Source organism: Onychostoma macrolepis, chromosome 01, assembly GCF_012432095.1.
Source record: "Onychostoma macrolepis isolate SWU-2019 chromosome 01, ASM1243209v1, whole genome shotgun sequence".
Classification (NCBI taxonomy): domain Eukaryota; kingdom Metazoa; phylum Chordata; class Actinopteri; order Cypriniformes; family Cyprinidae; genus Onychostoma; species Onychostoma macrolepis.
Genome location: NC_081155.1, coordinates 2,503,880 through 2,611,788, shown reverse-complemented (window position 1 = coordinate 2,611,788; position 107,909 = coordinate 2,503,880). Strand labels below are relative to the sequence as shown.

The 107,909-nt window shown below is 38.5% G+C and overlaps 9 protein-coding genes across 32 annotated transcripts; 6 read left to right on the top strand and 3 right to left on the bottom strand.

The window, feature by feature from the left end:
- Positions 1–409: 409 nt before the first annotated feature.
- On the bottom strand, positions 410–21,526 carry LOC131526832 (protein NLRC3-like). 7 transcript variants are annotated; one of them, XM_058755556.1, is made up of 9 exons: positions 14,348–15,514; positions 13,693–14,023; positions 13,438–13,528; positions 10,655–10,795; positions 8,753–8,855; positions 8,123–8,398; positions 5,590–7,381; positions 1,885–1,931; positions 410–1,725 (listed from the first exon to the last, which is right to left on the bottom strand). In XM_058755556.1, exons 6-9 carry the CDS (start codon positions 8,376–8,378, stop codon positions 1,184–1,186), a joined length of 2,637 nt encoding a protein of 878 aa, XP_058611539.1. In that variant the 5' UTR covers positions 8,379–8,398; positions 8,753–8,855; positions 10,655–10,795; positions 13,438–13,528; positions 13,693–14,023; positions 14,348–15,514; the 3' UTR covers positions 410–1,183. The 7 variants fall into 7 exon arrangements, with proteins under 7 accessions (XP_058611539.1, XP_058611452.1, XP_058611698.1 ...); XM_058755469.1 differs by having other exon boundaries at positions 8,123–8,399; positions 8,758–8,855; XM_058755715.1 differs by having other exon boundaries at positions 8,123–8,399; positions 8,758–8,855; positions 10,655–10,719.
- An 84-nt stretch (positions 21,527–21,610) lies between these two features.
- Positions 21,611–28,358, top strand: LOC131528379 (uncharacterized). Of its 3 annotated transcripts, none has more exons than XM_058757489.1 (2): positions 21,611–21,692; positions 27,107–28,358. In XM_058757489.1, exon 2 carries the CDS (start codon positions 27,117–27,119, stop codon positions 27,780–27,782), a length of 666 nt encoding a protein of 221 aa, XP_058613472.1. In that variant the 5' UTR covers positions 21,611–21,692; positions 27,107–27,116; the 3' UTR covers positions 27,783–28,358. The 3 variants fall into 3 exon arrangements, with proteins under 3 accessions (XP_058613472.1, XP_058613629.1, XP_058613545.1); XM_058757646.1 differs by lacking the exon at positions 21,611–21,692 and adding an exon at positions 25,482–25,608; XM_058757562.1 differs by lacking the exon at positions 21,611–21,692 and adding an exon at positions 25,506–25,539.
- Positions 28,359–33,469: 5,111 nt separating this feature from the next.
- On the top strand, positions 33,470–37,066 carry LOC131528520 (zinc finger protein RFP-like). Of its 4 annotated transcripts, none has more exons than XR_009267885.1 (3): positions 33,470–33,983; positions 34,065–35,003; positions 35,264–37,066. XR_009267885.1 is itself a non-coding variant. In XM_058757807.1 (2 exons), exons 1-2 carry the CDS (start codon positions 33,600–33,602, stop codon positions 34,122–34,124), a joined length of 444 nt encoding a protein of 147 aa, XP_058613790.1. In that variant the 5' UTR covers positions 33,470–33,599; the 3' UTR covers positions 34,125–37,066. The 4 variants fall into 4 exon arrangements, 1 of the variants encoding a protein (XP_058613790.1); XR_009267870.1 differs by having other exon boundaries at positions 35,231–37,066; XR_009267898.1 differs by lacking the exon at positions 33,470–33,983 and having other exon boundaries at positions 34,006–34,849; positions 34,941–35,003; positions 35,231–37,066.
- Positions 37,067–37,581: 515 nt separating this feature from the next.
- trip10b (thyroid hormone receptor interactor 10b) lies at positions 37,582–47,338 on the top strand. Of its 5 annotated transcripts, none has more exons than XM_058757045.1 (16): positions 37,582–37,884; positions 37,980–38,037; positions 39,279–39,394; positions 40,000–40,053; positions 40,688–40,835; positions 40,931–40,993; positions 41,428–41,532; positions 41,621–41,749; positions 41,830–41,976; positions 44,246–44,407; positions 44,560–44,583; positions 44,864–44,973; positions 45,393–45,525; positions 45,620–45,669; positions 46,286–46,416; positions 46,510–47,338. In XM_058757045.1, exons 2-16 carry the CDS (start codon positions 38,014–38,016, stop codon positions 46,650–46,652), a joined length of 1,539 nt encoding a protein of 512 aa, XP_058613028.1. In that variant the 5' UTR covers positions 37,582–37,884; positions 37,980–38,013; the 3' UTR covers positions 46,653–47,338. The 5 variants fall into 5 exon arrangements, with proteins under 5 accessions (XP_058613028.1, XP_058612949.1, XP_058612878.1 ...); XM_058756966.1 differs by having other exon boundaries at positions 37,976–38,037; XM_058756895.1 differs by having other exon boundaries at positions 37,582–38,037.
- Positions 47,339–47,482: 144 nt separating this feature from the next.
- Positions 47,483–66,260, bottom strand: sh2d3a (SH2 domain containing 3A). 4 transcript variants are annotated; one of them, XM_058756436.1, is made up of 16 exons: positions 66,128–66,260; positions 65,484–65,602; positions 64,558–64,663; positions 63,945–64,158; positions 60,854–60,887; positions 60,648–60,764; positions 58,428–58,571; positions 58,075–58,352; positions 57,601–57,683; positions 57,232–57,509; positions 56,451–56,798; positions 54,809–54,924; positions 54,562–54,733; positions 53,517–53,628; positions 53,256–53,441; positions 47,483–48,568 (listed from the first exon to the last, which is right to left on the bottom strand). In XM_058756436.1, the coding sequence occupies exons 2-16, from the start codon at positions 65,571–65,573 to the stop codon at positions 48,393–48,395; spliced, it is 2,454 nt and encodes an 817-aa protein (XP_058612419.1). In that variant the 5' UTR covers positions 65,574–65,602; positions 66,128–66,260; the 3' UTR covers positions 47,483–48,392. The 4 variants fall into 4 exon arrangements, with proteins under 4 accessions (XP_058612419.1, XP_058612500.1, XP_058612571.1 ...); XM_058756517.1 differs by lacking the exon at positions 66,128–66,260 and having other exon boundaries at positions 65,484–65,621; XM_058756588.1 differs by lacking the exons at positions 63,945–64,158; positions 64,558–64,663; positions 65,484–65,602; positions 66,128–66,260 and adding an exon at positions 62,803–63,287.
- Positions 66,261–66,387: 127 nt separating this feature from the next.
- On the top strand, positions 66,388–89,692 carry LOC131536490 (proto-oncogene vav-like). Of its 3 annotated transcripts, none has more exons than XM_058769470.1 (29): positions 66,388–66,500; positions 67,632–68,302; positions 69,794–69,910; positions 71,006–71,122; positions 71,216–71,274; positions 72,432–72,497; positions 72,618–72,723; positions 72,813–72,905; positions 73,923–73,991; positions 74,081–74,184; positions 75,686–75,785; positions 75,901–75,996; positions 78,521–78,589; positions 79,045–79,131; positions 79,228–79,313; positions 80,261–80,396; positions 80,477–80,586; positions 80,675–80,776; positions 81,816–81,910; positions 82,002–82,024; positions 82,603–82,645; positions 82,731–82,867; positions 83,962–84,027; positions 86,258–86,289; positions 86,378–86,488; positions 86,574–86,661; positions 87,940–88,069; positions 88,145–88,296; positions 89,386–89,692. In XM_058769470.1, exons 2-29 carry the CDS (start codon positions 68,216–68,218, stop codon positions 89,437–89,439), a joined length of 2,535 nt encoding a protein of 844 aa, XP_058625453.1. In that variant the 5' UTR covers positions 66,388–66,500; positions 67,632–68,215; the 3' UTR covers positions 89,440–89,692. The 3 variants fall into 3 exon arrangements, with proteins under 3 accessions (XP_058625453.1, XP_058625444.1, XP_058625435.1); XM_058769461.1 differs by having other exon boundaries at positions 66,485–66,500; positions 67,894–68,302; positions 72,810–72,905; XM_058769452.1 differs by lacking the exon at positions 66,388–66,500 and having other exon boundaries at positions 67,780–68,302; positions 72,810–72,905.
- Positions 89,693–89,746: 54 nt separating this feature from the next.
- ubl5 (ubiquitin like 5) lies at positions 89,747–95,186 on the bottom strand. Of its 4 annotated transcripts, XR_009269994.1 has the most exons (7): positions 93,033–93,177; positions 92,680–92,737; positions 91,355–91,438; positions 91,230–91,267; positions 90,079–90,126; positions 89,970–90,031; positions 89,747–89,926 (listed from the first exon to the last, which is right to left on the bottom strand). XR_009269994.1 is itself a non-coding variant. In XM_058769514.1 (6 exons), exons 2-5 carry the CDS (start codon positions 92,733–92,735, stop codon positions 90,083–90,085), a joined length of 222 nt encoding a protein of 73 aa, XP_058625497.1. In that variant the 5' UTR covers positions 92,736–92,737; positions 93,033–93,177; the 3' UTR covers positions 89,747–90,031; positions 90,079–90,082. The 4 variants fall into 4 exon arrangements, 3 of the variants coding, with proteins under 3 accessions (XP_058625497.1, XP_058625509.1, XP_058625488.1); XM_058769514.1 differs by having other exon boundaries at positions 89,747–90,031; XM_058769526.1 differs by lacking the exons at positions 89,747–89,926; positions 89,970–90,031; positions 93,033–93,177 and adding an exon at positions 94,888–95,186 and having other exon boundaries at positions 90,035–90,126.
- On the top strand, positions 94,480–99,353 carry pin1 (peptidylprolyl cis/trans isomerase, NIMA-interacting 1). The gene is made up of 4 exons (XM_058769490.1): positions 94,480–94,644; positions 97,029–97,229; positions 97,307–97,417; positions 98,867–99,353. The coding sequence occupies exons 1-4, from the start codon at positions 94,587–94,589 to the stop codon at positions 98,974–98,976; spliced, it is 480 nt and encodes a 159-aa protein (XP_058625473.1). The 5' UTR covers positions 94,480–94,586; the 3' UTR covers positions 98,977–99,353.
- A 1,624-nt stretch (positions 99,354–100,977) lies between these two features.
- On the top strand, positions 100,978–104,499 carry LOC131536503 (microfibril-associated glycoprotein 4-like). Its single transcript, XM_058769481.1, has 6 exons — positions 100,978–101,313; positions 101,444–101,483; positions 101,573–101,779; positions 101,860–101,956; positions 103,806–103,973; positions 104,053–104,499. The coding sequence occupies exons 2-6, from the start codon at positions 101,478–101,480 to the stop codon at positions 104,304–104,306; spliced, it is 732 nt and encodes a 243-aa protein (XP_058625464.1). The 5' UTR covers positions 100,978–101,313; positions 101,444–101,477; the 3' UTR covers positions 104,307–104,499.
- The last annotated feature ends 3,410 nt before the right edge of the window (positions 104,500–107,909 follow it).

Below are 107,909 nucleotides of genomic sequence, written 5' to 3'. Positions count from 1 at the left end.
TTGACAGAACCGGGCTAATGTGGTCATACTTCCTGGTTCTAGTAAGAACTCTAGCTGCTGCATTTTGGACCAACTGGAGCTTGTTTATTAAGCGTGCAGAATAACCACCCAATAAAGCATTACAATAATATAACAGAAATACGTGGTTTCAAATGTCCTTTAGTTAAGATTATTTCATTTTTTCACTATACTATTTATTACTAATGTCTTATTTAAGCCTCAGCTTCCTGTTCCTGTGGGCTGTCCTGTCTGTGTGTCTGGCCTGTCTTGTTCCTGTCGGTTTAGCCCTGGAGGGCTATTCTGTCTTGTCTTGTCCAGTGTGTCTGGCCAGTGTCCTGTCCTGTTCATTAAGCCCTGGAGGGCTCCTGATACCCTCTAGATTCCCCAAGGAATTTTTTTCCGTGGGGGTAGTAGAGCTCTGGGTAGAGCTCTGACTAGGCCGAAGAATGTGGCCGTGGCCACAAAGACCATCTGCCATGGCCTCCTGAACTCCCAGCCCTGCCATGGCCTCCGTCTGTCTGTTACACTCTGGAGGTCCCCGTCCTGTGTTCCTGTTCATGTCTGTCCTATAAATGTATTTCATTATTTTATCTTCATTTACAAGTTAAAATGTCAGGTCCCACTTTATATTAGGTGGCCTTAACTACTATGTACTTACATTTACATTAATAATTTGGTAGAATGCAATTATTGTGTACATACATGTTTTTACATTGTACTTATATTTTAAAAAATACCTATATGTAATTACATCTGTAATTAATTTCTGTAATTAAATTTATAATTACACTGTTGACCCATCCCTTACACCTTAACCCACCCTTAAACTTACCACCATACCACCAAACCTGTCCCTAACTTCACCCGTATCCCACCTCTATAGCAGCAAAAGTGTTTTGCAATACAATATGACCACAATAAATACATTGTACTTATTTTTTTGATGTAAGTACATAGTAGTTAAGGCCACCTAATATAAAGAAGGACCAAATGTCACAATTCCAGCTTTACTGAGCAATGTTGGATTATGTCCCTTTGCGGCACCTGGTGGTGATTTCACGAATGAGTGTACATGTTGTATTTAATGAGCGATAAGAGGCATTTTAGGTGACTAACTACTGTATATTTTAAATAAATATATATATATATATATATATATATATATATAGTTTATCTCTCTGTTTTAGTTGCGTGTGTCCGTCTTACACAGAGACACTGAAGAAGCATAACAAACTCTAAATCCAGTGTAGAGGGGTTCAGTGAATGTGGTGTTGAATGTGTGTAAGTGTGTGAGTGTGTGCGAGTCAGAGACGCTGTAGAAGGACAGAGTGCCGGCCGACACGTCCGCATACACTCCTACTCTATCAGACCGGGGTGAAGGAGCTGGTAAGTCAGTGCTGACATTATTGTGCCAGACAGCGAATGCATTATCAGTGCAGAACAGACTCCAGGATTTGTCATTGTATCCAAACTGACAGTCATTCCCTTCTTTCCTGCTGATTCCTTTATATGTCACTGCTATATGAGTCCAACCACTCCGCTCAACCTCCCAGTAACAGCGTCCAGTCAGATTCTCAACACACAGAACCTGCTCATGGGGAACAAATCTCTCTGGATGATCAGGATACGGCTGATGATCTTTCACATGTCTCACTTTCCTGTTCTCATCAGACAGAATGAGACGATTGTTTGCTGTGTTTGGATCCAGTGTGAGATCACAGGCATCTGAACACAGAACAACAAGTTGAGTGTGTGTGGGGGGTTCAGGTAAACCCTACATAATGGGGACCAAATGAATAGTAAAAACTTGATATTTTTTATTTTGTGGGAACAAGTCCTGATAAATCATGAAAACACAGCATGTGTGTGTTTCTGTAGACTTACACTTTTGTAGTCCTGCTGTTATTCTGATCTCTACTCCGTGATCCACACTATAAACACACAAACACACATTTGAACTTCATCTCTCATGCTGATTGTCAGGACAGTCATCACACGTAGCATGATGTATTAGCCTGTACTGTATTATAAGTCAAAATGTATAGTAAAGTATAAAACCTACCTATAATTTTAATAACACAAAAAGGGTCTGCTTATGATTACGTCATAGAGAGGAAATAATGCAGATGTACATAAACTAATTAACTAAGCTAAAATTAAAAATGTCTTGAACACAAGATGATCTAGTATGTGTTTCCCCTAAAGATGTTAATTCTAGACAGTTTATTCTGTACGTCCCACACATGACACTCCATCAGACAGTTAGCAAGAGCTGCTCAAAAAGAGGAGGGAGCTGGGTAAGGAAATCAAAATCTTTGCTATGAGTATTGTGCTAGACTGTCACAGCTCTGTCAGGGTTGGCTGTGTAACGGGATCCAACCTAAAGAGAAGAGTGATGCAGAGTAACCAATAACCCCAATATTTATTAAACAGAATTGGAACTACACCAGATAACACAAGACAAAGAACTGAGGGAACTAAGCACTTAAAGGGGACATAACACACACAGTTTCTGGCAATCTCATGTTAATCTTGAGTACCTAGAGTAGCATTGCACTCCGAAGAGTCTTTAGTTTTATCAGATTTATAAAAGACAGATACAGCTTTACGATTATCTCTTTTGTTGGATAAATTGCTTCTATTGTTCCTTTCATTTGTAAGTCGCTTTGGAATAAAAGTGTCTGCAATGAATTGTCAATACTGGCTGATACATGGCTGCATCAGTAATATTTTTGGTAAAAATATTTACTCCATCCCTAAATGGCCTGATGGGTGGAGATTCACTGGCATTTAATATCATTACACAGTAAATTGCCGTAAAATAATTTTTTCCAGTAAATAGAGTGGGGGAACTATGATGTCATTTTGCAGGCGAAAACCCAGAAGCGAGTACATTTTAGCGCTTCCGGTTCCAAAGTCCCAGAGTCAATGGGTTTTTTGAATGGGATTTTGGTTAAATCCCTAAAATAAGATCCGTGGTTCACACAGGCTCAAGATACTTTCACGTTTTATTCTACGACATAAAACACACCAGTTACACCCCACTCGTGATTTTTTTAAGCTGTTACATTGCTTAAAAAAGACGGTTGCTAACAAGTTGCTAAATGGGACTACAGGCGCGTCATCACGCCGAACAGTTTATCAATTTACAGTATTTTCCAGTTGTAGTATAATTTGTAATTCAATTCATTGTAGAATAACCAATGAATAGTTTCCCGCATTTTATATTGTTGTTCAACAATGTTTTTTTGCTTTGCCCCGAAATGCGACACATGTCTTCAGAGGGAAGAAGCTCGAGTTTGTCGCTTACTGATACAGAGACTCTGGGTTCGGACCATAAGGTGAACTCATACGATTAATCCATGTAAACACCACATTTACCAGCTTTACGTGGTAAAAGTGCAACTTTAATGATAGTGCATAGTGCTTAAAGCCAAGTTAAAATTAAATGTTTACGGCCACAAGAAGCTTTTCAGCAAGGACAAAATAACATTTTGTGTACCATTCCTAACAAAACGATAGCTGAAATGTGGTACTTTGTTCACTAAAATAAGTTTAATCTTACCATATCCAAAAACTCGTTCACTCTTCTGTTGTTTTAATAGATTAAATGCACTAGAATTTTATTGAATAGTATGTGGAGACATAATATTTAATTAAAATATTCATATTAATCAAAGATGTATTGACTTTTAATGCACCTAATTTTGAAATGTACAGAAATACGTGGTTTCAAATGTCCTTTAGTTAAGATTATTTAATTTATTCACTATACTATTTATTACTAATGTCTTATTTAAGCCTCAGCTTCCAAGCTAGCCCAGGAGGGCTTCCTGTTCCTGTGGGCTGTCCTGTCTCTGTCCTGTTCCTGTCGGTTTAGCCCTGGAGGGCTATTCTGTCTTGTCTTGTCTTGTGTTGTCTGGAGGGCTCCTGATAACCCCTAGATTCCCCAAGGAAATGTTTTTTTGGGTGGGGGTAGTAGAGCTCTGGGTAGGGTGGGTGGGCGAAGAATGTGGCCGTGGCCACGAAGACCATCTGCCATGGCCTCCTGAGCTCCCAGCTCCACCATGGCCGCCTGAGCTCCCAGCCCTGCCATGGCCTCCGTCTGTCTGTTACGCTCTGGAGGGCCCCGTCCTGTGTTCCTGTCCATGTCTGTCCTGAGGGGCCTCCAGAGTGCCCCCTGGTGGAACTGTTACGGCGCGGGTCGCGCCTTCCGGGAGGGGGGAGTTATGTCAGTCCTCTGTTGTGTGTGTCATGTGTTCCCAGCTCTTGTTTCCTTATTTGGTATGTTCCTGTCCTTGTTTAGTGTGATTATTAGTTAAGTCTTGTCCAGCTGTGTTTTAGTAATTATCTGTGATTGTCATGTGTATTTAGTTCCTGCCTGTTTAGTTAGTTGTCGTCTGGTCTACTCGTTATTCCCCGGTGTTCCTGTCTGTGCTAACCTTGCCTTGTCTTGCCCTGATGTCATCATTAAAGACTATTATTTTGAAGTTACTCCTCGTCTCTGTGTTCCTCGTTCCTCCCTGCTGTGTGCACTGTGACATTAACATTCATATACAGAGTAAATCCTTCACTGAACATGTGGTGCTGTAGTTCGTTTATAGCCTAAGTTTAGCTTTTCAGTTCTGGCGCTTTTATTTAGGCTTCAAAATTCGTCAAAGTTATATTATTTTGTGAAGATTATCTTGATGGACAAAACGTGTAAGTTTCATGAACTATGATTGAACACAGAGCTTATTTGTTGCGATTATCCAAAAGCCTATGGAAAAATCCCATTGGCTTTTTGTCGAGGAACCAGTTTCATGCTAATAGCCGTTCCGCATACAAATTGACGTCATAGTTCCCCCACTCTATACACAAATCTACTATTCACACAAGCAGCAGTGATCCATCTTTTTACCATTAAGAGATCATTCACACATAAGCACCATAATATCAATAAACTCTGTGATGTCAGTCCTCGGACATGAACTTTAAATGCTTCACCATTTTCTTCATCTGTCCAGATGCTTTAGTTTCACTTTCCCTACTTCCCTATTTGTCCGCTCTAAACCGTATTAAATATTACTAATCTCACAGACTCTTTAGGATGGATATGCATGTTGAGACACGGCCTGTGTTACACATGTTATTTGTCCAATTTGACACATCACTTTGACTTCTGAGTGAGAATTTGCTCTTAAAAACAAGAGATGCCACAAAGTAGTATCCAACTGCTGAGCTGCAACTCTAATGAACAGGATAGAAGGCAGAGTCTGGAGCACAAGAGGCAGCACAACGGTCAAATACATAGCATCAAACTGTAATTTACTGCTAAGTACAACTTCTCATCCTGGAATGTTGACAGAACTGCTTGACCAGTATTATTGAAAAGAAGAAAAAAAAAACAGAAGAAGAAGTTGTTTTGCATCACAGAAAAAAAAAAGCATTTGAAAATAGATTCAAGCTGAAAAATGTGATTTTAAATTGTAAACATATTTAACAATCTTAATATTTTTGACTATGCCACACGTCACCCTTGTAAAATTAAGGCCCACTGAAAAATATAAATCAATCAAGCATATAAATGATTGAAAAGTTAAATCTTACAGTGCTCTTCTGGTGTTGTGAGTCACTGGCAACCCCTGCGCTTGTTCAGATCTGCTGTATTCCTGCAGTTCAAACTTCTCGTCTGACATCAGGCGCACAAACATCAGAGCCGACCATTGAGCAGAGGAGAGATGCTGTGCTGAAAGATTTCCTGCACTCAGATACCGCTGGATGTCCTCCATAAAGCCATCTTTCAGTTCAACTAGACAGTGGAATAGATTAATGATCCTCTCCACTGATTTCTCTGTCTCTATTGTCTGTTTGATATAGTCAGCAGTGTCTTTGACATTCTCAGGTTTCATTTCCAGTCTTGGCAGCAGTTCCTTCAGTTCACTCTGATTAGACTCCACTGATAGACCCAGCAGAAACCGGAGGAAAAGGTCCAGGTGTCCATTCTTGCTCTCTAAAGCCTTGTTGATTGCAAACTTATGAAGCTGAAATAATGACGTTTTGGAGAGTTTCAATGATGGTTTTCTTCTCTCAGATCGAAGAAAGGCATTTCTTCCGTAGCATTTGTATTTGAAAAACACATAGAGAGCAGCAAGGAACTCCTGGACACTGAGATGTACAAAGCTGTAAATGTTTCTGTCTGAAACAGCCTTTTCTGTCTGAAAGATCTGAGTGCATAACCCAGATAACACTGACCCTTCACTGACATCTAGTCCACACTCCTTAAGATCTTCTTTGTAGAAAATCAGATTACCTTTCTGTAGCTCTTGAAAGGCCAGTTTCCCAAGCTTCAGAATGATCTGATCATAAGACTTGGCTTTGGGTTTAAGTTCAAGGGATTTCTTTTTCATCTGTTGATTCTGGCAAAGCAAGAACTTTGTGTACATCTCTGTGAGAGTTGTGGCCATATCGTCACTCTCTCGAGTCAGCAGAGGCTGAAGAACAGTGAGAGAGATCCAGCAGAAGAGGGGGATGTAGCACATGATGTACAGACTCCTGGATTTCCTGATGTGACGGATGATGTTTCCAGCAACCTCAGGACTACTGTTTTTGATGAAGTATTGCTCCTTTTGCTCATCATTGAATCCTCGCACTTCTGTCACCTGATCAACGTGTTCTCGGGGTATCAGACCGGCTGCTGCTGGTCTAGACGTGATCCAGATGAGAGCAGAGGAAACCAGATGTCTCTTGATCAGGTTTGTAACTAACTTACTCACTGTTGTTTTTTTATGCACATCTGTAAATCTGTCACCCTGTTGAAAGTTCAAAGGGAAGCGACATTCATCCAGCCCATCAAAGATGAACATGACCTTACCGTCATCTTCAGGAAGACAGGGCAGTTCTTCAGGACCACTAAAGAAGCATTCGTGAAGCAGTCCCATGAGACTGTACTTTTTTTTAATCAAATTCAGTCTACGGAATGGGAGTGGAAATATGAAGAGTATGTCCTGATTGTCATTTCCTTTGGCCCAGTCAAGAATGAACTTATTAACAGAGAGCGTCTTTCCCACCCCTGCGATCCCCATCATCAGCACTTTTCTGTTTTGTTGACCCGTATCACTCTTGACTTTGAACAGGTCATTACACTGGGTCGCTATGTCCTTGGTGGTAGATCTGCTGTGAATTAATTCAATCTTTCTCACCTCGTGTTCATTCACTATTCCTCCAGTCTCATTCTCCACCACATATAGATCACTGTAAATATCATTCAAGTACTGACGATGACCCGTCTGTGAATTACCAACCAATATCCGGTTGTACTCCTGTTGTAATTCGTTTTTCAGTTTGAAGCTGATCTCTCCGTAATCAAGAAGAACAGTTTTACTGTTCCTCATGATTGAACCTTTGAGAAAGATGGGGGGAAAAGATAGCAGAGAGTAAGTGATTTCTTATTTTAATATGTAAATTATAATCTGGTCTTTGAGACTCTTTACAAATACCACACATGTGATAAATTGAAAATTGCATGTCTACTGCATCCAAATTATCACATAAAAATAATTAATTTGTTCTTAACCTTGTTCTAATGCTAATGAATTTGGAGTATTATAATGAACGACTGGCATGTTGGAGGTTAGTTATTTGCAAACCCATACCATCTCCATACATTTTTCGAGTTAGTTAGTTATTTGATGCTATAAAAACGGGGTGTGAAATCATGATTAACGGCTGTGATTGATAGCTTCACAGCTATCGAGGTTTAGTTTAGTGCTTTTGTTGGACTCTAGACCCTTTATTTTTGATAACTTGACAACAAAGTAAAATGCACTTCTATCTGTGAAACATTTGTGAAAGGTTCTACCACCAAAAAAAAAAGAAAAAAGAAAAGCCATATGAAGTAAAGATGCTTGAATGCCATTTGCATGGAACGTAAATGATCTTGATGTAGAATATTAGCTTGATTATTTAGCTTTTTTGCCTTACCAATTTTATTTTTATGCTATCTGCTTTGTGTTGTAAACAATAAAATAAGCATTTATAACTGCTTCTTCCTTTAAGTACAACTACAACCCCACACAAACACACCAGCAGAGCAAGAGCAGAGTTTAAGTTACTTGTAAACAGTCACTCTGTATAACGTTACCTTCCTTGCGTTCGTTCTCTAACTCTTCAGCCAGAAGGTTCTTGTTCATCTTCCTCAGCATGTCCACCGTGATCCTCACAGCTTCTTCTGGTCCAAAACGCTCTACCATCTTGTCCACTGTGTCAAAAACATCTGCATTCTCCATTTCACGTTTTGAAATATGCTTATGATTCTTTAAGAACCACCTAAACTCCTTCAGATCATCTTCTCCCAGTTCCTTCAGTGATTTCACGAGCAGCTCTTTAACAGACGCCATTGTCCTTCAATGATTCACTTCTGCAGGACAAGAAAAAGATCTGAAGTAGTTTTACTCCTTAACACTCAAATGTTTGCATTTCCTTTCCATTGTTTATCTCAGGATTCACTCAGTAAAACTACATTTACAAGAGTCACAAATGCAAGAAGAATAAAGGAAGTCAAGCTTGATCAAGGAAAATAAATAAATAAATGAAAATGTGTATTTGAAAAGAGGACAGAGATACAGTCATCTGTGTTGTGTACATTTTCAATTAAAAAAGTATTGTGATACACAATGCCTCAATACTGTCTGATAGTCTAGAATCAATATGAACTGACAGATGACATTTTTAAATCTATAGGTCAGTATTATATGTAGTAGTATTTACTAACTTAACATGAATAATGATGATTTAAATGTTACTTGTTCCTCCCGAGAACTGTTGTCTTCAGCAGAAGCGCTAAATCTCCTCTCGCTTCTGCAATTTTATTACAGCTAAAGAGAGAAGACAGCATTGACAGAAACAGACAGACAGGAGACAGTGAGATGACGAGACTAAGATAAGACAATGCCAATGTCATTAAACACTAAGATTGTGTATATTAATGTAATATTAATGACAAAAAAAGAATTAAAAATAAATAAAAAAATAAATTCTAGATAGAATACAGCTGCTGTCTGAAATTCAATTCAGTAACACTTTACAATAAGGTCTCATTTCATTAGTCAGTGCACTAGTATGCATTGTGCAGTAAATGTATGGGTAGTTCATGTAATGTTAACAAATGAGACCTTACTGTAAAGTATTACAGGCAATTCTCTGTTTTCATCAAACATTTCTGTGAATGCCAAGAACTTTCATAGAGAAAACACAAGACATGCTAGACTGACAGTGCACAATACTATTTAATGTTAAATTCATATGACAACGACTAAATAAATATAATACTCTCTATGCTGAATAAATGTGCACTGAAAAAAGAATCGCTGTAAAAATTAAATTTTAAGTTTAAAACTTTTGATTAGTTGAAAAATTTTTGATTAGTGATACGCATTGCTAAGAACTTCATTTGGACAACTTTAAAGGCGATTTTCTCAGTATTTTGATTTTTTTGCACCCTCAGATTCCAGATTTTCAAGTAGCTGTATCTCGGCCAAATATTGTTCGATCCTAACAAACCATATATCAATGGAAAGATTATTTATTCAGATGATGCATAAATCTCAATTTCAAAATATTGACCCTTATGACTGGTTTTGTGGTCCAGGGTCACAAATCATTTTTGTTTCTGTAATGGTTATCCACAAGTATGTGTAAGCTCTTTAGTCATTGTAGTGTTTCTAATGCTAAAATATAATTGTTGTTGTTATCCAAGAATTTTCTAATTCACTGCTTTTCAAGAAAGGCGGGAAAACAGTAAAGTGCTTTATAATTTTTTTTTTAATTATTCAGATGCCTAATTACAGTCAGTGCATGCAGTCTAATACATTTGTTAAGCCATGTATGTGCTTAAACAATTAATTAGACCATCTGTCATAATAAAGAAACAACACAAATATTTTAGGAATCTGTCAAAAACTTGTTTAAAACTAAACATTTTATTGTCGTTTTTTAGGCAAATATAAAACTGAAACAACTAAATAGTCTTTCACACATCTTGACAAAATAAATAAATAATATAAAAACATAAATATAAATAAATAAAAAGATTTTATACGGCCTCCTTTCGCCTTGATGACAGCTTGCATTCTTGCTGGCATTGTTTTTATGTACTTTTACACAGCCTCTGTTGATTGACTGTTATTGGGACTATAAAGAGTGCTTTACTATTTTCCTTGTGTTTCTTGTAAAACAGTAAATTCAAAAATTCATAATTTTATAATTAGAAACACTACTGTGGCTAAAGAGCTTACACATACTGGTGGATTAACCATTACAGAAACATAAAAAAATATTTTGGTAATCACCAGTACTACTAGTTTAGGGCAGCTGTACATTTATAATGCAATGCTAAGTGACAATAGAGAGTACTATACAATAATTCACTCATCTTTTAAGGCAGTTATTTGTCATCTAAGGTATTGATTTAGTAATGATGATACATAGGTATAAGATTCTGGTAATGTACTGAAGCCAAAACTGTGGTGTAGAGACAATGCTAGTCCCTGCTGTTTCTAGTTGTTTGGTAATATAAGGTTCTTTTATATTTGTGCATATGTAAAACTAATGTAAAAACTCAATAACCAAAGTGAACTTTAAATCCATGTCAATATTTTAGTATTCATCAACTTACCCTGAATGAGGTTTAGGTTTCTTGTTCCATCTCTGAACCGACGTCTCGACCTCTGAAACTCATTACTGGAAATGTTTTTCCAAAATAAATCAGAACCAATACAGGAAAACAAAACTGGTTCTTCAAGAGCATCATCATCATCTGATGTCAAAACACATACATCTTATGCAGGACAGTACTTACAGAGACTGAGCAATTCCAGGCAGGAGACAGACAGTATTAGATAATCAGTAGCAGACAGAGAGCACGAGGGAAGACATTCTGATCTCACAGATGAAACAACCAACACTGATCGATGAATGATAATCAGTTATCTTTAAAGACTATAGAAATATGTATTGTATGATAAAGAAACTTAAACAGTTAGCGTGAGTAGATGAGTATGTAAGCTATGACCCATTATTCCAGGAAAAATTCTTCCTATATGAAACTGAAATTATCTGTCTGCCAGAATTCAACTGCATGACGCCAGTCGATGTCATCGGCACAGCTAAATGAATTTAAAAATGTTTGTGATGCCCTTTAATTTTCATTTTATTTTAGTCATATTTATGTAGTGATTGCTTCCTCATGTGGATTTACTCTAAATGTCTTGTTTACTCAAAATTATTTACTTGTTTACAGAAATTATCAATTTAAAAAATACATAAAGTTCCACACTGTTTGTTCTGTACATGTCTAATTTGCATTTATGTAGCTTAATTGTGTCAAATATGTACAATATGTTAAGTGACTGCACGTGGAACAAGCCTTTTACTGCATGTCATTTTTGTCAGATTTTTAAATGTATTAGTGTGTTTACCAATGAATGTCCTTGCACCTAAATATGAATATCAGTAATTAAAATGCAATTATACATTAAGTAAAAACTGAGAACAAGTCCTTGCATAAAACAAATTAACATCGTTGTAGATAGACATTGTAAGGGATGCAGACAAATCTGAAAACATAAGGCAATGTGTGAGCTAAGGTTAAGTGCAGTCAGACTACGTCTGTGGATGGCATGATCACTTCAATAAAGAGAAACCTGGACGCCACTGCTGAATCATTCAGTGCATGCTTACGTATGAAAGAGTATTTATGGTATGCGAAAATGCAGTCATTGCATAGGAATGATGATCGTGGGGAAATCCATGCAACATTCTGAAACAGTTACAGCGCGGAAACAAACACTGATTTAGACCACTGAACACGTCTCTTAACTACTGTATGTATGATCTCTCAGTCTGAGGAGTCTGTCATATGAAGCGTATTATGTGCTGTCATGTATATTTATTTCTCCTCACAGGATAAGGCAACACAGTCTCATAATAGAGACACCAACGCGTCATCGATGCAGTACATTGTCTCGCCATGTCACAATCTGTGAAATTTGGACCAGTATAACTGATTAGACACTGACGTTACAAATAAAGGTGCTTCATGATGCCATAGAAGAACCTTTTTGTCTAAATGTTTCCATAAAGAACCTTTAACATCTGAAGAACCTTTCTGTTTCACAAAAGGTTCTTTGTGGCGAAAGAAGGTTCTTCAGATTATAAAAAGGTAAGAAAGAGATGATTCTTTAAAGAACCTTTGACTGAATGATTCTTTGTGGAACCAAAAATGGTTCTTCAATGGCATCGCTTTATTTTTAAGAATGTAGATACTTTTCAGGGGTGGCAGGTAAGACCCAGTGATTTAGGTGAAATAAAACAATACAAATAAGAGCACTGCACGAAATAACTGACATGAACTCAGCTACCTAACTCTTTAAATTAGACAACTTTACTAGTATTATCCAAAGGTAGCTAGTAAACGTGATATATCATATTTCTGCAATATATACAGCAGTATGAATAAATACAGGAACAGCTATATTTGAAAAAATAAATAAATAAAAATGAAAAATTATTCTAGAATGATTGGGGCAATTTTGTTAGATAGAAAATATATATATAGTTTTGTTGTTGTAGTTGTTGGCGCCGATTGCCTTGTGAGCAGCATGCCAACATATAGCGCCGTTGTGCGGGTGTCTCGAGTTCGAATCCTGGATCGAGGACCTTTCCCGATCCCGCCCCCCCTCTATCTCACTCCCACACTTCCCTTCCCTGTCCTATAATAAGTAAAAAATAAAGAAATAAAATTAAAATCATTTTCAAGAGTTAAGAAAATTACATTTTGCTCTGAGTATTTTTTTTTTATTAATTTATTTTTTTTATTATTTTTTTTTTAGTATGAATCATCCTTTTGGGGTTGGTTTTGGAATTTGGGAAACACTTGGGGTTTTCCATGAACCAACTCAGACCTCTTTCAGTAACCATGAAGTGCACATAATTTAAAGACACCTCTTTCCACTTGAGTTTTCATAGGCCACATTCCCACTGTTTTCGGGCCATTCAGTCAATGTCTGTTTATTCTAAGCTTGTGCTGCAGTTTCAAATGAATGTGGATGTAGGTGACCTGCTGCTGCTTTACATTTGGCAAAGATACAAAAGGAAAAACAGAAGCTTTTGGGTAGATGAGACTAGAATGCTTCACACTGCTTAGAGAGTTTCACTTTTGAAAACATGTTAGTCATACTTCCGTACGAGTCAGTATCACTTTCGGTTTGTGCTGTTCTTGTTGCATTTACATGCTTTTAACCAGCAGATGTCCTTAGCATGCTACATTTGGAGCGCATCTAAACAATGAATGTAGCTAGTGTAATCTTTTTGGTGCATGTTTTGACTTTTCATTATTTATTTATTTATTAATTGCTAGACTGATTGATTGATTGATTGATTGATTGTGGTCTGACTGACCTCAGGACTGCACATCAGCACCTGAATGGACATGCGGTTGACAAATCCCACAAGGACAAATACTGTGTAACAGTTTTCATATGGCCTCGATCTATAGAGAGTAGAAATAACATTGAAGCAGTTAGTGAAATAAAGTGAAGACACCTACAGCTAACAAGCAGAATCACTGGAGATTAAGAGGAACAACAAGAACTGAAGAAAGAGAAGAGACAAGTACACAGCACATAGCCTTAGATGAAATCAATGATATCTCACCAGAGGATGCTTAAACAGCTCCAAAAACATCATGACCATGTTCACTTAAACCTGTTTGGATATATTTCTTTCATATACATATACAAAAGTTGATGAAGTCTGTATTTAACCATTAAGTTGATTAGTGTCCGGCCACTGACTTTGGTTACAGTAATTCTTCTGCAGCATTTGTTGAAAGTGCATGTTACCCATGAAATGATAACATTAACTTGGAACTTGATTTTGTCCTTTATTCCACTAGTGCAGAACTCACACCGTACACATTTTGGTCGTTGTTGTTGTTGTTTACTTGTAGTTAGAATTTGAATACATATGCATACGTGCGGTCAAACTGTAAACACAAAACAGTTCACAATTAATATTTAGTAATGTTTCACATATTACATTTGCATTAAGCATTATCACGTGATATACGGATTTCTAGAACAGTCTCTCGTGTCACAGACTTGCTTAAACTTTGTGTACTAACTAAATGCAACATATCGCACGAATATTTAAACTAGTAACATAATAAACAACAAATGTCTACACAAACTGCAAACACAAGCGTATAATATTAACCGTTTAGGCGCTATGGCGCTTATCGCAAAAAACGATCTACATAGCAATACCTCAGAAACTATCAATACACTTAAACAACATAAGAATTACTCACCACGCTGGGAATATATAGTTTAAGTTATAGCTTAAATCTGGAATTGTTATAAAAGTTCAGCAAGCTTAAACAGGAGAACAACATGGATGAACAACTTTTCTCTATCAGTGTTTTTTTTTTTTTTTTTTTTTGCAATCCCATGGGCGCCCACTGAAATCACGTTCTTAAAGGGGCAGCACCCAACATCCCGGCCCCCAATGACCCAAACAGGTCATTTAAACAAAGGAAGGGTGATGTCTCAATTAAGCTAATTTAACTGAGAAGAGTCAACTGGGAAGACTGGCTTCCAGGAGGCAGATTTTGTCTGCAGGACGGTTGAAGACTCCTGCCTGTGTTTTCACTTCCACAGTACGCACCAGTCCATCTGCACCTGGATAGACTTGAGTAATCAGACCTAGCGGCCAATGATTGCGTGGTGTATTTTCATGCAGAATGATCACGAGATCTCCTACTTGAAGATTCCGCTTTGGTTGTAGCCATTTTTGGCGTTGTTGCAATGCAGGTAAATACTCCTTGAGCCATCTGCACCAGAAGACATCTGCCAGATATTGTACCTGACGCCATCTGCGTCGGTAAAGGTCTTGTTTTACGAAGGCTCCAGGAGGTAGAGTTGGACCGGAACGGAGTAACAACAGATGATTTGGGGTGAGTGGTAGAGGATCTGATGGGTCTTCTGAGAGTTTAGTGATTGGTCTACCATTGACAATAGACTCAACGCAACAAAACAGTGTTGTCAGACCCTCATCATCTGGTGCCTGCTGCAATAGGACAGTGTTTAGAATGGAACGAACGGTGCGAATTTGTCGCTCCCAAACACCACCCATGTGGGAGGCGGCAGGTGGATTGAAGATCCATTTTACGTTGTTCTGCAGCAGGTAATCAGAAATCTTTTGCCGATTCCATTCACTGATGGCTTTCCGCAACTCTCGTAATCCACCGACGAAATTAGTCCCATTATCCGATCAAATTTCCATGGGTGGACCTCTTCTAGCGATAAATCGCTGTAAGGCGTTGATGAAGGAGTCGGTATCAAGGGTGTGCGCAACTTCCAAGTGGATGGCTCTCGTAGTGAGACATGTAAATAAACATCCATACCTCTTGAGCTCACTGCGTGCCTTCTTAACCAAGAATGGCCCGAAGTAGTCTATGCCCACACGAGTGAATGGAGGCTCACCTGGTGTCACTCTAGAGTCAGGTAAGTCTGCCATTTGCTGGATTTGTGGCTTAGCTCTTAACTTGCGACACTGTAGACATGACTTGAGAGTTCGGTTGATGACAGCACGTTCCTTTAATATCCAGAAACGTTGACGAATTTCTGCAAGTACTCGCTCTGGACCTGCATGACCCAAGCGAAGATGGTAGTGACTGATAATCAGCTGGGTGACGTGATGATTGTTAGGTAGGATCACTGGATGTTTAGCCTCAAAGGGAATTGGGGCATTTGTTAGTCTGCCTCCCACACGAAGGAGTTGGTTGTTTTCATCCTCAAAGGGTTTAAGCTTGAGAAGAGAACTGGGTTTGGCTTGAGAAGATCCAAAAGATGCCATTTGTATGTAGTTGAGAATGGCTAACTCTGCTTGTTGGAGCTCACAGACAGTGATGGGGTCAGAAAGATGCGCACTTGTTTTCTTGCGTAACAAAGCCTTGACACGCAACAGGATAGCAGTAGCCCTTTTTAATCGATGCCAACTGGAGTATCGTTCCAGTAGTCTGTCCACTGCATTTTTCATCACTTGATTTGGTTTTATGCTAGCTGCATAGACTTCTTTGGCTCGTTTGATCTCTGCTTCCTCTGGCAAATCATTTATGATAGGTTGAGCAGGCCAATATTCCTCCTCAAGTTGTAGAAAGTGCGGACCAGATACCCATCGTTCACTCGACAAAATCTCTTCCATATTCATTCCTCGAGAGACATCATCCGCAGGGTTCGAAGCAGAGTCAATGTGTCTACACTGGCATGTTTCTGAACGCTCATGTATTTTTGAAATACGGTTAGCGACGAACGTCTTGAAGCGACAATGCTTGTTGTTGATGTACTGAAGTACGATAGTACTGTCTGTCCAAAAGAAAGTCCTTTCAATTGGAATCTCCAAGTGGCGCTTGATATGCTGATCCAGCTCTGTAGCAACTACTGCTGCTAGTAGCTCCAGTCGTGGTATACTAACTGGCTTGATTGGAGCAAGTCTGCCCTTTGACATCACCAGCCTGCAGGTGTCGCCAATCCTGATGTATGAAACAGCACCGTAAGCCAGTTCCGAAGCATCGGAAAAGTGATGGAGCTGGGTCGGTAACAAACAACTAGTGGATGTTGGTCTAAGGCATCTTGGAATTGTCAGTGCTGACAACAGAGGCAAGTCGTTCAACCATCTGTGCCATTGTGCTGCTATGTCCACAGGTAACTCCTCGTCCCAGTCGACTTTCATGCGGCACAACTCTTGAAAGATTGCTTTAGCTTTGAGCACGAAAGGGCTTGCGAATCCTAAAGGATCATAGATGGAACTGGTAGTGCTCAATACTCCTCTCTTTGTTACAGGCTTGTCCACTGACTTGACATCAAATGTGAAGCAATCTCGTTCTACATCCCAAAGGACGCCCAATGTTCGTTCAAATGGCAAATCCTCTTGGTCAATGTTTACCTCATGTAACGATTTTGCCCAATCATCAGCTGGTATTGATTTCATCACTTCCTTAGAATTGCTTAACCACTTGGTTAATCTAAAGCCTCCACAGGTGAGCAGTTCCCGGAGTTCCAAAGCAAGTTTAATGGCGGCCTCCTCTGTTGGCACTGACTTAAGGCAATCGCCGACGTAAAAATTTCGCTCAACGCTTCCACTGTGTCGTCCGAGAAGTTTCCATGATTGTCCTCCGCCACTCGTTGCAAGGCAAAATTGGTAGCACTAGGACTCCAGACACCTCCAAACAGATGAGCCGTCATACGATAATGCTTAGGTGGTTTGTCTGGGTCGTTATCTTCCCACCACAGGAAGCGAAGCACATCTCTTTCATCAGATGGCACTCGGACTTGATAAAACATGCTCTCGATGTCCGCATTCAGAGCAATGGGTTCTTGCCTAAACTTGAGAAGAACTCCTAGTAGCTTATTGGTAAGGTCTGGGCCTTGGTGAACATGATCATTCAGTGAAGTACCTTGGTACCGTGCTGCACAATCGAAGACAATACGAACCTTCTCTGGCTTGCGTGGATGTAGCACTGGATGATGTGGCAGGTACCACACGCAACCATCTTCTCTGTTAATGTCAACGACCTCCTCTGCGTATCCTTTCAGCAAAGAGTCTCTTATACCTTCTGTATACTTCTGACGCAAACTCAGATCTTTCTTTAGCCTCTTTCCTAGAAGGTCTAATCGATGTTTGGCCATTGTGTAGTTATTAGGCAGTCGTGGTGGATGTTCTTTGAAAGGGATTGGTAGTGTAGTGACCATCTTCTTTGACTGATTGCTTGTTCCATAGATCCACAACCTTTTCATCGACTACCGACAATGAGTCATTGTTCACATGCACTGGATCATCCAGTTTCCAAAATCTTTCAACAGCTTGTTGTAGAGAGTGGTCAGCTTGAATGAAATTGGCAGAGATAGACGTTGAACCGTCAGCTACTGGTCCATGGAGTGTCCACCCCAGGCCAGTCAGAATTGCGTAAGGCTCACCTGACTCACCACAGCGTGTCTCACGAGGAGCAAGTATGTCTGGTTGGTCTAGACCTATCAGCAGGTGAACTTCATCGGCTAGATCAACATCAGGTAAACTGATTTCATCTGCAATTTCCCTCAGATGCGGCCACTGGAACACCTCATGCTGTGCGACTAGGTTGTCTAGACTTATGTTGAGGTGATCCCGGCAGAGCACTCCCTTCATCAGGTAAGAGGTCCTTTGTTGGGCATCTTCAACTTGTAGATCTACTGCTAGGGTGACTACATTGAGATTTTTGGTCTCCATGGTGTTCAGCTTAATGTTCATTTTACGTGACTCTAGCTTAAGAGCATGAACTAGCTTCTTAGAAGCAAAGGTCCCATTGGAGCCACTGTCAAGCAAAGCAAAGACATTCATAGAGAATCGTTTGTGTCTGTCTGAAACCACTACAGGCAGAATTGGAAGTGCAATCTTCTTTTGACTGACTTCAATGCATTTTCTGGTGGCATGTGCTTGAATGGCTTGTGGCGGGTCAACGGCTGGCTCATCTTCAGTAGCTTGATTAATAGATTGGCTTTTGTCGTTATTAGAAGCTACAATAGCAGAGTGCAGCCAACTGTTGTGCCTTTTCCCACATCCAGGCACCTTACATACCCAGCTGCGAGTACAGACTGTGCTGTGATGACCTTTCATGAAACAGTTCAGGCAGAGTTGCTTTTGTTGAACAAAGGCCAAGCGCTCCTGAACAGACAGAGCTCTAAAGGATTGACACTGGTTCAGAAAGTGTCTGTCAGTGCACTTTGGACACTTAAATCCTGATGTTGTCTTTGGTGTGGACGATGTAGTGGATTCATTAGTAACTGACACTGTTGCGAACGTCTGCTTTTTCTTATTAAAACTTGACTTAGCATTTGATTTAGAACTCGCTGGAGAATTTCGACTGGCATGAGTAAGAAGATTCCCGAAGATAGGATCAGCTCTCTTAGCAGCTTCAGATTCAACAAGACTGACTATGTCATCCAACTTCGGCAAACGGCCAGACTTGATGATCTCGTAGTTTATTGTAAGCCATCTTTTCTTTATGTCTTCAGGTAGCTTTTCTACAATTTGTAGCAAAGTGCGTCCACCATTCAGCTCTTCCTCGCACTTCATTGCCTTTAAAGTGTCTCTGCAGCTGCACAGAATGTCTGCAAAACTTTGCAACTGCTTGTTGTCTTTAATGTCTTTGTGATTGAGCACCTTGTCGACCCATGCTTGTGATATTGCATATGGATTGCCAAAACGTCTTTTCAGAATATCCATGGCTTCTGCATAACCCAGGCTAAAGTTGGGGTTGTACAAGCAGTGTGAGATAGCATCTCTAGCTTGGCCGACAGTGTACTGATGCAGTCGAGTGAGTTTCTCTTGATCTGGCACTGTCTCTTTATCAATCACAGAGCAGAACAATCTCATGAACTGCCAGTACTTTAAGGGTTCTCCATCGAACTTGATGATGTCAACAGGTGGTAAGTGCATGGAATCAATGTGTGACTGATACTGTTGCCTTGACAGCTCTAGTAGTTGACATAAAGAATTCTCATTTACTGCAGAGAGTGATGGACGAAAGTTAAGGGATGGGTTACCTGAGACAGGAGTTGAGAAATTTTTGTTTATTGTCGTTAATTCAGCCTTCTGTCAATTTTCCTCCATCTCAGTGTCTTTGAGTTCCAGTAAGCCTTTTAGTCCATCCATTTCAAATTCAGCTCGCTGAAGTTGTAGTTTAAACTCTGCACGCAGACGATCTTCTTGTTGAGCTAAAAGCACAGAGAACTCTTTATTTTCTTTCTGTCTTAGATTCTGTAGCTCTTGAAACTGCGTAGATAGTTGGTCTACAGGAGACATTTGCGGTTTACCAGCTTCATCAAGCATTTTTTGTTCCTCTTGGAAGTTTGATGCATCAGACGATTCCATTGATGGCTTAAAATCGTCAAGCCAGCTTAAAACTGTGTGCTGCAAGTCTTGCACATCCCGCAGGACTGACGTTAAATAGCCCTTAGAAGCATCAAGGTCATCATCATCTTCTAATGTTTTATGGTACGTGTCATGAATCTCATGAAACCGCCTAACAGCCTCATCCAAAGCAGCAAGTTTCATCTCTACCTCTTACTTGCTTAAACTTTGTGTACTAACTAAATGCAACATATCGCACGAATATTTAAACTAGTAACATAATAAACAACAAATGTCTACACAAACTGCAAACACAAGCGTATAATATTAACCGTTTAGGCGCTATGGCGCTTATCGCAAAAAACGATCTACATAGCAATACCTCAGAAACTATCAATACACTTAAACAACATAAGAATTACTCACCACGCTGGGAATATATAGTTTAAGTTATAGCTTAAATCTGGAATTGTTATAAAAGTTCAGCAAGCTTAAACAGGAGAACAACATGGATGAACAACTTTTCTCTATCAGTGTTTTTTTTTTTTTTTTGCAATCCCATGGGCGCCCACTGAAATCACGTTCTTAAAGGGGCAGCACCCAACAGTGCATGCTATCATTTCTGTCTACAATATTTCATGGTCCTGACTGCAGTGACAAATCTTTGCTTTTATTAAGCATTTTTTAATTTTATTTTTTATTTTTTTGTCTTTTTAACTGATTGCAATAGATTTGTGTTCAGACCCATTTCAAAACAGAAGAAAAATCATTTTATTCATTTAAATGTTTTATTAGTTTGAATTTTCTTTCTTATTTAAAACTTCAGATGACAGATTATTGAGGTGTTATACGGGTAGGTTAGGGACAGGTTTGGTGGTATGGGTTGGTTTAAAGCTGGGTTAAGGTGTAAGGGATGGGTCAACAGTGTAATTACATATGTAATTACATAAATTAATTACAGATGTAATTACATATAGGTATTTTTAAAAAATATATAAGTACAATGTAAAAACATGTATGTGCACAATAAGTGCATTGTACCAAATGATTAATTTAAATGTAAGTGCACAGTAGTTAAGGCCACTCAATATAAAGTGGGACCCTAAACTGGGACATTTTTCAGTTCTATTTCAACAGGGGGAGCAAAAAAAATTGCAAAGTTATAATCATATAATGAATCGTATGTTTTAATCTTATATTGTTTTTCCTGTTGTTAAAAATGTAGAAATACAAGCAAAAACAATGTTTGTGTTAAAACACTGCTTGCATGCAGACAGTTGGTCTACTCACTCATGACCAGCAGCTTCACCAGCTCTGTCTGGTTTGAGAACAGCATACTCTGGTGCATCAACTACACCATCACTAAACATTATATACTCTTTTACACCATGAACAACAAAGCAGAAGCTCCTCCCACTTCTGAATTTTCATAAATGACTGTGTACTTGGTGTTTCTTGCCTGAACTTCGGTTAAACCACACCCACCTGTGTTAAACATCACCAGTTAGTGACAGCACACACAGGCATGTCTGTCTTGCAGGTCAGACTGTATCCCAGTAATCCAGGAGTTTTCGAACTGTGTCTGGAGCACATTATAAATGTTTATAAATGTGGAGCAGTGAAAGCATGAGCTCACGAGCTCTCCACAGACAGGACACGCCCACATCAGCCTGTGGTTCAGTGTTTGTCAGAGAGCCAGTCTTTCAGTTGTGCTTCTGCTGCAGGAAACAAACCGAAACTTTAAATACCTGACGGTTTTCAGAGAGGTATGGTCTCATTTTCTATTCCACTTGTGAAAGAAATGGGTTACACACAGGGTGCGATTTGTGAAAAAAGCAGGGGGTGCTTTTGAAAACTTTTTCTCTGCAGGATAGCCTAAACTAATGTGTAATCTGTTAACAACGCACATCATAAATCCGTCTTTTTAGGCAAGTAAATGGGTGTCACGTCAAGAAATGTTATTAATACGACGGAAACATGTATTTAACGTGATCACAATTCAATAAAAAACATTGTAAGTTAGGCCTCTTAATTGTAATGATTTCATTTTCCCGGTGATTCAAACAACGAATAAATATAGAGAAAGTGAACAAAGAACACAGTATCAAGGGAGCTTTTAGAAACTGTGTCAGTTAAACCATTGCGTCGCTAAATGATTCACTGTTTCGAAGCGCTCCAATCGAATCACATTTCGCGAATCATTTGATTCAGAACGAGACTTCAAAGCGCATTTCGCGAATCATTTGAATCATCCCCATCCCTTAAAATCGCACCCTGGTCTGGTTACACATATGTATAACTGATTCAGTCTTGATTGCTGCTGTTTGCTCACAGTAGGCTATTTAAGTAAATCTGTTGACAACCAGAGAATCACAAATTATGATTAAAATAATAATAATAATCAGATAAAAGTACAACAACAAAAACTGTAACTCATTTACAGGGAATGAGCAGATCTCTGCTGAGCACAAAACGGAAGGAACTGAAGTAGCAAATCAACGAGGAACATTTAGGCAAAATGGAGCTGTTCTCTTTTCTCTACTAAAAATGCTGATGTAGTAAAGTTGAGGAAGCTCTCTAAATTTTTACATTTTAATTATATTTTATTTATTTATAACACTATGACTCTAGTCACTTTGAACAAGGAAGTAGGAAGAGAAAATGAATGAAACAGAAGCAGATTAATAATCATTTGAATGTTGATATTTATAAAACGGTTAGTTCCATTCCTCGATTCTGATTGGTCAACAGCTGTGTTTTATTCACGATATGACCGCTTCACCCAACAGTTCTGTGTATCACTGAGCAACACACTTAGCAACATAAACAATCAATAGCATCAAAACTGTTTAATGTATTATGCATTTCGGCAGAATTAACTGTTTGTTATTTATTTAATGAAGCATGAGTGACCCCTGCTGGCGTTATGTTGCATCTTTCATCTTTAATTTTGAGACCCCGCCCTTCCTCTTTCTAAATAAACGCTTCTCATGCGGAGATGTGTTGATGTGTGAAAGACTACAGTTTCTGAAGTGAGGAGGGAAGACGCTGAATTTATAAATTTTCTGTTTCAGGTATTAATTTATATGTCCATCAGTTTACACTGTAATGATGCTTGCAAACTGCCGCGAATCGGTCTGTTTTAAAGCTAAAAGACAGAAAACAGTATGAAAATATTCCATATTGATATTGAAAATAAATGACACAGCAGATGATAAGAGCTCATATTCTCTGTTTTTATTTAAGCTCCATTAGAGGCATGTTCGGAACATTCTCTTGCCGTTTACTGTTGCTGTCAGGAACTATTTTTTAGTGGAAGGACAGCATAACAACCTTGCTTCAAAAAAGTAACATTTCAGCACATAAATTTTAATATTAACATAAGTTTTAACATAAGTTTTAATAATTTTTATTGTGTGGTAACCGTTTTATAAAAGCAATAAGGTACTGGAGGCCGTGCTGTATCAGGGCTGAAGGGGTTGCAGGGATTGCTAATTCGCTATTCCCTGCTATTCACCATACAGCACGGCCTCCAGTACATTGTTGCTTACATTAATGAATGCTGTAATGTTGGAGCATGTGCATCTACATTATAATGGTCTCTTTTTCTAAGAAGCTTCAAGAATCTACAAATAATCTGGAGGTGTAAAAAAAGTAAAAAGTAATTTAATTGTACTTAAGTATTTAAAAGTAAAAGGTAAACACTTATGCTTTTTAAATACACTTTTAAAACAAGGTTCTTTCATTTTAATTTAGTAAAGAGCACTATAAAGAATATAGTGATGTTGCAAACTGCTTAATGTCATGCAGTTTTGGAAGTTGTCATGAGTCCGGGTCCTGCGGTTCTCCCTCTCACCACAGGAGGTCGCCATCTCCCATCCTCCCGGACTCAATTTTCCAGATTCCATTCACCGGTCACTCATTATTACACCCTCAGCTGTTCCCCATTGTCACAGACCACATGTTCTCCTCTCACTCACCATTCTGCCCAGCTGCTTCCTCATTTACCTGATTGCCTTTTCCCAATTTAAGCTCCCTGTGTTTGCTGTCTGGGGTTGGTACGTCTCACTATATTTCCCTGATGTCTGCCTGGAACCCTGCCTGCTCGCTCCCTGGATTTTCCCTGTGTATGTTTATTGAGATTTTGGTTTTCCCCTTCGGGGTGGTTTGATTTGTGTTTATTTTCTGTTATTATAAGAACAAAACCCATCTTTTGCATTTGAGTCTTCGCCTCCCATGACAGAATGTACCAACCAAGAGAAGACTCAGCAGGATGGGCTTTTTTTATTCTGACATGGAACAACACCTCGACCATTCCAAGCAGACCCTAGCCTGGAGGCTGCGTCATGGTGAAGCTGGAGCTCAAAATGGAGGTATTGGCCTGTCTTTCTGTGAGGCCGGCGGTCCCAGAGGATCCAAGGATCTGGTCAGCCGCGCCCAGAACCTCACGCTCATTCCCGGGGTATCCCTGGTTGAGGCGCAGCGTGGAAGACCCTCCGCTGACATCGGTGCGAAGGGCGGTACCTGCGTCTGCTCACGAAGCGGCAGTTCCCGCTCTCAAAGCTCTCCCCTCTCACAGGGCTCCCGAAGTGGCGGTTCCGGCTCACAAAGTTCCCGAAGCGGCAGTGTCCGCTGAGTTTTCCTCCGAGGGGGCGGGGCTCATCTCAGGCCTTCCCGAGGCGGCTCCCGAAGCGGCAGTTCCCGCTCACAAGGCTCCCGAAGCGGCGGTGTCCGCTGAGTTTTCCTCCGAGGGGGCAGGGCTCATCTCAGACCTTTCCGAGGCGGCGGTGCCCGCTCACAAGGTTCCCAAAGCAGCAGTGCCCGCTCACGATCCTCTCGAGGCGGCGGTGCCCGCTCACGATCCTCTCGAGGCGGCGGTGCCCGCTCACAGTTCTGCCAAGGTGGCGGTGCCCGCTCACGATCCTCTCGAGGCGGCGGTGCCCGCTCACGATCCTCTCGAGGCGGCGGTGCCCGCTCACGATCCTCTCGAGGCGGCGGTGCCCGCTCACGATCCTCTCGAGGCGGCGGTGCCCGCTCACGATCCTCTCGAGGCGGCGGTGCCCGCTCACGATCCTCTCGAGGCGGCGGTGCCGCTCACGATCCTCTCGAGGCGGCGGTGCCCGCTCACGATCTCTCGAGGCGGCGGTGCCCGCTCACGATCCTCTCGAGGCGGCGGTGCCCGCTCACGATCCTCTCGAGGCGGCGGTGCCCGCCACGATCTCTTCTCGAGGCGGCGGTGCCCGCCACGATCCTTCTCGAGGCGGCGGTGCCCGCCACGATCTCTTCTCGAGGCGGCGGTGCCCGGCCACGATCCTCTCTCGAGGCGGCGGTGCCCGCCACGATCCTCTCGAGGCGGCGGTGCCCGCCACGATCCTCTCGAGGCGGCGGTGCCCGCCACGATCCTCTCGAGGCGGCGGCGGTGCCCGGCCACGATCCTCTCGAGGCGGCGGTGCCCGCCACGATCTCTCTCGAGGCGGCGGTGCCCGCCACGATCTCTTCTCGAGGCGGCGGTGCCCGCCACGATCCTCTCTCGAGGCGGCGGAGCCCGCTCAAGATTCTCCCGAGTTGGTGGGGCCCGCTCCCGAAGCTCCCTGTGTTTGCTGTCTGGGGTTGGTACGTCTCACTATATTTCCCTGATGTCTGCCTGGAACCCTGCCTGCTCGCTCCCTGGATTTTCCCTGTGTATGTTTATTGAGATTTTGGTTTGATTTGTTTATTTTCTGTTATTATAAGAATAAAACCCATCTTTTGCATTTGAGTCTTCGCCTCCCATTCGTACCGTGACAGAAGTATGACAGGACAAATATGTATTTTATTTTTGGTGAACTAAATGCTGCACTGTAAAATGTTAATTGTCAAATTAACAGTAACTTACTGGAAACAATTATCCAGTAGTTGCTGTATTTCATACCACAGTAAAATTGATGTAAAACTAAATACAGTAGTTCTAATCGTACTGTTAAAACAAAGTACAGCATTATACTGTTATTTTTTATTTTATTACTATTTATTTTTATTTTGTTAGCCTGTATATTCAATAACACAAGTCATTGCTTCACACCAACAGCTTTATTCAGGCATCATCTTTTACATTTCATAGCTGAAATTCAATAAAATATTAAGAATTGGTCAGCATATTAACCATATTTTATCAATGAACAAAATACAATTATAGCCTACTAGTAAAATAACAGTAACCCATTGTGCAAGGGGAAAATAAAGGGTTGAAATATAAAATTAAAGTTTGAATTGTTAAAGTACTTACAGTAATTAGTGACAGCAATTATTCAACGATAATCAGAGAATACATATCGTCTATGGACGTTTAAAAAGGTCTGCTGTAAAAGTACTTTTCAAGTGTCTGTACTTTATCAGTGTTTTTCTGTAGAAAACTTATACTTCACAACATTCCAAAGCATAATATTGTACTTTTTACTGCACTACATTTCATATTAAATATAATTTAATACTTAATTACATTAGAAATCTAGTACTTTCATATACTTTTACTCAAGTAATTCAAAGTTTTACTTTTTAAATATTCTTAACTTAACTTAAATATTCTTAACTTAATCTCACATTTTTATTTGTTGTAAATGTACCTTAAATTAATACTTTTCAAGTTTTTAATGCTCTAATCAACATGGACATGGATAAATATCCTTGAGTAAAGACTACTGTCCGCCTCTGGATAAAAGTAACTAATGATCACTAATGACTCTATCATTTATCACTGTAAACTCTTATTACATAATGCTACAGGGAATAGATGTAAGCGTGTTTGAGAATCAAACTGTCCTTATGCAGTGGACCTGACCGGATTTTAAACTTAACCGATCAAAACCAAAACACCCCAATGACTGACAACGCATCAATACAGCATATAATAAACACTGGTGAAATGCAATGAAATATCAGAGATTGCAAATGTACACTTAAGACTGTATACACAGTTCAAATAATGTTCCCATGCCAACATCTAAATGATCCACATCTCTAACCACAAAACTAAATCCCATTCAAGCTGAGACATTGTATAAAATGCAAAAATAAAATAAACAAAACAAAATTTCAATTGAGTACTGCACAGAAATTTTTCAAATCACACAAGAAAATATTTGACACATGACATTGATCTTGTATTTTAATAAATACCTGTTCATTCATTTCTTATCTGCAGGTCCAGGACCATGGTGGAAACATTAAATGAATTAGCCCAGCTGAGGAACACTAGGTTTGGTCGACCTTGGCCCAGACATGGACTCAAACTCCTCTACTGGTTTGCCAATGAATGCATTTCTTTTGAAAACAACAACATGCTCTCTGAATGTGACCCAGCCGAGGGAGATTTTGGTTTTCACTATTTTGAGAACAGACACAACCAATATGGGAATAAACTTCTCCCAGAAACAAATTTCCATTACTATGTCATTGGCAATCTAAATTCACCAGGAGCTGAAGAACTTCCTAATTACGTCTCAGAAGATGACAATACTGACGAGCACGACAGCAACACAGACCGGATCATTGTCAGTCTTGATGAGGACTGGTTTGATCAAGTTTATGTGACTCAACACAACAACCGATCAAACTACGATCCACACGCCACTTACCGGATCTCCAGAGGACTTCTCATGATCATCAGGAGGATGAGTTTAGAGGACCTTCTGCAGGAGATGGGTTATTATGCACACACACAGCCTGTCATCAATTACAGAGCGGCCACTGTATCATCCAGTGATTCATCTGCCAACGAGTCCGTTATCCAGTTAGATGACGACACACCTGCACAAAACAACTCAAATAACATTCCCGCAACTTGGGGATTATGGGAAACATTGTGCACCATACTTTAAAACAGACTAAAACAGATGTGCGCTCCTGTGATTTTAGTTGGACTCATTGGTGGATTTCATATTTCTCTCTGCCAAGCCTACATTGACAGAAGCAAATAGTAAACATTAACATTTTTGATGGGAATTGGGAAATTAAATTTGGTCTCATTAACAGTGTTTTCTGATGAGGTTTATCACTACTCTTCACCAAAGGAACACATTATTAATACTTTTCAAGTTTTTAATACTCTAATCAACATGGACATGGATAAATATGGATGCTTTATGCAAATGTATGTTTATTATTATTGAAACCATAGTCAACATAGAGCATGAAGACTAGACATGTTTCAAAGGTCATAGATGTTTTTCAAAGAACTTGTTCATGTCTATTAGACACATGAAAAGATAAATACCCGGTTCCCATTACATTTCTTTCTTTGCACTGAGCAATTTACTTACACAAACCTGTTTACATTTTTGCATGACAGGGCAGCTCACTTCTTCTGAACATGCAAAATGTACATTTATTTTTATTATTACATTTGTTTGCCTCTCTGTGCCCACATACTGTATTTTGATGCAGCTAAATTCTCAATAAAACTGTTTTCATTGATATATTTTACTGTTTCTGTTGTCAGACAACAAATATGGCATATGAATATGGAATAGTGACTGAAATGCGACTCATTAAGACTATATAACCAGATCTCCCTTCCAAGATGTTAATCTGCACAAAAATCCTGATAATCGAGCCGTCGTCTGATGAAATCAAATACACATACGATAAAGACAATAGTAAAATTAGAGATGCAACATAATATCTGTGTTTAACTGAAAGCGCTGCTCCTCTCCGCTGCTCGCTGAACAGAGCAGACACAAAGAGAGAGAGAGGTGTATACAAAATGTATACAAACGTAATTGTACAGTAACATTGAGCGATATGCACCACAGTCAGAGCGATATCGGCCTATCATCAGCATGTAAGATACACAATATTATAGCACATGGGGGGTGTAATACTTATGTGATCATTCATTTACTTACTTGCTTGTTTACAGTATTTACTCACTTATTCAATTACTTACTTTGTTTTATTATTACTTGAAATAAGAATCTTTTTCTTTCATTTTCTGAGAAAAGACTGAGTTGAGTGATGAAAAAAAAAAAGTCATGTCACAGAAATTTTTCAAAAGAAGAGTATATGGATATCGCACATGAAATTTGCAAACTTTGCATGAGAGTTACACCAGCAAAAGAATCTCAAACAAATGTACAGCTTTTTTAAGAGCTACACAAATAAAGGGTAGGGAAATGTCTGTGGTAACATATTATTTCATTATCTCATTTAATCAAAGGTTTATCAAGTTTTGCTTTTTTAAAGTGCCCCTATTATGGGTAATGAAAGGTTCATATTTTGGTTTTGGTAGTCCCCAACAACAGGTTCACATGCATGCAAGGTCAAAAAACACTTTCATTTTCTTATAATATGCATTTATTTTTACCTTATTTGCTCAACGACTCCCAAACGATTCGCTCAATGATTCATTTTTCCAAACCCCTCCTTTGTGTGATGCTAAACTGCGGTGATTGGTCTGATTATGTTTGTGATCGCAGTGCTGCTTTGTGTACAGCGTTACCGGGGAAACAGCTATTTCTAACGCTCCAAAAGGCATCTAGTGGAAAAGAATGAATTTGCATTTTCATTCAGACCAACGCGAAAATCAAGTTTTCCCAGGTCTGCGCGCGCAACAAGTTGACGTCAACATGAAACGGCTTGGGATTCATTTTAAAAACGACTCGTTTCTATGATTCAGAGTCAACTCTTTATTTTGAGATACAATCCCTGCGTCCCTGTGTTCATACTATCCATCCTAAATAGTATGTGAGATTACAAAAGACTAGGTTCACACTGCAGGCTAAAGTGGCACAAATCCGACTTTTTGCCCAAATGTGACCCATATCTGATTTTCTTATGACAGTCTGAACAGCACAAATCCGATTTTTTCCCAGGCCGCTTTCATATGTGGTCCTAAATCGGATACATAGCCGATGTTTTGCAATGCCACTTCAGTCTGAACGGCCATGTCGCATTTCATGCGATTTTTACATCATTGAAATGCGACAGACATCACAATTCTGCGCTGGAGGAAATCATGCTCTCCTTCTTCTTAATATTCTTCTTCTTATCACTTCGTTATTTAGGCTCCGATTGCACATTAACTTAAAAATTGCTAAACAAGCGCAGCATCCGTTTTTATTTCCGCAAACACAGTGCGCTGTGTCTGACGTCACGTCTTCTTCTGCGCATGCGGGTCACTTCAGAAACATTATCAGCATGTTGGTATAAAACTAGAGAGAGGAAGAAAAAGAGGGAGAGAGAGCAGAACCCCAAAAAGAGCTCAGCAAAGAAAAGAGACATCAGAGAAAAGAGACTTATCCCTTCCTTGACCATGTGACTAAAACCCAAATTTGAGACATTCAAATTGACCAATCAGCAGATTACAGCTTCACCCACTGGGCAAAAGGTGTGACAATTAGAAGACCTAGAAGACCCCCGATGTATACACATGTTGGCCTACAGGCCTTGATCAAAATCAGCACCCCTGTGCCTTCAGGAATGCCAAATGGCCCTTTTGTTACTCAAGATAGGTTTGGGACAGGAAAGCAGAAGTCTTTGATTATTTTTGACCCTACAACTGTGACAAGATGATTGACAGGCCAGTTTACAGTTACCCCTTTTCCACCAAGTTCCAGTGCTAGTTCGGAGCCAGAGCCTAGTTTCAAACCGGTTCTTTGTCTTTCGACACCCAAAGCACCAGCTCCGAACCAGGAAAAGCGGTTCGTAAGTAGCACCAAAACATTGCTGGGCTAGAAGGAAGAACCGCTTGCGTCAGGGGCTGGAGCGGGGTTATCGTGACCAACAAGACGACAGAAACTTTGGACCGCCATATTTGAAATAGTAGCTAAATACGAACACGTTGAATTCGCCGTGTTTGGATGCCGATGTAGGTTCGCAAAGCCATGAACATCAGTAGCAATGTCCGCCATTGTTAATAGTTTGTTTAGGCTTGTTCGGGATGGATCGGCGCTGCACAGACCATTCGGTGTGAGGCATCGGGGTGCTGCGGGAGCGACTGGAAAGCAGACGGCTCTTTATGCTTTTGGATCGCTCTTGCAGTGCTTTAGTGTGTTGTGTGCTGATCGAACTGTCTGTGTAGCGCTGATGCACCTCAAACAAGTCTGCTGTGTTTGGCGCTGCTGCGGCGAAACATGAAACGTATTCAGTGACATAAGAGCTGGCTCTGTATTGGCTCTCTAGCCTGTGGAAAAGCAACCGGTTCTTAACGGGCTCGCCAGTCGAACCAACTAAGAACCGGCAATAGCACTGGCTCTGAACTAGCACCTGGTTCCTGCTGGTGGAAAGGGGGTGGCTGCGTGTAACAGGTGCGACTGAGCGGTCCGTTAAAGATGCAGTTGTGTGACGTGATAGTATGTCCCAAAGTTTGCCTACTCTTCTACTACACACTCAAAAGTGTGTACTTTTATTCACCAAAAGAGTACATACTTTAAGGGCGTAGTATAAGTAGGCACATTGGGACGCAGCAAATAACTTTATGTGGCAGGCGACATCTAGTGAGTGAAGTCATGAATTAAGGGGTGTGTGGTTAGCTATGTATAAAGATCAGCGGTAGGAACGAGAACGGTAGGTGCGTTTATTTCTGGCCGGCAAGAAATAGATTGACACTTACTGTTTGCCCCCCCCCCCACCCCCCTCCATTGTTTATATATACTTTACAAGGATGCTATATGCTGAATGTTTAAGCGGAGTTGAGCCATTTTTGCATGTCATTTACAAAATGCTGTCAAATGTCAATCTCTAAATATAGAAATGTGCACCAGCTTAAGCTGTTCTGTTGTTGTCTGCCACAGTAACAGCAAAATTCGAAGGAATTCGAATTTCTATACAGTACGTGCTTTGGTACTAGCAGATCTGTCCAAGTCCAGCGCTATATGCCTTGCATAAACTATGACAAAACGAGCATGGCTTAAAGCTCTTCAGTTAAAATGCTGTATGTGAAATAATAAAATAGTGTGTTAAAATAATGTTTTCTCATCACTTTGTGCACAAAATCTTTTCACAAAGAACTTCGCCCCGATCGGGAGCTGTATGTAGGATATGTGCTCTCATTCAATGCAGCTAACTGCGGGTCGTTTCATGTCATCCTTCCACTCATAAAAGTACGACAGGCAAGTTACTGCAAAAAGACGGTCATTGTGTTCCTGTAAAATGATGAAACTATGGCACCATGTGCTCTTTATATTATCAGTTCATAAATGTAAAGCATCGTTCCGGTATGAGTCGGCCAAGACATCCGTGTTCAGGAAAAGGTGGCTAGGAAGCACTCTTGACAGATTGTGAATCGATCACCTTGCAAATCAATTTTGATGTGGGACGTAGTATATACTAACAATATGTGGTCTTCCGTATAGAACACGTCTGTTAATATTACAAATTTAGACAAAACACTTGAGTTCGGTGAAGCAGCACCTGTGAGAGTCACACAGTGCGAGAGACCACAGAGCTTGAGCAGATGTTTGGCCATCAGGTTCCCATACTGTAGATTCACTCAGAACAGATGAACATCAGATCACTTCAAGAGAGCAACAGATCAGTCACAAAGGTCGCATCAGATGATTATCACTGAGCTGATCAACAAGGACACATTCATGAGTTACTGAACATCTCGTTGGATTCCTGTGATGCTGTCCGTTCAGATTGGTGTTTTTTAATTCAGCTGTGCAATGACATTTGCAAATAGCTATATTGTGATTAATAATATAAGAACTCTTATTAAGAAAAGAATTGGAGGATAATATTTACTTCAGAAGGCCTTTATTAACCACCCAGAACCGTGTGGAGCACTTTTATGATGGATGGATGAACTTTATTTTGGATGGCTTGAGGGTGAGTAAATCATTTTCATTTTTGGGTGAAGTATTCCTTTGAATACTAATGGACCTAAACCAAAGCACCAACCACAAACAGCAGTAGGACCAAAATAAATGATGTCAATTTGATGTTTTTTTTTAAGAATAGAATAAGAATAGAGAGTTCTAGAGTTAGAGGGTCAAATAAAGATGGAAGTGTTTTTAGCTGATTCTTGAAGATGGCTAAGGACTCAGCTGCTGGGATTGAGTCGGGCAGGTCATTCCACCAGGAGGGAACATTTAATGTAAAAGTCTGTGAAAGTGATTTAGTGCCTCTTTTGGATGGACAATAAAGCGATGTTCACTTGCAGAACGCAAGCTTCTAGAGGCACTTAAGTCTGAAGTAATGAATTTAGGTAAAGGGGTGCAGAGCCAGAGGTGGTTTTGTAGGCAAACATTAATGCCTTGAATTTTATGCGAGCAGCTATTGGTTGCCAGTGCATACTGATAAACAGAGGTGTGACGTGTGTTCTTTTTGGCTCATTAAAAATGCATCTTGCTGCCGCGTTATGGATTAGTTGTAAAGGTTTGATGGAACTGCCTGGAAGACCTGCCAAGAGAGCATTGCAATAGTCCAGTCTGGAGTTATAGTATAGTTTTTGGCTATAATGTCACATTCTGGAAGGAGGAGTTGTTTACTAAAGCTTCTAGTGAAACGAAAGTTAACAGACTGAAATAAAAGGGTGGGCTGTGGGGGAAAGATAAAGTAGGTTTCGCAATATATCTCCAACAGTAGTGCAAAGTCCAATTTACAGCGTTTTAGAAGTAGAGACTGCCTGCTTCTTTACAATCTCTGTCAGAATTTTTTTCAGTATTAAGTGTTTCTACCGAGAACTGACTTCAGTCATGGCAGATGCTCTGGCCTTCCTGGAAGAGGATTTGACCTGTCTCATCTGTTGCGATATCTTCACTGATCCGGTCACTCTGAAATGTAGCCACAGTTTGTGTGAGGAATGTCTCCAGCGTTTCTGGACGACTCAGGACGTGCTGCAATGTCCGGTCTGTTGGAAGGAATGCTCTCACGACGAGCCCACCAAGAGCCTGGCGTTCAGATCGCTCTGTGAGTCCTTCAAGAAGAGAAAACCCACAGCTGTCTCGGGAGACGTTTGTCCAGAACTCAAACTCTTCTGCTTTGAGGACCGGCAGCCCATCTGTGTGGTCTGTTACACATCAAAGAAGCATGAAGATCTCAAGTGTTCTCCTATCGACGAGGCTGCTGGGAATTTAAAGGTAAGGGGAGATTGGAATCTGATCTAACTGACTTTTGACATCTTTAAGCTCATTACTAAGAGTTTATCCTGTGATTCCAAGGAGGATCTCAAGACACAAATGAACAGACTCGCTGACCTCAAGAAAGCCTATGAGAGCTGAGCTCAGCAAGGTGCACTAAGTGATTAGTGCTGTAAATCTTCACTACTGATTACATCAAGTTCACAAAGGGTTAAATCTTCTCATACCCTTTCAGGAACACACCAGTGTGACAGAAAACCAAATTAAGAAGGAATTTGAGAAGCTCCATCAGTTTCTTAGAGATGAGGAGAAATACATCAGATCCGTTCGTGAAGAAATGGAACCGCAAGATCAGAAGTTCAAGGCCATAATAGAGAAGCTGTCCAAACGGATATCAGATCTGTCTGAGAATATGGCATCTGTTTGGCAGGATATGGAAGTTGAAAACTTCAAGAAAGGTAATAAACCTGTCCAAGATATTAATTATGATGAGGGGCCAAGTATCATCCGACTGCCCCTGGATTTCGACACAGGAGAGCTGAGATTCATCGACCCCTTCAGAAACAGTAGTTTGTGCACCTACACGGGTGGATTTCCAGAGAAGTGTTCCCACATTTCAGTACAAAAGATGTGGACATTTTCTACACCCTAAAAAAACATAGTTCTTTAAAGGTTCTTTGCTTGTAGTAACGGTTATATTTAGAACCATAGCGTTCTGAAGAACGCTTTTATGCTGAAATGGTTCTTTGTGTTAGAGTTTAGGGTTCTTTGTTCCCGCCCTTTTATTTTCAAATCTGTAACTGTCAAAGCAGATCCAGTGGAGTTCAGTGATACAACTACACAGACTGTCAACACACTCTCAACAGGTAAATGATTTCATTCTTAAATTTAAATACAAATTTAACTTTAAAATTGTAACTGGTTTCCAAACAAACATGTTCTTATCTTTTTTTTTAGTTTTTGGTCACATATAAGTGTGAGCAGCTCTGCTGTGGAAACCTCTCTCCTCTTCTCCACTAAGTAAGTAAAAGAGACAATGAATTTATAATTCATATTGTTAGATTTTATTTTTTAAATTATTACTTGGGTTTATGTATAAGCATACCCAGTCACAAAAAATATTAAAACTATCCCATGACTTTATATCACTTTTTTCTTTTAAGAAAACTTTTGTGCTTTTGGCCTTCATAGACATAATTGTTTTTACATAAACACACTGTAACTCTAAACTCAATTGTGTTTTTCAGATGTATCACATCCTACAACCTCATCATCTGCAGAGAAAAATCACACCAAAATGATGGACTTAAAGGCACTTAAAGGCTAATTTCACTGAAGCTTGGACTTTATGTTCTATTTTGTTTTACTTCTTTAAGCATTTTTTATGTTCAATGTCCACTGTCATGCATTAATGAATTCTGCTAATAACTGTTGTTCACGTCATTAAAAAAATAAAAGTACCTAATTGACACGTTGTTGTTGTTGTTGTTGTCAAGATATTATAAGACCAGGCAGACAGAAGGGTAAAAAAACAATATTAATAAATAATATATACAAATAATACTAATATTAATAATATTAACATACTAATATTAATGAAAAACTATCATTAAAAAGGTTATTTATAACACCATTAAGGTCCTATATAGCATTTTCAAAGAATGGTTCTATATGGAACCCTATAAAAAAGGTTCTATTTAGCACTAAAAAGGGTTCTGCTATTGTTAGAAGCCAAAAAACCCTTTTCTGGTACTGTTTAGAACCATTTTTCTTAAGAGTGTAGCAAATAAACAAAACTAACAAGACATTTTTTTTCAACTTGATAAAATAAGTGGCTGCTGCCATGATTGACAGCCCTGCCGAAAAAGAAAGAAAGAAAAAAAGAAATAAACATAGACGGCCATGAGCATATGTTGCGTTTTGAGCACGGGCCATTTTTTCCTTAATACTAAAATAATTGATCAAAAGCAATGACCTTTATACATTTATGAACATGGTTTAAGTGTCCAAATACTTCGTACATGGTACTTTCAGTACAAGCGATGATGCATTAATGAGCCAGATTTTAACGTAATTATTATTGTAAAAATAATAACAAATAAATCTATGCTTAATTTCATAAAATGAACTACAGTGTGGTGACTTCACCTCTGCCAGTTCATTGGTCCAGGCTAGTGGACTCAACCTCGTTGATTAGTGTTGGTGTTCGGGTGACATTTCCTCCATTCTGTGAAGAAGGACACATACAGCACCTACAACACCTGCTCTGATGAAACTCATACTCTTTTTCTTGCAATTCTAAATTTGTATATCACAATTCTGAGAAGGTCCAAACTATGAGATATAAACTCAAAAAGGTTAGAATTGTGAGATAAAAAGTTGCAGTTACCTTTTTTATTCCATGGCTGAAACAAAAAAACATAATTGTGAGATGTATGCTCAGAATAGACGTCATTGGAAGTGATTTTTCTCCATCAGTAGCAGAAACTCAAAATGCCTGTTTTCCGTTGTTTACGGATGCTCAAATCAGTCAAACTGAGAAACCACAAGGAGCTTTTATCGTGTACGAAAATTTGTTGTTCGTAAGGGGGGAAAAGGAAAGAAATTGACTGAAAAATGCAGGAAAAAGTGGCTTGTAAACCTGCGTCTGTGATCAGGAGGAGTCGGATAATGCTTGTGTCGTGTGTGCAAATGGTTAATATAAGATATAATCATATATTAAGATACTCATAATATATGAAGACATTAATAAAGAAATAGCCTATACAAATAGATAATCCAGGGTGGCCAAAAATAATAATAACAATACAAATCAAACAAAACCCCCAACAGACTAAACAAATGAGTGCACTAAAAGAGCAGAATCAGATGATTAAGTGAGGCTCGTAAAACAGCATTTCTGCTTGTGACCAAGCCTCTGATTGGCTGTAAGAAGCAAGAATGTTTCAAATTTCGCCAAATCTCTACCACAAAGCTGTACTTTGAATATATTTTAGTGATGGTGTGATTCAATAGAAATGCAATTGTATCACGCAGCTCTTGTGTCCTTTACCTGACACACGTAAGAATGACTGTTAAATTAAGAACACTGAAAAAAAATGCTACTAAAATTTTTAAAGGTAAGTGGTTGCAATCAATTTATTTTAGCTACATCTAAATAAACACATTTAGTTGATTAAACTTTCAGCAAAATTTGTTTATTTAAATTTAGCTCAAATAAATTGATTACAACCACTTACCTTAAAAAAAAAAAATAGTAAATTCAATTATTTATTTTATTTTTTTCAGTGGGGTTGGATCCACATCCGGGGGTGGAGATTGGTAGGTTTAGGGGTGTAGACGTGTAGGTTTAGGTAAGGTGGGAGGAGTTGGATCTAGATCCACCCACACCCCCTGGATCTTGTGTTCTGCAGTGAGGACCATCTCGAATTCCCTGATCCATCACAAAAGATTGAAGGGTTAATAACACAGTGATTGGTCCATTCAGTCATCAGGCGCCTGTGATTGGTCCAACCACCTGACACCAAACAACTGTGATTGGTTCATCGTTCGTCCACCTCGATTAAGTAGCAGTTTGTATGAACATTTTCATTCAGTAGATGTCAGTGTAGCGTTACAGCAAACCTAATCACAAACACCACTGTCATCATCTCGGATTATATATATATATATATATATATATATATATCATTTTACCGGTGTTTTAATTGTATTTCTGAACGGAGTTAGAGACGTTGTTATCCGTCAAACGTCCATCGACTGAAAGCGGCCAGTGATTCAGAAGCACAATCAAAGGCACCTGAGCTCAGGTGATGAGTCGCGAGATCCGATGAGACGATCCCTTTCAGTTAAGAGCTGATCTCACCTGCTGAAAACCTGAGAGAGCCACCGTCTCCTCACCGTAAACACGCGGGGTTACCTGATATTTATGGAAAGATTGTGAGTTAAAACAAACTTCATTGAGGAGTTTCATGTTCTGTGCTCTTTGACAGACAGGTTGCAGTGGTTTTCTTCTGATCTGTCAGAGATCATGGATTGGGGTTCAGATCTTTGGGTGAGTTTATTCTTGACTTTGTAAGCATACAGGTGTGTTTTTCCACGCGCTTCAGGTGAAATCAAACTCTCACAGCTTTTTCCGACATTTTGGATATTGTGACATTTTTAAGTGAACTGCATTCATGATTAACCTTTTTATGATTGAAAACGTAGGCTATAGTTTGCTTGTCCGAAATTATATTATGGCGACATAAGCACATATATAATGTAGGTTGTGAGCCAATATTTTTGATAATACTGGACGCGTTCTTGGGTTCAAAAAATAAACTAAAATCGCGCAAAAACGCTGCACACATGAACATGATAAAGTTGATATTAAAAATGTAGCAACACTGCATTTTATGATGGTAATTAATGTAAATTGAACCAATGCGACCAAGAAAGTGTAGGCTATATTGAAACCAAGTATCATTAACAGTTGAACTAATTATACAAAAGTGAAAATGAAATGCGTGTAAAAAGTAAGCAATAAACTGAAACTGGAAACAGCGCAAAAACGCTTCAAATGTGGACCAATGCACCAATAAAGCTTTATTTTGTCCAATTTGTTGTGGTTTTCTATAGCCCACTATCTTTAATGTTGGGTTGGTTTGGACAGTTGCAAGAGCACTAGGCTACTTATACTTCTCATTATACACGTTTATGAAGAGATTAAAGTGTCACAACCTTGATTTGTTCTGTTTACCCATATTTGTACTAGGCCTATTATTTATTCTTTAAGTCACGTGACTCGACTGTGATTTGCTTTCACTGTCTGAGGTTTTACCTGTGCAGGTTAAACTGGTTTAGGTGTCAGATCATCTCTGAACAGCAGTAAAGGCCAGACAAACTATTTCTGGTCTCCATTGCTTCGGAATGATTTCTGGACTAACAGGAAGTAGATCACCTTCCTGTTAAAGTAGATGCATGTCTAGCGAATAAGAGCTTAAATGCAAATTCAACTAAGTGTAACATACAATGGTGTGTGCTAACATAACCGTTTTAATAGTTAGGTTATAATACTTCTGATTAGCTGTACATGTAAAAACAACAGAAGTTGCATGAGTTTCTGCTGAAGCCATCAGGTCATTGTGTCAAGTAGTGCTGGTGTGAAGTAGATCAACCTGTCAAGCTAGTTTAGAGTTGCACTTGGGAAAAGAGCGACACACTCGATGCACCACACCTATCCTGAGAGCTGAATGTCCTGCATACCACACACACACACACACTCAGAAATCTGTGTATCGCTTGTGTTTGCAGGACCAGCATGACGTGATTGAGAGACACACTCAGAGCGGACTGGATCTGCTGGAGAGATATGTGAAGTTTGTGAAGGAGAGAGCTGAGATCGAGCAGAATTACGCCAAACAGCTCAGGCAAGACACTGGTTTGAGTTTAAACCGCATAAATCAGGGCTTTTCAGTCTCTTTGATGCCATAAACCCCCACAAATCAACGTCCTCACACGAGAGACTCCCCTGCTGAAATTTGAAAGGGAACAATATATTTTTCATTAAATAAAAACCCAATTTATACTGTAAAAATATATATTATATGTATAAAATATATTTAGCTTCTTCTGCACACTATTGTGCTGTAGTGTTAGATTAATTTTTTAGCAATTTATTTCAATGCATTTTGTTTTAATGTTTAAAAATAATTTTAATAATTTGTTTTAATTCATTTTTAGAATTTATTTTGTTGTTTTAATCATATTCTTATTTATTTTTCCTTTTTATACAGTTTTTCCTGTAAGCTTTTCTATAGACTCCCTTATGTAAAGGGAATTGGCTCATGAATATTAATTAGGTCACAAAGCCGAACGCTCTACACAGGATGAGCATTTTTATTTATTGAATTTTTTTCATGCACGCAATGAATTATTAAAGTGGTGTTTGATCATGTGTTCTTGAAGGCCGCTGGTGGTCAGGGTTAGCGTGTTTCTTCTTGGTTTAACCTGTTTTGTGTGTGTTTCCCTGAAGGAACCTCTCTAAGAAATATTCCAGACGAGGCGTCAAAGAAGATCAGGACACAAAGTGAGTCGATTGATCGATTATCAGTGTTTAATTGATCAGTCTCACTGCTGTCCGTCTGCATCACTGCTTCTCAACGCTTATGGGCTGAATTCAGATATTTCCGGTATTTCTGACAAAACTGCTTGTTTTCACCAAAATTCATTTTGTGTATCCAAATTTCAGGAACATCCCAGCTGACAGGGAAAGTTCTCAGAATGTTCTGACAAGGTTCTATCAAAGTTATGAATTCATGTGCTTCAATAACGTTAATAGGATGTTCAGTGAAAGTTATCTGGTCTTTAATAATGTTCTCAAAACAGTGCAAAAGCGTTATTTATACATCTCGGAAGATTTTTTTTTTTCTAAACTGTTAAGTTGGACGTGTTTGTGCGATGTTACATAAATATTAGTACTTACTACTTGTCCCACATTGTGTGTAAAAATATAAAACTGAAAAATTCCCTTAACTTTTTCTCTAAAATTGACATAAGGTTCAAAACATTTTAGAACCTGGATGTTTTGAAAGTTCTGAGAACATTCAGAATTTTTTTTTTTTTTTTTTTTATTCATTTAATAAGTCTCTGATCTTCTCATATCATGTGTGTGTCACTCGGCCCTGAATGTGGCGGTGTTGTTGTTGACTGTGTTTGTGCAGGATGACCAATCAGCAGGCGTTTCAGGACGTGCTGAATCAGCTGAACGATTACGCGGCTCAGAGAGAGCAACTGTCCGAGAGCATGACGCTGAGCATCTGTGTGGAGCTCAACAGAAACCTGCAGGAGCTGCGACAGGAGCGCAAGAACGTGAGCGAGAACTAAACATCTCATGATCTACCTGCACAAACATGCAGAACATGTCTTTGAGATGCTGACCGTCAATCTGCTTTTCTCTGTTGCAGCATCTCTGTGACGTTAAGAAGGCTCAGCAGAACCTGGAGACCAGCTTCAAACAGCTGGAGATTGTGAGTAAACGTGTGTGTGTGTGTGTGTGTGTGAACGTGTGATCGTCTCACTGTAGACATGATGGTGAAGATGATGCATTATTACAGTTTTGAACTTCTACAATAGTTTTTATTGCGTTATTATTTTTTTAGTTTTATAGTGAACTAAAACAGAACAAAAATTGTTATTTGAAATAAACATTAACTGAAATAAAATGGAAAAAAGACAAAATCTTTAACTAAAATTAAAAATGAAAACTGAACATTTAAAAATATTTAACTAATTTAAAATTTATTTTAAAAAAAATTTCTCATTGGTGCTAAAATAACACTAGCTTTAATAATTCATTAAATTATATCAGTTAAATATATTTAACATCATGAAGACAGGTTATTGAAATATTGGATGGAAAACTAAAACTGATTTGTGCACATCTGTATTGGTTTATATTCAGAGTAAGAAGCGTTTTGAGAAGGAGTGGAGAGAAGCAGAGAAGGCCAATCAGCAGACAGAGAGAGTCCAGCAGGACGCCAATGCCACCAAAGCAGACGTGGACAAGGTACTACACACTCCTTCAACACACATGCTTACACTTCATGGATAACAGAGACCGTATATCTGATGCTGTGTGTGTGTGTGTGTTTTAGGCCAAACAGCACGCTCACTCCCGCATGCACTTAGCAGAAGATTGTAAGAACGAATACGCTCTACAGCTCCAGAGATACAACAAGGAGCAGAACAACTTCTACTACTTGGAGATCCCATCTGTGTATAATGTGCGTCATCGTCTGCCCTCATCAGCCAGATCATCAGCCTGACTGGAATGTTATAAGCTCTGCTTCCTGTCTGTCTGCAGAAGCTGCAGGAAATGGAAGAGCGGCGCATCCGGATGTTAGCCGACGGCTACGTGCAGTTCTCTGAAACCGAGAGGAACCTCCTGCCCAACATTAACAAGTGTTTGGACACCATCAGCTCCACCGGGAGGAACATCAATGAGAAACAGGTACACACACACACACACACATACACGATTCCCTGCAGTTTGCATGGAAATATCATAGTGTATGTTAATTCATGAACACTGACAGTAGTTTGACGAAAGCTGATAGGGGCTGGAATGTGCGAGTTTGGTCATGAGACTGTTCATCATTCCATGGTTATGTGCGTTCTCATCTCTCCAGTTCATATTTACTGACAGTTAGCATTTCCTGAACATGGTGTGCCACTAACCTAGATCAGGGCATTGCAATAAATAAATAAATGTTAAATAAAAAAATGAATTTATTGTAATCAAATTTTGTGTATTTGTAAACATTTTTTCTTGACTATAATAAATAAAAAATAGCTTAAGAATAAGTACAACATTATTCAAATGGATTTTGATAAATGGGATTTAAAATAAATGAATTGATTAAAATACATTTTGATGAAAATAAATAAAAACCTTTATTTAAAATGCATTAAAATAAGTAAAATGTGATTTAAATAAACTTGATTGATTAAAGTATTTATTTTTAATCAAGGTGTATTTATTTTTTATTCAATTTGATTAAACATTACTTATTTTAATATTTTTTTTTTTTAATAAAATGTTTTGTTTAAATAAATTGCTAAAAATAAATCATTTCAATTAAATACATTTTAATAAATGACATTTGACTGCAGAATAATAAGAGCACAGATATAACTGAGATCTCTTCTGAAACCCATGAGGTGACACATGTGACATCACTGGGGTCTTTTTCTGAGACATTGTTCATACATCACAGGAATGAAAAATCGTACATCAGAATAAGTCCAGTCATTGTTAAAAAGCATAATCTTGATCAGGATTATCGGAGTAACTATAGACCCATATCCAAATTATCTTTCATTTCAAAAGTACTTTTAATATTTTTGACACATTTCAGTCCAGTTTTAGAGAATTTCATAGTATGGGTTTGAAGGTTTGTTGAAGGTTACAAATGATACTTTACTTTCTATTGACTCTGGTTCATGTTGTATCTTAATCATGCTTGATTTAAGGGCAGCATTTCATGCAATAGATCATGACATCTTTCTACAAAGACTTGATCAATAGTTGGGTTTCAGGGATCTGTGCTGAAGTGATTTGCATTCTACCTTAAGGACAGATCTTTTTCCGTGAATTTAGGGAATTGTTTTTCATCTCGGGCTCAAATCTCCTTTGGTGTTCCGCAGGGCTCTATTCTGGGTCCTCTCCTTTTCTCCTTCTATATGCTAACACTCGGTTATATTTTTCATAAACATAATTTATCATATCATCTCTATGCCGCCGACACTCAGCTTTTTCTTTTTAAAAACAAGAACTGTTCTATGTTTAATCTGTTTGCCTGTCTTTAGGACATTAAATGCCTGATGGGCTTGAGTCTTATTTTTATTTTTTTTACAGTTAAATAATGATAAAACTCAAATAATGGTTTTCGATCCAACAGTTGTGTCTTCTGGCATTGGCAAGCAGCTTGGTCCCCCCTCATCAAATGGACGCGACCAAGGAACCTTGGTGGTACCTTTTGATCCTGTGTTGTCTTTTGATAAGCATATCAGTGCTGTTGTGAAAAGCAGTTTCTTTCAATTAAGATCAATTGCTAGAATCAAGAAGAAGCTTTCCATGAAGGACCTTCAAACTGTAATTCATGCGTTTATAACTTCAAGATCGGATTACTGTAACTCACTTTATCTGGGTCTGCCTAAATCATCTCTGGACTGATTGCAATTGGTGCAAAATTCGGCAGCCAGATTATTGACTGGCACTAGAAAATGTTAGCACATTACCCCAGTACTCGCCTCTCTACACTGGCTGCCGGTCAAGTTCTGTGTTGATTTGAAGATTTTGCTCTGTTTTTAAAGCTTTACATGGTTGTGCTCCTCAGTATATTTCTAATCTCCTCCTGCATATTACCTCCAGACCTCAGTCCCTCGTTCACATTTTAATACTAAAGGCATCCAGGCTTTTTCTGTGGCAGCTCCTAGACCGAACAGTCTCCCTTCCACATAAGATCTTCCCCTTCTATTTCTTAGTTTAAATCCTCTTTGAAGACCCCTTTTTATTCTGTATGTTTGAGGGTGTAAAAAGAGAATTTGTCCTTTTGTCATCTTGATTAGGTAGGTATTTAAGTTTTTATATTTGCTGTACAGCACTTTGGTTTCAACACCTGTTGTTTTTAATTGTGCTTTATAAAAAAAACGAAACTACAGTAAATGTTAGAAGTGCGCTGTGATTTGCCGTGCTGATGTGGTGTTTGTGTGTGCAGGAAACTACGGCTCTCATAGAGCAGTATAAATCAGGCGCAGTGCCTCCTGCTGACGTGGAGTTTGAGGATTACAGTCAGGCAGTCAGAGCTGCCACATCTGACAACACAGCAACACACCTGCCGAAAGTGCGCATCAAACAGCTCTTCCAGAAGAAAAACAAGGTACACGCACACATACACAGTACTGCAGGTATTACTGCAAACCATCACCACACTGGCCTCAGATGTGAACATGCATGCGAACAGATGAAGATTAGTTTATGTATGATATGTGTGTACTAACTGTACATCTGTGCATGTGTTTGAATCTTCAGGTGACGTCTCCTGATAAGAACTTGGTGAGCAGCTTACTATTATTTTAATTTTATTTTTTTTACTGATTTATACTGTTTATAAGTGGTATGACGTCAGTGAATAATCTTGTGTGGGGTCAGTGTCTAACTAATTTTGTGCTTGTGCTACAAACAAATCATGACTCATCAGTAACTTTCAAACCAACATTCGTGGGGTGGTTGATGTAAGATTAAAGTATACTAAGAGTTGGTACTATCAGTCAGTCGGAGTGTTAAATGTGTGTGGAGTACTGAAGTCTCTCTCTCTGTGTGTGTGTGTCTGAAGCCGTTATCGCTGGAGGATCTCTCTCGTCTGCCTGCGGATCAGAGGAGGAGGCGTCTGCAGGAGAAGGTTGATGACATCCAGAAGGAGCTGCAGAGAGAGACGGAGCAGAGGTACATCACCGTCTCACTGAGCACAGAACTACCACACATCACGCAAACCACGATATTTCTAGAAATTGAGATAATAACCGAAAATATAGCAATACATTTAAATACAGGAGTGAATCCCCTAAATTATCATTTCGTGTTTGTATGGAACACTCTCAAATTGCTGTGATTGACAGCATTGTTAGCTGTATATAGCAATGTTCTCGTGCATTTGGTATCTGCTGTTTTTGAGCAGAGTAATATTACAGCGAGATTTTAACCACCATCGTTTACATCTGTAAGGCTGCTTCACACAGCACGCTCTTCAAGGGTTGCCATGTCCACTTTTGATAATCAGCACTTTCTGTGACTACTGAAACTAGCAGATCGTAAGAATCCTGCCATTCACATTAGCACTTTTATACCATCTGTCTGTCCGTCAGCGACGCTCTGATGAAGATGAAGGGCGTTTATGAGCAGAACTCTCAGCTTGGAGATCCGTCCAGCCTTCAGCCTCAGATCACACAGACCGCCCATAACATCGCCAGACTGAGAGGAGAGCTAAACAAATACCAGGTACACACACACACACACACACAAACACACACTCACTCACTTACTCGCACACATGTAGCATTTCCACACATATAAACACAGGTGTGTTCTGCAGGTTCAGCTGACTGAAGCCGGCGGTGGGACACTGCAACACACTCCCGGCAGGTCTGTCCGTCAGCAAACAAGTCTCTCTTTATGTGGGATTGTGTGCATTCAAAACATTTTTATGATCACCAAACTCTCCTGAGGCCAGTTGTGGGGGGGTGCCAATGTTTTGCATTCTAGTTTTGCATTGCATTTACACAAATAACTACAGGCTGGTCCATCTCTGATGATTGTGTCAATGTAGTTTACAATCAGTGTTTAAAAAAAAAAAAAAAAAAAAATAAATATATATATATAATTTTTTTTTTTTTTTTTTGACCAATTTTAAAGTTTTATTACATTTGTTCCTGAAATCCACCCTTCTTCTGGGATCAGAATAATCCTTTTTTTTTTTTTTTTTTTTTTTTTATCTAAAGTATCCCAGTCTTACTAAAACGTTTTGAACAACAACAACACAACAATTGAGGATTTAATGCAGATCAAAACCAAGATTGGATTTTGTGATCTAATCCGAATTCAGAAGCTTTTTTTTTTGAACAACCCATTTTCAAGATTTGATCCAATCTGATCAGATTACTTTTGAACAACTGGCCCCTGAAGATCATGTGTTTGATCTGAGATGTGTTTGTTAACTGGTTTAATGTGTGTGTGTGTGTGTGTGCGTGTGTGCGTGTAGTTCAGAGTACATCACGGTGCTGAGCGATCCCAGCGTGTCTCCGTCAGAGAACATCTATGAATGTGAATTTGATGAGGACTTTGACATTGATGTGCCCATCGGTCAGTGCAAAGCGCTTTATGACTTCGACGGTGAGCTGCTCTCTTTTCTGCACTCCTTTGGTGTTCAGTAAACACTGAGATGGGTCACCAGAGCATCTGTGTGTGTGTGTGTGTGTGTTTCAGGCAGCAGCGAGGGCGCCGTGTCCATGCATGTGGGCGAGCAGCTGAGTCTGATGCAGGAGGATCAGGGCGACGGCTGGGTCCGAGTTCAGAGGGCCAATGGAGACGTGGGATACGTGCCGGCGTCATATATCCAGATCTTCTAGAAACAGCTGATCGCGTGTTTTACTGGAGTGTGAGCTGTGCTCATGTGTCTCTATCAACTGTTGTGTTTTTATGTCATGGGGAGGGGTTTTACTGTTTGATTTATTTCTTTTCTGTCGTGCATTATGCTGCTTCTGGTGATTTCTTGCACATTATTAGTTTTAAAATTGATTTCCGTTGTCTTTTTCTGCTGCGTTTGTTAATTATTGCATGTAGAAGCCTTCAGCTCTCACTGTTGTAACTTCATGACATAAAAACAGTCAAGTGTGTCCAAACGTGTGCTGAATAATTGCCATATTTATTTAAAAAATCTATATTAACATCCATACCATCTGATGATATCAACAAGTGCATCTGCCACTTTAAATGCTTGAGCAGCCATGCACAAAGAACAAAGGTCATGTTCAGGATTTTCATTAAATAATACATTCAATTTTGAGTTGATTATAAGCCGCCAACACACTTGGAATATATGACATGGGATCATTCTGTGATATAATGTGAGAAATGATATCTGAAAACAAAAGGGCTAGAACGCCACAGTGCGAGTAAATGATGACTTAATTTTTATTTTTTGGGTACTGTCCCTTTAAGACCCATTTACGCCAAGAATGATAACTACAAAGATTTATTGCATAAATGTTCTGCCCTTTTAAATGCTGTGGTCTCTATTAAAGATGGATTCTGATTTGTTGTCTGTGTTTTGATCATTTATCAGCAGGACAAAAGCTTTCTGGAAGTGGTTCGAGAATGCGTGTATCGTATCTTTGATTAGCGAAATCGTGTGGACTTCCTCATTCTCAATGAATTAGAATGTTAATTAAAACTTTAAAGGTATAGTTATTGTTCTTGGTGTGAACGGGCATTAAGGTATATAAACATGAGTTTTTTTTTTTTTTTAATTCAAAGGCAAGCATGTTTAAATCACGGCGCTGTTCTATTGTTTTTGGTACAGTTGTAATGGTGTGTCGGTGAGTTTGCTGGTTTTAGGTGTGCGGGATGTGTTTTGGTGTTTGTCTCCCCCTGCTGGCTGCACACAACAGTTATTAAATGCCAGTCAAAGTGAAACCAAATTCATTCTTATGCAATTCAGTACATTTTCCAGGGATTCCACGGTGTGTGAATTCATTGGTGCACAGACATCTAAAAGTCATTTTTATTACACCAAAATGAATTAACTTGCTCCACTACTATTTTCCTTATATTTTTGCTTATTGTTCACTTTTGACTTTTATTCAGTCCCATCTGACCGTTTTCAATTCACTGAGTAGTCTGTTTACCTAATCCTGACTATATTTGAAAGTAAGACTTCATTTGATATATTAATTTCCACTTTAATCCATTAAGAAATGAAAATATATTCTTTACATATAAACTGTCAGAAATGCCTCCGGTAAGAGAAAGCGTGCCTCTGAAATTAAGCATATAGATTTGGCCACATTTCACTCAGGTGTGAACACAATCACAGCTTTAAAACAACATCATCATCACTGTAAACAAACTGAAGGTGAAGCGTGTCATGTTTTCAGTGTTAAAATTTTATAATGAGAGAATGGACACACTTCACCTTTACAACAGCATCATGTTTGAAAGTCCTTTATCATCTGATTGTGCTTTGGTTTGGACAGTCTTTCTGGTCTGTTTTAACATTTACTGCAATCTAAATATACAATACATGACAGGAATATTAAACTCAGATGTGGGTTCATTCATCGAGCGGTTCAGGTCCCGTGTTCGCCAGGTCAAAACTCAGAGCTGCCGTCCGGTTCCAGTTTGTTGGAGAGGACCGTGAGGATCCTGTCAAATTTGGTGTAGCGCTCCTTGCGATCAGCTTTGGCCCCCGTTTGTCCCCAGAAGAGCCGAAGGGTGAACTCCGTCTGAAACACCTCCAGCAGCTCTGGGATTGGCTCCCATCCGGCTGGGGGCAGAGAGCGACAGGTCAGTCAGCCAATCAGATCACTTTGCGTGTATGTGTGTCAGTGGCTACGTTTACATGCACAATTTTTGGTTCAATCTGACTGAATTCATTCCAATTGATGAATCTGAACGTAGTGTTTACATGAACGCTAAATAAAGTGATCGGGTTGATGTGTGTGTTTATATGTCACAAGCTTCAAATCGTAATTGATTTATTTTATTTATTTAGTTTCTCATTGTTTGCACATATTAACAACTCTCCTACACTGTTTCTTTATTTGTTTTTAACAGCAGAATTAATATTTAATATTACTGCTGTGCCGTGCTGCTCATATTTATCACGCATTAAAACTGCCCCTCCCTGCGCACAAAACGGGTTGCCCGTGAAACAAGAACTGGCGGGACGAGTTCACTGCCGAATCAAAGGAGAGTTTTATAATGACAGGACACGCATTTATACAACACTTTATTCAACAGGAAGAACCTGTCGTTCCGCGCGTCGTATGTCATTACGCTATTTCTGCATCATTGCACATTCACACAGTCCTTTCAGTTTCGGGGTTCAATCCGATCGAGTGTTTACATGAAGCCTTTTCATTCCGATTGAGCCGTCAATCCGATTACAAACGGATTATTTGGTTGCATGTAAATGTAGTTGCCAGTTTGGGGATTTTTGTAAAAAATTTTTTACCTAATTCAGTGACTTGCCCATTTTTGCTAAAATTTAAATGTATTTTGGCTTTATACAAATAAAAAGGAAAGATATTCTATCACTTCTAACTTACTCTCTGAACATTTTACATTTAATTATGTAGGTGAATCAAATGCAAATATGAACAATGGCATAACAAATATGCTGATCAGCACTTAGCAATTTGTTTGTGACAAACTTGCTATTTTGGACATATTTTAACATTTGGCTATTTTGGGTGATTAACAAACAAACAAAACAAAAAGTTTTCTAACTAATCGTTTCATGTGTAAATATAGCTTAAAACAAAGCACATCTATAAATATGATAATTTCACTTAGCGACTTTCTCATTGTTGCTGACTTGTTTGTAACTGGTTTCTCTTTTATTTTTTTATTTTTATTTTTTTGACAAGGAGCCATTTTTACTATATTTAAACATTTTTGGCATACAAAATAATAATAATAATAATAATAATTAAAAAAAAAAAATATATATATATATATATATTTATTTATTTATTTTTTATTTTTTTAAGTAGAAAGACTTAAATTGTGTTTATATATGAGGGGCCGTACAAGCCATAATTCATTCTGGCACTGTCACACACTTACATTCTCCTTTCACATGCATACATTTCTACTCTCACACACATACATTCTCCTTACACATAAGTACATACATTTGTATTCTCACACATACATTCTCCATTCACATACATATATATAGAATGTATGTATGTCTGAAGAAAATATGTGTATGTAAGAGAAGAATGTATGTATGTGAGAGAGAGAGAGTAGGTAGCAAGCACACTCGACTCGGGCCGATTCTGGCCGAAATGCGGCACTGACGACTCAGTCTCGGCATCGGTGAGAAGATAATGGGCCAGAGCCGCACCAACTCTACAAAGCACTTCTGGCTTTTTCTCTATGGGCCAATCTCGGCTGAAAGCTGTTGTATGTGTGGCAGGTCCGTTTTTAGATGGTTTCTATTAGGAGGTTTGCGATGATAACATCAGAAAAACCATTCGGTTTCCGGAGATAATATGATGAGTAACGTTAGGTCTCTTTAGAATAACAATATGTAATTTTTTAATATAGAAAAAGATGAGCTGTATCCAGCTGTATCCAGTGCATGATAATGTTAGCTAATGAAATTATAACGAGTTAAATTCCATTTTGTTTGCTAAAATTCATTCGATTCGTCTTTTTTTTAATGAGTGCTATTGAATCATAGGAGTCGGACTGCACTGGTTGCGCCATACATATCTACGGGTGACTCTGTCTGATTCGATTCACTTAACCTTTCAAATGAGTCATTTGTTTGTGAATCAAACTGTTGTAGCATTACAAAATGTGCAATCTGAATTTAATAAGCTCTGACACGGAAAAGCACTGTAGATAGGCCTATGCTTGTTTAGATCTTTTGTTCTTGATTGGAGGCCTAATATATCTGCACTAGAGCAGCAGGTTCAATTTTTTTAGAGTGAATGAAAACTTTTGAAGCATATATATGCCGTATGATGTGATAAAAAATCATACTTAACATATTTTACTGTGGTGGGGATTATTATGAGCAAACAAACTTAAAAAGTTTAATCTGAACACTTTATATATGTAATCTGACATCTTTTTAATATTTTTTACAGAAATTCAGAACTGCTGCATGAGCTTATGCATGAACATTCATCAAACATATAAGGTGCGAATTCTGTGTCTGGTCCTAATGATTGTAAAAAACTGTAATGCATAAAATTTAATAATTACCTTACAATATATATTTATACATATATTTCAAGGCTGAAGCTAAAGCTGCTGAAATGCAGGTGAAGGGGACTGAAGAGGTGGCTCCAGCTGATCAAAACGGCAGACTTCAGGAGGCAGACACACTCTGTGAGTTTAAAAGTCTCATCTCTTTAGCCTTGCATACACATGACACACTATCACATTTCTATAATTCAAATCTCTTAAAGGATCTTTATGCTGCACCAGTTAGGGTAAACAGCAACACTTGGCAACACTTCCTATACTATCTAATGTACTTGTTAATTTGTAAGAAGAATGACATCAATGCTTATATTAGTCGCTTATATACTGTCTCCCCCTTATCCCTAGGTTACAGTAATCAGCTGATCCAGTCGGTATCCAGACCAGACGGTGGACCTGCACCCAGGAACGACCACAACACATCCCTGACTGTCAGCGGAGACCATGTCAGCTAGAGGACAGATCCCTGTGAAGACCTCACTGATGGCCCCAGCACAGATCCTCAGCAAAGACTACGAGAACCAGACAAGCCCTCTGCACAGACCTTTTTACCAGCTTCACCTGCTGGCGTGATGTTTCTTCAAGCAGAAGAAGTTGGATAAAATATTCTGACTGATATCAATCCGCAATCTGACTTGTGATGCAGCCTGGAATGATCACACCATATTCATTCATTTGGCCAGAGGAGACTGTTTCCTGACTCAGCCTGGTCTTGTTTGGGTTTGGGTTTCCTGTCACTGTTGCCTTTTGTCTTACTTAGTAATATTGCTGAATATTAGGAATCTTCAACTGACTTGACTGCACTGACACCATTTGATAAGAACTAAACTGAATTATGACACGTTTTTTTATATAATATAATTTACTTGTTACTTTGTGGTTTAAAAAGTGTGTTAATGTTTATACTGTAGTGCATTTGTTGATTGTTAATATATATTTCTATTAAAGTACTTTTTAATCTTTTTAAATGGTTGTGTTTCACTGCTGAATTACATTTAGCCATTTCTGGGCCACATTTGGCCCGGGGACCAAGCCAAGTCTCAGCCAGATCTGGTTTAAAGTGTCTGGGCCAGACCTGGGCACATAAAATAATAGAAGTCACTCTAAAGTATGCGGGCCAGATCTGGGCCACGTCAATAAATAAGAGTCATTTTACAGGCCGTGGGCCACATCTGGGCCGGAGGAAATTGTTTGTGTGTGGGCCAGTTTTGGGCCGGGGACCCAGCCAAAATTGAGCCAGAACTTAAGCAAGGTTGTGGCCCAGAGGTGGGCCAGACAAATCTTGCTATCCAAAAGACATCCATATAAGGACTTCAATGTAGTTACTGCTGATCTATTTCTTGAATCCTCAACAAATTTTTAGACTGACAGAAATCCACATAGGGTTTGAATGTGATCACAAAGTTCTCTATGTATACTATCATCCACAAAAGAATCTGCTTCTCTTTGCATTTGTTCAATACATTCCAGCACATTATTAAAAAAAAATGTCTGATGTCATGTTCATTGCTACTTAGTAAAAACTATGTCAAAAGAAAAGAGAATGACTAGCATCATTGTAAAATTGTGAGGAAGAGCTGAGCAAGTCTTGCACATGTATTTCCTGAACTGAGAGTGACTTCCTGTTTAAACAGGAAGTAATGGATACCAAAAAAAATGTAGAAATGTATGTATGTGAAAGGAGAATGTATGTGTGTGAGAGAATAGAGATGTATGTATGTGAGAGTGCCAGAATGAATTATGGCTTGTACTGCCCCTCATATTTATATATATATATACACACACATATATATATATATATATGAAGAGTTCAGATGCAAAAGCCTCTAAATGCCATCTGAAATTTTCATCTAAAATGAGCATTTTTTATCAGGCTCCTATATTTATGTTTAGTTATTTCACTTTAATTGCATAGAAAAGGACCTATACATTGCCATTAGAGTAAAATTACTTGACCTAAACATAGGAGCCTGATAAAAATGCTAATTTTAGATGAAATTTCAGATGCTTTTGCATCTGAACTCTTCATATACACACACATATACACACACAAAGTAAACATAAATAAAGATTTCTTGAATACATTTTACAAGTGTTACTTGCTGTGTCTTTGTAATTATTTGTAAAATTTGCAAGCAATTTCTGAGTGAAAATAGTTTCTGCACAATTATCTTTCAGTGCAGGCTTTAGCTAGTTTCCACAGAGTATTTGGCCTGTGTGTGTGTGTGTACCGGAGAGCAGGCCGTGAGCGTGTTGCGTGCAGTCGTTAGCGTGCAGCGCGGCGTTGCGTGCCGACTGCAGCAGGTTGTAGAGCAGCTGGCAGCCTCTGTCGGTGGATTCCACGCTGTCCTCGCCCTCCATCAGCCTCAGCAGCGGCACCATGTGCGGCAGAGACAGCGGCCCCGACACCTCGGCATCTGCCACACACAACACTCGCTGGAAACTCGCTCAGCATCAACACGAGACACGGTCGAATCACGGCAAACACTCACCGTCTCCCTCATTCAGGGATTTCATGAAGGGTTTGAGACTCTTCTCGAACGTCACGGCGCTGTCGGTGTGATTCCGCCTCAGCGCTCTCCACGTCAACTCCAACCTCACCACCTGTGATATTATTTATATATTAAACATTAAAATGATAGAAAGAACATCATTCACACTGATTTATACAACATTTTATTCCTAAAAACATGGTGAAAGCACTTATATTTAAAGGTTGTGAGGTTTTTCTCCACTTCAGCAGCACTTACAAACACCAAAACTTAGAGTTATATTCCTATCTATATTCTGCACGTTTTTACCAAAGGAATTGTTCATATATCGTTCACACTGTTTTATTACTGCTCTTTATCTATTTGCGTCTGTATATTTCAATTGCAATACATATTTTAAACATTTTTTCTCCACTTCAGCAGCACTTACAAACACCAAAACTTAGTGTTTTATTCATATCGATATTCTGAAGGTTTTTACTGAGGGGTTTGTTCATATCTCATTCACACTGATTTATACAACATTTTATTCCTAAAAGCATGGTGAAAGTGCTTATATTTAAAGGATGAGAGTTCCTTTCTCCACTTCAGCAGCACTTACATACATCAAAACTTAGAGTTTTATTCCTATCTATATTCTGCAGGTTTTTACTGAAGGATTTGTTATCAGCTGATTTATACATAATTTTTCTCCTTAAAACCTGGTGATTTTTTCTGTCTGTTGATAGTTTTTCTTTTTGATTTATTGAGTAATAAAAAGAGAAATCCCTCTGTAAAAACCTTTAGCTCTAATATGACTACAAAATCAAACAAGAATTTTCAGCCTGGCATTATCCAGTGTTCAGGTTATTCTGAAAAACTGAAAAGTTTTTAATTAGATAATGCTTAATTTGGATATTTGGACTTGTAATACAAAACTCTTTTGCAATTCTTAATGTAATCAGTCAACTGGGGAAGCATGGTGACATCTATTAGATATATTTTTATCCCATGCTTTAATATATTCTTCAAAATTAGTGTTATTTTTGCAGAGTGTAGGAGGTACCTGCGGCAGCTCCAGCGCTTTCATGACGGCGGAGAAGGCGTACAGGTCGTGTGTGGTGTTGCGCAGCTCCTGCGCCAGCTGGATGATCCTGTGCAGCACCGTCGCCCGCTGACCCACCGTCCCCGTACAGCCCAGAAGATCCACCGCCACGCCCAGAGCTAGAGTGTGATGCCTGATGGGGAATCACAGCATGCCGTCATCACGCGTCACATGACATCAACACCAGCATCTTCACAGCAGCACGCACCTCTCCAGCAGGTCCTGTCTGAGCTGGCCTCCATGCGGCAGCGTGATGAGCTCCAGACCGGTTTCCACTCCCATGATCCTCTTCTGCTCCACCGTCACCCCTGTGACCCGAGCCACCTGAGGCAGACAGAGGCTTGTGAGATGTGTGTCGAGTGTGTTATTTTAGGACTATTTATAAATGATTACATTTTTGATTAATATTTTGAATTAGCCTTTACTAACTAAAAAAAAAAAAATTATTATATTTTTGCCTTGTTTTCCAGCACAAATATCTAAATATTCTTAAATCAAGATACATTTACTTGAGATGCAAAATGACTTTAAGAATTAAGTTTTACTTTCTGAAAAATGTATGCTTAAAACAAAGAAAAATATATTTCTTTCAAAGGGAAAACTAGATTATTTTTTTTGCTATTTGTTCTTGTTTTAGGCATAAACCATTTTGATAAATTTGTCAGAAACAAGACTCTTCAAAAATGTTCCTTCTCAGGTAATTTCATCTTGATTTAGAGGTTTCTAGATATTTGTAATGGAAAAACAAGATAAAAACACAAAGCAAGAAAATCATGTTTTTTTTTTTTTTTTTGGTAATTATGTTATATGATTTTGTATTTTTTTATTATATTTAATATTTATTTATTTTATTAAATGTATTATATTACAATTTAATTAATTTAGTTCCATTTTCAATTATGTCCAGTTACATTTCAAAAAATATTTTTAATTTGTATTTTTGTCTTGTTTTGCACTATAAGTATTTAACATTTTTAAATTAAGATACACTTACTTGAGAGGCAAAATTACTTAAAATATTTATTCTTTTTAGTCTAGATATTTAGAAAACTTAGGGCCAGATTTACTATCAGCTTGTGTCAGTGCAAACCCACATTTGCCGTTAAAAAACTACTGTCAGGATTTACTAAAGACACACAGTGGGAAATTAGCGCTGAAAAGGCGTGGACACAGTTATTTTTGCAACTCACCTTACTGAATATGCATTTGTAGGAGTTTCCCTTTCGATCGGTAAATTTATGGGAGGAGAGTATTTAAATGAATCACGCAACGCGATTTACTAAGATTTGCACCCGTCAATTCACTGGTATTTGTGGCATTATTTAACACCCAAAAAAAGCATGTCTTAAAGCAGGCGGTAATTTGCGCTGCTCCTGGTAGATTGCGCTGGTCATTATGGAAATGAGATGTTGCGTCTGTGTTCTATAATGTGCACACCTTGTCAGTAAATCACCCGCAGAATTTCCCCTCCCATCAGCGCTTTTATGGAATTGCCCTCTAATGCTAATTTGCCCTGTTTAGTAAATCTGGCCCTTAACCTTAATTCAAAGGGAAAACAAGGTTTTTTTTTCAGATTTTTTTTTCTTGTTTTAAGCAAAATCGATTTTGATCCATTTTTCAGAAAACAAGATCTATCCCAAGTCATGAGATCTTAACTCTTTCCCCGCCAGAGTTTTTGAAAAAAGTTGCCAGCCACCGCCAGCGTTTTTGCTGATTTTCACTAAAATTTCAGAACAACATTTCTAATTTTCCTTTAGTTTAAGTGAACTTTCTTTTCTTTCAGCTTCAGTTCAGGTAAGAGAAATGCTTGAATGGTTTCAGTGAATGGTGATGGCTCTGGCGTGTGGTACCTGGCAGTTGACGCTGAGCATGTGCAGTGCGGTGGTCCTGGCGTCGGTGTGCGTCAGCAGCTCTTTGACCTTCAGCAGCACGCTCTGATCCAGCGGACGGTTGGTGTCCGGCAGCATGAGCGAGCGGAACTCATCCACTCGGAAACATGATGTGGTCTCAGTCTGCGGCCGCTCGAAACGCCAGTCTCGCTCCTCCTCCTCGATCCCCTCGCTCTCCCTGCGCTCCTCCTCCAGCTTCTGCGCCTCCAGGAAGCCAAAGCTGGTCTCTGTGAGACGCGCGCGGCTGGTCCATCGCTCCTGAGCACGGAGACGTGCCGTGTGACCTTTGGGCAACATGGTGATGGGGACCTATACGGGGTCAAAGGTGAGTTTATTACCGTTTTAGATGTTTTTCAGAATAAATTTCTTTATATTTTGCATAAATATGTCATACAGATCTGCAACTATATGAAGAAACATATAAGAAACTTTGCGTTCACTCAAAAAACTTTTGAGTTCTCCCAAGAAACTTTACGTTCTCTTGAAAATTTGGCTTTACCAGAAGTAATCATTGCAAAACTTTGCATTCACTCACAAAACTTGGGATAACGCAATATTTTTCAGAGAAAATGCAAAAGTTTTGCAAGTAAATGCAAAAGCACTGAAATGTTTTTTTTTTCATCTCATCTCGTATTTATTCTTATCACTGTGCTCCCACTGATATAATTAGAGCAGAACTGTGTATTAAGCAAGTAAATCAAATCAGTCTGACTTTAAATAGCATGTGCTCATGAACTCTCACCTGTGGCACCAGCTCACCATAGAGGCCGGTGGAATCAGGCTCCGGACTGGATTCGTGTTGAGTCGGGGTGAAGACGATGGAGATCCGCAGCGGTTTGGGAGGCGCACGTGAATGCAGCTGTCCATCAGAACCACGCAGAGGACAGCCGCCGAGACTCGACTGGCTGGGCGGAGCAGCACAGGAAGCGGCTGGGCTGAGAACAGGCTCACTTCCTGTGCGGAACACGGGGGAGACGGGAGCGGGGCTGGACTCCTGTGACAGACAGCTCTGTGGGATACCTGCACGACATCAACAAATCATTCTGTGCGATAATCAGATCTCAGATCAGTTTTTCAATATGTTCACATGTGTGTGTGTGTGTGTGTGTACCTGTGCGGAGGTTGCTGTCAGATTGAGCGGACTGTAGTGACGGTCTCCCAACTGTCTCCAGATTAGCAGGTTGACTGCCGCTCCTAACACACACACACACACACACACACACACACATGTTACACTGTTACTATGACAACACACATCACTGTTACTGTGACAACACACACATCACCGTTGCTAGGACAACTATACAAATCAATGGTTACTATGGCAACTACACACATCAGTGCTACTATGACAACTACACACACACACACACACACACACACACACACACACACAACACTGTTACTATGGCAAAACACACAAACTACACCATTACTATGACAACTATACACTTGCATCACTGTTACTATGGAAGCACATGCAACACTTTTACTATGGAAACACAATGGTCTCTCTCTGTGTGTGTGTGTGTGTGTGTGTGTGTGTGTGTGTGTGTGTGTGTGTGTGTGTGTGTGTGTGTGTTACCTGAGCAGGTTGTTGCTGTTGACCTGCAGTGTGTCCTTCTGAGAGGAGCTCAGGCTCCGCCTCTTGCTCTGACCCCGTGACAGAAGGGAGGAGCTTGATGACCTCGCAGCCTGGCGCTCGCTGATGATGCGTAGAGGCACAGTGCGTGTGATTGGCTGAAAGATGATGGCTCCGGTGGAATGTGAGATGGGATGCCGTCCGCCGACGTGAAAGCGAATTAAGGCTGGAATATTATTGAACTGATCGTTCTCAAACTGAAAGAGCTCCCGGGTGTAACCCTACACACACACACACACACACACGTCAGACTCAGTATCTGACAGAAGCAATAAACGCTGAGACGGATGCTGTACCTGTTTGGGTCGCAGCACGACACGTATGATTTTGAAGTGCATGGGTTGATTTTTCCACATGCAGCTCAGGACGTATTCACCGGCGCTGGAGCTGGAGTCACGCACCAGAAACTCCCCATCTCTACTCAACAGCTGCTCCGCTCCCTGAACACATCAACATATATCAATACAAATGAGATTTAAACAAGTCAACAAATGAGTAAATATATATATAAAAAACAATAAAATAAATGAATGCTAAATAAAAACTAGAAAATAGATTAAAATAAATAAGTGAATGAATGAATGAATACATCAAAAATATAACTTGTGACTTCCAGTCACAGCCTTAGATAAAACTACCTGAAATAAAACATTAAATCTCTGAAAATCTCAGCAGAGGAGGATTAAACAACTCCACAAACAGCATCACCAGCTTCACTCATTACTAAGCAGTTTGTCTAAAAAGTTATTTAGAACAGAGGTTTAGATGTGGAATTTGTTCCCTTTGAACTTTCCATTGATGTGATCAGTGTTTGCTTTAGTTGGGCTCTTGACCCTTGACTTTCTAACATTAGTTTTTTTCTGGCTGCTGTAAATCTGTGTTTGCAAAACACATTTGTTATGAAAAAAAAGCCAGAAAAAAACATTATCTGTTGGTTTTGGTTGGTCATTAATAATGACTTGTGTTGTATAGTGTCTGATTCACTGATCTCATCCAGAGTCCAAATGTGTGATTATTTGATGTTAACATGTGAAAATAAGGTGTGATGTTGATAAAACACATTTTTACTCAGATAATTTGATAGATTAACCACTTAAATTAACCACTTTGCACACAAGACATTCTGAACATCTGCATAATTTTGACGCAAACATTCATCAAGAATCAGCATATGAATCTCAACTATGGTGACAATAAACAAAAAGCTTCATGCTGCAGTGCATTCTGGGTGCACCAATCAAAACTCATTCGTGGCTCCCAAAATGCATTGCAACATGAATAAATTATGCACCTGAATTATCTTAGTATTTTCTTTTATTCTTACTATTTGCTTTAATTTTTGCTATTTTTGTTGTGACTTTTTTTTCCACCAATGAAAAATAGAGGCATGAATTTGGTTATCAGCTTGTGGAGTGACGTAGGCAGCAATGTGATTGGATGATAGTTAACACATATTGTGTTGGACACACTGTGTTGTTTCTCTCTCTTTCTTTTACACATGACCAACTTAAAATTACACAAAATATGTTAAAATGGCCATAACACAAAAAATGTGTTATTATTTAACATATTTTTTGAGAGTGTAGCACATTTCATTCAAAAGGTAATTCAAAGTGCTTTACATTAAAATAATCATAATAGATGCATGAGAAATAAAATGATTAAAAGTTAAGAATAAGAACAACCCAAAATAATCCATAACATTAAAACAAATAAATATTAATGAAATTTAAACTAACTGAATGAGTAAAAAAATAACAAGGTACAATAAATATATAACAAAATAGATTAAAATAAATAAAAATGTGATTAAATACAAATTTAATTATAACAAACAAATAAATAAAAAATTAATTTAAATCTGTCGATAAATTAGTGAATAAATAAAATACAGTAATATATAGAAGAGTGCAATAGTATAATGATGAGTAGGAAACTTAACAGAAACATTTTTGTTAATATTTATATGAATTGTCGTCATACAAGAAACTATACTGATGCCTTTTAAATTTTAGGATGGGAGTTAGGTTAGGTTCAGGTGTGTTTGATTAGGGCTGGAGCTGAACTCTCCAGGACCGATGTTGGCTGACCCTGACCTAAAGTAATAGCTCCCCCAGAAATAAAAATGTCCATAATGTTCATAATGTCGAATCAAACTTGTGATGTTTTTTTTTTTCTCCTTCTCCAAGGAACACAGAAGTAGACACTTGAACATGGAAACGTATGAACTCGTGTCAGTTCCTCACACTAAAACATCATATGACCTCACAAGACTTGGAATAATGCATGAATCGTGCTACTTTTATGATTCTAACATGCTCTTTTCTGCTTTCTATGTGTCTTTAGGCCGCTATGTTCATGTTAAAGAAGCTGCATGAACATTCTTCAAACATTCGCTTGTTCTCTTCCACAGAGAAAATCATCAGCATACTGCAGGTTTGGGTGACGTGACGGTGAGTGAATGTGGAAACAATGCCTTTTACCGCAGTAACACACACACACACACACACACACACCTCGCGCTGCAGCTGTCCGTGATACCAGGCGTGACTCCTCAGATCCTCAGTGCTGAGTTTGAGTTCCTCCTCCAGCTCCTTCTTCAGAGAGTCCATGTCCTTCAGGCCTGAGAACACCTTCACAAACAGCACAGTAACACAGTAAAGAACTGGCGAAATATCAGTGATAAAATAAAATTATATTTCCTACGGCGTGATACTCTCACCTGACTGATGAAGGCCGTCACACTCTTCCTCTTGCTGCAAAACAGAGCAGAACATGCGATCAGTGTTGCTTTATTAACAAAACGATACAACAAAAACGTATGTTGTTCATTTGTAATATTTACATTTCAGACACTTTTAGTGCATTCAAGGTGCACATTTTATTAGTTGATCTGCCATGTAGCTATGATCTAACTCGATGACAGCAGTAAACCACAAACACAGTTGGTGCAAAACAATCTTGTATGATATTTTTTATCTGAATAAAATCAGTTAAGGCAAACCATTGTTTTGTTTTTTTCATGCATTGAGATGTTGGCTTCTTTCAGACGAGTGGAAAGAAAACATCATAAATGCGCACATTCAAGTGTTTATTTTATTGCACTTACATTTTTTTTTTTTTTCTTACGTTCACCAAACTTTGCAATTGTATTCTTATATATATCCTGCAAGTTTGTTCATATTTCATTCACAGTTCACATTGATGCATTCCTAAAAACATGATGAAATGTATTTGTTTTTTTTTCTGGTTGTTAACAGTATTTGTTGATTTATGGAGAAGATATGGAATAAACTTTAACTCTAATACAAGCAAGAATTTTCAACCTGGCTTTAACCAATTTCAGATGAATATTCTGGAAACGAATGCAAAGTAGTGTGTCATCTGAACAGTCATCTTAATATACTGACAAGCTGTCTTTTTGGCAGACTGGCTTCAATATAAGCTGTTTTTAGACAAAGGAGAAAGTTTTGATTCTGAAACTCACAGGATGTTTTTACTCTTATATGTCGAAAGATCAAAGGGAATTTTGGTTTCAGGGTTCATGACCCCTTTATCCTGGGGAAAATATGGTGAGATCTGTTAGATAACATTATAACTCTATTCAAACCTGTGGTGTCCTGCCTTGATTTGTTTTATTTGTACTGTTACCTTGGTGACATAGACACATCAGAAGAAAAGAAACAAAAAAAAGTTTGTACTTTTGAACTTCAGTTTCTTCACGCTGACCGTCCTGAAGTATTACACGTCCATGATGATGATCCTGCAGACTGCAGGGATTTAACACTGAACTACATGCATTCACAAAGCCACTTCCTCTCTCTGAATCCGTCCCAAACTCTTCTTCAGTAAAAACTCCAGCGTTCCAGCGAAGACCTCCGAGAGCGCTCTCCAGATCACTGACACAGAGACTGGTGTTTCTGAATATCGCTTTAATGGCGTTTCCTTCCCATCGTGCAGCCAAACCCACCGCATTGTGTCCTCTGGACATCAGGGAATGTCCTGGGATTGGTTGCCATGGAAACGGATGTTATGGGCCCTTCCTGACCTCCTGGATTCAAGGTTGGGTCTGTCAGACCCCCCGAAAACAGCTATGAACTCATCTTAATGCACTTTCCTCATAGCCATGCCCTAATGACAGCGATCGAGATGAAGCTATACACTAAGAAAATGGGTAACACTTTATTTTAAAGTGTTCTTGTTACACGTTATATGTACTTACTACTGTAACAACAATACATTACATGCAAGTAACCCTAAGCCAAACCCTAATCCTAACCATAGGCCTACAGTAAGTGCATGTATTTTAATTAATATTACTCAGTACTTACATGTATAATTACATTGTAACAAAGGACGCTTTAAAATAAAGTGTAACCAAAAAATGTAGTGATATAAGTACTATATAAAGTATCACAACACCATGTTTTCACGTTCATCTGGATTGTAACAGCTGGTGTTTCCAAAGTCAAAGTTCACAACCCACAACAAACTAATGCAGAACAGCTGGTTTAGATGCAAACTTACTTAAAGTATCTAAAACTCGAGTTTACTGCAACAGAGTTTAAACAGCAGGGATATGTGGTGTACCAAAGGTCCGAGCAGCAGCAGCAGTTCTGCCCTTCCCATCGCAAACAGCAGGATAATCATTAACAGCCTTCAGAAACTTACCTGGAAAATCAGAGAAATCGCTGCGCTGGAGTTTCTCAGCGGGAGATCATTATGATCCTAATGTTTCTTCTTCCACAGCGGATCGCTCACAGATGACGAGTTCACACACGCTCCTCCGCGCGCACGCGCACGCGCCGCTATCTCTCGCGCATTCCTCGCATTCCGCGCGCACTCACCTGTCTGACGCCGCGCGAGGCCCTGAAATCCCGCAAACCGGCAGACATGCCCGAGATCCGGCGGCAGAGACAGACCTGTGCCGGCTTGATCCGTCGACGCCCCGTTGAGCTGCGTTTAACTAGAGACGCGCGCGTTGCGCAAGACGCCGCGTTCACACTGTATGCGCGTTCACACGGAGGAATCCACAGAGTGAGCTGAGACATGTTGCTCTTAAGATGACCAAAGAATATGAGAGGCAGAGGAAAGATCGTTAACTTATGTTATACCGCTATCATGTTGTCACACGTTTTTCCTCAAATGAGTATTTCTCTGGGATTTATTTGTTTATTTATTTAGAAAGCAATCGCCTTCAAAATAGACATTTTAAAGTAAATGCATGTTTATGCTATTGAAGGATACAGTATGTGGGGTAAGTTGTCACAGTGGAACCTGCTGTATACACTTCAGCAAAATGTAAACAAAACAATTCACGGATAATTCAGCAAAAAAAACACATTATTATTATTATTATTTTTTAAAGTACTCCCGTCTTATGCACTTAATTGTTTGTTTAAATATTATATAGTTATTGTCTTATTATATAGAATTTTAGTTTGGATGACAGAATTTAAGACCATCTAGAACCCAACATAAAAAGGCTTAGTTTTGTCTGGCCACGAGTTTAACTGCCACAGAAATCTGAGATTAACAACATAACTGGCTTCATGATTGGTATTTGCATATTATATTAGATTATATTACACTGCGTTGTTGGTGACACAGATAACTCTGACTGCATTCAAATAAAGGCCTAATCATTGCTGTTTAACTATAATTCAACAAATTCCATGAATTCAAACCATGCTGTCATTTGCAAATGAATATTTTACTCACCAAAGCCAATTTTACTTGCACATGGTACTTGGTTAGTGTCAATGTAATTCATCAGTAAGGATGAATTAAATATGGTCATAAGGGTCACAAACCTGAGTTTGTGTTTGGTGGAGAAGGCGTGGTCTTCGTCACAGGTGTGGGATGGGAGCTGGAGGCAGGAGGCGGAGACTCTGTGGTTGTCACGGCGACGCAGCCTTGGCACAATGCTGTGACGGAAGAGGTCAGTGGTGGGTTTGACCAGGTCAAAAGATGAGGCCAGTGAGTACTTACGGCTCATAGTGCCAGTCATTACTGCAGAGTTATTCTCTGAGGAGACAAAGATGTGTGATATCAGCCAGAATGACGTGTGAGGATACAGCGAAGAGTGACTTTCATTTATCTCTGTGTGTGTGTGTGTGCGTTTTTGTGACAAATGAGGACATAAATTTGTATAATGAAAAGGGTATGACAGGTATTACAAGGAGAAGGTGACTTTTCAGGACATTACTCCATGTCCCCACTTTTCAAAACGCTTATAAATCACACAGAATGGAGTGTATTGAGAATCTGAAATAGCAGACAGTCTCCTGTAAGGGGTAGGTTTAGGTGTAGGGTTGGTGTAGGACAATAGCACATACAGTAAGTACAGTATAAAAACCATTACGCCTATGGGATGTCCCCACTTTTCACAAAAACAAACGTGTGTGTGTGTGTGTGTGTTTTCACCTTTCTCAGGCTGCTGTTTCTGAAGTTGATTTATGATGGTTGTTCTGTGATCTGGATCTTCAACTCCCATAAGTCTAAGATCATCTTCTGTTACTAATAGGAGACCCTACACACACACACAGCATTTCACTATTTAAAACAGTAAGAAATAAAATGTCCTCACCCTGAAGCCATTTGAGATGTACATGAGTTTGTTTCTTCATCAAGATTTGGAAAAATGTAGCATTGCATCAGTGTCTCAGCAATGGATGCTCTGCAGTGAATGGGTGCCGTCAGAATGAGAGTCCAAACAGCTGATAAAAACATCACAATAATCCACACCACTCCAGTCCATCAGTTAACATCTGGAGAAGACAAAAGCTGAAACAAATCCAGCATTAAGCGCTTTTAACTAAATTATGAGTCCATAATCCATAATAACGCTGCCTCCAGTGAAAAAAAAGTGCATCTCCTGTTGTCTCTCACATCAAAATCCAGCCACATATTTGTTTAGAGCTGTTTTGTCTTGTAAACGCTGCTTGATCTGCAGATTTCTCTCCTGATTCACACCAGAACACCTTTTCACTGAGGAAGCGTTATTATGGATTATAGACTCGGACTTGAATGCTGGATTTGTTTCAGGTTTTGTCTTCTCCAGATGTTAACTGATGGACTGGAGTGGTGTGGATTATTGTGATGTTTTTATCAGCTGTTTGGACTCTCATTCTGACGGCACCCATTCACTGCAGAGCATCCATTCAGTGACACATTTATCCAAATCTGATGAACAAACAAACTCTTCTACAATAGTCTAACAGCCTATTCCACGTAGTCCGTCAATAATACCGTATGTGTAAAAAGAATGTGACAAATGCATTTTAACATAGTTTTATGAAATATCAACTGGACTGTTATAGGCAAAGTGAATAAGACAAGCGCGCGTGTACCTCGAGGCCGTAGGTGTGTTTCTCCAGCGCGCTCGTGTACTGCGGCAGACCGATCTGTCCCAGCCAGCGCGCGATCGAGCGACTGTTCATGACTCAAGCCCGCAGACAGTCTGCTTCATCTGCTCCAATGCACAGAAACACAGAGCTCAGGGATTTCAAAATGCATCTGATGCAGAAAAATAAAATAAATAATAAAATAAAATAATTTTTTTTTTTTTGCGCAACCGAAATATTGACATATCCAACAGCGATCTCGTTAATGGTAACTCTGTACAGTTAATTTTAATTTAACGCAAAGCTGTAGAAAATGTATGTGTTCATATGCATGCACAACAGTGACGCTATTGCACTTCAAAACTGAATCGAGAAGATTTAGAAAATAATCTTCCCTAATCTATAATAAGGGACTTTCTATATGGATGCGATAGCCCGAAATTGTTATATTTATTATAGATTAAATAGTTATCGTGCTTGATTACAGTTTCTTACAGATCAGTTCTTTTAGGCACCATACAGATGCATTTCTGTTAAACTAGAAGATAAAAGGTAGGTATTTCATTTAAGTTTAAAGTCACGATGACACAAAATTAAACTTCAGTTCATGTTTTCATCTAGTTCAGCCAAATTCTCTTTTAGATTCCTACCTGTGCTGCTACACTCCCGCTCGTATTTTCTCGTATCAGTTCGTCTGTCTTTCTTTCTTTATGTTTTATTCATCAGTTGTTTTTATCTAATATTGTTGAACTCTCTCTCTCTCTCCGCGTTTGATGGAGGCACCTGAGGCGCTGCGTTCTGATTGGCTGCTGCAGCCGCTGTCCTCTCTCTCAGCCAATCACAGCGCAGGAATCTCGGTGTGAAGCGAAGGCTTCGGTCTGCAGGTCGAGACACATTCAGAGCTTCTCAGAACAACATCAGCTCGTTTCGGGCCGCCGGTTGTGTGAGAAATTACCTGTTAACGACCCTGTAACTGGTCCGACGTGATTCTAGTCATTCCGAGGTCGCGGGTTTGATTCCCAGGTAAAATATAAACCCTAATAACCGGGAGTCACTTTGAAGCGAAGAATATGCCATATATGTAAATGTGAGTAATAGTCATCGGGGTTCTTTTAGTCCTGATTCAAATCTTTATAATGCAAAAAAGAGAAGAAAAAAAATTATTAGAAAAAAGTTAATTAATTAATTAATTAATTAATAATACAAAAAAATAATAATAAAAGAAAGTAATAAAAAATCAAATGCAAAATTGTTCAGCGCTCCAAGTTGTAGTTTCATCATTACACCAGGAGGTGGCGACGAGATAGTGACTATATTTACGACCACAAACCACGTGTAGCCCTGGAACTGCTAAAATGAGGCCTAGTGTTGAATGTTTCAATGTTTTCTTGAATCTGAAACATAGTGTGTACGCAGAAACACACAGTGAGAAGTTACTCTACTAGAAGCACTTGTGTCCCAATAAGGTTTGCACACAAGTCTTTTAGACTATAGCCTACTAGATACAATGAAAGGCTAGAGTTATTTATATTTATGCAAGAAAGGTGATAGTAGGTGGAGGAATCAACAAAAACTGACAAGAACTCTTAAGCATACAAGACTTGAATGAACTTTAAAACTAGTTTTCATTAAAACAATAAGTTTCTTACCCCGCTTACCAATATTTTTTTTTTTCTTGTTTTAAGCATATTTCAGAAACAAAAGACGAAATATTTGAAGTTATTTTGCTTCTCTTGATTTAATAATGTTTCGATAAATTTACACCAGAAAACAAGACAAAGATACTAAGCAATGCATGTGTTGCGAAACAAGTTAACAGATTGACATTTTACAATTTAGAGCAAAATGTCACTTGAGGATCAGGTGTGACGTCGTTTCCCATCATGCTTTAAGTTGGCTTGAGTTTATGCAGTCACACTCACAGATCTTGTGTTATTGTCTCGTTCAGTGTCGGTGTGTGTTGGTGGACACTGAAATCACTCTCATTGAATCCTCTGTGAGCGACGGATGAATGAAATGCCTGCTCTTATACTGCTAGTGTAAGATAACTGGCCTCTGTGTGTGTGTGTGTGTGTGTGTGTGTGTGCATTTCCACGCAACACTGCACTGCTGCTGCTGCTGCTGCTGCTCTTTGACTGCACATGCTGCGGTTAGTAACACACATTCACACATATTACACAGCAAACACACACACACACACAGAGTCCTGCACGCACATTCACACACAGACAGAGAAACCACACACTCACACACACACACACACACACACACACACACACACAGAGACTCTCTAGCAGCAGAACATGCAGGAATATAAACCCCAAATTTTGCAAGTCAAGTGTCAGATGTGTGTGTGTGTGTGACACAGAGGAAAGAGGAAGTTGTGTGCAGTTGAAAGGCTTCCTCCCCTCTGCAGGGTTGCAGAGCAGCAGCAGCGGCGCGGAGGAAAGAACGAGAGACGCAGACGGCACAGGAGACGCTCGCTGGACACCCTGAAGAAGCAGGAAGACGGCAAAGGTCAAAGGAGAGAGAGAGGCGCTTCATTGATGAACTCACGCTCAGTCGCTGGACACTTCGTGACTCGTTTATCGCTTCTGGATTCAGTTTAGATTGAGTCTGTGCTGGTAACTCAGGTAGTGTTTGTTGGACAGTTAGCGCTGGGTTTGTAGATCATGGATGTGTTAGGAGGGTTTTAGGTCACTGAAGGTCGCTGCTGATCTGAGGTGAGTTGGTTGGAGATGGAGTTATGGAGACAGTGCGCCGGATGGCTGATTCAGTGCCGAGTGCTTCCCGATAACCACAGAGTCACCTGGGACAGCGCACAGGTGAGTGTTTACCTGCGGACCACACTACAGACGGGACACACTTCTCAAGACTCTTCACACAGTTCTCATGTGCAGCTTGCACAGCATTTAAAGGGACAGTTCTCTCAAAAATGAACAGTTATTCATCCTCAAGTTGTTCCAAACCTTTTTGGAGTCGAGCACAAAACAAGCTCATTTGAATAATGTGGGTGACCAAACAGTTTCTGGTAGCCATCGACTTCCATTGTATTTTTTTCCATTCTATGGAAGTCAATGGGTTGCCAGCATTCTTCAAAAGATCTTCTTTAGTGTTCAACAGAAGAGAGTAACTCATTCAGGATTGGAACAGCCTGAGGATAAATAAATGGTGACAGTTTTTCACTTTTTGGGTGAACTGTTCCTTTAATTTCACATCCACTAATTTCAGTTTTACATTCACAAACACTTCATACAGTCTTAAATCAAGTCATTTTTTAAATTGTTTTTTATCCAAAAACACACTTTATCACTCATAAAACCTAAAACACCAACAACAGGTAGCATTATACAATGTAAAATATCTTGACAAAACTCTACTGTTTAGAATTCACTGCAGTATGTTACGCAATCTATGTTTACATTACAGCGCACAATCATTCCTTTATTATCACCTTTTGAATAAATGGTAATGAAATTGGAAGACCAACACCTGTGTATGACGTAAAAATGAAAAAAAAAACATTTCAGGCATTCTAATTTAAAATGTTATGTTTAATTAAATCTATTCTTTGCCATTTTTTTTTTTTGCAATCATTTGTGAAATTCACTAACAATTTCTTTGTGAAAACTGTTTCAACACCATCTTTTTACATCTAATTGTTATGATGGTGTTTTATTTTTTATATCTGGAATATATTCAAATATTATATTATTGTAGAAATGTAGCAAATTACTGTCTTATGTTCAGTTTTGAACTCAACTTTTAAAAAGAGTTTGTAAACGTGCAAATTTGCCTGTAGGCCAACTCATTGAGCTCTGGTGGTTTTCGTGTCTGAGCGACATAAGAATTCTACTTTTTCTGTTCAATTAGAATTTGAAAGGTTTCAAGTACTTCTAATTTGATTATATTACATTTTAAAGAGCTCATAATCAGATTACAGTTACTTTTTATGGATTACAAGATTACATATTCTTTACACAGAGACAGTAAATTATTCATAATGTCTATCTATCTATCTATCTATCTATCTATCTATCTATCTATCTATCTATCTAGGTTCAGTTTTGAACTTTCACTTTTGTAAAAATGCAAATTTGCCTGTAGGCCAACTCATTGAGTTCTGGTGGTTTTTGTGTCTGAGTGAGAAAAGAATTCAGTTTTTTCAATTCAGTTCAAATTTGAAAGGGTTTCTAGCAATGATAAATTATCCACAAAGACACTGCTGTGTGAAAGGTTCTGAGAAATGGTCTCAGACGTGATCAGTGTGGTTCGTCTGTCTGATGTGTGTGTGTGTGTGTGTGTGTGTTTGACAGGTGTGTGATCTGGCCCATGCGCTCAGAGATGGAGTGTTACTCTGTCAGCTGCTCAATAACCTGCTGCCGCAGTCGGTCAACCTGCGTCAGATTAACCTGCGACCCCAGATGTCACAGGTACACAGAGAGAGAGTATCTGTGTGATATGGAAATCACCTGATTACCATCACCAGCTGCTGATCTTAATGGCAAATGAGTGTGTATGTGTGTGTGTGTGTGTGCATGTGTGAAAGCAAAAGTCCAAGCTGAGCTTGGCAAACACTGTGGTCACTGGTCAGTGTTTAATGCTAACCTCGGCTGTATCACACACACACACAGATTTGAGAAAGTTTATTGTGTGTGTTTCTGGTGAGTTTACAGCACTTGTTTCATGTACAGTCTTACATTACACTTCCTTATTCTCGGCTTAACTTCCTCCTACACACACTCACACACACACGCCCGCAGCACAAGGCTGTGACTCAGGAAGTACTTTAAATGCAGATGTAGATGCCGTTTCTGCATTTGCTCAGTGTCTCACACACAGTTTTTCTATGACTGTCTGTAACACGTATATTAGACGGTCTGACATATACTGAGAAATGTAAACTCACAATATATGAAACAAAATCTATCTCTGTGTCTTTCTCTCCGTCATTCGCAGAGCTGGGTAAAAGCTGATTACATGTCATATGGATTACGTAATCAGATTCCAAAAATTAAGTACTTGTAGTTGTATTCAATTACAATTTAAAATACTTGTAATCAGACTAGATTACATGATTACATATTATTTACACAACAGTAAATTATTCATAATGCACTGATGTGCACTTATTCTTCTTTTTTGTTTGTTATATTTTCCTTTCTATTGCTTATATACATTCACAAAGTCTTCAAGTTTTATGGAACGACACGTTACTAATTACAATTTCCATTGTGTCATTTCTAATCAATAATGGATTACAATTTTTAAGTAATCTACCCAGCACTGATCATTCATTACAGCTATCTATCTATCTATCTATCTATCTATCTATCTATCTATCTATCTATCTATCTATCTATCTATCTATCTATCTATCTATCTATCTATCTATCTATCTATCTATCTATCTATCTATCTACCTATCTATTTAATGTCTGTCTTTCTGTCTGTCTGTCGTTCTATATCTCTCTCTTTAGCTCTCTGTGAATGATTAATCGTGTGTGTGTGTGTGTGTGTGTGTGTAGTTCTTGTGTCTGAAGAACATCAGGACGTTCCTGTGTGCCTGTCAGGAGAAATTCGGCATGAGGAAGAACGAGCTTTTCGAGGCCTTCGACCTGTTTGACGTCAGGGACTTCGCGAAGGTCTGAACTCTCAGAGAGTGACTGATGTGTGATTACTGTGATGATGATGATGATGATGATGACGTAATGCTAATGAACGCTTGTGATCGACAGGTGATCGACACGCTGTCCATCCTGTCACAAACACAGCTGGCCCTGCAGAGAGGATTCCGGTAACACACACACACACACACACACACAACTCTGTATAGCTATCTTTGTGAGGACATACATTGACACAATGCAATCTCTAGCTCCTTACCCTAACCTTCAGAACTAAGTGTCTCACTCAAACCCTTACCCTAAACCTACCCTTTACCCAATTATAACCTGACCCCTAAAACCCAGTCTTGACCCTCAAACAGGCCTTTAAAGGGGTCCCAGAAAGTGAGGGCCGGCCAAAATGTCCTCACTTTACAAGATTGTCCTCACTCCGATGGTCTGAAACTCTGGCCCTCACAAAGATAGCTGTACAAGTGCACACACACGTCTGGTTTGCTATCCTTGTGGGGACTCTCCATAGGCGTAATGGTTTTTCTACTGTACAGACCGTACACTGAAAAAAATGATTCATTGAATTTGCTCAATTTTTTTAAGGTAAGTGGTTGCAATCAATTTATTTTAGCTACATTTAAATAAACAAATTTAGTTGACTAACTTTGAACATGTAAATGTAGCTAAAATAAATTGTTTGCAACCACTTACCTTAATTTTTTTTTTTTCAGTGAATATTCTATTGTCCTACACCAACGCTACACCTAAACCTACCCCTTACAGGAAACTACAGGCATTTTTAGATTTTCAAAAAACTTTATTAGCTTGTTTACCCGTGAGGACCTCAATTTAGGTCCCCACCGCGACACGAGTTCCCATGAGTCTGTGTGTATTCAGGTTTAAATCCCCACCTGAATAGAAAAACAGGTACACACACACACACACGTTTGTTTCTGTGAATTGTGGGGATTTTCCATAGACTTCTATTACTTTTATACGATATTTTCTATCCCCTAACCCTAAACCTACCCCTTACAGAAAACCTGTTTGCATTCTTACACTTTCAGATAAACATAATTTACTATTTTGAATCATTTTTTTTCCCTTATGTCAAAAAATGTCAGGTTTTACTATCCTTGTGGGGACATTTGGTCCCCGCAAGATAGCATAAACAAGTACACACACACACACTCTCTCAGTTTAGTTGAGTTAGTCATGGTTTACTCACCCGCATGTCGCTCCAGACGCGTCTGACTGTTTCTCCGGTGTGGATCACGGACGCAGATGTTCAGCAGAACGTTCACACATGTGATTTGTGTTTGTCGTTTCACTGCAGGCCGTTTCCAGATGAAACTTGTGTTGGAGATGATGACATCTACACCGGCCTCTCAGACCAGATTGAGTGAGTGTGTGTGTGTGTGTGTGTATAAAGAAATGAGCTTAATCTGACAAAACCTTCTTCATTTAACACAATATGTAAATAAGTGAATAAAGTTGCATTTAAGAACTGACTGTCTCTCAGTGACACGGTGGAGGAAGATGATGATCTTTATGACTGTGTGGAGGAAGACGAGAATGAAGGAGATGATATTTATGAAGATCTGATGAGGACAGAGGAACCAGAAACAGTGAGACAGACACACACATACACACACACACTCAATACACACAAACACACACAGAGAACGTATAGATGACTGTCTGTCTGTCACAGCAGCAGAAGGTTGAAGTGGACAAGAGGAGCTGCTGTCTTCAGGAGATCAGACAGACAGAGGAGAAGTACACAAACACACTGGACTCAATACTTCAGGTAAACACACAGATGAAACTCATTCACGCGCTCCTGTAATCAAATCTAACGGTAAATGTGCTGCTGGTACACCACAAGAAAGAAAACTCACAAATTACATCTCATTAATATCTCGTAAATATCTCAATAATATCCATTATTGACGAGAATAAATGGAGAACAAATGGAGACATCCAAGATCAGCTGCTCTCTACATTCATTTTATTTTCAAGAATTAATTCATCAGTTTTTTAATGATAAATTTGTAGTAGAACATAAAACGGAGAATTCAGAAAAAATACAACAAAAATGGGGGATCTTTACAATAATAATTAAATAAACATTTTAGTGAATTACTAAATTGTTAAAGTTTTATTAATAATTTGATTACCAACATGTTTGATAATACATTTTTATTTATTAATAAGGTACAGAATTCAGGAGAATTTGGAAGAAAAGACTAAATTAAAACAAATTATCCATGTACAAATATTAAAAATAGTAAAGTTAAAAAAACAAATACACACACACACACACACACACACACACACATATATATATATATATAATATTTGATGATAACTTTGAATGAAATAGTAAGACACAGAATCCAGAAAAAGTAAAAGACAATTTCGGAGGAAAGAAAAATAAATAAATACAAATTATGAATATTCAATTGATTTGACATGTTTTCTATTTAATTTAAATTGAATTGAGGTTTATTAAACATACATCTTGAGATTTCTTAGGGCCTCGTGTTTATTATTAGTATTGTTATGACTCTCTGAATGCTCTCACGCTCCGGAGCCGAACCCAGAGCCTCTGAGGATCTGACCATTGGGCCGCTCTGATGTGCAGGTGCTGTGGTTTACTGATTCTCTCACAGTCACATCTGATGATGAGAGGAACGTGTCAGTCAACCTGAAACCGAAAGTGTTTTAGCGGCAGGGTCGTTTTAACCACAAGCTTCTCTCAGAAACACTCGAATGATGAACACATGACTCACACACACTGTTGTGCTCATTTGTGTGTCCGCAGCACTTTCTGAAACCGCTGCAGCCTTTCCTGCAGCCCGTGGACATCGAGAACATCTTCATTAATATTCAAGTGAGTCTCTCTGTCATCATCATCATCATCATCTCATGAGTGTCTCGGGTTGATCCGATCAGCTCAGTAATCCACGTCCTCTCTCACAGGATCTGGCCAAGACCCATCGCTCTCTGTATCAGGAGCTGCAGGAGTCCATACTGCATTCACGGGCCGAGAATCTCTATCAGATCTTCATCGACTACAAGGAGAGGTACGACACGCACAGAACTCAACAAAACTCATACAGCACTTAAAGGGAACATAACTGAGCCTTTCAGTCAAACTCATGAGCTCTGAAAGAGCAATCAGCATTGAATCTGTAAATGAATCATTCATTCAGCTGATTCATTCAACAGCACTGATTCATTCAGGAACAAAACAAGTGTCTAAATTGGTCTAAATTAGTGAGTCACTGAAACATTTACTTCAGTGGTTTGTTTAACATTGAACATTCAATTATTGATTCACTGATTTGTCCATAAACACTGATTCATTTAGGAAAGTAACAAGTCACTGTCTTTATGAGTGAGTTATTGAATCATTAATTTAGTGATTTGTTCATAAACACTGATTCATTTAGGAAAGTAACAAGTCACTGTCTTTATGAGTGAGTTATTGAATCATTAATTTAGTGATTTGTTCATAAACACTGATTCATTTAGGAATGTAATAAGGGACTGGTCAGTGAATGGTTTATTCAGTGGTTTATTGAACAACACTGATCCGTTTAGGAAGTAAAACAGTGACTGCCTTTATGAAGGAGTCATTAAGTCAGTCGTTTGTTCAACACCATTGATTAATTTAGGAATTAAAAATTATACAAATGAATTGAATCATTGATTCCATTATTCGTTCATCAACACCAATTAATTTAGGAATAAAGAAGTGACTCTGTACATGAATGAGTCATTGAATCAGTGATTCTGTTGATTTATTTAGGAATAAAAAGGTGATTGTCTAAATGAGTCACTGGATCATTCATTCAATGATTTGTTCAAAAACACTAATTAATTTAGGAATAAAAACTTGACTCACTGATTCCATTATTTGTTGAATCACTGAATTATTTGTTGAGTCATTAAGTCACTGATTCTGTTATATGTTCAACAAGACTAATTCATTTATATATAAAAAAAAGTGTATACTGTATAAAAAATGACTCTTTGTATGAGTGAGTCATTGAATCATTGATTCTGTTATTCGTTCAACAACTGATTTATTCAGGAATTAAACAAGTGACTGTCTTTATGTGTGAGTCGCTGAAACATTAATTCAACAACTCTTTCAACAGCACTGATTCTTTCTAGAATTAAAGAAGTGACCATCTTTATATTTGAGTCACTGCATCATTGATTCAAATAATCTGTTCAACAACAGTGATTCACTCAGAATTAAAACAAGTGACAAGTGTATTTATAAATGTGAATCACTGAATCATTGATTCATTCAACGACACTTGATTCATTCATATTGAACGTCATTTATGAAACATGAGTAGACCTTTGTGTCCACATCACTTGTAAAACCACTCTTAAACAATCTCACTGAATGTGACCATTCATGCAAGAGTGGATTTACGAATGATTTACACACTAATTGTTTCCTCATTGAGGTTCATTGCAACATATGTGAATGAAAGGATGTTTTCTGTGTGTGTGTGTGTGTGTGTGTGTGTGTTTGTGTGTGTGTGTGTGTGTGTGTGTGTGTGGTAGGCTGTTGCTGTACGGACGTTACTGCAGTCAGGTGGAAGCCGCCACCAAACATCTGGACAAAGTCACCAGCACGCATGAAGACGTGAAGATGAAACTGGAGGTCAGAAACACACAGACCACAGATGCATTTAACCTAATATAAATACCTCTGGCAAACTGAAATCCAGCGCTACAAAGCATCAGTGATCTCATTTAGCAAACCTGCTCATATTTAGGAGTGTTCGATGCGAGCCAACAGCGGCAGGTTTTCACTGCGAGATCTGCTGATGGTTCCCATGCAGAGAGTCCTGAAGTATCATCTGCTGCTGCAGGTAACACAAACACACACACACACGTTAGATTTCACTAAATCAGTGAGATCTGCCCCTCATAAGCACAAACAGACTTATACAGAACAACACAAACACACACGTCTGTGTTAATGAGGACACACCCGAGACTTTTGTGGTTCTTTAATTAAGTTAATTAGATTAAAATAAATACAAACTGTAAGTTGTAGTCACAAGTGCTAATGAAGATGCTTTTTGGACTAGAATGCAAAATTATAATGTGATTTGCAATAAAACCCCAGTTTTTTTTTTTTGGTCTATTTTGCTTCTATAAGGTGTCTTCTTTCAGACTAGTGGAAAGCAAAAATTTTCATTTGCAATATTTCCGTTTATGCATTTTGCAGACTCTTTTATCCAAAGCTACTTGCATTGCATTTGAGGTACACATTTTATAGAAATAAAATATATAAAATGCACATATAAGTGTTTATTTTATTGCACTTTATCTATTTGTGTCTGTAGATTTTTAATAGCAATGCATATCTTTAAGAGTTTTTTCTCCACTTCAGCAGCACTTACAAACACCAAAACTTAGAGATTTATTCCTATCTATGTTCTGAAGGTGTTTACTGAGGGGTTTGTTCATATTTCATTCACACTCATTTTAATCTTAAAAATATGGTAAATAATACGGAGCCCTTTACAGGACATTGTGGTGGGAAAAATTCGGGGCGGGAGGAAACATTTTTTTTCAAATGTTTTGCGTTCCCTCGCAAAACCATTTGAGTTTGGACAAACGCTTCCTGTTTACTTTGCAGCTTGAAGTGGTTACAGCTCGTATGTTCACAATGGAGCGGTTCATAGAGTTTTATTCTGAACTTGCACTCAAATTAATACAGTCAGTGCTTATTTCGAGGCACGGTTTTGGGACATAATAAAACGCTTAATGTGGCTTAATGTTTTAAAACAGTGACTTGGAGGACCAAATTCGATAATAATAAAAGCTGATACAATTATTAGGCTAATATTAATAACCTTATTAATAATATTACTAAGCAGAATAGCCCAGAATATGAATGCAACGCCCTGAACGTAGCCTAAGCTTTATCTCCCTCATAAAACGCTTAAGGTAGGCTATAATGAAAACTGTGATTTAAAAATACCAAATCCGTTGCATTCATATTCTGGGCTATTCTCCTTTATCAATAGTAATATTATTAATAAGGTTATTAATATAAACTAACCATTTTATTAGTATTTATTATTATCGAATTTGGTCCTAATGTCACTGTTTTAATACATTAAGCCACATTAAAGCGTTTTAGAATGTCCCAAAACCGTGCCTTGAACAAACCACTGACTGACTGTATTTCTTTATACTTGAGTCAAAGTTCAAAATAAAAACTCTATGAACCGCTCCATTGTGAACATACCAGCTGCATGAACCTTTCATTATAGCCTACCTTAAGCGTTTTCTATGGGAAGAAAAGGCTTAACGTGCAGGCGTTGCGTTCATATTCTGCTTTATTAATAGGAATATTATTAATAAGGTGATTAATTCTAGCCTAATAATTTTTATCAGGATTTATTATTATCGAATTTGGTCCTAATGTCACTGTTTTAATACATTAAGCCACATTAAGCGTTTTAGAATGTCCCAAAACCGTGCCTTGAACAAACCACTGACTGACTGTATTTCTTTATACTTGAGTCAAAGTTCAAAATAAAAACTCTATGAACCGCTCCATTGTGAACATACCAGCTGCATGAACCTTTCATTATAGCCTACCTTAAGCGTTTTCTATGGGGAAGAAAAGGCTTAACGTGCAGGGCGTTGCGTTCATATTCTGCTTTATTAATAGGAATATTATTAATAAGGTGATTAATTCTAGCCTAATAATTTTTATCAGGATTTATTATTATTAGAGGGAAGGCAAAGTTTCTCGAGGGAACTCAAAAGTTTTGCGAGAGAACGCAAAACATTTGAAAAAATTTTTTCCTCCCAACCTGAATTTTTTCCACTCACCCCGAATTTTTCCCACCACAATGTCCTGTAAAGGGCTCCGTAAAATAATGCATATCTTTAAACGCTTTTTCTCTACTTTAAGAGTTTTTTCTCCACTTTAGCAGCACTTACAAACACCAAAACTTAGAGATTTATTCCTATCTATGTTCTGAAGGTGTTTACTGAGGGGTTTGTTCATATTTCATTCACACTCATTTATACAACATTTTATTCCTAAAAACATGGTGAAAATGTATTTGTTTTCTGTCTGTAGACAGTATTTTCTGATTTATGGAGTAAAAAAAAAAAAGGAGAAATCCAAAATCCACTCTTGAAAAACCTCTACCTCTAATATAACAACAAAATTTAAAATCAGTGTGTTAAATATAATATAATTCCAGAAAACTTGCAAATAATACAAAACAGTTGTCTTAAAGTACTGTGATTAATCAACTGGTTTAGTATAGTGAAATAGATACAATGTTTACCCTGTTCACCTGTACTGTCTTGCCTTAAAGTCTTCTTTATTAATCATGTCCCCAAAATGCATGTGTGTCTCAGGAGCTCGTGAAACACACGGTGGACCAACAAGAGAAGGAAAACTTGCGCACAGCACTGGATGCCATGAGGGTGAGTGTGTGTGTGTGTGTGTTTAGCATGTGCAATAGTAAAGCAAGGGATAGGGAGACGTTTTGGTAGACATTCAGAGGTTCATATGATGAAGGAACATGCTTCACTCACTGTTCATGATGGAGAACTTGAAAAATCATATCAGTGAATGTAAACAGAGGTGCAGTCTCAGTGCCGGTTACAATGTGGTTGACCGATGAAAATGCTCCTGCTGAATCTGCAAAACAATTTACCTGCAACACCCAAATGATTCAGACACCAAGTAATGATGCAAAGATATTTCGTCACAACATTTGTGCATTGAGTCAGAACTTTGTGGGTATTTTGATCAGGATGTTCAGTGAAGCGAGAGCACCAAGTAGAGGTAAAATGAGTAGAAAAGCTCCTGACCATGAATTGGATGTATGATTAGATGAATAAACATGCTGCTGGTGTGTGTGTGTGTGTGTGTGTAGGATCTGGCTCAGTGTGTGAACGAGGTGAAGAGAGACAATGAGATCATCCGTCAGATCACGACGTTTCAGCTGTGCATCGAGAACATGGTACAGAAGCAACTGAGAATGATTCATTTTAGCTCTGAACTCAGATTCTGATTCATTTTTGTTTGAAGCTGATTCAGACTCTCTCTCTCTGTTTAGTCTCAGTCTCTGGCATTATACGGACGACCCAAAATAGATGGAGAATTCAAGATCTGCAGCCTGGAGAAGAAATCCAAACAGGACAGGTGTGTGTGTGTGTGTTACTATAACTGTAACAATAAAGATAACTAGAATTAGAACAATAAGTGTAACTGTAACAATGACTATAATGATAGCTATAAAGATAGACTTTAACAATAACAACTATAAGAAGAACTGTAAATGTTACTAACTATAATGATATCTAACTGTAATGATAATTCATTATAATTATTTTGATAACTATAAAGATAACTAATTGTAACTATAATGATAACTATAACTATGATTACGATAACTATAATAATAACTAAAATAGCGAACTGTAACAATATCTATAACAGTAAAGATTAGTATAATTAACGATAACTACAACTGTAATGATAACGCTACTGTAAACGTAAAAAAAACCTAAAAATGATAAATGTAGCAATAACTTAAGATAACAAATTGTAGCAATAACTATAATGAAGATAACTATAACAGTAATAAAAATGATAACACTAACTATAGTGATGACTATAACAATAATAACTAATGATAACTAACTGTAACAATAACAATTAGTATAATTATAACATAATGATAACTGCAACTGTAATGCTAACTATATTGATAACAGTACTTATAAAGACAGCTATAAAGAGAACTATATCGATGTCTATAATTATATTTATAAGTATAATTACTATATTAGCACCCGCATCAACAGATGATAACATTCTGTTTATTAAAAACATACTGCAGTTTTGATATTTGACACTTTAAATGCTAGAGCTCGGTGTCGGGTGGATTTTGATTGGCTGTCAGTGTTTTTATCGTTCATCAGCTGGAAAATATTCCAATAATATCGTTATAGTTGTTCTGTGGATTTCCTTATTCTCTTGGAGTTAGTGTGATTATTATAACTTCATAGTTATTGTGATACATGTCGCTCTTGATGGGAGCAGGCAGTTAGTGTGTAGTGTGTGTAACACTGTGTGTGTGTGTGCAGGTACGGCTTTCTCTTCGACAAGGCTCTGTTAGTGTGTAAGAAGCGCAGCGGCGAGAGTCTGGAGCTGAAGGAGCTGATTGAGCTTCAGCATTACCAGCTGAGAGACGAGCCGACGGGAGAGAAAGACAGCAAGAAGGTTCCACACCTCCTCTCAGCTCACAGTGCTTCATTGTCAGCACACACCTGTACCTGACGCTTGATTGTGTGTATTTACAGTGGACGCACACCTTCCTGCTAATGGATCTGTACGGTCAGGGCGGCTACGATCTGTACTTTAAGACGCGAGAGCTGAAGAAGAAGTGGCTGGAGCAGTTTGAGATGGCGCTGTGAGTCCATCGCTCATATGCGCAGCTCACTTGCAGCTTGTTAAATATGTGTTATGTAGCAGAAACCTTGTATGTGGTGTGTTTGTAGGTCCAACATGTGTCCGGAGAACAGCACGGCTAACGGTCATGAATTCCAGATGCACTGTTTTGAGGACACCACCTCATGTAAAGCCTGTCAGATGCTCCTCAGGTGAACTTCAGCTTCATCTCTTTAAATCAGTCGTTTCGCTCCAGTCTTCATGAGTGAACGAGCTGCGCTTTTCTGCTCATCAGACATGGCATGCTGCAAATAGCTATAATTACTTCAAATTTGTTGAGATAACTTAAATATTCAATTTACCTCAAGTTAAATAAACATCACGCATGAACGGCTCCTTTTTTTAAGTTGAAACAATGCATTGTTACTTATTCTAATGTTGAATTTGAAGTTGTGATAACTAATCACAATTTTTTTTTCTTGTTTTGATACATTTTGTTTTCTGACTCGGGAGAGTCCCAGAAATGTATTTTATTTTAATATTATCAATATACTAATAGAGTATTATTTTTAATGTATTTATTTGTTTTTATTGATGCATTTATCATTTCTGAAATAGAAAAGTTGCACACATGACTTTTAGCTGTTTTATTTTAGCATTGTCAGTATGCTATTAGAGTGCTTATTAGTTTTTAAGTCATTTGTATTGTTCATTTTAATTTTAGTTGAAGTTTTTAAGTTTGACTTATTTTGTCATTTTTCTTAGTTTTTGCTTAGTTTTAGCATTTTTAGTACTTTCACTTATTACTTTAGAACTTTTACCATTTTTATGCACTTTTGTTGCAGTTTCAGCAATTTCAGCACTTTAACTCATTTCTTTGCTTACTTAATTACTTCCCTTTTTCCTTTAGTTTCCAAGGCAACATTTCTCATGTCCACTCAGGTTTTTCAGCTAATGTTTATATTTATGATGCTCAGTAGATGATCATTTAAACAGTTAAAGGGAAAGTTCTATTAGGTTTATTTCAGGGTTTTTTGATAATAACCACACTGCTTCACATCTCGGTTTCAGTAAATGCTCTTTTTAGTCCAGGAGGAAGTTCTGAGCTGTGAAAGTTGCAGCATCATTTCATTTCGAGTTTCATTAAACTCATCAAACTCAGAAGATGAAATCAAATGTAGATGTGTCAGGATGTGATTCCTGTAAGATATAAATGAGAGTGTGTTCATCTTTGTTACGTGTGTGTTTCAGGGGGATCTTCTATCAGGGCTACCGCTGCTCGCGTTGTAAGATGGCCGCTCATAAAGAGTGTCTGGGTCGAGTTCCTGCATGCGGACGAAACTCTGGTGAGAAAACAGATAAATAACATGTGAGAATGTAATGTGTCAATTGTGTTCATTCAGTCGACTTCACATGTGCTTCTTGTTCACTCCACAGAGCTGTCAGGGACGCTCAAGAAGGTCTGTGCATCCAAATTACTCAATTATTTTCATGCCACTTACTTTTTGTAGATTTTTATGTTGTGTAAACTTTTATTTAATTTCTTTACAGCATGTCCTGTTGTTGTAAGACATATGATAACACACAAACATGTGATAAACCCATTTACACGCTGTGAAAGGGACCCTAAATTCAATCACTTGACATTTAAACAGCTTAAATATCATATAATATAATAAATATAATGTAATATAATAAATGTAATGTAATATAATATAATGTAATGTAGTTTAATATACAGCACAAAAACCTAGCCAATTTTTTAAAACTTTATTTCTGACCATTTATTTATAATATAATAAATATACAAAAACCTGTCCAATATTTTTTTTTAACTTTATTTCTGACCATTTACTTACAATAAACAAAAACATATCCAATATATATATATTTTTTACTTTATTTACTTCTGACCATTTATTTTTAATAATATAATATAATATAATATATAATAATTTGCAAATTAAGTTTATTTGTGTAATCATCTGTATGAGCCTTTTGATTGTGTGTGTTGAAGTGCATTTTCATGTTGTTTCAGAATAAAACAATGAGGTTGGCATCTCAAAGACAGGCCAAACCAGGTAAACACACGTGACACAGTGTCCTCACACACACACACACACACACGCTGGTCCGTGTACTCACACACTCGTGTGTCTCGATCAGGTCTGCCGAAGATGGAGGTGTGTGTGGATTATTACGGTCTCCCTCCGCCGCCGCTGGCGTTCGGTCAGCCGCTGCCGCTGTCTGTGGGAGACGTGGTGGAGCTGACGCGTGCCGAGGTCGACCTGCAGTGGTGGGAGGTGAGGGGTCACTGCTCACACACACACACAGGTACAAGAGCGTTTCTGGACACAGCAGAACTCCTCGACGAGCCCTGTTAACATAATGATGCCATTTCATCTGTGAAGTAGCCTACATCTGAGCAGCTGAATATCGGCATAAGAGAGGTGGATTTCTGATATCGAGCGCAGGCTATAGCGTTAGTTCTGGCAGGTCACATGAGTCTGGCTCTGACTCTCAGCTGATCCACATCTACCTAGGAATATGACACCTATCACGGCATTCCTTTATAAGCTCTATTCAGTATTATTCAGCAGCTTTATCGCTTGCTCAGGAGCAAATTATCCTCCTCCATCCCCAGCTCCACCTTTCGCTACAGTTAGGACTTGGCTTTCTGATATTCCTCGTTGAATTAGAGCTCCATTGTCTTGGATAATATAATATAAAATGATGTTTTACACTTTAAATATCGTTAAGTGCATTAACAATATCTGCTTGTTCTGATCTGTTTACCCTAAGGGGGTTATTATTTCTGCTCTCCCCGCTCATTCATGACAGGCTGCATCGATGGGCAGGGAGTTTCTGCCCAGAACATAACCATACCGACAATCCAAACTGTATGCTACGTGTCAATCATTTTGACGATAGTGGTCTTGACAGAAATGTATTTAGTGTATATAAGATATAAAAAAAAAAAAACATAATAATGCAAAAATAATGCAAGTTTTGGGTGGGTTAACATTTACTGGTGAGAATTCAGCATGTTTTATTAATGATGCAGCACAGTAAACAAAAGATGAACGGCATCGAACGCATCAAAACGTGTATACTATGATGATATGGCTGTATGAAGAGAAGAGAGAGCCTCTTTCGGTTTTGATTCCTGTGAGAATGAGGTTACAGCAGGACGTCTGATCTGTGTTTATAATGGAGAAGAGAAACCTCTGTGCATCTGCACTTTCTCCTTCTCCTTTCTGCATGTCTTCAGCTGTTTATTTGTCATGTTAAATCCTGAATATGATTGTTATGTGATCTTTACCCTTATAAATATAAATATATTGTATTAAATAGTGCATGTATATAGATCTGACGTGTGTGTGTGTGTGTGTTTCAGGGCAGGAATCTGACCATCGGAGAGGTCGGGTGGTTTCCCTGCAGTAAAGTTCAGCCATTTTTGCCGGTGAGCAGATCACATCTGACATGTCGTTAAAATTTAGATACAGTACTTCAGTCATTGTTTCTTATATATACACAGGTGCTGGTCATATAATTAGAATATCATCAAAAAGTTGATTTATTTCACTAATTCCATTCAAAAAGTGAAACTTGTATATTATATTCATTCATTACACACAGACTGATATATTTCAAATGTTTATTTCTTTTAATTTTGATGATTAGAGCTTACAGCTCATGAAAGTCAAAAATCAGTATCTCAAAATATTAGAATATTTACATTTGAGTTTGAATAAATGACCATCCCTACAGTATAAATTCTGGGTATCTCTTGTTCTTTGAAACCACAATAATGGGGAAGACTGCTGACTTGGCAATGATCCAGAAGACAAACATTGACACCCTCCACAAAGAGGGTAAGTCACAGAAGGTCATTACTGAAAGGTGTGGCTGTTTACAGAGTGCTGTATCAAAGCATATTAAATGCAAAGTTGACTGGAAGGAAGAATTTGGGTAGGAAAAGGTGCACAAGCAACAGGGATGACCGCAAGCTTGAGAATACAGTCAAGCAAAGCCGATTCAAACACTTGGAAGAGCTTCACAAGGAGAGAACTGAAGCTGGAGTCAGTGCATCAAGAGTCACCACGCTCAGACGTCTTCAGGAAAAGGGCTACCAAGCCACTTCTGAACCAGAGACAACGTCAGAAGCATCTTAACTGGGCTGTGGAGAAAAGAACTGGACTGTTGCTCAGTGGTCCAAAGTCCTCTTTTCAGATGAAAGTAAATTTTACATTTCATTTGGAAATCAAGGTCCCAGAGTCTGAAGGAAGAGTGGAGAGGCACAGAATCCATGTTGCTTGAAGTCCAGTGTGAAGTTTCCACAGTCAGTGATGATTTGGGCTGCCATGTCATCTGCTGGTGTTGGTCCACTGTGTTTTCTGATGTCCACAGTCAACGCAGCCATCTACCAGGAAATTTTAGAGCACTTCATGCTTCCTTCTGTTGACAAGCTTTATGGAGATGCTGATTTCATTTTCCAGCAGGACTTGGCACCTGTCCACACTGCCAAAGGTACCAAAAGCTGGTTCAATGACCATAGTGTTACTGTGCTTGATTGGCCAGCAAACTCGCCTGACCTGAACCCCATAGAGAAGAGAATCTGTGGGGTATTGTCAAGAGGAAGATGAGAGACACCAGACCCAACAATGCAGAAGAGCTGAAGGCCACTATCAGAGCAACCTGGGCTCTCATAACACCTGAGCAGTGCCACAGACTGATCGACTCCATGCCACGCCGCATTGCTGCAGTAATTCAGGCAAAAGGAGCCCCAACTAAGTATTGAGTGCTGTACATGCTCATACTTTTCATGTTCATACTTTTCAGTTGGCCAAGATTTCTAAAAATCCTTTCTTTGTATTGGTCTTAAGTAATATTCTAATATTTTGAGATACTGATTTTTGACTTTCATGAGCTGTAAGCTCTAATCATCAAAATTAAAAGAAATAAACATTTGAAATATATCAGTCTGTGTGTAATGAATGAATATAATATACAAGTTTCACTTTTGAATGGAATTAGTGAAATAAATCAACTTTTGATGATATTCTAATTATATGACCAGCACCTGTATACAGTATATATATATATATATATATATATATATACAATTTTTAATCTTTATTTACTCTGGTTTTTATTTTCTGCAGTTTTAATCTTTATTTATGTCCTTTAAATTTATGACTTTCTACAATTTTAATCTTTATTTATTTTTTTATTTCTCACATTTTTTAAATTGCATTTATGTCCTACAATTGTTTTTTTCTACAATTTTTAGGATTAGTTTTTGTTTTTTTTTTGGTAAAAATGTGTAATATATAAACATTTCTGACAATATTTTCTAGTTTACCGTATAATTATACAGTTGCGGTGGGGTCCAAAACTCCCTAATCACTAGTGAAAGTGCTTCTTTTATTCACTTTTATTTTTCATTTGAAATGAGATTATCAGGATAACCATTTGAGTGAAATTGTAATGAAAAACGAGCATGAGTTTGATAACATCTTGTAATTTTGGTTCATGCTTTAAGGAAAGTAGCACTTGATTAATGACAGAAATAGAAATGATAAAATCTTCTGTTTGTTTTCAGGTTTAGATTAAATGAGATGTAATTGTTTTACGTTTGGACGCACAGTATCTACTGCTAGTAAAGTAAACGTGTTGTCTGATCTCTGTAGGCACCTTCTCCAGATTTAACAGCACTGCCCTGGTAACACACACACACACACACACACACACGTTTCATCTATATACACTCATTTTCACATATACACACTAACACACACGTCTGGTGTCAGGTTCGCTGGTAACATGGACCGGACCGGTGCTAAAACTCTGCTGATGTCTCGCTCCGATGGGACGTTTCTGGTGCGACAGAAAGACGCCGGAGAATTCGCCATCAGCCTCAAGTACAGTGAACACACTCAAACTCACTGACTGACAGCTGTCAATCAAACAGAGCTCCAGTGACACGCCTCTCTGTCTCTGTCTCAGGTTCAACATGGACACCAGACACATAAAGGTCACGTACTCAGAGGGACTCTACAGGATCAATGAGAAGAAAGCCTTCAAGGGACTGTTCGTAAGTCAACACACACACACACACACACGTTGGGTTTCCATGTTTTATGGGTTCATGCCATAGGCGTAATGGTTTTTCTACTGTACAAACTGTATTTTCTGTCCCCTTACCCTATAACCCTACACCTCACACACAACTACAGGCATTTTTACATTCTCAAAGCACTTCATGTTTCCTCATGGGGACCAAAAAATGTCCACACAAGGACAAGGATTTTAGATATTGCCATCTTTAACATCAGGTATACCTGAACCTCCAAACATGCATGACTTTTCTTCTTCTGTAGAACATAACAGAAGATATTTTGAGAAATGTTCTCAATGTTTAATCCAGTGTTGTCTGGTTCGTGACGTCCTTCAAAATATCTTCTTTTGAGCTTTACAGAAGAAAGTAACGGCTGGTTTACACCAAGAACAATAACTATATTAGTGTCAGCATCGATGCAGAGTAATGCTTCGTTTATTGTAAGTGCACTGCAGTTTTGTCGTCTGTTGCTTTAAATGCTCAAATCTATAGAGTTGGACGGGATTCTAATTGGCTGTCAATATTTTAATTGTTCCTCAGCTGTAAAAATCACTCTGATTCCAGCAATATCCTCTATTGTTATTGTTATAGTTGTGCTGTGAACTTCATTATAGTCTTGTAGTTAGAACGACTGTCAAAGCTTTATAGTTATTGTCACATTTATCATTGCAGGTATTGTTACAGTTATTGTTACTTTCTGGTACAGTTGTCATTAATTATTGTTACAGTTATGATTAGTTATTGTTACAGTCATGGGTACAGTTTTCATTGTAAGTATTTTTACAGTTATTGTTAGTAACTGTTACAGTTATCGCTATAGATATCATTGCAGGTGTTACTACAGTTATTGTTACAGTTGTTACAGTTATCATTGCAGGTATTGTTACAGTTATTGCTAGTTATCATTGCATGTGTTGTTACAGTTACTGTTACAGTTATTGTTAGTTACCACAACAGTTATCAGTGCAGATATTGTTACAGTTATCAATACAGTTCTTGTCATAGTTGTCCTTAGTTATCGTTACACTTATCTTTACAGTTAATGTAACACATTATAGTTTTCCTGACAGTAATCATCAGAGCTGTTATAGTTGTTGGTGTGAACGGATCATGCAGGCTTGTAGTGGCATGAGATGAAGTGAATGATTGACGACAGAAGTTGATTTGTGGGTAAACGGTCCCTCTGCGTGAGCTGCATGTGTATCTGAGCGAACGAAGGCTGTGAGTGTGTAACGTGTGATGTGTGTGTGGCAGGAGCTGGTGCAGTACTATCAGGAGAACTCGCTGAGGGAGTGTTTTAAGGACGTGGACTCCAGACTGCAGACGCCGTACAAGCAGCCGGAGCAGAGCGCCTCGCCGCAGCACAGCAACACACGCCACGCAGGTACAGCACACGCCTGAACACAGATCCAACACCACACACATCCCCTTAACCCTGTGTGTGTGTGTGTGTGTGCAGGTGTGAGCGAGCGCTACCACGGCACGGCTAAAGTGCGCTACGATTTTTCTGCACGTGACCGCACCGAGCTCTCTCTGCGGGAGGGAGACACCGTCAAAATCCTCTCCAAGAAAGCTCACAACGGCTGGTGGAAAGGAGAAGTGTACGGCAGGGTACGGCACACACACTCACAGTTCACACAAAAATCACCTGCTGGCGTCGTTTCCTCGCCCTCATGGGTGACTTACCTTTTCCATAAAATCTGTGCCAGACACTTGTTATTATGAGGGATTTATTTAAAGAGGTCATATGACGATGCTAAAAATAACATTATTTGGTGTATTTGGTGTAATGTCAAATGTACCAACCGTGATACCATTCTGTACTGAAAAAGCTCATCCTTCTGAGAAGCGAGGTGTGCTCTGATTGGCCAGCTATCCAGTGCTATCACACAATTTTTTTATTTTTTAATGATTTATTTCCTTAATTAACAAGTAAGAAGATAGATAGATTTTGACAGGCATTTGTATGAGCACGTATTAGAAATAATCATAAACACTCTTTTCCATTTATTTCTGGAAAATACACAATTGGATCAAGTAAATAATTTATCAGGCTGTTAAATCAAATCAACATTAGCTGAGATGTGTAAAACACAAAATATGTTCAGCAGATCTTTTCCATAAATATAAAAAAAATAAAAAACCCAAAACAAAACAAAACATTGCCCTCTGGAAACGATTTTTTGGTTTGTTTACATTTAGTCATTTAGCAGACGCTTTTATCCAAAGTGACTTACAAATGAGGACAATAGAAGCAATCAAAACCAACAAAAGAGCTACAACATGCAAGTGCTATTATAAGTCTCAGTTAGCCTAACGCAGTACACGCAGCAAGGTTTTTCTTTAAAAATTATATAAGAAAACAGATAGAACAGAAAAAGAATAGAGCAAGCTAGTGTTAGAGGCCTTTTTTTTTTTTTTTGCTTTTGTTAATTGTATAATAAAGAAAAAGAAAACAAACAGATAGAATACAAAAAGATAGAAGTCCAAAATAAACTTTCCATTTCTATACTCTATGTGATATTAATTAGTTATTTGGTATGAATCTAAGAATAACATTATTTGGTGTAATGCAGTGTAGTGTTGTCAAAAGTTGGTTCATTAGAGGTTCAGACCCAAACTGAATTTGTTATTCATTGATAATCTAAGAGTTTTCTGAATAATGTGGTGGAGTAATGACAGTATGCTCTTCTCCTGTAGGTGGGTCTGTTTCCTGCTAATTACGTGGAGGAGGAGCATTCAGATTACTGCTGACCAATCAACAGCTTCATCACCCCAACATCACACTTTTTACGGCGTCAGTCTCACCTGTGAACCCAGTCAAGCGCGCGTATCAGCGGGGTTCACCGGCCTGTGCACACAGAGCCTTCTTCACTAGACAAACTGAGTGATTTCACCCTGTAATTCAGATTAATATTAACGGTTTGCCGGGTTCAGAAGAGCTCGTCAGTATGGATGTAATGAGCTGTTTTTTCTTGAGATTCTGATTAAAGTGGTTTGAAAAGCATTGTTCTGTTCAACAAACACAGAGACTTGTCTGTACATAAATATGAGTTTTATTTCCAAACAATATCAAAACAATTCAACTGAACAAATATTCTGATGCCTCGAGACATGATGAAAACAACTCGCTCCACAAACTCTGTGTGTGTGTTAGTGGTGTGATGTGTTGCTGTGTGTGTGTGTGTGTGTGTTAGTGGTGTGATGTGTTGCTGTGTGTGTGTGTGTGTGTGTGTGTGAGTGAGAGATGTGTTGCTGTGTGTGTGTGTGTGTGTGTGTGTGTGAGATGTGTTGAGGTGTGTGTGTGTGTGAGATGTGTTGAGGTGTGTGTGTGTGTGTGTGTGTGAGATGTGTTGAGGTGTGTGTGTGTGTGTGTGTGTGTGTGTGTGTGTGTTTTCTACTGGTAATAGAGCTCGAGGTTCATGCCGTCATGGATTTCATCTGACGCTCAGAGTCAAGGATATGAACGATATAAATGCACAAATGTCTCCAAAAACTGAGCACAAAAGATCAGGAACTAACTCATTTGATATAACACTGGTAACACTTTTACAATAATGTTTCATTTGTTACCTGCTTCAGTTCAATATTTCTTTAGTCAGCATGTATTAATCTCAATTACTGTTAGTTTGAACTGATACACTATTAAAATCAAATCTGTTAATACTGTTTAATGGACCTGAGCTAACCTGAACTAGTTAATAAACATACAAGTGTTGATTGTTAATGCTATCAAACATGAATAAATATGGAAACAAATGTTTCTCATTAACTATGTTATTTAGACCTTATTTTGAAGTGTTACTGATATATATATATATATATATATATATATATATATATATAAGTAACTAAGCAATGAAATGCTTTTCTGCCTCACATACACTGTTTGCACAGGTTTGAGATGAATTAAAGGAATAGTTCAGCCAAAAAATAAATAAAAATTAACATTTGCAGAAAGACATTATCGATACTCTGGCACCAAGTATCTATATATTTTTTGTGCTTGCCGCGCGTCTACATATAACGAACTTGAGATAAAATTGTGTCATGCGTGCGGTGCTCCGTTTTTATGATGAGGGTTGAAAAAGTACCAGGTTTAAATATATATATATATATATAAAGTTGATAAGCTGTTAAATGTGTTGGTTTACACAAAGAAATGTGTAAGCTTTTAATCAGCCCAAGAATAAAATGATTAATTCACTTAACATTTGTTAGTTAAATTTAGTTTTAGTTCAATTTGATTTACAGAATGTTTTGTGCCGTTTTCTTTGGACTTGAATAAAGACAGAAAACTTGCACTTAACCTTTTCACAGTCATTTTGTTTTCATAGTTAGATGTCGTGATGTATCGTTACAGGATTGTCTAGCAATATATCGATTATGGCAGAATCGCTGTATTCGTGATATTATTGCATCGTATGGATTCTCACCCGACACTGATGCAGTGACACATTTCTCCAAATCTGATGAAGAAACACACTCATCCTAATCTCGGATGGCCTGAGAGGGAGCACATTTTCATTTTGTGTGAAGGATACAGTCTCCCAGTGACACGTGGTCCTTGAATATGGTGTACCTGCACACAAACACACACAAACACGTCACGTTACAATCACGCTCGACTGCTGTGTTTTCCGCTCATCTGCTCAGCATTCGCTCTCACCATTTCTTGAGCACGATCTTGTCCCACCGAGTGCCGGTCTGCGCTGCGATCAGCTTCTTCAGGTCTCCGATCGTGTCCTCCTGACTGACACACACGGTAAAGACCAAAAACAACACAAACCACACCTGCTGCCTCATCAAGAACCAACAAACACACTCACACACTTCACAATACACACTCTCTCACAATACACACACACTCTCTCTCTCTCTCACAATACACACACACACTCTCTCTCACAATACACACACACACACTCTCTCACAATACACACACACACACACTCTCTCACAATACACACACACACACTCTCTCTCACAATACACACACACACTCTCTCTCACAATACACACACACACACTCTCTCACAATACACACACACACCTCTCTCTCACAATACACACACACTCTCTCTCACAATACACACACACACACTCTCTCTCACATATACACACACACACTCTCTCACAATACACACACACACACTCTCTCACAATACACACACACACTCTCTCTCACAATACACACACTCTCTCTCACAATACACACTCTCTCTCACAATACACACACACTCTCTCTCACACACACACACACACTCTCTCACAATACACACACATCTCTCTCACAATACACACTCTCTCTCACAATACACACACACACACTCTCTCACACAATACACACACACACTCTCTCACAATACACACACACTCTCTCACACAATACACACACACTCTCTCTACACACACACACACTCTCTCTCACAATACACACACACACTCTCTCACACAATACACACACTCTCTCTAATACACACACATCTCTCACAATACACACACACTCTCACAATACACACACTCTCTCACAATACACACTCTCTCTAATACACACACACTCTCTCACAATACACACACTCTCTCACAATACACACTCTCTCTCTCTCTCTCTCTCTCACACACACACACACACCTCACAATACACACTCTCTCTCTCTCTCTCTCACACACTCTCTCTCTCTCTCTCTCACACACACTCTCTCTCTCTCTCTCTCACACACTCTCTCTCTCTCTCTCTCTCTCACACACACTCTCTCTCTCTCTCTCACACTCTCTCTCTCTCTCTCTCACACACTCTCTCTCTCTCTCTCTCACACACACACACTCTCTCTCTCTCTCTCTCACACACACACACTCTCTCTCTCTCTCACACACACACTCTCTCTCTCTCTCTCTCTCACACACACACTCTCTCTCTCTCTCTCTCTCTCTCACACACACACACACACACACACACAAGGTCAAACAGGAGTTCAGTGTTTCAAAGGATACTTGCATTTGACCCGAACCTTCTTCCCCAGACGATCATTACAGACCACCTCAATCATCTCTGAAACACAATCACGGAGCTCTCAGTACTAGAGGCTTCATGCTGTATATACATTGCATTCTGTCAGTGACCTCTTTATATAATTATTACTAAAGTAATGTTGGGGGTTATCCGTTTATTGTGATTATTTTAATCGCAGCGTTGTTATTATGGCTTTAACTCTTCCAGAAGCATTTATTTCATAAAAGGCGATGTGTTTCACTTAAACAAGCAAATGCATCACACTTTATAGCATATAACAAAAAAGTAATATTGAACACATGTATAAATAACCCGTAAACGGGACGATTTCTACCTGATTTTTGTCGTTTGTTCCCGCAGATGATCAGACGCGTTTCTCTCGCAGGCGTTTGCCGTAAACCAGAGCCGTGAAGAAAACATCCGCTCACATTTGACCAATCAGATGCACGCACCTTTGACTGACAGCGAGTTTCGCCAATGATATTCAAAGAAGAGTCCGTAGGACGAGTTCACCATGGAAATTGCCGCTAACCGATTTAAGGCGTCGTGAATGTCTTATTTAAAATCACATCAGTTCCATTTTAAGTCTAGTTTTATTAAATAACATATATATATATACACACACACACACATTTTTTTTTATCTCTCTCTCTCTCTCTCTCTCTCTCAATTCAATTCAATTCAATTCAGCTTTATTAGCATGACTGTGTAGCACAATGTTGCCAAAGCATTAACACACACACACACATATATATATATATATATATATAACAACAACATAAAAAAACAACATAAATAATAATAAATAAAATCCATCTAAATAAATGAAAAGATAAAGTAAGTCAGTTTAGAGTTAATCATGTTTAACCTTCTGTGAGATTGTGAATGGTTAACACATATTTAGCAGTGAGTGCAGCTGTGTTATCATCTTCTCCGAGTAAGAAGGGCATCTTCTCAGTATCACTAAGTTCAGTAAATCATGGGATCAATGCTTCAAATCTGGGGAGAAGTGTTTCCCTCACATTGTGATATTTAGGACACATCAGCAGAAAGTGTTTCTCGTTCTCTATTTGTTCTCTCTCTCTCTCTCTCTCTCTCTCTTTAAAATTTCCCACAATTTGTAATCTTCATTATTTCTCACTTTTTTTATTCTGCACTTTTTTATTCCCTACATTTTTCTAAAATGTTTCATCTTTATTTACTCCGGTTTTTATTTTCTGCAGTTTTAATCTTTATTTATGTCCTTTAAATGTATGACTTTCTACACTTTTAATCTATATTTTATTTATTTTATTTCTCACATTTTTAAATTGCATTTATGTTCTACAATTTTTAGGATTCATATTTTTTGTAAAATTTTTAATATATAAACATTTCTGACAATATTTCCTAGTTTATCATATAATTATAATACAGTTGCAGTGGGGTCCAAAACTCCCTAATCACTAGTGAAAGTGCTTCTTTTATCTTTTATTCTTTTATTTAAGATCCAAGAATCATTTTATATCTAGGCTATACGTTATATCTTTATTTATCTTTTATTTTTTACTTTTACTTGTTATATATCTTGACTTTTATATATCTATATTTGACCAATCACTGTCTATTTTGATTACTGAATACGAATTTTTCATTTAAATAATAGCATAAAGAATAATAAGGCGTGCTTCAATTTGTAATTCAGAAATAATTATTCCAAATTAATCAACACAAAAAAAATAAAATAAAATAAGTGTTGTTTTCTGATGTTTCAAACAGACAAAAGCGTGCCGAGGTGTGCGCGGGCGCCCTCTGCCGGTCGATCCGGTCACAGCAACAGCAGCGGCGGGGCATCAGATCACAGCCGCACCGAACCGAGCCACACCGACACCGACAGCACCTTCACATCATGTCCGACGACGAGAAGCTGCCGTCCGGATGGGAGAAGCGCATGAGCCGGAGTTCAGGTGAGGCTCAGCGGCGCCGCGGCGCAGTTAAACCCGGAACAGAGTCGCTGTTTGTGCGCATGTGAGCAGATGCGCATGCTAACTGGCTAACGTTAACCGACACCGAACCGCGCCAAAACACTGCGAAACCCGCCCCGAATAACGGACCGCTGGCTTACAGCCGCCACGAACCCCTGATTCAGAGCCGGTCAGTGCAGAGATGAGTAAAAACACCAGACACACGGTATCTGGGCATCTGATTACCTGGATGTGTGCATTTCTGAACAAACGTCTGGGCCAGGCTGCTGTTTGGCCATCTGAGGGTTAACTGCTCGTTTTCCCTGTTCAGTCCCAGTTATATCTCCACAGTCTAGTAGTCAATGGATACTTTTTGTGTTGTCAGGTATTGTAGTGCAATAAATGTTAATGTAACCTCACTGGTTAGTGTTGTTGTAGATCACTGACAGACACTGTGAGGATGATCAGGTCACTGAAGGGTTAACTCCGTTATAATGACCAGCTGACTCAACCCTGTACGGCAGGGATGGGCACCTTCGGTCCTGGAGGGCCGGTGTCCTGCAGAGTTTAGCTCCAACCCTAATCAAACACACCTGAAGAAGCTAACCGATGTCTTCAAGATCACTAGAAAGTTACAGGCAGGTGTGTTTGATTAGTGTGTCCCTCCAGGACCGAAGGTGCCCATCCCTGCTCGACGGACACATTGGCAATTGAATCATAGTACATTTTTTAAATTTAATATATATATATGTATATATATGTATGTGTGTGCAGTGTTGGGAGTAACGCATTACAAGTAACACGAGTTACGTAATCAGATTACTTTTTTCAAGTTACTAGTAAAGTAACTCATTACTTTTTAATTTACAAGAAAATATCGGAGTTACTTTTTCAATAAAGTAACGCCAGTTACTTTGTTTTTCCATTTATTGATTGACAGCTCTCCTGTGCCCATGTTGAGAGAAATCAGAAGTACAGAGGCGTTGTGTGTGAACATGATGTTACTGTAGTTCTAGACTAAATGTGAATGTGCATTAATTCATCTCACTCGCAAAAAACTGATTTAGTATTCAACAAAATGAATTCAAACTCAGAATATGACGCAAACCTGCAATAATTAAATATGTTAAATAACACAAATGTATCTAATCCCATTTTATTAACCGATGTCTTTGCTGCTGACTTTTGATGATCCAGTTCAACCATAATAAAAAGCAAAAATGACTTTAGATAAACTAACAATTGTGCTTCATTGTTTTTTGTATTGCTGAAGAGTGTTGAACCTTCTTCTCCTGCGCTCTACTGTACAGACGTGAATTTACTTTTCCTTCAGCCTGAGGCTTATTCATTACACTCTTTGGTGTGAAAGGGTTTTTACATTTGCTATAAATAGAACTTATTATATTAAACACAATCAAGCCCTGCTCATATTTATAAAGTAACACAAAAGTAACATAACACATTACTTTCCATTAAAAAGTAACTAAGTAACTTAATTAGTTACTTTTTTAAGGGTGTAACGCGATATTGTAATTAGGGCTGCACGATATATCGTTTCAGCATCGATATCGCGATATGCACATCCGCGATAGTCACATCGCAGGATGTGCGATTTTTAGTATACTGACCGTTATATTTATACTGTATATATGTGAACACTGAATTCCATTCAGTTCCGTGTCTATTTGTGCCTGAAATGACACATACGCGCGAAACTGTCAAAATGCATGTCTCTGCAAGTATCCTTGTAAACACAGTTGCTTATGGCTTAGGTGAAGGTAAAAAATTGATAAAGAAAATGGATAGTATAGGCTCACAGCAGTTTAATGTTCCTAAGGCTTTCAGTGTCATGAATGTTAATCAAACAGCAAAACACAGAGAAAAATCACTTTTGTAGCTTTAACAGATTTATTAGATTTAATTTATACAGTGTTATTTTACATTTGATTATTCAACCAGTATACCTGAATACTGTTAGACTTACTGGAAAAAATAGCTTTTCAAGTCATCTGGAGTTTTTTTATTTATTTATTTTTTTTTTTCATATCGCAATATATATCGCAGAAATACAAAATATCGCAATGTGAGTTTTTTCCAATATCGTGCAGCCCTAATTGTAATGCATTACTTTTAAAAGTAACTTTCCCCAACATTGTGTGTTTGTGTATATATATGTGTGTGTGTGTATATATGTGTATATGTATCTTTTAAATGTTAAAAAAAAATTAAATAATGAGGAAAATCTGGTTAATTCTAATGCTACACGTGTCATAATTCATCTTAATTAGTCCTTAAATAGGCCCCATGTTCTGTATGTAACGCATAATCTGCTGTTGTGATTTATGTTGATTTGGGATGAGAATGAGCTGAGTGTGTGTGTGTCTCAGGGCGAGTTTATTACTTCAATCACATCACTAACGCGAGTCAGTGGGAGCGGCCCAGCGGAGCGGGGGCTGATGGAGCGGGCGAGCTGGAGAAGGTCCGCTGCTCTCACCTGCTGGTCAAACACAACCAGTCGCGCCGGCCGTCCTCCTGGAGAGAGGAGAACATCACGCGCAGCAAAGAGGAGGCGCTGCAGCTCATTCACAGTAAGAGCCGCACGCGTGTGTCAGCGTACACGTGCTGTGTGAGGTGCACTTATTAATTCAGACGTGTGTGTGTGTAGAGTACATTGAACAGATCAAGTCTTGCGAGGAGGACTTTGAGAGTTTGGCGTCTCAGTTCAGCGACTGCAGCTCGGCGAGGAACGGAGGAGACCTGGGCTTGTTTGGCAGGGGTAAGACGAAGAGATGCGCCATTATCAGCATCATCTGCTGTAAACTGATTACTGCGTGCTTTAACATTGAGTAAAAGTTGTGTAAGCATAGATGCAACATACAGCATTGATGTAGTCACTGCGTTAAACTAAACCAGACATTAATCTAAAGTACAGCAGTAATACTTATGCTGTACGGTTTCATTTGATAACGTTAGATATTTATTGTAAATAAATACAATAATATGTATTTATATTTGTGCCAAATGCGACACCTGGGCACAGAATTAATCCGTTAATCCGTTAAACTAGTGCGCGTACGAGTGCCTTCTTTCACTGCACGGTTCTATTAAAATGCATTTACAATGATCACATAATTTAAGATATGGGGGCAGAAAATATATTGCCTATATTTTATATCATTAATATCACACGGAGAGTGCTGTTTTTTTTTTTCTCCAAAAGTCAGCATGATTACAAATGTGATGTTGATTTTATGCAACAGTTCAATAAACAAGACGTTAATATCAAGAGACTTACATTTTAGACACCATATAGAGCAAAAGAAGCAGGAAATTTTGCCAACAAAAATCACTCTAGCACTGTTTTTGCGTCTCTGAGCAACATGACAGTGTTTGGTTCCTGAATGAATCAACCGTTTAAATGATTCGGTTCAATCGCAGTGACTCACTTATTAACACTGACTTGCTGCCACCTGCTGTCGGTTTTAATTTCACATTTAAAGTATCTTCGTTTTATGTTTCAAATATAAAAATTGATCAATCTCAGCTAATGTTAATTTCAACGTTAACCAATACAATATGAAAGTTCAAAGTTACATCTGTTAATATTATTTAATGAACCCGAGCTAATGAACTTACAATGAACTGACGTGTTTTTATGAAATAAGTTACAAAATTATTATTAAATACTGTAACAAATGACTCATTGTTAGTTAATGATAGAAAATGCATTAACTTAATTAGCTTTAAGTGTTAATAATCTTAAATGATGTGGGAAAGCGATATTATGAACGGTGTTATTTTTTTAACATTGATTTATTAATAGGCTAACATCTTAAATTTGTCGTCTTATTTTACACACGCGCGTGTGTGTGTTTTGATCAGTTTTAGTAGTTTTATTCTTAATTGTATTAATATATACTTAGTTTTAGGTATTTTAGTATTTCAAGTCAAACTAAATTAAAATGAGAATTGTTGCCTTGGAAAGTAGATTAAATAAAAAGTTCTCACAATGATATAAATTTATATACTTATTTTAATATTTTATTTGTTTTATTTCAAGTAAAAATATAAATTGTTTTAGTTTGTTAACTGTAATTGCCTTGGTTATGAAGTTACATGAAGTGCAAAATTTTATCCATTGTGTGCTATCTACATATTTTCTCTGACTCTCTCTCTCTCTCTCTCTCTCTCTCTGTGTGTGTGTGTGTGTGTGTGTGTGTGTCAGGTCAAATGCAGAAGCCGTTTGAAGACGCCTCGTTCGCGCTGAAGATCGGAGACATGAGCGGCCCAGTGTTCACCGATTCAGGAGTTCACATCATCCTGAGAACCGGATAACGGCCGGATTCCCTCTCCGTCACACCTTCATTTGTTCATCCCGCAGATAACACACACATTACACACACTATCCCAGGATTCCTTATCTTAATCTGTTTCCCTGAAAAACCTCACCTGGCTTGTCAGAGCTGCACGTTAAGTCCATTAGGTATTTCAGTCACCGTACATGTTACAGATCCCTTTTGACAGGCCGCGAATCCTGCATCTCTACCCAGCATTCCTTCATCCGGCTTGGCTAAACGCTCGCATGATCTGCTGTCCTGCGGCGGCGCTGGTGCCTGAACGTCACAGGACCAGCTCTGATGATGGACAGTAGACGATCGTATGACAGATCTCAAAAAAATGACCAATAAAATTTACCATGTCACTAAAGAAAATGCTCCTGTTTTATCTCTAAGCATGAAATTATCTTTAGCTTAGTGAATCACTTTTTCTGGTTACGGGGAAAAAACTCCCTTCTTAGACACTCTCACTGGGGGGGGGTCTTTTTACAGTAGCATTAGTACCAATTCAATTCTGTACCCGCTTGTAGTCAACCGCTTTTAAATGCTCCTGTGTGTTTTTGTGTGCGCGCTCTGGTTTCAAATTACACAAGTTTATTTAGTGTTTCTGCCGCATTGAGTATTATAGCAAATCATACGTTCTGTGTAAATAAGAGAATGATTTTTATTGTTTAGTTAGTGATTGAGTACATCAGGAGCTCGGTCAGTGGCGCTATAAGAGTAGCCTTTGCTCGGTTTCTCTACATAATCCATTAACAAGTTTCAGGAGTGTAAAAATTGTTCCGTCAGTCATTGCTATGATTGACAGTGATAACTAACACTGGGCTTGAAGAACTATCCGACAAGCCAAAGTCAAAAATATACCTGTGCATTAAGTGATGCAGAGTAACAAAACTACAACAGCAACAAATCTGTGTTGGCTGAATATATTTAGCAGCTTCTACGGTTAAAGATAAAACTTTTTTGATGTGTGCTTTTTAAGGCAATGTTTAAAAACTGTAGTTTTTAAATATTTTGAAATGTCTTTAGATTGAATTTAAGGCATTATTATTTAATTTTACTTGCTATACTACTTCAGAACAGTACTGAAAAGTGTTGTAATAGCCATTTTATAATAAATTCAAAATCCAAGACGTAGGGAGTGGAAATGGCAACTGAGCTGGGCTGCGTTTCCCAAATGCATTGTAAGCCTAAGTTGATCGTCGATACATTGGTTTCAATGGGTCTACGATGGACTTAAGCTTACGATGCTTCTGGGAAACGCAGCCCAGATGAGTGATCCTCTGCTGCCATCTACTGGATATAATGGTAATTTCATGTAACTGTCATCTTAAAAGTTGTTTTCCACCAGAATTTTTGGCAATTTTTTTCATATCATCTCCAAGAATGAAAAGTGAATCTTTAAAATTAATTTTACTGCGTGTCTTTGTCACCTTTTTTCACCCATGATGAGTTTGCATCCCTGATAATGGAAAAAATAAAAATAATAAAAATATTAAGAAGTGCATTGTTCATCATAACGTCCAATTTAGAAATCTTCAACAGATGCATCTCTTTGATTAGCTCAGTGGTGTGATGGGCTTCATCTAGTCACCCCATTCCATTTTAGTGGGGATGAATCATTGACAGCATGTAGTGTGTTGTTGTTTAGGTTTGTTTTTGGCAGATGATTCTTCTGTCCGAGAGTATATAGCAACTTGTGCAATTAAATGTATAAAAGTTGTGAAATTCTGCACTCAATTATTTCAGTCACTATCAAATATCCAGCTTGCTCCTGTTGAAGAACAAACAAGGTGAGTCACCAAATCCAGTGATAATAAAAGATAAAAGATTCTGATCAGCTGAAGTTTTCCTATTATATTCACCATTCTGTATGAAAAAACAAAAGAGTGAATTGATATGTTTGTTCAAGAGTGTCAGTGGTCTTTCTCCTACAGCAGTAGGGTGAATATAGTTCTTTACATTCAGACTCATTCAGCGTAATGAGTGACCTATTTAGGTTGAATTCAGGCTGTTAATCTGTTATCTATTGTTTGAGTGGTTCTGGTATTTATGGAAAGCTGGTTAATGTATTTTTGAAAATAATTGTTAGTGTTTTGTTGATGATTTTAAGATTATTTGTGATTAAGTGGGTGGTATTTAAGAGCTTTCTGTGCATATAGGTGATTTGTAGTATTGGGGAGTTTCCGTTCTTTCACAATTTGTCTAATTCCTAAATGTGCGAAAAGAATGTTTTACCAAAATTTCTTAAAACGGACTTTGACACTGAGGAGGAGCCTGAACGTCGGATATTTAAAGGAGCGTTTGTCTCCTCTACAACTGGAGAACACCAACGGTGAGTTGCTGGTTTATTCTCTAGCATTTTCCTTGAAACCTGTCTGGACATTCAGATGTTTATATCATTTTATACAAAAGCACTAATACAATGAAGTGGTCTAAGTAAAGAATTATTTCATCTCTTTAAGGAAACAAAGATTTCTGCTGTGATCTACTGAGAAGATGGAGGTAAGTTCATCGGTGTCCAAAATTTCGTCACATTCCTACAGATTATTTTCACCTTTTCAGTGTGATGTTCATCTTTTTCTTTCGTGCAGATGATGGTGTTGGCAGCTCTTTTGCCTGTTTTATTGGGCTGTGATTGCGGTCATGATGTAAATAAACCGGTTGACTGGTCTGACATCTATAACTCAGGACAAACAGTCAGTGGGATTTACTCCATCTATCCAGCAGGTGACATTCCTGTCTGGGTTTACTGTCAGATGATCTCAGATGGGAAAGATGAAGACAAAGGAGGATGGACGGTACAAATGTGACTTTAGATCATTAAACACACATCAGAACATTCATCATGAATCATATATTCTGTATAAACCCATCACAGGTGATTCAGAGGAGAATGGATGGCAGTGTGAATTTCTATCGGCCGTGGAATCAGTACAAGAGAGGATTTGGGAATGTGGAGAGTGAATACTGGCTGGGTAAGATCTCACAGTGTGTGTTTGTGTGGATGTTCATGTTCTTCATGTGTATGTTTGTGTGCACTGTAAAAAATTGCTGTAAAATTTACAGAAACTTACTGGCAATTTTGGTTGCCAGTAAGACTGTAAATTTACAAAAGTTCTGTAAATCAATAATTACAATTGTACTGTAAAAATACAGCAAACACTTGCATGCTTTAAAATTGTTGTGATGGTGTAGAAACATTTGGTTAACTTAGAGTCCACTGAGAAGGAAATTTCTTAATATAAAACTGCGAACACTTAGTTTGTAATAGTAAAATTGCTAAAAACATGACTTTAACTCAAATCATTGCAGTTTATCATCAATTATAACACACGTGCATGTGGTAAAGCACTTAAAGAGATCATCACTGTATCAGCAACTCTGATGTCCTGCTGCTTTATTTAAAGACAGTAACTGTAGTGTTTGTGGCTCATCATTGACTGAAGCACAGGCTCTACTCTCCACCACAATGGTGACCCACAAAACTACATTAAACTAACAGATCTCTTTTGTGCAAAATAATACAGTTCAGTTAAATATTTACTCTCCTTATAGATAACACCTGCTGTTAACAAGCAGAATCACTGAATGAAAGAGAAACAAGAACTACAACTGACTTCAGTCACAGCCTTAGATGAACTCAACTGAAATACAAGACATCATTAAATCTCTCAAGATCTGATTAAACAACTCCACAAACAGCATTACCAGCTTCACACATTACAATTTGACTTTATTTCTCTCATATCTCTACAAAAATTATTTGAGAAGATTAGTTGTTTTATTGAAAGCATTTTGTTTGACCTCACCATTGTGGCGGTCAGGGTTTGCTTTAGTTGGGCTCTTGACCTTTTCTGGCTGCTGTAACTGTGTTTGTAGAGCACATTTGTTATAGCAAGAAAATCCAAGAAAATTTGTGATTATCTGGTTTTGATCGATTATTGATAATGAATCATTATCTAGTGGCTTGATTCACTGATCTCACTCAGAGACTGATCTTTAAATACATGGTGTGGGTTGTTTTGTTAGTTTGGTGTTGTTTACAATCGCTATACGACCCTGAATGAGACAAACTGCTACTGAAAAATTTTAAACATCTTATGCACAAAACAAAAATACTACAGAAACATTTAGACACACACAGACATCAAGAATCAGCGTATGAATCTCAACAATGGTGACAATCAAAAGCTTCATGCTGCAATGCATGCTGGGTAACAGCACAGTACAAAACTCACCCATGACTCCCAGCATGCACTGCGGCGTGAATAAATTATGCCACTGAATTGTCCACTTATTGTCTTTAATTCTTACTATGTGCTTTTATTTTTTTGTGTTGAGTTTTAGTAGCATGTTTTGTGATGTTCAGAGTTGATCTGTTTATTTATTTTGTTGATTGTCACGTTGTTGAGATTAAAGACAGTAACTGTAGAGTTGCTGATACAGTGATGATCTCTTTAAGTGCTATTGCTGATGATAAACTGCAACGATTTGAGTTAAAGTCATGTTTTTAGTAATTTTACTATTACAAATGAAGTGTTTGCAGTTTTATATTAAGAAATATTCTTTCTCAGTGGACTCAAATGAAATAAGTTTACCAAATGTTTACACACCATCACAACAATGTTACAGCATGCAAGAGTTTGCTGTATTTTTACTGTACAATTACAATTATTTATTTACAGAACTTTTGTAAATTTACAGTCTTACTGGCAGCCAAAATTGCCAGTAAGTTTCTGTAAATTTTACAGCAGTTTTTTTACAGTGTGGATGTTCATGTCCAGTGTTTGGTTGAACATGTTCTTCATGTGTGTGTTTGATCAGGGCTGGAGAACATGTACCAGCTGACACGCAACAGGAAGTACATGCTGAAAGTGGATATGGAGGACTTTGAAGGAAGGAAAGGTTTTGCTCTATACTCATTCTTCTCTGTGGATTGTGAATGTGCCGGATATCAGCTGGGAATTTCAGGATTCACTGATGGAGGAGCTGGTAAGACACTGTCAATTATACTCATGACAACACATTTCCAGTGGGTTATTGTCCTCAGTGATGCTCTTCCTCTCTGCAGGCGACTCTTTATCTGGCCATAATGGATTCAAGTTCTCCACCTTTGACAAGGACCAAGATACTGCAGATAATAGCTGTGCCAAACAGTATCTTGGGGCATTTTGGTACTCAGCCTGTCACAATACAAACCCCAATGGTGTGTATTTATGGGGTGAAGATCCAACCCATTACGCCATTGGTGTAGCTTGGTCATCATGGAAGAATTACGCAGTCAGTATGAAATCCATCAGCATGAAGATCAAACGTGTGTCTTAGAAACATTACAGTGCTTCTGAAAGGAAGATGTTTTTACCTCATTTTAGGACATTTTAAGGTTTTCATTCCTCTTTTTTCTGCATAAAGAATCATGTGAAAATCTGTCTTTGAATTGTTTGGCTGGTTGTGTAGTGTGTTAAAATCTTTTATGGAGTTACTGTTTACATGGTTCTTCACTCTATAAACTTTCAATAAACTCCTATAATGAATTTGTTCTTTCCTGATACTATCTAAACCTAAAAACGTGAATATGTCCAGATTTCAGCAATAATACTATGTTTCTGGAACATGAATGATTGATGCATATAGATTCAGTCATAGTGTGTTTACAGTAGGGATGCACCGAAATGAAAATTCTTGGCCGAAACCGAAAACCGAAAAAGAGGAAACCAAGGCCGAAAACCGAAAAAGAGGAAACCAAGGCCGAAAACCGAAACACCGAAAGAAATTATGCCAATTATTAGTACCATTGCATTTATGGCCATGACTGTGTACTAACTTTACTAAAATCAAGGCATTGCAATTGCATAAATTAATATTAAAATTTCAAAGAATAAATCAATTACAAATTATGCAAATATTTATTTAGCACATTGCAACAATGCACAGTATAAAATAAAATTCAAACTAAAATGTTTAACGTGACCCCACTCATGTGTACATTAAATAATAATGTACAGGCCTACTGGCCTGCTGAAAGGTTGTAAAATTAAATGTTCTCTCATAAAAACAAAGTGCATTTTAAATTTTTCTCTGTAGGAATACTACAAGAAAGTGCATTCAGAACAAGTGCAACTGCTTAAAGATACATTAATATTTTCTCTGTAGGCTTTCAACATAATAGTGTATCAAAACAAAGACTGCCATAGCCCATATGTTAACTTTTGTGTATGTTTATGCCCTTTGCCTTGACACCATCACTGGGAAACTTCCTTGCCTTTTCAAAAACGTCCGTCACAGACGGAGTGGGCGTGCTCGGAGGCGTTTCCCTTTTCTGTGCCACGTTCCTCTCATATTCAGCGTAGCGATCGGAATGTTTTGCATGCGATAGTCACGCGCATCTCGTCAGTGAAGCCGGTTCCGTGATTAGCGCTAAATCGCCATCACCTGTTTTCAAATGGAGCGTCATTTAATACACAGAGCCGTAGTTCACTGACAAGCTACGCAATATCACGTTCAATATCGCAGAATCGCCTGCGATATTTAACGTGATATTGCATAGCTTGTCAGTGAACTACGGCTCTGTGTATTAAATGCCGGTCCATTTGAAAACATCCGTCCACACCGCAGACATGTTGCTTCAGACAAGCACGTGCAGGTCGCGGTTTCTGTTTGCGTCATCACAACATTTCGGCCGTATTGTTTCGGTGATAAAAGTCTTTCGGCAGCCCAACTAAAGCAAACACTGACCTCGATAATGGTAATTCAAACAAAACTAAAACATCAACATCTAAAGTCAATCTGGTTAGTAACGTGTGAAGCTGGTGATACTGTTTGTGGAGTTGTTTAATCATCCTCTGCTGAGATCTTGAGAGATTTAATGTCTTCTTTTATCTTGTGTTGATTTCATCTAAGGCTGTGACTGAAGTCAGTTGTAGTTCTTGTATTTCTGCTCGTCTCGTCTCTTTTTTCTGTTCTTGTTTCCTTTCTTTCAGTGATTCAGTTTGTTAACAGCAGGTGTTCTTCACTAATGTTCAATCATCACTCAATTACTAAACTAATTATTTCATTAACTTTAACACTGCTTCAGTGTTACTTTTTTAACACTCTGAGTGTGGATTATATATACACTGGGAGTGTTGATTTAACACTGGAGGTTTTACTTTGTAGTTTCCTGCTTCCAGTCTGTTTTGTATTCTTTTTGTAGTTCTTTTAGCTCCCATTGTTACTCCCTGATTGTGTCCAGGTGTGTCTTGTTAGTCTATAACCCTGTATGTATATAAGCCATAAAGTTGCCTGTATTCATTGTCAGATCTGAATCACTTAGTTCAGCCATTATTGCTGCCACACAAGAGTCTCCAGCCGTCAGGGCTGCCACGTTAGAATCTACAATGAATGCCTCTGGGCTTTGGAAGCTGATTTCCAGAGTGACAGACCTACCACTGATGTAAGCGTGAGTGGCCAGCATCCCAAATCGGTGGCTGCAGGGCTCCAGTCCAGTGGCCCCAAGTCTTTAGGTCTCTGCGCTTCCAAGTCTGGTGGTCTTATGTCTGGGGGTCTTAGAAATCCTATTGCCATCAACTGCATTTTCTGTGATGGCTACCACTATCCTGTGTGTTTGTACTGCACACTGGAGACCATCCCTGAACTCTCCACCTGCTCTGAAACAGCCACGGGAGCTGTCCCTGAACTCTAGAGTGGAGATCTCCACCTGCTCCGACACGGCCTTGGAGACATCACTGAATTCCCAGTCTACTCTAACATGGCCAAAGAGGCCATTCCTGAACCTTCTGCCTGTCCGGTTGCGGTCAAGGAGGTCTTTGTCTGCTCCGACACGACCACAGAGGCCATCCCTGAAATCTTTTGTTAATACAATTTATATTTCTTCGTTTAATATAAATGTGTATTGTTGCTGGGTTTTCATAAAAAAATAAATAAAATAACAATGAATCACAAACGTTTTAAATAAGGGAAAATACCTTATTTGTTTGGGTTACAATAAGGCTATATCCATCTTATTCAATTGGTTAATAAAAGTTAGATGTTTAATATATGCAAATATGCCATTGTAGCTACTATTTTATGGCTGATGTGTTTTAATTAATAAGGTAATAAACCACAAACTAAGATCGTTTTAAGGTAGCCTAATGCTGAGTTCACACTGCACGATTTTAGCCCGATTTTTCACTCGCCGACAGGTTTTGATAAATCGCCGGTAAATGCCTGAAATCGGAGGCAAATCGGCTCTCGTTCACGCGATGCGCCTTTGATAATTTTTTGCATTAGAATATACAGAACAGGTAGGCTACATGAAGATGAAGAAGGGGCTAGGGTTTTTCCTGTAAATAATATTCTTCTATAAAGGACAAAAGATTTATTGCATTTTTTCCTTTTTATCACTTTGAGGGCTATAAGAAATAAACTCATTATAAAATGCACAAAACGTTGGTTTCACTTTTAAGTAGGCTATTTAGATTTATGTAGGCCTATATAAAAATTTCCCAGCAGAAGTGTGTTTGTTAACAAGTCATTCTTTGTTAATTATTGTGTGTTCGGGGAGGACTTATAGACCATAATAATATCAGCGTGATCTTGCATTATTACCTTATCACTTCTTGAGTGTGTTTGGCTGTAATTTGCGGACCAGACAGAGTTGTCGGCGATTCTTCCTATTGTAAAGTCATGCAGTGTGTAATCTCCTGTCGCCGATCCATCATGCAGTGTGAACAGAGCAGCGACTGAATGCTACCCCAGATAGTCGTGCAGTGTGAAAACAACGGTGATTCGATGACTTTGAAAATTGTGCGAAAACCATATTTAGCCTATTTGTGTGTTAAACTTGGGTAAAACTTAGTACAATGACAAATTTACCTAGCCTATATTAAACTATTTTATTATACAGCCTGTGTTTTTTTCCCCCCCTACATTAATAATAATGAGCCA

What these genes read in the sequence shown, in the direction of transcription:
- LOC131526832 (XM_058755878.1), bottom strand. Translation starts at nt 8,378, where the DNA reads ATGGCGTCTGTTAAAGAGCTGCTCGTGAAATCACTGAAGGAACTGGGA. An exon ending in CACAACACCAGAAGAGCACT is followed by an intron (nt 1,932 to 5,589) that starts GTAAGATTTAAC and finishes GTGTGTTTATAG; the next exon opens with TGTGGATCACGGAGTAGAGA. An exon ending in AACAGCAGGACTACAAAAGT is followed by an intron (nt 1,726 to 1,884) that starts GTAAGTCTACAG and finishes TTCTGTGTTCAG; the next exon opens with ATGCCTGTGATCTCACACTG.
- LOC131528379 (XM_058757489.1), top strand. Translation starts at nt 27,117, where the DNA reads ATGGTGGAAACATTAAATGAATTAGCCCAGCTGAGGAACACTAGGTTT.
- LOC131528520 (XM_058757807.1), top strand. Translation starts at nt 33,600, where the DNA reads ATGGCAGATGCTCTGGCCTTCCTGGAAGAGGATTTGACCTGTCTCATC. An exon ending in AGGCTGCTGGGAATTTAAAG is followed by an intron (nt 33,984 to 34,064) that starts GTAAGGGGAGAT and finishes TGTGATTCCAAG; the next exon opens with GAGGATCTCAAGACACAAAT.
- trip10b (XM_058757045.1), top strand. Translation starts at nt 38,014, where the DNA reads ATGGATTGGGGTTCAGATCTTTGG. An exon ending in AGATCCCATCTGTGTATAAT is followed by an intron (nt 41,750 to 41,829) that starts GTGCGTCATCGT and finishes GTCTGTCTGCAG; the next exon opens with AAGCTGCAGGAAATGGAAGA. An exon ending in CAGAGAGAGACGGAGCAGAG is followed by an intron (nt 44,974 to 45,392) that starts GTACATCACCGT and finishes TCTGTCCGTCAG; the next exon opens with CGACGCTCTGATGAAGATGA.
- sh2d3a (XM_058756436.1), bottom strand. Translation starts at nt 65,573, where the DNA reads ATGAACAGTCGCTCGATCGCGCGCTGGCTGGGACAGATCGGTCTGCCG. An exon ending in GAAACAGCAGCCTGAGAAAG is followed by an intron (nt 64,159 to 64,557) that starts GTGAAAACACAC and finishes TTGTCTCCTCAG; the next exon opens with AGAATAACTCTGCAGTAATG. An exon ending in TCGTGCTGCGACCCAAACAG is followed by an intron (nt 58,353 to 58,427) that starts GTACAGCATCCG and finishes GTGTGTGTGTAG; the next exon opens with GGTTACACCCGGGAGCTCTT.
- LOC131536490 (XM_058769461.1), top strand. Translation starts at nt 68,216, where the DNA reads ATGGAGTTATGGAGACAGTGCGCCGGATGGCTGATTCAGTGCCGAGTG. An exon ending in AGCTGTGCATCGAGAACATG is followed by an intron (nt 79,132 to 79,227) that starts GTACAGAAGCAA and finishes CTCTCTGTTTAG; the next exon opens with TCTCAGTCTCTGGCATTATA. An exon ending in AAGTTCAGCCATTTTTGCCG is followed by an intron (nt 84,028 to 86,257) that starts GTGAGCAGATCA and finishes TGATCTCTGTAG; the next exon opens with GCACCTTCTCCAGATTTAAC.
- ubl5 (XM_058769526.1), bottom strand. Translation starts at nt 92,735, where the DNA reads ATGATTGAGGTGGTCTGTAATGATCGTCTGGGGAAGAAGGTTCGGGTC. An exon ending in AAGGTTCGGGTCAAATGCAA is followed by an intron (nt 91,439 to 92,679) that starts GTATCCTTTGAA and finishes CGTGTGTGTCAG; the next exon opens with TCAGGAGGACACGATCGGAG. An exon ending in AAGATCGTGCTCAAGAAATG is followed by an intron (nt 91,268 to 91,354) that starts GTGAGAGCGAAT and finishes GTTTGTGTGCAG; the next exon opens with GTACACCATATTCAAGGACC.
- pin1 (XM_058769490.1), top strand. Translation starts at nt 94,587, where the DNA reads ATGTCCGACGACGAGAAGCTGCCGTCCGGATGGGAGAAGCGCATGAGC. An exon ending in GGCGCTGCAGCTCATTCACA is followed by an intron (nt 97,230 to 97,306) that starts GTAAGAGCCGCA and finishes GTGTGTGTGTAG; the next exon opens with AGTACATTGAACAGATCAAG. An exon ending in CCTGGGCTTGTTTGGCAGGG is followed by an intron (nt 97,418 to 98,866) that starts GTAAGACGAAGA and finishes TGTGTGTGTCAG; the next exon opens with GTCAAATGCAGAAGCCGTTT.
- LOC131536503 (XM_058769481.1), top strand. An exon ending in AAGACAAAGGAGGATGGACG is followed by an intron (nt 101,780 to 101,859) that starts GTACAAATGTGA and finishes AACCCATCACAG; the next exon opens with GTGATTCAGAGGAGAATGGA. An exon ending in GGAGAGTGAATACTGGCTGG is followed by an intron (nt 101,957 to 103,805) that starts GTAAGATCTCAC and finishes GTGTTTGATCAG; the next exon opens with GGCTGGAGAACATGTACCAG.